Below are 140,656 nucleotides of genomic sequence, written 5' to 3' on the forward strand. Positions count from 1 at the left end.
ATACCCGCAAAGGGTCTGACCTCAACAAGAAGGAATCATTGTTCCTAGAACACACCATGGGTGACAAAAGAAGGCCAGGGCCCTTAGAGTTCTCCCTTTTGAAAAAACTCTGAAGGAGTATTCTACTTCTCCGTAGGCTCGGGGGCTACACCCACCAAGTGCGCTCGCGCGCACCCACTGGCAAGTCGAAAAAACCCTAGGTGATTCTACCCAAATCGCCTGAGGGCTCAAGAGCTACTATTGGGGATCAATACTAGGGTACTCGAAGAGGAGGAGCTAATAACCATCAATGATTGATTCATCCGAGCGGTCAAGGGCGCGACTACACCTCTTTCTAGGTTCCACCTCGTCTAATCACTAAGGGCAGGGGCTCTGCCTTGTTCGACCCCCGAGGGTTGGCTCTGCCTTAGTGGACACTAAGGCCGCAGGATCCACATCACTCGACCCCCTAGGGTCGGCTCCACATTAGCTAACTCCTAAGGGCTGACTCTGTCTTGTCTGACCCTTGAAGGTTGGCTCCGCCTCGCCTGATGTCTGAGGGCTAGCTCTGCCTCGCCCGATGTCAGAGGGCTGGCTCTGCCTCGGCTGACCCCTAAGGGTCAGCTCCGCCTCGGCCGATGTCTGAGGGCTAACTCTGCCTCACCTGATTCCTTGAACAAGGTTTTTAATAGAAGCTCATGTCGCCGCCAACCACTACGGGCCAGAAAATACCACTCAAGGTCAAACTTCTACCATCGTGCAGGGAGCGGTCACATCTCAGCATGACCCATCCCCACGACATGTCATTCTAAGGAACTCGCATCGCCTAGAGTGACGGATGCATGGTCACTATGCTACCAACTCCCTACCTGACCACCGTCCAACATCAGTTAAACCAGCGTCAGTTGACCGGCACTGTACAGTTGGCCCCATGCATGGCTTTCTGTCAAGGGACCCTTTGACCATTCCGTCCACTCGGATGTGATGGAAGACAAGAATGGCGCATGACGCCCGCACGTAAGCTGCAGCAGCCAACAGGACCCGGGTACGACGCCGCTGCCACCATGATCTACAGGGTCAGCGGGACCCACACGAACAGGAGGACAGCGCACCACCGGAAGACTTATTTCTCTTTCCTTTTTCCTCCTCCCTTCGATTGTAAACCCCTGCTTTCTCTTGACCTTTAAAGGGAAAGCAGGGCGTCCCACTAAGGGATCGACTCATCACACGACGATTCATCAGACAAACATACCGCATCATACCAGAGACTTGGGAGCTACCTCCCTCTCTCGCCAGTTTGTAACCCCCTACTACAAACTCAGTGCTAGTAACATGAGCAGCTCAAAACTAGACGTAGGGACATTCGGCCCGAACCAGTATAATCCTTGTGTCCTCTTATCACACCATCCGAGTCAAACGCGCAATATACAAATTACTAGCCGGTGCTTACTCGAAACACCGACAAGAAAATAAAGCTTACCAAAGTTAGAACTAGAAGACCTTAGTTGTCTCATCTACACTCCTATTATCTAGCCTTGATTGTGAAATTGGAATAAGTTAGATTTAGTTATTCTCACACACGTTTTCTCGAGTTCAATATAAAATTGGGTACTCCTGGTGAAGTGCTACATCGGTATAATATCCGTGCGCTTGCGGATTATTCTGTGTGCATTAATTTATACTAACAACAACCTTTTTATCTTGACATTTTTGAATCAAAGCAATGATTTTCTCACCTTTTTGTATCTGTAGGTATTTGAAGGGCCGACATCAAATCTAGTAAGTATTTCTGCATCATAATTGGTGTTCCTATTGTGCTCATCTCTATCATTGTAACTGATGTCTGATAGATTTGTCAACATAGAATTTGCAAATGCATTTTGTCCACTCTGCATCTATTTGAACATATATACTTATTGACATATGTCTAGTTGCACTGAGTAAATGATTATTTGAACTAATATTTTAATCTAGTACCTGGTTAGTCTGGTACTTCAATTGTAGTGTTTCTTGCCACTTTCTTATCCCATCTGCTGTTGTGAGATCAAAGTTTGGTTCTGAGTTTTCACTTGCATGTGTATATGATACCTGCAGTAGATGATGTACATCATTTAGTCCATGGAAAATATATTTTTTCTAATCCAAAACTTAATTATTGATATTTATATTACCTGAAAGTTATGCCCATCCATAGTTTTAGTGATCTGTAATACTTCCTACTCCAGTCTTAATTTTGCCATATTCTTTGCCTTTCATTTAGTAATAAATGATGATATGTCATTAGGATAAAGTTGAAGCATCATAAAGAATTAGTATGTGAGATTATAGCCATTCCTAGCTACCTCTGTCCCTGCACCACATCAAAACTGCTAGTTGAATTGATAGTGGTACAAATAGCAATACTTGGATGAGCCAGATCTTTAAATTGTATACATATACAGTATAATTGCATTAGAAGCAAGTACAAGTTGCACTATGTCAAATGTGCAATTTCTTTATCTTTGTTCTGTAATCTATTTACAATAGGAATATAGCAAATGCATAATAGATATATTTGTAATTCTAGTTGAGGATTAGTTGAGGATTGCTGAGTGGTGTGTGTAACAACCCAAAAATCCACACACCAAAACAAAATCACAACTACAAAATTTTTGTTGTTACCCCATGCAATGTTGAGTGACATCTGTAGGAGCCAACCCTAGGTGTTGCATTAGTTGTAACCCAGCTAAACAATTTCATGAGCATGGCATGTCATTTGTTAATTATGTTTATTTAAATACTGACAAATAAAATGTAGCATACATTGTTAATTCAAATGGTGATTTGGATTTCCATTTGCTTTATGTAATGCTTAACAACTCCTTTAAAGAAATAAACCATAAAGTAATTATTAATCAAACCAAAGAACAAATGCTTAAAGAGAAAACTATTTCTATTTTTGTATAACAAAACTACACCTATTTTTGTTATACAAAATAGCTAAATAAAGTTCCTAATATATATAAAAGAGTGTTGTGGGCCTCATATCTAAAACTCCAATGAATAAGGCACACCAGATTTGAATTCAAATTCCAAATCAAATTTGAATTCAAACAAAGAAGAAGAAAAATAAAACAGAAAAAAGAAAAGAAAAGAAGAAAGCCTCGTAGCCGGCTCGGCCTGCTCGGCCCGCAAACCAGCCCTGCATCACGCGCAGGCCGGCCCAACTTGCGTGACCGAACGACCGGCCCAGCAAGCCAGCCCAGCACGCCGCTCACGCCCACGCACCCGTCTGCCCCACCTACTGCCGCTGCCACCCGGACCCCACGCGTCAGCCACTCCCGGCACAGTGTCTTCTTCCTCCCCACGCCAGCATCTCCTCCTGGTCGAGTTTCGACCAAAGTGATAGGCGCGGGCCCGGGGTCATGCGAAACCTGGCCCTATTCCCTTGGCGCCGCGCCCACGCAACCCCTGCGCCAACCACCCGCGCCCGTGATACCGTTCGATGCAATTGGCGCATCGTCAGCCATCCGCCCCATCCGCCATGGGTGAAGCTCAGACCCCGGGGCTATAAAGCGATGCCTAGAGCGCCCGTGATACCGTCTGATGCAATCGGCGCATTGTCAGCCGTCCGCCCCATCCGCCATGGGTGAAGCTCGGACCCCGGGGCTATAAAGCGATGCCCAGAGCGCCCTAGGGATTCCTCAGCCCACCGCCGCCGCTCGGTGGCCCAACTGCCCGCACCACTCTGAGAGAAGAGGGCTAAGGAGGAAGTTCGGAAGAGGGAGGCGAGCAGGGAGCTCGGAGACGTCGATCACTGGAGCCCAGAGCACCGCCCTAAGCGTCTACCCCGACGACGTGCCTCGCCACCACACCACCACCGAACGCCGCCAGCACCACTCGATGAGTCCTTTGCTGAGACCTCCTCCTAGCCCATGGACGCCGTAGCAGTGCACGCGCTCACCGCGCTCATGACGCCGCCGTCATGGCATGGCCAGCCCGTGCGCACCTAGCCGCCTTGCTAGACTAGGACATAGCCATAGAGCACCACCGTGACGCCCGAAGGATAGCCACGTAGACCAAGACACCATTAGCCGGCCGCAGCACCTTGGCCACGAGCATCGAACCTCGGCCGGAGCTCCACCGTGCACCACCACCGCATGTGGACTCCACCGCGCCCTATGGTCGTCGTTGATGCTATATCCTGTCTCTCGCTAACCGTCTGAAAGAGAACGGGGCACCAGGACCCCTAGAACTGCCCCTAGATGCCCCGCCGGCAAGCACCGCCACGCCGAGCCACCGACCACCGTGGCCAAAGCCCTAGGAAGTCCTAGCCGCCACCTTGACCCCACCACCATACTCGTCGAGGCCTGGCGATGCTTTTCCCCACCTCAATTGGACGCCAGTGCCGCTATGGGAGCTCGCCGGTGAGCTCACCATTGGCGGAAGCACACCGGGGAAGGAAGCAGAGGATTCCCCTCACCGGCCGCACACACCTGCACCCGGTGCACATGGACCAGGCCAGAGGGAAGAAGGATAGACTCGGTCCACCGAAGACCCAGCCTACGGTCCATGGACCGTGAACACAAGTCCACTGTGAGCCACACGGTGTGGGCCGATCTGTGGACGAAGCCCAGTGGAGGCCCTTGGCTACGACGTGGCAGCGCCACAGCATGCCATGTGGTGGGCCAAAGCCCAGCCCATATCTAGGCCCAACCGGCCCAGTTTGGACCCGGCCTGTGTTGACCGTTGACCGGTCAATGTTGACCGATTGACTGGGCCCACATGTCAGCGACACAGAGACTCTGGACCCACTTGTCAGTAGGTGACGTCATGCTGACATCATGACGACGTCACGCGGGTCCCATCTGTCAGTAACAAACACAGCCGAGGTGACGTCATGATGATGTCATGGTGACATCAGTAGCCCTGGCCCCACCTGTTAGTGACTATGATCCGTTGACCGTTGACTCGCCTGTTGACTTGATGTTGACTTTGACCGGACCCACAAGTCAGTGACCCAAGAACCTTTGGCCCCACCTATTGGAACTGATGACGTTGATGACATCATGCTGACGTCAAGATGACATCAGCAGGACCCCACTTGTCAGCTCGGAGCCGAGAGGATGCCGTCATGCTGACGTCAGCATGCCACGTGAACCAGTCATAGTGTGACACGTGTCAGCACAATATTAATCCAGCCTTTTCTCATTTTCAGAAATGGTTGAAGCTTTGGAAATTCATAACTAATTCATACGAACTTAGAAAAATACAATACCAGGACCAAAATTCATCTAAAATCGAGCTCTACGCAATGAACCCATGTTTGAGTGCATTTGGTTCTTTCAAATTTTCATTGCTTTTTGTGCCATTCTATAGACGTCGCTAATGCGACTATAATGCGATTATTTGCAGACTCGGAGGAGAACCTGACAGACGAGGACCGAAAGTACCGTGAGGAGTACGGGGACGACTACACTGAAGGTGCCACATCCCACCCAATCTCATAGCACCTATTACGCATGGCTAATATAGAACTGATATTGCTTTACTTTACTGTTATAATCACACTATGATAGGACTTGCATGGTAGAATGCTTACTTGATGGCCTTTACCTTGACGCAACCTTACCCCTGCATACCCTGCTATTAGGCTAGACACACGCTTGCTGCTATATTTCATTGCTTATACTTCTACTACACTTATACTACATTAATGCGTGGTGGAAACCGGTGTTATCTGGACTATGGGGAGAGTGCTGTGTGTGTGACCTGGGTGTGTGGAGGGTGAGGGTTGTGTCAACCAAGTTGGAGTATACGACGAGCCTGGGGCAAGTCTTGCCATGGGGTGCTACCTGGGCACCCTTGGAAATGGATACCTATGGTGGGTAAATGGTGTATGAGGTGGTCCTGGGTGTGAACCTGTGATGGGAGGAGCCCAGGATGGAGGTGCTATGGTGGCATGGTAAAGGGAAACCCTGATGAAGACATTCTGGCTTGGTCATCCCTAAGGACTTACTAGTACTCAGATTCACCGGGAAGCCTTACGTACCACTCGCCCTATATGGTGCGGGACGGCCAGACTACTTGGTAGGATATTGCCACTACTGCTAGGTTGATAGCGGACAGTGTAAGGAGGTACGAGGCGTGGAGGATTTCCCCCACACCCTTCCGAGACTTCATGGAGACCTTGTGGACCTGGCTCATGACTCATAGTTTCAGCCACCCCAAACTAAACTTGGGGTGTACCAGGGCTGAATGGTAGAGTGGCATTATCCTAGGCTAGCAAGCGGCTGGAATCATCCCAGTTGACGACGGTCAGCGAAGAAGGCAGATCTTGTGGTTATGTAAAACCTCTGCAGAGTGTATGGTTGATCGATCGATACATGTGCTGACTTGTCGGCTATGGACCTTTCGTGGGTTTCGCTTAAACTAGATAATGAGATGAGTCCTTCTCTTCTTTCCCTGTGAGAGAGTGTCGGTCGTAGCCAGGGGCTATGGGCCTTGAGACAGTGCCGAGAGGGAGTTGGCCTGTCGACTGAGCGATGGTATGGTGATGGTGTGGAGATGGTGGTATATCGATCCCAGGATCAAAACCTAGCTCTGGGCGAGAATGGGGTGGAATGTGTGTGGGGATGGTGTTAAAACTTGACTATACTATTATATACTTGATATGCTAATACATAGGAAACCCCAGTCTTATAGGTCCCTTTTTTTATTATATCCAACTTGCATCCAACTTCCACAAAGCAATGCTCATAGGGTGGGAATGGCCAGTATAAATCGTACTGATAAATTTTGGCACATAGGTTCTGCTGAGGAGTATAGCTCCGAGGAGTTTGACGGTTGAGGGGTTCATTCCTACGCTCGAGTTTGGCGATCTTATCTTCAAGCTATTCTGAATGAATGCTACTTTTGATTCCACCAATGTGGCGATGTAATAATTTATGTAATTTCACACTTTATGTACTCTGATATTATCGTTGTATGGATGTGGTATTCGACTGGAAATTGGGTAATATGATCTACAACGGTCATAATACACTTCGACTCTGTGGATTTCCCTTCGCGGAAATCAGGTTGTTTTAGTGTGGCTACAGAATTCTCTTTTGCTCTCTGTGTTTCTAGCCTTTAGACCACATCACAACCCCCCAAGTGCTGGATTTGCTCCTTGTGCACAGTGAGCAACTAGGGCCACGCCTTGCTGTTGGAGCAAACACAAGCAGCAGTCCATCTTTGCCATCCTGACTGTGTTTATAGCTCCCATGATTACAGATTCCATGGATCTAGGTTCTCCTAGTCTTTCATCTCAGCTGCTAATTTGTTCATTGTTTCTTGATCAGAGAAATTGATTGAAAAGATTGGTGTACCAACCTTGGCTGATGAGGTATGAATCAGACTTATAGTGCTTGTTCTTCAAATTTCTTTTGCAATCTGATTTCTGCCCCTGTCCCCTGCTCTGTGTGAGCAGAGTAGAGCTTTTCCCCACGCAGAGTAGATCTGTTTTGTTTGCTTTCCTTCTTTCCCAAGTCTTGGTTGTTTTATTCCTATGGATTTCCTGTTGTTGGGCTATTTTTCTGGGTTGTTGCATGTTTCATGGGCCAAGTTATTGGGCTCTGCTATTTTGTTGCACAGAAATTACAACAGATCTGCTCTGTGTGGGCTTTCATTTAAAATCAATTGTTTTATGGCTAGCCAGCAACCATGTGCAAGCTTGTGCTAAAATACATGGTTTTTGCTCTGTTACAAATCGTGTGTTATGCAGGCAGCCAACAACCATGTGCTAGCTTATGCTAAAACACACGTTTTTTTCTCTATTACAATTTGTGTGTTTTGCAGCCAGCAAACAACCATGTGTTAGCTTTTGCTAAAACACACGGTTGTACACTAGACAGACTCTAAACAAATGCATCATCCAATGAGCTCACTAGCGGTGACTTGCGATGAAAAATTACTGTACATAATTCTAAGCAAATTAGGGTTCTGATCATCCCTTCCAAACTTCCCTAATAAATCATTTGAATTCCAAACATCAATTCCTATGAAATTCAATCCTCTATTTTATCACCCATCGTTTTATTCCTTCCTTTTCTTCCACTAGGTTTATGCCCGTGCGTTGCTATGGGACAGCTAAACTTATATACTAAAAACACACGGATCGCACGATAAGATAACAATATTATAAAATTAAATACCGACTTGATATTTAATCCAAAAGCAAAGTTCGTAAATAGCCGTGTGATGCAATAGGAAAAAACAATGCCGCGATAATTTGAGTATTAATGTGTGTTGTATTGTTACCGTATCAGTGCTGAAGAGAAGACGGTTGACAAAGCTTTTGCCAACGCTCTATCGACTGATTTCGTATGAGAGAAAAACATTGTTTCATAGTTGAAAAGTGGAGCTGATTCTGGCTTATAAGCTCAAGCGAACAAAGCACAAGTGTTTGTCGGCTACATCGTCATGGGCTAACCAAGCTATGGTGCACTAACAAAAGTTGTATATTATATGGGTTTGATTGCTCGAGCCGGATGTTGTTCGATCAAATCAGGCATCGAGTAAAGGGGAACCAATCAATTTTTTTGCATATAAGTATCAGCTAAAACCACTTTCTTAAGGAGAGCTCATACCTTCAAATAAGGCATGGTTGATTATCCACGGAGAGCTCAGAACACATATTGATGTTTAATCTATTAATGACTTCAGTCGTCTAGAAATCAAAACTCATTTTATTGTCATCACAGTACATCCAAAACATAGGCTACATTTTCTATTAGCCATCACCCTTTCTTGTTCCTCCCATCTACAGCAATAGTGTCGCTTCATTTTAGCAGATCGACTACCTATGCTTGCCCCCACCTACCGCCATCCAACCTCCATCCACAACTCCCCACCCTTATCTGACCCAACCACCATCCTCCTCCGTCCGTAGCTAGAGGCGTCACCGACATCTCATCGCTTCGCCCCACGCCCGCCTCCTCCGCCTGGCCGGCCTGCTACCCAGCGACTTTCCTATTAGGTTGCCGACAACCAGAAAATGGTAATGGTAACCCTCTCCCCAAACTTGATGCCTAAAATGCCTCCAAGATTACAGGCGGCCGAAGTCTAGGAGATGTTTATCTTAAAATTTGAAGCAATAAAAAAACACTATAGGAATTCAAAAATCAGTAGTGGAGGTAGAATTGCTCCAACTGCTTCCTCCCTAACACCATGTCTGCACCACGATCTGCATAGGAGAAATGAAAAGCTCTAAGCTAGAAATCAACTTTGCCCATAACTAGAGAAGGAGAAGAACAAATATGCAAGAAAAATAAATGAATGTGACAACCATTGGGATTCTAGAAAGGAATGCACTTAAGATTCGGAAGGTGGCCTCAGAGGTGTGTGGAGTAACCAAAGAAAGTGGAGGTGAGGCTAAAGATACTTGGTGGTGGAACGAGGAAGTCCAAAGGGCTATTAAAGAGAAGAAAGAATGCTATAGACGCTTGTACCATGACAGGAGTGTGGACAACATAGAGAAGTACAAGGTGGCAAAGAAGACTACAAAGCGAGCTATAAGTGTGGCAAAGGGTAGAGCGTATGAGGATGTTTACCAACATTTGAGTACGAAGGAAGGAGAGAAGAACATTTATAGTATGGCTAGGGTTTGTGAGAGAAAGACAAGGGACTTCAACCAAGTTAAGTGCATTAAGTATGAAAGGGAGCATCTCTTGGTGAAGGAGGATGAGATCCAACATCGATGGCAAGAGTATTTTGACAAATTGTTCAATGGTGAGAATACGGACATAACCTTTTAGTTGGATGACTCTTTTGATGACACCAATAGGCGCTTTGTGCGAAGAATCCAAGAATCTAAGGTCAGAGAGGCGTTGAAAAGGATGAAAGGAGGTAAGGCGATGGGACCGGATGGTATCCCAATTAAGGTGTGGATATGCCTCGGAGACAGCTATAGTATGGCTAACCAAGCTGTTCAACCATATTTTCGATAGAACAAGATGCCTGACGAGTGGAGGAGAAGTATATTGGTACCAATCTACAAGAATAAAGGGGATATTCAAAGTTGTACTAATTACCAGGGAATTAAGTTGATGAGCCATACTATGAAGCTATGGGAGAGAGTTATCGAGCATCACTTGAGAGCAATAATGCGGGTCTCTATGAACCAATTAGGTTTCATGCCCGGAAGGTCAACCATGGAAGCCATTTTCTTAATAAGACAAGTTATGGAGCGGTATAGGGAGAAGAAGAAGGACCTACACATGGTTTTTATTGACTTGGAGAAGGATTATGATAAAATACCAAGGAATGTTATGTGGTGGGCTTTGGACAAACATAAAGTCCCAACGAAGTATGTTGGGCTCATTAAGGACATGTACAACAATGTTGTGACTAGTGTTCAAACAAGTGATGGAGACACGGATGACTTCCTGATTAGGATAGGACTACATCAAGGGTCAGCTTTGAGCTCTTATCTGTTTGCCTTAGTGATGGATGAGGTCACAAGGGACATATAAGGGGGCATTCCTTGGTGTATGCTTTTCGCAGACAATGTAGTGCTAGTTGATGAAAGCCGGACAAGAGTGATTCAGAAACTAGAGTTATGGCGAGAGACTTTGGAGTCCAAAGGTTTTAGACTCAGTAGAACTAAAACTGAGTATATGAGATGTGACTTCGGCACTACTACTTGGGAGGAGGAAGATATTAGTTTGGAAGGTCAAGTAGTGCCAAGGAAGGATACCTTTCGATATTTAGGATCAATGCTACAGAGAGACGAGGATATTGATGAAGATGTTAGCCATAGAATCAAAGTAGAGTGGATGAAGTGGCGCTAAGCATCTGGTGTCCTATGTGACAAAAGGGTACCACAGAAGCTAAAAGGCAAGTTTTATAGGACGGCGATTAGACCTGCTATGTTGTATGGTGTAGAATGTTGGCCTACGAAAAGACGACATGTTCAACAGATAAGTGTCATGGAAATGCATATGTTGCATTGGATTTGCGATCATACAAGAAGGGATCGAGTTTGGAATGATGATATACGTGACAGATTAGGGGTAGCACCAATTGAAGAAAAGCTTGTCCAACACCGGTTGAGATGGTTTGGACATGTCCAACGAAGACCTCTAGAGGCACCGATGCATAGTGGAATCCTAAGCTAGGATAGTAACATGAAGAGAGGCAGAGAAAGACTGAAGTTGACTTGGGTAGAGGCAATAAAAGGAGACTTGAAAGGATAGAATATACCCAAAGACTTAGCCTTAGATAAGAGTGCTTGGAAAACAGCTATTCACGTGCCTGAACCTTAATTGCTTCTGATGGGTTTCAACTCTAGCATATCCCAACTTGTTTGGGACTTAAAGGCTTTGTTGCTATTGTTGTAATGTTCAGTTGCAGAGGCCACACCATCCCTAGAGGCAATTGCCTGAGGGGCACTATGTAGGCTACAAGCACGCTGTCATGACGGCCACGGAGATAGACTTCTCGACGATGAAGAGCATCCTGAAGATTCTCTTGAGCAGCACCAACGTTCCAGTTCATACGTAGCGGTGGCATGCTGACTGCGCTGGCACACACAATATAATGGCCATGCTATTGTCCTCAAAAGAAAACAATACAAATCATATGCACAGATCATGATCAAATAGAGTGTTGTGTTCAACAAATATCAACAAATTTAGCCTCTTAGGTTCTATCCTACAAAGTGCAAACAATGAATCAGAATCCAGAAAGCTAAGTGTAGCAACCAACGACGTAACCACAAGATTTACTCTATAATAGGTAGAAATTCACAAGGAGCTAGGTAGATCGCAAAAATATCTTGTTCTCTAAGACATGATCATAGAAGCAACATCCTATGGAGGATAACAAAAATTGAACATGACATGATCTCATAGATGAAAAAAATTGCATGCTGACAGCAGTAGCATAATCAGATATGATCACAATAGCAGTATGCTCATAGGTAGAAATAACAGAGCTTGGTAATGATGTTGAGATCTCAATATGTCATTTTGTTATTTCTTTGGTATAAAGGTATCAAACATAAATAAAATTAACATTCAAAAGTTGGATTGACCTTTCTTTCGCTTTTGGCCTCTCTGCCAGCAAGGTGTAAATGGCTAGTGAAAGCCATAGCAATGTCAGCATGGAAAGCCAGTTCGGAATGCTCCTACTCTAAAAATGCCAAGCCAATTCAATATAAGTATGAATGGCAGGTAGCTTGATTATATCAGCTTGCAGTGTGCGTCGGTGATCTTTTTTTTTGTTCAGCTGTGAACTTAATTCCCTAATCATGTTTCATTCTGTAGATCAAGCTTTTGTGCTCTATGAATTTGTAAATAAGTAGTTAGGCAATCTGGTGCTGTCTGAATTCATTCAGAATGAAAAAAAAGGTGAACTTTCAGAATATTTGCAGAAAAAACATTCAAGAGGCCAGCTTAGACTAATTTGATAGAAACAAAAGGATGCACCTCTACTACATTGCACACACATGAAAGAAACCAAACACACCTGAATATTCAGTCATACTAATTCATACAAACGTTTGGTGACTGAATATTCAGCCATGCTAATTCTTTATTCTGTCATGTTAATTCATACAAACACTTGAAAGAATATTGAACACACCTTGACGACGCATCCATTGAAGAGGAGACAACGGTGCAGTCAGTGCAAAGCGACCAATGGAGGTCGATGTCAGTGAAGTCATGCTTCCTATCAATGGAGGAAAAGCCACTAGGGAACGACATTACTCCCGACAATGAAGCCATCACAATGGAAAGTAACATGGGAAGGGTGAACCTGATGTTGATGTTTGGAGGCCGGCTACATGTTGTCGTCGGCTAAGGCGGCATGAGGATGAAGGTGGCCGCGGCACGAAGGACGATGCCGAAGGCACCATGAGGCCGTCGTACATGTTGTGCATCATGTCTACGACTCCGACGATGAGGTCAACGGTGACAACACCCAGTCGCATTGACGTCGCTGCCAACAGTGAGGCCGCAAATACCCCCGCATGAAGATCCGATTTCCCCTGTCCCCGCTAGATTTGCATCGGCTTTGCCGGATCAGGGTGCCACCATGACGGATCGAGGTGCCACCATGCTAGATCGGGGCACTACCGTCGATGGAGGGTGGCGGCACTTCGCTTCGCTCGCCCACCATTCCGCCGCCTTCCCTATGACAAGCGTGCAAGACGAAGAAGCGCGTGAGATTCAAGGAGACGCTAGCGACGCGTAGCCTAGCTGGCATTGATGGCGGCGGCGGAGACCTAGGCGTGGGGTAGTGGCGGAATGATGCGGGCAGCCATGACACAGTGGGGCACATGCTGTAGCCTGTCACCTGAGGTCGTGGTAGCAAGCAGCGACGGCGGTGGTGGAGACCTGGGCATGGTCGTCCTCCGGGTTCATCTGGCTTCTGTGGGGGTTCGGCTAGACTCAGCGGTGCCGGAGGACGGGACGGCAAGCAACGTTGAGAGGCAGGGATCAAGAGGTGAGAGCAGTTTTATGGAAGAGAGAAAAATCAACGGATTTTTTATGGAAGGAAGAGATTACTGCGATGACACGAACGTTTCGGTCACACCTGCCGGTGCCTTCGAATAACATCGTGGTACCACACGAAGGAGGCAGAGGGACGACCCAAAAAATTATCGTACCAAAAAATATTCACGTTTTGTTCTTTTTAGTTATACTAGGTAACGTGTCCGTGCGTTGCTACGGGACATCTAAACTTTGTACTAAAAACACACGGATCGCACTATAAGATAACAATACTGTGAAATTAAATACCGACATTAAAGTGATATTTAATCCAAAAAGCAAAATTTGTGAAATTAACACAGTCACGAAGAGCACGGCGTCGCAGACTCACAAACTCTACTGTATAGACCTTTTTGTGATACGGCTAAGATAATGTTTTATATCAGTAGGAAGAAATCTCTGATATCCATTTCTTTCATGCGTCAATAAGTTCACGAATAAGTTCCGCCGTATCTCCGTACCATCCTGTACATAGGTTCGAGTATATATATGTAAATATTAGTGTCTGTCACATGGGTAATACTGTCAAGAAAGATTTGAAAACGTCAAGAAAGCGATTGCTTTCCTATCCATATAGGAAATTTAAGCTCTGACCGCTATAATTTGAAATTCCCATACGTTGCAACAGGAAAAAATGATACCTCGGTAACATACGTTTTAGCGACGTGTTTTCCTATCCATAGGAAAGATTTTTTTTTTCTTTATACTCATAAAATTTTCATTTTTGTTATCTCATAAAATACACTTTTATTTAAAATTGCTTCTATATACATGTATTGGATTTCCATGACATAAATCTTCCTCCACTTATACATAACGGTAGCCATTCATATTTCAGAAATTCGTAACAGAATGACAAAAACACTGACAACAAAACAATATACAAGGCCACCAATTCTCCCAGTGTAACAATGTGCTAGAACCTGATAGACACAAGGGAAAGCATCTGGCTATAATCAAGAGATAAAAACAAATTCCACATTTTTCATTCCTTAAAATATAATCACACATAACATTGGAGCCTGTTTGGTAACCCTTTGCTTCATGATTCTCGACCGGAGCGAGCATTCAGGTGATGAGCTGAAAATATCGAGCACACACAACACACAAATTCTCTGTCAGTTTTCCCTCATCACCCGCAGCTCTCTCCGCGGACAGCTGCCCTTCTCAGCAGCATGGCTGCCCTTCTCAATAGCCAGCGTCACAATGAGTGATGCTATAAATCAGAAAATTCTAGATATAGTTGGATTGCATGATGCAATGCGACTATGTGGAAACATGTAATTCGAACATGCATAGAAGAAAAACATTAGCAATCAGAGAATGAACAAAACAAAGCAATACAAATCATGCAAAACAAAGCCAGGAAATATGTTCGGAAACCCAAAAAGTCAGTGGCTTGTGCATTGCTTCATAGCAAGGGAAAAATAAAAATTCAAACAAACTGATATAGCCTGCACCTGATATTTTCAAGTCTCCATCAGTACATATGAACATTTTTTTAAAAAAATGATGAGACAGCATGCTAATATTAACCTCTTATTGTAATCAACATAGATGTTGCAAGCCAGTAAACAGAAACCAACAACTCTCAGGATGGACTAACTTACATCATGAGACCATATTTTTTCCCCAGATTTTAACTTTCACTACATCAACAAATGGACATGCCATAGAATTTGGGTCTAACTTACATCATGAGTGAATGAAGCGCCCTAAAAATATCACAGTCAAACTCGAAACCATGTCCCAGTCAACCTCGAATTACAGTGGCATTATTGAAAAGGCTTACACATTAGGACTTTCACAACCTCAAGGAACAACGAAAACATGCATGTGAATCCACACAAATGCAACAGCAGTATGCATGATGGTACAGGCCATTCTGTGATTCAGTGATTTGATCCCTTCCAGATTCAGTGATTTATTTAATTTTAATGATGCTTTTTTTAGATCATTTACTTGGACTTCAACTCCTAGGTTTTACAGAACCGGCAAAGTTGTTTCCAATGATACCTATGCTTAGTGAGTGAGTGAGTAAGAAATAAGGAACAGAAAATAAAAAATTATAGGTTCTATGAATACATGCATAGATATAAGTTGATTTAGCATCTGGAAAGTTTGAATGTAACTATAACAGTAAAGCATACCATTTTCCCTATTGGGGCTAAGAAACATGCCATTATATTGAAAGAATTGGACAAACTCCATTATATATTTGGGGAGAAATATTCATGTCAGACCACAAGACTCGGTTCCGAAATTGCAGTAGCATCTAAGGAAAACACCAGACATACAAATTCAAGTAACTATTTCCGTCCTCCCTTTAGCTATTAACACAACTTAAAAAGAACAAAATGTGGACACTATCTTCGTGCGACATTCGTCGCCTCGCCCTGCCATGCGCCCCTGTGATCCTGCTCGGCACCGGCAGGTGGGATGGCCCCTACGATGCCGCTCCGCGCCGTTGATTCCGCGCTGCACCAAACCGACGAAAGGGAAGAAACCGGAATCTCGGGCGCCCAATCTCCTCCCCAAGTCCCGCACGCTCCCGATCTCTTGAACCTTCTTTCCCAGTCCAGGCCGCGATATCTCCTCCCCTTCGGTCGACGACCGACAGCACTCGCCCTCGCCCTCGCCGTGGCACCCGCGCCATCGTCACCCTCGCCATCGTACCCGCACCGTCGTCGCCCTCGCCATCGTACCCGCACCGTCGCCCTCGCCATCATACCTGCGCCGTCGCCCTCGCCAAACGGATGAGCCCTCGGAGACACCACCATCGGGAGAAGCTAGCCAAGCCTGAAGTGCGTCGCAGTTCTCCGCCCTCGCCGTCGCATCGGAGCACCCGCACCGTCACCCTCGTCGTCGTGATCCAGGTAGGGCTCGTCGTGATACTCGGGTCCTTTCCCAATGGCGCTCGGCCCCTTCTCCCCGGCCGTCAGTGGCTCGCGCGGCCCACTCCGGTCAACGGTGATCGGACCCTTTCATTCCGGTTGCACACCTCACCACAAATCCGCATTCGCTGGGTCTCATCCATGGATTCATGTCTCAACGCTGAAGAATAAGGCCGTCTCCTCCAAGCACGTGCCACATGCAACAAGAACTCAATGGGGAGGGCATGTTGTGGTTCCGGCGCTGCTGCTGCATGCACAAGGTCAACTGTTTCAGATTTGTTCTTTTACTGCATGACAAAACTTACACCATATTTCCACCTGCATGATCTCATATGTACGTTAGTCAAACTTGGACGACAAAATTAAATCTATGTGCTATTACAAATTGCTTCCAGTTTATTAGAGAAAATTTATTCAGTGAGGTATGGAGGTATTTTGTTCACTTTCCACACTGTTTTTGTTTAGAGATGCGAATGTTCAGATATATATTATTTGTTTTCATGCTTTTACTTTTAAAATAAGAATTATTTTCTTAAAAAAAACTCTTGTACTTAGAATCTTAAGATGCACCATGATAAGGTTTTAATAGGACTACATAGGTGGATAATGGTTATGCATCGTATGGGATTTGGCAAATAACAGAATCATAATTAATAAGAATCATCCACGTGGAATTGAATAAGATGGAGTATATCAAAAAAAGGGAGCAAATTGAAATAAGTAAGAGCACTGAAGTGAACCAGTGAGAGCTCACAGCTCTGCACAATTTTTGAAAGTAGAAGAACGAAGAAAACCAGAATTGATTGTCGGCCCATCTTGCTTCCTGCCAATCTTCAGTTATACCTTGAAGACTGACGATACATGTTGATGTTTCTGACCATTCTTCTCCTGTGATGCAGGCAACGGTCAAGATTAACTTCTTCTCCAAGATAATTACCGTTCACCTTCATCAGATCTGAACTCGGTTTTTGCAGATCCAGCAGGAAGGCTATGGTCCTGAAAAGGAGAGAACGTAGCCCGTTGGTAGCCTGATATTAGTATCTAGTATACCATTTTCTCGTTACCTTCACTATTTCAGCTTGTAGTTTGCTGTTTGGGTAGGAAAAGGACTTGCAACATTTATCCCATATCAATTCTATCTGAAGATATAGAGTGTTGTCTGAATGAGCTGTAATCAAGGTGTGTGCTGATGGACAGTGGTCCATGTATCTTCACAGGGTACATATTGTCCAAATTTTAGGCATGGAAGAACATGGAAATTGGAGGTGGTAATGGTAAATTGACCAGAGCCGTCGTCGGCACCGTTGAGCTCTGGAACCCACGTACACCAAGTACTATGCTATGCCTAATGGAGCCGGCTGGTCGGAGTGCGAGTGGAAGCCGCTGTCGGAGGTGGTCGGCGACTGCGTCCAGCGCTGGTTCCAGGACGCGTACAAGGAGGCGCGCAAAGGGGACATCGCCAACCAGGTGCTTGTAGCTCAGATGTTCTTCTCGGGTTATGGAACCCCCAAGAACAAGTACAAGGTATAGCAACGCACCTTGTTCAAAATTAGATATCTTTTGATTCAGGTTCCTTATTTAGTCATATGTGCTAGGTACATGGAGATTCGATTCAGCTTCCTTGTTTACTTTAATTTATTATAGTTTCTGCTTTTCATAGTGATGTTTTTCCTGTTTGGAAGATCAAACATGTAAATGGTGACTTTCATGTCACTTTTAGGCATTTAGCAATAACTTTTGTGGATACATATTACAGAATGATGAAACTCATCAACCTCTATCTAGAAAAGTGTCAATTCCTTCATCCAGAATAAATCCATACACTATGGTGAGTTGCTTTCCCCTTCGCAATGGATGTCAGTTCATGGATATATGAATGGATCGATGAAGGGTGTTTCTGTTGTTCCTGGAACCACCATTCTTCAGTGCAGGTACACCCCATCTCGCTCCCTCTAATTTTTCCTCTGATTTCCCTGATTTGGTCAGGAAGTTCTCTAATTTTAGGATTCTTCAGTGCACCCCCTCACAATTTGGTCCTGATTTCCCTGCTAGCCATAGGTCCTGATTTCCCGCAAATCTCAATTGTGCAGAATACATATCTATTTTATCTGTCAATCTATATACCTGTAGAATACATTATGCTAATAGTGCATAGAAATGCTAACGAGAGCAACTTACTGAGTTGAACATATTGTTGTTCAGGTGCTGTAGTTCCTTCTCTCTGTTAGTTCTCTGAACAATAGCTCTACAATTTTGCTCGACACTTTTTATCACCACAAGCAAGCGAGCAAGCAGCTGTGAGCTCTGTGCATCCAGACACTTGAAATATCGGCTTTGTGATCAATCCCGTCAAGCTATATGGTATTGCATAATTGTTAATGGCTTGTGAACTGATAGCATGTTAGTGATTAAGCTTCTCTGATTTTTCCTACCCTAAACTGTTGCTAAATTTATAGAAAATGTAATTTACAAATATTTTATACTATGCTGCAGCTCTTGTTAATTTTGACAGGGTGGCAAAACAAGGCTAATTTTAAGTGCATGAATCTTCATTTTCAATCTCTTTTGGCATGAATCTTAATCTATCTCACTATTTACTTCATTTTCAAGAAACATATTGTCTTTTTGTTTTTACCGTAGTGTTAGCATTTTCACAATAAGAGCAAGATGACACGCATACTTCAATATGTCACTTCGGAGCTGCGATGCCCTGGTCCTTGAAACAGCCATCAGCCAGATCAGAGAGGGGGAGCAACAAAAATGGAGGCAACGAGAAGGAAGGAATATGTTGCAGCGCTGTTGCCCTGTGGTGCTCGCTACTGATGTCTAACAGCCTAGGATAGACAAAAACAAGGATTGGAAGGAATGGATTCGCAAGGATGATTCAGTTTTCCTCATTGGTTGTTGAGATGGGTAGCCTACAAAAAATTATTAAGTACAAATGTTGTTGAGATTCATTAAAGTATCCAGTTTTTCCAATTTTTTTATTTTATTTTTTCACTTTCTTATTTCTGAAGTCCAATATCTTTTAACACATAATAATGCATGGTCTTATTTTATTAGTTTGTGAATTTATGTTTCTTTCATCAGATGATTTACTTTTCAGTTTTTTCTAGATGCCACCGTAGCATTAGTATGGACAATATCTATTATTTAACTATTTCTATATATTGCTGATGGTGAATCTTATCACAAATACTCAAGTGGATACTGTATTCTATAATATATGTCTGCGTGAAATAGATCTAAAGCAACACATATTTATACGGCAAATATAACATACTTTGTTTTAAGGTTATGTGAGAGATTTTTCCTGACATGGAGTATTACCAATGTCCCAAGAACTAATATTTACATATATATACTCAAACCTTTGTATAGGATGGTATGAAGATGTGGCGGAACTTATTCGTGGATTTATTGGCGTACGAAAGAAATTGATATTGGAGATTTCTTCCTACCGATATAAAACATTATCTTAGCCGTATCACGGAAAGGTCTATACAGTAGAGTTTGTGAGCCTGCGACGCTGCGCTCTCAATCCGTGACTGTTAATTTCACGAATTTTTGCATTTTGGATTAAATGTCACTTTAACCTCAGTATTTAATTTTATAGTATTATTATTTTATCGTGCGATCCGTATATTTTTAGTACAAAAGTTTAGCTGTCCCGTAGCAACACACGGGCACGAACCTAGTAAAGACATAAAACATAGTAATAGAAAACATAAGACATCGTCAATCTCTGGCTAGTTGCTTACACCATACCAATGTCACTGACACACTGAACTTCTAAGGTCTGCAGTGATGTTTGATCCTGAGTAAAACATTTTTCAGGTTTGAACCAGCCGGAGTGAAAATCCCTGGCCGGTATTTTTCAGGTCACACGACAACTCAGCAACTATTACTGCTAAGATATAAATTCACACAAGCCAACAGCTGGCCTTCCTTGTACATCACAGCAATAAGTGATGCTGCAACTACACGCATCTCTTATATTCTTTAGAGATAAGATCCAACCCATCAAGAACTTACTGCTACAACTATGGGTGAATAAACTCATAGGTACTGACACCAAGGGACTCACGCCTTTATCTAGGTAATGAATTGACACCAAGGGAGAACCAGTGCTGATCTATTTGCTGCAACTGAACAAAGAAGACACAGGCTAGCTGATTAGGTACTTACATGTTCACCTGATGCAACACTGGTGCCGACGTGCTTGCCTGAACTAAGGTCCTAAACTCAGCTTTCTCTGTTGCTGTGATGTTCACCTGAAAAAAGAAATTGGTAACTCTTCCTTCATAGAACATCAACGATCAAAACACAGTGATCTAGTGGCTTTCTTCTTTAGTCTCTACATGGAATGGGAAACTCAGGTTTGACCATGTCAACCACAGGAATGCAAGATGAGCCGAGCCAGCCAAGAGAGATAGCCACAAGAATGCAAGTGTGAAAGCCTCTTTTCCATCCTAAGTGACAACCATACATTACTGTTTTCTACTTTTCCATGGCTTTTTTAAGTTCTTGCTTAAGAGATTCCTACAACCACAAACGGTCTACTTAGTGTTCAACGTTAGTGGACTTTGATGACGGGGAGCAGATTGGAATTGGACAACCAATCAAAATCCGTATACAGCAGAAAAGGAGAAGAGTTGGCATACCTGCTTGGAAATAAAAAAACCATACACAGCAGGAAGGGAGAAGAGATGGCCAATGAAGACGTGACGTAGTAGCACGTGGCCGGGCGCAGGCCATGGAGGCGGACGTGGCTGTGGACGGCAGCGGGGTCGAGCGGCGCGAGGTTGGAGCCCACCTACGCGCAGCCCGTCACCCAGCCATGAAGTTTGATATACAATTCATAAAAGAATAATATACAACTTGTTTCTGTGAATCATTGTCAGAGAGTATTGCATTAGTAAATTAGTGAAGGGATTAAAATGATATATGTAAATAAATGTCTATTTTTAAACCATACATTTAAGCTAATATTGTGACTGGTATTGTTGAATTAGTCTATAAAACCTATGTAGAGAAACAATGTTGTCAGACTTGGAGAAATTTTGACGCTTCAAGGGAAAATTTTCTTATCATGACTTTAAATTATTGAGATGTCCATGTAGAATAGCAAGAACCTGACATACTCAACACCTTGTTATTATTTTGCGTTTCTACTGTCATCAAGGAAACAGACACCGATTCCTCAAGAGAAACAAATGCATAGCCAAAACCTTATCTACTGAAATCGTTTGATAGTTGTCAAACATCACAGCATGCAAGCATTCAATGTATAAACAAGAGTGCTCAGAATAACTACTGGGCATCACCTGGTTTAGGCATATGAATTATGTCAGCTATGCTGGAACAATAGGATTTAGTGTCCAAAAAGGCTGGTTCGACAAAACAACAAAGCATGTCTCCAAATCAAGAGCATAGGTCTATCAATTTGAACTCACTAAACATTTGAAATTGATTAAAGGTAGTGAAATTTGAAAACACAGATGTCTCGTGAATAAAAACAGAAGATCTGTCAATTGTTCCTACAAGTTTAGGAATGGTAGGATACATGAATTTATTTTACCCATGCCCGTGCTCTTATTAGCATCTAAACAGTCTTGATTTTGACTTGGCTACAAAGAATAGAAGCTCTTGAACAGGTTGTAATATCATAGTTTGCTAACTAAGCAAATAAATTGACCAGTATAAAAAACCATGTGATAATCAGGGTGCAGATCTATTTACCAGAAAATCACCAAAGTAACTTGAGTTCTCAGTTTCAAGTTGATGCAGTAAGACAAGCAACAAAGTAACTCTGCATGAGATAGAAGATTGATAGTCAGTGTGACATAATTGCTACTGAACACTCTTAAGAAGAGAATATAGCTGCAGGTTGAAGTGAATTTAGATCTCCTAATTTCTTTGAGAAATAGAGACAGTCATTGAAGTAAAGAGATTTCTTTTTCTTTTGAAAAATACAGAGTCATCTGCAGGCTGACTGAACTGCTGACAGGACAAATAAAAACCCATGAGATTAAACATATACAGGAGATATGTTAAATAAATGGTTGGTGTTTGCAAGGCACGAGTAAGCTAACTGTGTGGGGAAGCTAAATTGGTACTATGGAAAAATGCAAACATGAAGATGCCCACTATCCTGCAACTTTGACAGCACTACAGAACCAAGGGCCAAAATATATAATTCTTTCAGCTCAACAAGAGTAAACTCACGAATTTGCAAATGAGAAAAACAAAACACCCCCTCATCAATAGAAAATACAGAGATTATTCCCTGCATCATTAGGCTACTTGACCTACTTACTATTTAGTAGAGATCATAGCATGGCAAACTTAATTGCAATACTGCACATAGGTTTCATCAAGGTGGTCTTTCGGAAACCAAAGTCTCTAAAATGAACAAATAAGCTTGGACGGTATCCGAAAACAACATCAAGTTTTGCAAGTTGCATGGTGTGAAGCTAACAACACAAAGCAAATTAACGTCTAGGTGTGCACATGTCCGCATCAGATCTGGGTCCTCGGCTTCGCACAGAAGGGAGAGCAGGGAGGGGTGGGCATACCTGTCGGCTTCGCACGGGAGGGGCCGCACCCTAGAGGCGCGGCGGCCGCGTCCGCCCCGCGCCGCCGCGGGCTGGCTAGCCCAGCCGGGCGCTGCCCTGAATGGCCACTGCGAGCTGGCTGGCTGCTTGCCGCCCCTGGTTGGCAGGTTGGAGGCCGCGCACGGACCGCCTGCACCGCCGGGATGCTACGCACGGACGCCTGCGCCGCCTCTGCCTCCGGGATGCCTCGCTACCTCCAGCACCGGGATGCCGCGCCGCCTATGCCGCCGGGAAGGTGGCCTCGCAGGGCAGGGAAGGGTGGTTTGCGGGCGGCAGGGAAGGGCGAGCCACGAACGCGAGCGCGGGGCAGGGAAGGGCGAGCTGGGCGAGATAGGTGGACGTGATCTCGCAAGCGTGAGCCATCGCACGCCAGGCAGGCTGAGGTAGCGCTCGCGGTATCGCACGGGGAGAGGCAGACCAAAAACAAATGTCGCACAAAAAATATCAACGTTTTGTTCTTTTTAGTTGCAGGACATAGGAGTTATATAATATATATATATATATATATATATATATATATATATATATATATATATATATATATATATATATATTATAGGAGATTCCTATATTTTCGTTCCAAACAAACAGGGGCTTAACGATACACAGTCCAGCCCAACAAGACCCCTCTTATCCGACCCTCTCTGCCCTACTCCCTACCCGACCCGGACGCATTGCGCCGCCACCCACGTGCCTGCCACCCCGCCTGCACACCGCCCACACTAGCGCCGCCGACCACCGCCGCCGGAGGACGCACCGGTGCCGTGGCCCGCCGGCGACGGACCTCCATCACCGCCACACCCGCGACGATCTGCAGCTCCGACGTGCCTGCAAGACTACAAGGGTGCTCTGCGGCTCTGCCACAGTGCCACGCCTGCGGTGGTGACTCAGCGGCAGCCCGGCGACCTCCAGTGAGTTCCTTCCCCTTCGACTTGTTCGGCGGCCGGCGGCCCTAACCTCTATCGATCTAGTCTTGTTAATCTTGTTCTTCGATTCGGTTCTTGACTTCTTGTTTGTTTCTCCTTTCTCCTTCGGTCCTCCATGATCTTCCCCCAAGTAGATGGCAACAACAAATTCGAGCAGTGGCAGTGCCGCTGCCAGCGTTAAGTTCTGTGACGCACAATCTGCTGATTGTTGATTAGGTCCGCAGAGACGATCAATCAACTGTGTACTTGTTATAACTGTTATTTATTTATTTAAAAATTTGATGAAACGTATCCACGTATAGGTTTTTTTTTTTTTGGAAAAATGCCGTGTTCGCGTGTCCATATCCGTGCTGGATCCGATCCGGCCAAGGAGCACATATTTGCTGATGTTTGGCAAGTGCTTCTGGTGGTTGTTATCAGTGTCCTGAGAGGTCAGTGGCTCTGCTGTTCTGCTCCTGGGTTCTGTAGTGACCCCAGTGGCATAGCTAACATCCACAGCAGGAGTGGAAGCCTATGAATATACGGTACTCTATTGTCTCTTCTCCGTCCCAGAAGCCAGATATCCTACTCCTTCTGTTTTTTGGAATTAGTTGCCATCCTTTGTTTGTAGGTATTATCAACTGCAATGACTGAGTGACCTTAGTGCACTTTTGGTCAATTAGTACAGCTAACATTTACTCTGTGCAGATATATACAATATAGTCTGCTGATATATATGTTCACTACAATTTATGTGTAGGCTGTTCTGATATGGGCCTCTGGAAGATGTTTGCGTTGTTTGCCAATCCATGGTAATGTACAACCCAGATCATGGGCGACTTCTAATTTGGGACACTGATCTGGGGACAATGAGCAGAATCGTGACACTACATGGAATTATCTTAGGCAAACATGATCGGATCATTGGGTCACGCAATCTGCTATCTGGGGACGATCATCATCACCATGACGCTGCGTGGAATTGTTTTAGGCTAACATGATCAGATCATTGAATCATGATTCTAAAATCTCTTCTCTCCGTTTGATATGATAAATCACATCATATAGACAGTATTTAGTATGGATTTATCATGAAATCATGCTGTTACTGTTACTTAGCTCAAACAGGGGATTGAGAGCCCCTAGCATATTAGTAGTAAGGACTGCACAAATAGCTGCCAATTTTCAGTGTTCACATATGGGTGAACAATGAACACACTAGTGAATCCTCCACCACAACACCCACACTCCATCTCATCGTTGCTTATTTCATTCTTTTTTACTTGTTTCTGAGAAAAATCTATTTTTTATTTTATTTTCACTGTGCAGATAGAAGTGGGGCTTGTGTGGATATGAAGGAATAAGTGGCCATCTTAAGAGAATTTGGAACGACAGAGGACATGGAAAACCTGCTACCTGAAGATGTACTCACCAACATCATCCACCGTCTTGCACCACGCTACCTTGCCATATCCCGCTGCGTCTGCAAGACCTGGTGTACCATCATTGATGCCCACAACCTGCTGCGTGTGGACCTCCTCCCACGGTCGGTGTGTGGAATCTTCATTAACTTTAATGAGTTAAGCATGTCAGAATTCTTCTCCCGCCCCTCAAAAGGCCCAACGGTATCTGGCAACTTTGACTATTTGCCTCTCAGCTCCCGCATCATAGGCCACTGCAATGGGCTTCTCTTGTTTCGCAAGTATGTGGTTAACCCAGCCACACGACAGTCGGCGCCACTGCCCCCATGCCCAAGCCCAGATATGGTCGTAGAGCACTTTTTCCACAGGGAGTACCTTGTCTTCGACCCCACATTGTCACCGCATTATGAGGTATTCATGATCCCTGAGATCCGACGACCCAATGTGAGGTATAACATGTTGAATTCAGATGACAAGTTAGACCCTGCAATAGAGGAATTAGAATGGCCACCATCGCCTTGCATCCTACATGTGTTCTCATCAAGGACAAAGGTGTGGGAGGAGAGGTCGTTTGTTCGAGAAGGGGAGGCTGCAGGGAATGTTGCTGACATGCGGTTGGATCACCCATATGTTCCAGACACTTCTGTCTATTGGCGGGGAGTACTTTATGTATATTGCCAAAACAAGTTTGTTATGAGGTAAATACTCACTTCATTGGCATTGTCATTCATCTTTGTACCTAGTAATGAAACGAAAATTCAATTGTCGTTTATTAATATTTCTCAAATATTTGATTCTTGTAGAATATCATTATCCAATGGGAAATATCAAGTAATCAAGCCACCTTTAGATTGTGAGGGGATGGCATACACAAATCTTTATTTGGGAAAATCAGTGAAAGGGGTGTACTGTGCTGTGCTTCACTTGGCATCCCATTTTTTGATCTATATTCTTGATGAATCGAGTGGCAAAATGGAGTGGGTATCCAAGGATTCGTGTAGTATTGAGGCATGTCAAATAATTGACGGGCCTGGACCCTGGACTTTACAAGATATTAACAATCAGGAGCAGGGATTTGAGTATGAAGATGGTAACAATGAGGCAGTGGTAGAGGACAGGTTTGAATGGGACTCAGACAATGACAATGTTATTGAGACCAACAGCAGGGGCAAGTATAACTCTGGTGGTTATATTAATTTTCTTGTTGACACCAAAAGGAGGAGCAGATATAACTCTGGTGGTTATATTGATTTTCTTGGATTTCACCCTTACAAGGAGGTTATCTTCTTGAGTGATACGTTGAGAAGAGGATTGGCCTACCACTTAAATAGCTCAAAGATTCAAGACTTGGGCAACCTCCGTCCAACAAATTATGGAACAGAGGTGGGCATTCAGCCATTTATACAAGAGTCTTTTCCATACACACCTTGGATGGGATGGTTTCCAGAAGACAATTAATTTCATCTGGAAGATTACGATGTATTGCATATGAGGCATTGGTGCTCAGGACAAGCTGTGAGGTGCAACTTGAGAGTTCGTACCAGCTGAGTTTCTCAAGTTGTTCATTGTATCCAATAAGAAATTATTTGATGTTAGACTACAGAACATGGGACCTGTCTGCTGTTACTGTTGCAGGAGCTCCTGCTATTTTCTGCTTCCGTATGCTTGCTACAATGGAAGTTTAGATGTTACAAATCAACAATTATGGTCATTCTCATGAAGAAGAACGTCCCATTCATGATGTGCGATAAGTTCCATACTTAAAAGTTGAACATGGCCGTGTTCAAGTCTCTAATCCCACGTCTAGCTATGTAACGTGTATCGTTTTAGTTTTATTTATCCGGATCAAACCTTTTAACTTGACTTTTATTTATGGAAAAATGCATCATAAAAATAATCTGTTAAATTCATCGTTCCATATTATGCCTTCCAGTTAGAATCATTTCAGATGATGCTTTCATTATTGGATGGTCTTGCTTCTTTTTTCACTTCCATTTTCACTTTACTTTTATGCTCTTCTTAATGTAATGATGTGCAGCTCTTGTGCGTTTTTTAGAAAAAAAAATTACACTTACTTAAATGTCATAAAACAAGAAGGAATATATGGTTTTGCATGAAAAATCAAGCTGATGATAATCAGTTTGCCAGAGATGCATGCTCTAGGCTTACAAAAGCAACCACACAGCCACGATATGGATTTGACTTGAGCATCATTTTTCTCTATTTCTAGCCACAGTTCCGCCAAATTATTATCGATCCCTTGTTGATTCAAGTTTCAGCATAACGAGAAACTCGAACAAGGCTGTATATACTCCACAGCTCCCTCCTGCTATTCTGCTATTGTACACTGAGAAATGACAAACCATGAACTAGTAATTTATGCCAGCATGGTTGTACTGAAACTATATTCCAATGCTCCAGAAAAGTACAGGACCTTTTATTTCCATACACTAATAATGCTGAACTCGTGCACAGATTTATCGACTATCGTCCTTCAAATCTCCAAGTTTACCAGAGGAAGTTGCTAGGCTAAGAGTAGGGATGAAAACGGATCGGATACGGACGGATATCACCGATATTACATTTGTTTTCATATTTCTGTCCAGATTCGGATTCGAATACGGATAGTGTCAACTATGTCGGATAGAATACGGTTGGATATCGACATCATAAATATGTGATTTGAGTATTCGGATACGGATACGGTATCGGATGTTGGATATCCGGACTCGATACGGACAGATCTCAACCCCTCTAAACGGATTCGGTTTCGAATACGGTCGGAAAATATCCGTACCGTTTTCATCCAGGGTACCGGTCATCACAGTGATAGCTTCTCCCTGAATTCGCACACTCCTGGATGCAGCTTCCAGCTCCAGGTATAGTGTCCCGCTCTGTGGAGGAACCTGACGATATATGGATAAGTTCAAAAAAAATCAGATATTTAAAAAAAATCAGTTTCATGGATGATGAAGGAAATGTTAAAGCATTTAGGAGGACATGACATACTTGAAGCGCCGTCAGTTTTTGTTTCCCCAGCTTCCCACACCAATAGGGTGCTAGAACACAATGTGCACTACCAGTAACAGGGTCCTGCCAAACTTAGAATGAAGTAATTAGGTGTCAGGACAGACAACCACAAAATTTCTAGAATTCTCTGTTAGATTGATCTCCCAGCCAATAAGCCCAACGGCCTATTGGGCCTTAGTCACGCGCCCTGATCGGGGGCGCCCAACCCTACATGATTGGTGGGCCCCCGTCGCACTGCGCTATATAAAGAGGTGGGGGCCGGTGGCTCAAGGCACGAGGTTCACCGTGAGCCGCAAACCCCACCGACAAACCCTAGACCGATCTAAGAGGGCGCGCAGCCAGCGACGGGAAGCTCCACTGACTTCGCCGTCGTCACTGCTACGCCGTCCGTCTGCACTGCATCGACGTCCGTGCCACCTCTACTCCACCCGTCGCTGCCCGTGTGCTGCCTCCATCACCGAAGCTGAGATGGCCAGCTCTGCGACTCCCTTCGAGGGCTCAGGTTCAACACCAACACTTCTCTCTTTATCTCTCCGATCTTTCTCCTCTGTTCATCCCGTATTCAAAGGAACGAACCCTAGATCTACTGCTAGAGATCCTAACTGTTCTTAACAATGGCATCAGAGCTAGTCTATCTAGTACGTGGATCTAGATCAGAAAATACAATCGAAAGAAATCCAAAGAAGTTGGTCCAATTTTGAATCGGATCAAGAAAGAGAAAACCTAACCCTAACAGAAAGGGGACGGTCATTAGGGGCTTCGGCCGACATAGGGTTCGGTTGAACCCCCTAACCTCGATCCCTTCAGATCTGAGAAAAGACTCGGGAAAAGGAAAGAAAGAGAACCGATTTCAAATCGGAAAAGAATCCAAAATCAAATCAAAACCCTAACCCTAGCATGAACAGAGAAAGGATGGAGGGGAAGGGATCCTACCCGGGTCCTCTCCCCGCCGTCGTCACCGCCATGGTGCGGGAATGGGACCGCGCCGCCTCTGCGCGCGGGGAAAGAAAGCCGGCCGGGGGCACGGCTCGCCGGGATCCGGCCAAAGGGGGGCGACGCGGCCAGGCCACTCGACGGCGGCGCGCTCACCCGCTGGGGAGCGCGCACGCCGGCGAGGGGGCCGACGACGGCGCCAGGGCTCGCTGCCTGCTCTCGCCGTGGTCGCTCGCTCGGTGACTGACTGAGGGAGAGCTGTGAGGCGAAGAGAAAGAGAAAGCATGAGGGCTAGGGCTTAGAGAGCGACGGCGTACGCTGGTTTTGATCCAGCGAGATTGAAGGCCGACCGTCCGATCGCGTTGGACGATCAGGATTCACCGCGCCGCGGCTCGGGCCTCTTTTGGCCCAGGCGGGCGATGTTGCTCGGCCGAATTCCCGGCCCAGGCCCAGGTTGTGGCCTGGGCGCGGGGGAGCGCGCTGAAAGCCGCCTGCAGCCGTGGGCCGTGGGCCGGTTGCGCTGCTCTGGGCCGAAATGGCCGAACACAGTGAAATGTTTTTTTTTCCAGAAACTTTTGATTCATAAATTCAAACTGAATTTTGATGTTGAAATCTGTACAATTTTGATCCAATGTCAATTTTGTTCAGAGAATAGTAAAGTGTTGTAACAGTTTCTGGAAAATAGAATTAAAAGATTTATTAAAGTTTCCGCTGCGTACTTAAAAATTGTTGCTTTCATTATTAAATTCGAACCAACGGGAGAATTTAATTTTGAAACATAGATAATTTTTACAGTTATTATAATGTTGTTATTATTCTGACCAACGTTGATTAATAGCAATATTATAATATTGATGTTATTATGGTTTTTTTTGTTATGCATTATTTCTATTCTGCCCAACGGTGATGTAGATTTAATGTATAAAACAATTGTATGTTTTAATTTTGACCAATGTTAAACTAAGGCATGCAATTGTTGTTGTTATTATTTGTGTTCTCACACTATTTGAATTGTATTTTCAGGAGGATACAACTTGATGAGTTGTATCAAAGAGATCCTCACTCTAAAAGGTGATAACTATATTGAGTGGAAGAAAAAGATAGACCTGGCTTTTATCCTCGCTGAGGTGGACTGGGTTGTCACCACATCGTGTCCCAGAGAACCTGTGGCACCCGTGAGGGAGACAGATGAGACTGATGCTGCATGGCAGAACAGAGAGCGGGACTTTGCTCCCGTAAAGATGTCTTTTGACCTTGAAAATAGAAAGTGGGTCACAGCCAATAAGAAATGTTTGGCTGTGATAAAGAATACAATTGAGCCTGTAATAGTAGGCTCAATTCCAGACTGTGACACGGTCACAGAGTACCTAGAAAGAATAAAGAGTCAGTTCACTGGCTCTTCAAAGACATATGCAACCCAGCTGATCAAGCAGCTGGTAACAGAAAGGTACTCTGGTGGCGGCAGTGGCATTAGAGAGCACATACTGAGAATGAGCAATTTGGCATCTAAGCTCAAACCAATGGATTTGGCACTCAAGGATGAGTTTCTTATTCATTTGATTTTTGCCTCTTTGCCAAAAGAATTTGACACATTTATTGTTAATTACAACATACAGCCCGAGAAATGGGATTTAGAAAAGCTCATAGCCATGTGTGTGTAGGAGGAGGAAAGAATAAAAGTTTCACAGGGTGGTACTGTCAACTACCTAAAAGATAAGAAAAAGAACTATAATAACAGCTCTTCCTCCAAGTCATCTGGAAAGGGTCCCATGCAACAGTCTCAGAACAAGCAATTCCTAGTGGATAAAGATCAGTGTCTCTACTGTAAGAAGACGGGACATTATAAGAAGAATTGTCCTGATTTCCTAAAGATGATAATGAAAAATAAAGGTGAGAACATTATTACGTTCGTAAATGAATCCTTGTATGTAAAGTTTTCAAAATCTACTTGGTGGATTGATTCAGGTGCAACTATTCATGTTGCTAATTCATTACAGGAATTCCGTTCGATGAGAACTTTGCAAAGAAGCGAAAGTTTCATTAAAGTCGCAAATGGAGAACAAGCAGATGTTGAGGCCGTTGGCGATCTTCCGCTAGAGCTTGCTGATGGCTTCATATTTTTTCTTAGAGATGTTCTTTATGTACCTTCTTTGCAAAGAAACTTGATTAGTGTATCAAAGTTGGACCATGATGGTTATGATTGCCATTTTGGAAATGGCAAATGTCAGATATTGTTTAATAATAGATGTATTGGTCTTGCCTTCCGACAAGACGAGCTTTATTTGTTATCACTTCGTGAAAATGTGAATTCCGTATGTGATGTGAATGAGAATGTATCCTCATCGAACAATGCAAACAGAAAACGAAAGAGAGCTCACGATGCGTTGTCGAAATTATGGCACTGTCGTTTAGGCCATATTTCGAGCGGGAGAATAGAAAGACTAGTTAAGAATGATATTCTTCCTCCATTAGAGCTCTCAGATTTAGAACAATGTAGAGATTGCATAAAAGGAAAGTATGTAAAGAAAATTAAGAAAGATGCCAAACGAAGCGCAGGAATTCTACAGATTATTCACACAGACATATGTGGTCCTTTTCCTATGAAAAGTGTGGATGGTTATGATTCATTCATAACATTCACAGACGATTACTCTCGTTTTGGCTACATTTATCCAATTAAAGAAAGAACAGAAGCGTTGGATAAATTCAAAATATTTAAAGCAGAAGTTGAAAATCAACATGATTTAAAGATTAAGATAGTCAGGTCTGACCGTGGGGGGGAGTACTACGGTCGGCATACCCCATATGGACAAGTTCCTGGACCTTTTGCAAGGTTCTTACAGGAGAATGGCATAGTCGCCCAGTATTCAACACCGGGCGAACCTCAGCAGAATGGAGTAGCTGAAAGGCATAACCGTACCCTGATGGATATGGTGCGTAGTATGATAAGTTACTCCACTTTACCAATGAGTCTGTGGATGGAGGCGTTAAAACCCGCCATTCATATTCTCAATAGAGTACCAAATAAGTCGGTGCCCAAAACACCGTATGAGTTGTGGATAGGAAGAGTACCCTCACTTAACCACTTGCGTGTGTGGGGGAGCCCTGCTGAGGCTAAAGTTTTTAACCCAAATATTGGGAAGCTAGATCCCAAAATAGTGAGTTGCCATTTTATTGGCTACCCAGAAAAGTCAAAAGGTTTTCGTTTCTACTGTCCAGATAGACATACAAAGTTTGTGGAAACGAGACATGTTGTCTTCCTAGAGGATGAAATGATTAGGGGGAGCATGGTAGCTCGAGAAATTGACCTTGAAGAGAAGCGGGTGTATGCACCCACTCCGATCATTCATGAGCCATTTTTCTCACTACCTGTTGTTGCTGCACCGACAGTACAAGATACTGTGGTGCCAGCACCTGTTGTTATCCCGCCTGTGGCAATAATGAATGATGATGAGGAACATGTGCCTCAGGATCCTATAGAACCTATTGCCACACATGAGGGGGAGCAACAACAGCCTCAAACAGAAAATGTGCCAAATGTGGAGGCCCCTAGAAGGTCTCAAAGAGTTAGAAAATCAGCTATTCCTGCTGATTATGAGGTGTACAACACTGAAGAATTTCAAATGGAGGATGATCCCACCTCATTTGAAGAAGCCATGAAAAGTGATCATTCATCAAAGTGGCTTGAGGCCATGGAAGATGAAATGAGATCAATGAATGCAAATAAAGTTTGGGATTTGGAGATAATTCTTAAAGGAGCCAAAACAGTAGGCTATAAATGGGTCTACAAAACAAAACTTGACTCTCAAGGGAATATAGAGAGATATAAAGCCCGACTTGTGGCAAAAGGCTTTACACAAAGAGAAGGGATTGATTACAATGAGACCTTTTCTCCAGTCTCATATAAGGATTCCTTCAGAATCATAATAGCATTAGTGGCACATTACGATTTAGAATTACATCAGATGGATGTAAAGACGGCATTTCTCAACGGAGATTTAGAAGAAAATGTCTACATGGCACAACCGAAAGGTTTTGTCATGGAAGGAAAAGAACATTTGGGATGCCGCCTAAAGAAATCCATTTATGGATTAAAACAAGCTTCAAGACAGTGGTACTTAAAGTTTGATCAGACAATAAAGAATTTTGGGTTTAAAGATAATGTTGAGGACAATTGTGTTTACACAAAGTTTAAGAATGGGAAGTTTATCTTCCTTGTCCTGTATGTGGATGATATCTTACTTGCTAGTAGTGATGTCAGACTACTACTGGAAACAAAGAAGTTTTTGTCCTCAAAATTTGATATGAAAGATCTTGGTGAAGCTTCGTTCGTTCTAGGGATCGAGATTCACCGAGATAGAAGTAAAGGGGTATTAGGACTGTCACAGAAAGCATACATAGAAAAAGTCTTAAAGAAATTCAGTATGCACAAATGTAGTCCCTCACCTGCTCCTATAGTCAAGGGCGATAGATATGGGGATTTTCAATGCCCCAGGAACCAATATGAGATCGATCAAATGAAAGTGGTTCCATATGCTTCAGCTGTCGGAAGCTTGCAATATGCTCAAGTATGCACGTGCCCTGACTTGGCATTTGTTACCGGGTTACTTGGCAGATTCCAGAGCAATCCTGGAATAGAACACTAGAAATTGGTAAAGAAAGTCTTGCGTTATTTGCAAGGAACGAAAGGCCTCATGATAACTTATAGAAGATCTAATTCACTCCATATAGTGGGATATTCAGATTCTGATTATGCGGGAGATAATAGAAAATCCATGTCTAGATATGTGTTCACTCTCGCAGGGGGAGCTATTTCATGGAAAAGCTCAAAGCAAACCGTCACTACATCGTCCACAATGTATGCCGAGTTTATAGCGTGTTATGAGGCAATGGGGCAGGTGAACTGGCTAAAGAAGTTCATACCCAGTTTGAAGGTGGTTGACGACATCAATAGACCACTGAAGTTATACTGCGATAATAATCCAGCAGTACAGTATGCTCACAACAATAGGTCAAGTGGTGCTGCCAAACACATTGACATAAAGTATTATGTTGTGAAAGATAAAGTCTAGGATCAAATGATAAGTCTTGAGCATATAAGTACCGAAAAGATGCTCGCGGATCCGCTTACAAAAGGCTTACCATCCAACGTGTTCAGAGAACATGTAGCCGGCATGGGTTTAAGGGAAAGCCTATGATTCCTGGACTATAAAGGGCCCAAAAGTTAAAGTAACTATTTCATATCAGAGACGTGCATTATAGCTGTTAAATCTATCGGCGATTGACCGTGACGATGAAACATGCTCTATGCATCATCTGTGAAGAAATGAGTAAGGATAAAAGGATTGAAGTTTAAAGTTTAAAGATAAAAGTAATAGTGAGATCAAGGGGGAGAATGTTAGATTGATCTCCCAGCCAATAAGCCCAACGGCCTATTGGGCCTTGGTCACACGCCCTAATCGGGGGCGCCCAACCCTACATGGTTGGTGGGCCCCCATCGCACTGCGCTATATAAAGAGGTGGGGGCCGGCGGCTCGAGGTACGAGGTTCACCGTGAGCCGCAAACCCCACCGACAAACCCTAGACCGATCTAAGAGGGCGCGTAGCCAGCGACGGGAAGCTCCACTGACTTCGTCGTCGTCGCTGCTACGCCGTCCGTCTGCACTGCATCGATGTCCGTGCCACCTCTACTCCACCCGTCGCTGCCCGTGTGCTGCCTCCATCACCGAAGCTGAGATGGCCGGCTCTGTGACTCCCTCCGAGGGCTCAGGTTCAACACCAACACTTCTCTCTTTATCTCTCCGATCTTTCTCCTCTGTTCATCCCATATTCAAAGGAACAAACCCTAGATCTACTGCTAGAGATCCTAACTGTTCTTAACAATGGCATCAGAGCTAGTCTATCTAGTACGTGGATGTAGATCAGAAAATACAATCGAAAGAAATCCAAAGAAGTTGGTCCGATTTTGAATCGGATCAAGAAAGAGAAAACCTAACCCTAACAGAAAGGGGATGGTCATTAGGGGCTTCGGCCGACATAGGGTTCGGTTGAACCCCCTAACCTCGATCCCTTCGGATCTGAGAAAAGACTCGGGAAAAGGAAAGAAAGAGAACCTATTTCAAATTGGAAAAGAATCCAAAATCAAATCAAAACCCCAACCCTAGCATGAACAGAGAAAGGATGGAGGGGAAGGGATCCTACCCAGGTCCTCTCCCCGCCATCGTCACCACCATGGTGCGGGAATGGGACCGCGCCGCCTCTACGCACGGGGAAAGAAAGCCGGCCGGGGGCACGGCTCGCCGGGATCCGGCCAAAGGGGGGTGCCGCGGCCAGGCCACTCGACGGCGGCGCGCTCACCCGAATTGTTAAGAACAGTTAGGATCTCTAGCAGTAGATCTTGGGTTCGTTCCTTTGAATACGGGATGAACAGAGGAGAAAGATCGGAGAGATAAAGAGAGAAGTGTTGGTGTTGAACCTGAGCCCTCGAAGGGAGTCGTAGAGCCGGCCATCTCAGCTTCGGTGATGGAGGCAGCACACGGGCAGCGATGGGTGGAGTAGAGGTGGCACGGACGTCGATGCAGTGCAGACGGATGGCGTAGCAGTGATGATGGCGAAGTCAGTGGAGCTTCCCGTCGCTGGCTGCGCGCCCTCTTAGATCGGTCTAGGGTTTGTCGGTGGGGTTTGCGGCTCATGGTAAACCTCGTACCTCGAGCCGCCGGCCCCCACCTCTTTATATAGCGTAGTGCGACGGGGGGCCACCAACCATATAGGGTTGGGCGCCCCCGATCAGGGCGCGTGACCAAGGCCCAATAGGCCGTTGGGCTTATTGGCTGGGAGATCAATCTAACATTCCCAACACCCAGAAGAACTTTATCTAAATATTCATAACAAATGGATCTACATGTTCTAAAGTGTTGTACTACACATGGTTTATATATCGACAATAACTTTTAGAACACTAACGGCACAAGGTAGCTATTTTCACTTACGCCCGTCTGATGGCTCGTTTCAAATTAACTAGAAACACAGGCGCAGCAAAGAGTCCCAGCCTGTGGATGATGAATCGTTTATTCTGCAGATGGGCATATGGGGTATTGACATTTGTTTGGGCTCATATTTATTCCGTTGTATTTAATAAAATAGAAAATGTCAAATTCCATTTGCACAGGGATACCAGTCATTCGCAATTATTAAGTGGCTAAAATTTCACATAAATTCATGTGCTTCAATGGCCCGGTGGTTCAAGGTAAAGCCAAAAGATTATGGTCAGCTACATGTTGTAAAGAGTTAAGTAACTCTTAGATATGATCATATTCATTTTTACGATAGTTGCCAAGCAAACGATATGCTTATCATGTGCCACTTGGCTGATGAAATTTGGTCTCTCAGTTTCATGATTGCAATTGTGAAAAAATGACTCACATTAACATTGAGATTCTCTAAGAAGAAAACAATCAATCGTACTGAAAGGATGTTGAAAATAGACTAGCCTGTTAGGTATTGCTTTTTGAGATCTCAGGTGTTACTCACATGGAGAAGTTACAAAGCTTGATAGGACCAAACATTGGGTTCATGAATTGAACTATTATTGTGACAACAGCTGTTACAGACTTGAAAATAGTACGTGCACATACAGATCAGAGGAACTACTATCAGAATCTCTTCACTGAATGCAGACAACTTGACTTTCAAAACTAACGAGTAAATGACCCATAACACACACTGCACATACTGACCGACGTTTTTGTTTTTAGCCCTTTTTTTGAAAGATTTTCACAAATACACCCCTAATGGTATCCTTTTAAAAAATAGACCCTCACCTCGGCACCGTGACAATTGGCGTCGAGCATACACGTCGCCGAGGTCCAGGGTCATTTTCTGCGTGTCGTTGACGTGGCTACCTTTGTGGCATGAATGTGTCTTGAGCTCGGTGTCGTGGATCTTGGCGCCAAGCTCGGCTCCATAGATCTCGGCACCAATTACTACGGCGCCGAGCTATGAAAATTGCTAAATTTGAATTTTTACCATGACTTGGATATTGAGAAATATGACTAACTCTAAAGTTTTTACAGTGACTTGCTGTATGATCACTTAAAACAGTCTAGTAATACATAAGATAAAAAATGATCTAAGGTTTATGTCCACGAACTAGCCTAAAAATGCTTCTAAGTGTTGGATCAATAGTTAACTCCTTTTTTCATGATGTTGTTTTGACCTGGGTAAAACTATAGTTTCTTTTCTAGATACGAAGTTTGACCTTTAATAGAAGTTGTAGTTTGAGTTGAGTACAACAAACTTTGTTTTTAACCTAAATATAAATCAGTCTTTAACATGGCCGTATAGTGACCACAAGTTTGAATACAGTGATGTTTTGGCCCCTCCAAATCTTTCTAATTCCCTGATCGCCGGCAGTGAATTGACATGTTTGCGATATTTTATTTTTCAAATTTGTATAGCAACTCAATTTGATATTGTACTACGAGTTTGAATACTCTCTGAGGAGATGACAATAAAATAAGTCTCGTTAAGTTTGGACTTAGCCACGGTAAAAAACCAGACTTAGCCATGGTCATAAATTCTAGACTTAGCCATATTTCCACGTGCTTATAGGTCATGACGTGCTTATAGGTGAGGTGTATTGCGTCTGTGCTTGCATGCCTGCACATGTGTACGGTTCGTTGCATGCACAAAGTGCGTACTACTACTCCGGATAGCAATGCAACAAAAGCATGGAGCCGTGCCGTGCATCATCCGGCCGTGCTTTAGGAGTCGAGCTCTACACTATGCCGCCTGGACGTGCTGTAGTTCCATTTGGTCAGACAAATTTTTTATCTTAAGTATTTCTAGATTGTTTTAAGTGATCAAACAACAAGTCACTATAAAAACTCTAGAGTTAGCCCCATTTCTCAATATCCAAGTCATGGTAAAAATTTAAATTTATCAATTTCCATAGCTCGGTGTCGTAGCAATTGGCGCCAAGATCTACGGGGCCAAGCTCAGGACACATTCGCGCCACGTAGGTAGCCACGTCAACAACACGCAGAACATGACCCTGGAGCTCGGTGCCAATTGTCACAGCGCCGAGGTTAGGGTCTATTTTTTGAAAGGATACCGTTAGGGGCGTATTTATAAAAAAATTTCAAAAAAAGAGCTAAAAACAAAAAAAATGAACATACTAAGTAGAGATAGTTCCCGTATTTCTTGAAGTCCGTCGGGGAGAAAGAATAATAGGCTTTTTTGCAAATTTCTACTCCATGTTGTGGCACCTTACAGCACAAAATCTCTGCTAGAAACCCAGTTGAGAGTCACTATGGTTTTGGGTGGCTACCATACCAAAGGACATCTTCAGCTATTGAAGCTTGTGGAGTTTTTGTAACAGAACCGACCAAATTATAAGAACGTAAGTACAAAAACAATCACCGAAGCGATCAAATTCCTGTACTTAAGCTCCCATAATCCCGGTAGTCCGGAAATCACGAAGAATTTCAACCAACTCTCGACATACAAACCAAGATCATAGTGATTCAACACAATACATCATCCGTTACAACATTTCATAAGTAGCATTCGGATTACATCCATCAGAGTTCAAATAACATATTACAAACCAAGTTTGAGTGTGCGGAAGCAACATAATTTAATACAAAACATCATAGTTTTCAAATACATTGCCAAGTCTGAGTCATGTCCCACAAAAGCATTATCAGGTACGAGAACTAGTAGAGACCGTGCCCAATGGTCTAGTCTTCATCCCCAGCTGGGAGAAGGCAGTACTTGCAGCAACCAAAGTAGAACTGGTCATCTGCAACAGGTGAGAGATAAACCCTGAGTACAAGAAGGTACTCAGCTAGACTTACCCATCAAAACCAGAAATAAAAGACACCAAGGATCATGCAAGGCTTTTCAGGTGGGCTAGCTTGACACAGTTGCATAAAAGAGCTTATGATTATAGTAACCAATTTAAACTTAGCTTCAAGCTTATCATCATTTACCTATCCACTACATTAGCACCTGTACTAGAGCACTCACTTATTAAGAGCAAACAATATTAACCATAGCAGGTATAATAAGGCTGTCATCATTATATCATCATTTCTGAACCATTATGTTATTTAGTGTATCTACATTGGAGATAAGCCCGTCAAGTTCTCACTAACCGGGAGAGACGGCGACTCGAATCGAATTACAACTCAGCTGAGGGGGTATTCCTAACTCTCACCCTGGCATACTTAGCAAGGGTAGTCGTGGGTCACCTTTGGGACAACTCAGGAACCAAATTCGCGGGTTCGATCAGCGCCAGCACTCTCAGGGATTACCCTTCTGCCAGGACGATCAGGACTTTTAAATCACCTGCCCTTGGACTCACGCCTACGGCTCCCTTCCGAGGCGTACTTTATACTTATCGACTCCCGGCCTGAGGTGAGCTACTCGGCTTCGTGGTCGGTCTCCAGACCCGGCCAACTAAGAGAGAGGCATGCGTTCAACATGAACAGGAAAGGCTCCAAGATTCAGTCCTTAATCGACACAGACGGAGTCACTGCAAACCGGCAAGCCTCCGCCCGGTATCCATTTCAAATTAAGACTGGTTCTTTTCCACGATAGCAAATATAGCCAACCGTGCCATATGTATCTTTCTATATCTCGCAGGTGACAGGAAATCACCCGACTTCTATCGTGTTTAAGCAGGGCTAAGCACTACACGAGCTTGAGCTACATAGGATTCAGGGTAACAATATCTAGACAAGGATTGGGTAACCAATGCAGCAATTGTTTGCATCCAACACCTAAACTTAATGCAATAATATATATATGTAACAATAATACTGTAACTGCATTTCGGAAATTAGGAGGCTTAATATGCTCTAGGGCTTGCCTTTTACAAAGTTGCAAGGACGGTGATCCAGGCACTCAACGGCGACCTCGTCTGGCACTTCTCCTGAAGGCTGCTCCTCCTGAATCTTCGGTGTCGGCTGCTGCTGCTCGCTTGGTTCCTCGAATTCCAGCAGTGTTACTCCCTCCGGTATACCTATTGCATGCCGATGCATGAGATAAATATCATGGATGCATAAGGAATGACATGATGCTCATGATGAATGAATTACAGTAAGTGTTTACGAAAGTATCACTGGACACTCGTTTACCGAGTAAGACTAGCCCTATTCAAATCACTTTAAAACAGGTATCTACTTTAACTTGAAGAACAAGATCACTTACCTAACTTGCATAACCTAAGATAAAGATGCTCATCTTCAGTTAAAGGCCTAACACCTAGGAACATTACCACAACTTAGAAATAGTAAAGGTATACATAATTTAACATTTAAAGTTTCATATGTATACAAGTAGTCCCTTAATTCAATCACAACCAGAGCTCTACAAATCCAAATGACTTGCATGAGGACATTCTGGAAAGCTTATGAAATTTTCTACAAATCAATGGTAAACAGCAAAGCACGATTCTTATGTTAACCAAATCAATTTCCAGTAAACCTAGAATCTGTTCCAGAAATAACAGGGTTACTAGCTTAATTATTTAATGATGATGCAAAAGTATAATTTGACCAAGCCAAGTTTACCAACTTGTTGCACATACCAGAGGAACACTAGAAAGTATAATGCTAACTTCTAAATAAATTATTTAATGTCCTTTTCAAATTTATTTAGTTAATTAGGTGATTAAAGCAATATATAGTAAAACTATTCATAAAAATCTACAAAAATTATAGTAGCTATCTCATGCTTCACATAGACTACCATAAAAATTTCAAAGCCATTGAGCAAGCAGAACTTGCTGTATCCAAAATAACAGGTGGCATGCCTATTTTTAGCATAATTAGGAAACCCTAATGAAAAGTGTCAAGCAACAGATTTCACATTTTTCCTAGCATCATTCTAGCATAAGAACCTTACTCACCAAATTTTACCTATACTGGATCTATAGAAAAATTATGAAAATTCACACAAGATCCATCCATTGATAAAAAAAATTCTATAACTCAAAAACTATACATGCACTAGCTCTGAAATTTTAACCAGAGCTTCTCCTAACCAATAATAGATTACCCACAAAATTTCATGATTTTTGGACCACAGAAACTCAAGATAAAATTCCAACAAGTTTGCATGTATCCAAAAACACATTTCAAAGTCCTATTTAATTTATCCAGAATTTCTAAAACATGTGCTCACATAATATTTTTATTAAATACTAGACATGACCAGGAACTTAACAAAATTGGAACCATCACATTTGGATCTACCAAACTTGAGTTACACATTTTTGAATCTATACCCAAAACTGTGAAAAACAATTAAACAAAACAAAATGGAAAAACCTACACAGCTACTGGGCCAGTCCAAGGAAACGGCGGCCCGCGAGCAACGCTGGCGCGGCCCAGAACACGGCACAGCCCACGCTGGGCTCCCGCCCGCGGTGACTGACGAGAGGGGCCCGCGCGTCAGCGAGACAGACAGGGGAGCGGAGGAAGACGACGGCGCAACTCGCCGCCGGTGGCTTCTCCGGCGAAGGCAACGGTGCCTACGTGTTCGCCTCACCCTAGCGGACCTAGGGGAACCCTTTATTGCAGCTACTAATGCTGCTAGAGGGGGTGGCGATGGCCACGGCGGCCCTCGGCCACGGCACGGCCGGCTCCGACGACGCTACGGCGTCGCAGCCCGATAAGGCGACCCTACGAGCTTCAGCAGCAATCCTAGAACCGAGTGTGAGATAGAGGAGGGATGGCAAGGACACGAGGACCGCTGGCCGCGTGGAGTGCAAACTCCGGTGAGGTCCGACAAGGCGGTGGTGGGGAAAACGGCGATTTCATCCTTACCAAGGTGAAATTGGCACGACGGTGGGGTGGAGGAGGTAGAGGGAAACACGGCGAGGCTCTGGGTGAGCTGGGCGACATGTTTTTGCCAGGACACGGGAGCTAGGCGAGGGCGAAGGTCCGGCTAGCAATGGCGGACGGCTTCGGTGCTGTGCGCTGTGGGAGGCGAGAGATGAGAAATGGAGCAGGCGACTCGGTCGGGCAGGCGCTGGGGTGCTTCATGACACGGCTGGCCGTGCCAGGGCACCCACGGCGCGTGGCCTACGCGCTCATGCGATCGGCGATGGGTGGCGCCACACGGCGGTGAAAATCTGAACCTGTCGAAACACTGTAGCACGCCATTCAGTCGATTTGATCAGCCTGACAGCGCAACTTCAACGCATTATCCTGACTAATCCGTTGCTCGTTTGCAAAAACAGTGTACATGAAAATTGTAGGCCTACCATCCACCTACCATTTATTTTCAAGGACCATCATCTAATTTGCCATGGATCAGCAGTTAAATGAAGCCCAAGTTGGCCTGATCCAACTGAAAATGCAGTTTAAGACTTAGACAAATTTTTCAGTGAAATCAGCATGGACATCTGACTTGTGGGCCTTGTTTGAACATGTTCTAGCCATTTTCATGAGATGGTCATATTGACACTTTTGTTCCTTGATAAATTGGCTACAATTTTGGTAAAGAGTGCACAGCCATGCAAAGTTTCTAAGTTAGTCTTTTGACTCAGTCAAACAGTGGCACTCAAAGGGTCAATTCAAGTCAAACCTCCACTTGAGGGCATTTTGGTCATTTCGATCTACATGAACAATGTCCCAACAAGTAACCTAAGTATAGTTAAGGTGTAATAGACCATGATCAACCAGTTTACAAAATTGTTATACCACTTCTAAAGATCACATGTGATAAAGCAATTAAAACAAGCAATTCATTCATATGTTTCAATTCCATGTTTCACCTGTTTCATGACCTTGTGGTTATTTTATACAGTGTTCGCCTACACGGCCGTGTAGGCCGATTACTTGCCGTGTACACGTTACTCAGCAGCTTTGCATGCAGTTTAGGCCATAAACAATATGGTACATGGTCAGTTCGTGTAAACGGTCAAAAACGGTCCTACACGGACTGCACGGGCGACACGGTTCGGAGCTAACACGGTTCTACACGGCGGGTGAAGCGAGTAGGAGGACGTTTAGGCGATTGGAGACATTTTGGCTGCAGAACGAAAATTTTAGACCTAGTCTCGCGCGCATCGGCCCAGTCAATTGTGACGACTATAAAAGCCAACCTGTTAGGGTTTGGCCTTTCTATCCCCAAAACATTTCACAGCCACCACAATTTCCAAATCCCCTGCACGGCTGCACACACACCGTCCGCCGCAGCTGCTGCGCCCGTCGCTCCTTCGGCCATCGCCGCCGCTCCAGCGGCTGCCCCTGTTGCTGCATTCCAAGTCTTCCTCCACCCCATTCTCCATCTAGGTCGAGCTCCTCTCTGCCTCTGCTGTCTACTCCAGGTTGAGCTCGTCTGCATCTCCGGCACAAACAAGTTAAGTGCTCCATGTACTCTCTTTGATTTATGCTCCAGAATGTACATACTGCGCAGTGCATACTAGACTACTAGTACTAGAGCTCCCTTCTCCTCTTCAAAAATCAATTGATATATCATATATGCTCCAGCGTGTGTAGATGCAGACTAGTACTAATGTTCCATTCTTTTCTATAGAAATCAACTCATATATGCTGTGCTCTAGCATGTGCGTACTAGTAGGCAGGTGTTGTTTTGTTCTCCAGAAATAAATACTGTGTGCTCTTGTAAAGAATAGAGATTTTTGTTTAGAAAAAAAGTTTAAAGAATAGAGAAAGGGATTGCAAGAATTGCTTTGTATGCTACAGTTCCAGATGCATTTGTTAAATTAAATCACTTAATTATGTTAGATGTGGCTGTGTTATTATTTTATTATGCACTTAGGCTATTAGATCTGGCATTTAGGTTCCTAATTCTGAAAGTTTGAAATATGAATATAGCAAGTACGCAGTTAGATGCTTCTTGTCACCTATTGTTTTGTGGCAATGGCTCTATTCTGTACTTTACAGTTTACATGAATGTTCTTGTGCCCTGTGCTGTACAGGGTACACCTATACTAATAATTTATAATTTGTGCTATGCTGTTTTCAGGATGTCTTCAGCTGCATCTGTTCCTTCCATAAACCCCAACAGTAGCCTCAAGAGGAACTCAGGTGACATTGGGTGGGACTATGGAGTCCTGGTGGACCCTAACAACCTAAATGTGATCAAGTGCAAGTTCTGTGATCTTGTTGTGAGGGCGGGGATATATAGGTTGAAGCAACATGTCGGTGGGATTCGTGGTGAGGTTAGACCTTGCCTCAAGGCACCGCCTGAGGCCATAGACAAGTGCAAGAAAGCTGTTGATGACTCGAAACAAGCTAAGAAGGCAAGGCAGGAGGAGAAGCAAGATGTCAGGGATGTTGTGATCCTTGATGATGGTCCAGATGTTGAAGATACCACCATCAATGGAGAAGGGCTTGATGATGTTGGAGACTCGACACAACGCAAGTTGGGACCTATGGATAAGTTTACATTGCCTATGGATTCTAGCTCATTGAGCAACACAAAACTGGTGAGGCAACAAAGAAGCACTGAAGCATTATGGAAAGAGAGAATGCATGCCTTGAAGAGATATATTGCAAGATGGGTGTATGTGCATGGTAATAAACTGGTCCCTTGCTCCATTACTGAAATAAATGTTGTAAATTTCTGGAGTCCTAACCTTGCTGAATTATTTGTTTCTAATGTCTAACCTTGAATTCTTGTAAATTTTAGGAATACCTTTCCATGCCATCAACAATGAAGAGTTTGACCAATTGCTAGAAGCTGCTGGACGCTTTGGCCCTGGTGGACAGAAACCAAATCAGCATGAGCTGTGGGAGAAATTATTGTATGAGGAAGTGGAGGACACAAAGAAATTGCTGAAGCTACAAGAGCAAGAATGGGCCAAAAATGGGTGCTCCATTATGACTGATGCATGGACAGATCAGAAGAGGAGAAGCATAATGAATATGTGTGTCAATTGCAGCATTGGTACAACTTTTTTGGAATCAAAGGAGGCCTCAGCTGAGTCCCATACTGGAGAATTCATCTTTCAGTATGTGGACAGTTGTATTGAGAAAATAGGTGCTGAAAAGGTGGTGCAAGTAGTCACAGATAATGCCTCCAACAACATGGCAGCGAAAGCCCTGTTGTCTGTGAAGAGGCCCAATATATTTTGGAGCTCATGTGCAACACATACTCTCAATTTGATGCTTGAAGGCATTGGGAAACTGAAAAGATTCAAGACCATCATTGATCAAGCAAAGGCACTGACCATCTTTATCTATGCACACCATAAAACATTGGCTTTGATGAGGAAATTCACAAAAAAGAGAGACATCATTAGGCCTGGTGTGACCAGATTTGCTTCCTCTTTTCTCACCTTACAAAGCTTGTATGAGAAGAAGAATGAGCTAAGGGCAATGTCTCAAAGTGAGGAATGGGAGACAATCAGTCATGTCAAGAAGACCCCAAAAGGTGTGCAGGCCACAGCCACTTTGGTGAAACCTAATTTTTGGGCTGGTGTTGCTCTTTGTTTGAGAGTATTTGAGCCATTGGTCAAAGTACTTCGCATGGTTGATGGGGATGTGAAGCCATCAATGGCTTTTCTTTATGGAGACATTCTTAAGGCTAAAAAAGAGATCATGGTGGGCTTAGGGAATATTGACAAGGCTGGGACTCTCAATCTATACAACAATATCATAGAAATCATTGATGAGAAGATGAAGGGCAGGTTGGATAGTCCTTTGCACTTAGTTGCATACTTCTTGAATCCCTATTATAGCTACAATGATTCTTCCATCTTTGGAGAAGAGGAAGTCATGGATGGGTTCTTTACAGCTGTTGAAACTTTTTATCATGGTGATTATGACAGGCAAAATCAAGTCCTCAATGAAGATCTGCACAAGTTCAAATATCAAACCGGCCACTTTGCAAAACCTATAGCAATGGCTGGCTGTAAGGATTATAATTTCTTCCTAGGTATGCAAGTTTGTAGTTTATTTTAGATCTAAAATGTTGTATCTAAATTTCTGGTTGCATGTTTAACACTATAACAGTTATACTTGATTACTTGTGCAGCCAAGTGGTGGGGAAATTATGGAACACAAGTTCCAACTCTACAAAAGATGGCTATAAGGATTCTCTCTTTGACTTCAAGTTCCTCAGACTGTGAAATAAATTGGAGTTGCTTTGATGGGGTAATTCACTAAGTCTCCAAATCTTAATTAGTTGTGAACTACGATAATTTTTGTTCTATCCAACAATTTAATACTTAAGTGCACTTGTGAATCTAAAATTTGTAGGTTCATACCAAGAAGAGAAACAGGCTCACTTGTGAGAGAGTTGAGCAACTTGTCTACGTTCGCTTCAATAACCTTCATTCAAAGAAAAAGGCAAAGGCAAAAAAGAACAATAAAGTAGATCCTCTAGTAGCAGCAAATGCAACTTGTGCCCAAGGGTGGATGGTTGATGGTGGAGATGATGACAACTCTGATGTTGATGCTATTACAGGGCTAACATGGCAGCAAATTGTAGATACATGTGGGCCTGAGGAGGTAACAAAACTACGTAGGAGCGCAAGGTTGGCTCACCCAAGACAGATTGAAGAGGATGTCCAATCTGAACCTGAAGAGCTACCAAATGAGGAGGAAGAAATCAAGTTTGAGTCTGATCAAGAAGAAGTGGTCACAACTGGTTATGAGCAAGATCATGACACCGCAAATGATGATTGAGCTTGAGGCCTTAGGCCTTTTCATGAACCATTCTATCACTTAGTTAATTTATCTTTACCAGATATTCCTAAGAACTTTTAGATGTTGATGTATTATTGTGAGAACTACGTGTTTATGTGTGTGTGTGTGTGTGACTATGTGTCTATGATGCTATGCATGTGAGAACTGAGAACTATGTGTGAGTGTGATTGTGCCATTTAGCCATTCACTCATTTGTCATATCTGAGAACTGAGAACTGTGTTGTTAACCTGTCATGTTTGTGAGTGTGCTGTTAACCTGTCATTCACTGATTTGTATTCTTTATTATGTTGTAGGAGTAGGAATATATCGATTTATGATTACTTACATGTCAAAATAGTTATTTTTACAAATATAATACGAAAACGTGTAATCCATGTAAAACCGTGTACACGTCGTGTACACAGTCTAAACGCTACACGAGGCCTTGCCGACCGTGTACCGTTTACCATTTAGGAAAACATTGATTTTATACTTGTCATATTACTACCATGTTGCCATGTTTCAAGGTATGAGAAACTCAGGTTGTATTCACATGTTACACCATTACTATTCACAACACTCAAGTATGAAACATACACAATTTGAAAAATGTTGCATATGCATGTTTCAGTAACAAAGGCATGATGAGATAGATGATGCACATGTTTATGAAATGAAATGCAATTAGTGGAAGACAAACACCTAGGGTGTTATAGCCCTCCCCCCTTAGAAAAATCTCGTCCCGAGATTTGGAAAGCGTACCATTTAGTATAGAAAGTTGGATGATTTTCTTTTAAATAATCTTCCCGCTCCCAAGTTGCATCTCGTTCGCTATGATTACTCCAAACTACCTTGTATAACTTAACCACTGTGTACGAGTCACTCTTTCTTGAGTATCTAGAACTTGCACGGGCTTTTCCTCATAAGAAAGATCGGATTTCAAGTTGACTTTTCTTATCGCTATTCTTTCCTCGGGAATACGAAGACACTTCTTCAGCTAGGACACATGGAATACCGATAATATAGCTCCCATCTCACGTGGTAGATCGAGCTTATATGCTACTCTTCCACTTTTCTCGATAATGCGGTAGGGTCCAACATATCGAGGCTCCAGCTTCCTTTTGATTCCAAAACGTTTTACTCCTTTCATAGGGGATACCTTCAAATAAACATGATCACCTACTTCAAACTCAATAGGTTTTCTTCTCTTGTCAGCATAGCTCTTTTGTCTAGCCTGTGCGGCAGTCATATTCTTCTGTATAGTTTGGACTTGCTCTTCAGCTTCTTTTACAAAGTCAATACCATAGAATCTTCTTTCCCCGGGTTCCACCCAGTTCAAAGGAGTTCTACACTTGTGGCCATAAAGAGCTTCAAAAGGAGCCATTTTGATACTCTCTTGATAACTGTTGTTATAAGAGAATTCAGCGAGAGGTAACCAGTCCTCCCAAGAGCCTTTGCAAGAGATAAGACAAGCCCTAAGCATGTCTTCAAGAATTTGATTAACACGCTCAGTCTGTCCTGATGTTTGCGGATGATAGGCAGAACTACGGATTAAATGAGTACCAAGATTCTGATGTAAGCACTCCCAAAAGTGAGCCGTGAATTGTGGTCCTCTATCTGAAACAATGGATTTGAGGACACCATGGAGACGTACCACTTGTTGAAAATAAATCTCAGCATAATTGTGCGGGTGATAGGTAGACTTGACCAGAATAAAGTGAGCGGATTTAGTTAGACGATCTATGATAACCCAGATGGAATCACAACCCTTTTTGGTAGTGGGTAATCCAACAATAAAATCCATGCTAATTTCTTCCTACTTCTAGCCAGGAATAGAGAGCGGCTGCAATAATCCGGGCCTTATGTGAATAGCCTTGACTCTGCAACAGTTATCGCACCTTGCCACGTAGGCTGCGATTTCTTTCTTCATCTTGGTCCACCAATAATACAGCTTGAGATCTTGATACATTTTGCTGCTACCAGGATGGATGGACAATTTAGAAGAATGGGCTTCAGCCATAATTTGATTTCTAAGTTCTTTGTCTTTGGGTACCACAAGCCTATCATTAAACCAGAGAATTCCCTTATCATCGACCCTAAAGTGCTTGGTTTCTTTCTCTTTCATCTTTCGCTTGATGTGAAACACACCCACATTAGTCTTCTGGAGTTCGATAATTCGACTTCTAAGAGAGCAATCCACAGTGATATTGTGGAGTACTATAGGATGAAGGAGGTGTGCCAGATGAAAGTCTTCACTAACCAAGGAATTGCAATGGGCCTTTCTGCTTAAGGCATCAGCAACCACATTTGTCTTACCAGGATGGTAGTGCACTTGAAGGTTGTAGTCTTTGATTAATTCTAACCATCGTCATTGACGCATGTTCAACTCGGGTTGAGTAAAGATGTACTTGAGGCTTTTATGGTCGGTATAGATGTTGCATACATTACCCAGCAAGTAATGTCTCCAAATCTTCAGGGCATGAACAGCCGCAGCTAGCTCTAAGTCATGGGTAGGATAGTTGACTTCATGCTTTTAAAGCTGGCGCGAAGCATAAGCAATTACCCGGCCCTCCTGCATAAGAACACACCCCAAACCGGTGCCACATGCATCACAGTAGACATCAAAAGGCTTCTCGATGTCAGGTTGTGCCAATACAGGAGCAGAGGTTAGTAAGGTCCGCAAAGTGTGGAAAGCCTCTTCACACTTCAGAGTCCACACAAACTTCTCATCCTTTTGAAGTAGTCGAGTCATAGGCTTGGCGATTTTTGAGAAATCCAGGATAAAGCGACGATAGTAGCCAGCCAAACCCAAGAAACTTCGGACTTCAGTGACCGTAGTAGGTGCCTTCCACTCAAGGACTTCTTGCACCTTAGTAGGGTCAACCGAAATTCCATCACCAGATTACATATGACCTAGAAAAGGTATCTTGTTCAACCAGAATTTGCACTTGCTGAACTTAGCATAAAGCTGGTTGTCACGCAACCGAGTTAAAACAATTCTCAGATGTTCAGCATGCTCTTCTTCATTCTGAGAATATACCAGGATATCATCAATGAACATGACGACAAATTTGTCCAATTCTGGCATGAATACCGAATTCATCAGGTACATAAAGTGTGCCGGAGCATTGGTCAATCCAAAGGACATGACGAGGTATTCGAACAAGCCATAACGAGTAGAGAAAGCTGTCTTTGGTATATCTTCAGGATGAATTTTGATCTGATGGTATCCAGACCTCAAATCGATCTTGGAGAATACCTTAGCTTTGGAGAGCTGATCAAACAGAATATCGATGCGAGGAAGAGGGTATTTGTTCTTGATAGTAACAGCGTTTAGGGGGCGATAATCCACGCACATGCGCAAAGACTCGTCCTTCTTCTTCACAAATATAGCTGGACAACCTCAAGGAGAAGAACTAGGACGAATCAAACCTTTCTTCAATAGCTCATTCAACTGACTCTTCAGCTCAGCCAACTCATTGGGCGGTATTCTATATGGCCTTCGAGAAATAGGAGTCGTACCCGGAATGAGTTCTATCTTGAATTCTACATCACGGTCCGGAGGTAATCCAAGCAAGTCATCAGGGAAGACATCTGGAAACTCACAGACAACCGGTAGATCCTCAATGGCTATGGCTAGGGCAGCATTGGTTGTATTGTGAATAGAGATATCACGAGGTAACTGCACTAGAAAACCCTTCTTATCCACAGGATCCCTCAACATTACCACACGGGTTGATGTATCGATCAACACTCCATTCCCGCTCATCCACTTCATTCCTAGAATTACATCGATTCCTACCCCCGGTAGAACTACAAGATCCGTAAGGAACTCTCGATCCCCAATCTCAATCTTTACATCTTTAACTACTTGGTTAGTCAGGATATTATTTCTAGCAGCACTAATACAATAACCACCCTTGACAATTGTAATCACATTCATATTATGCTCAGATGCAAAAGTAGAACTCATAAAGGAGTGCGAAGCACCCGAATCAAAGAGCACAACTGCAGGGTGATCATTAATAAGGAACTTACCAGCGGTGACCACTTCACCAGCAGGAATTTCCTCCACTGTAGTGTAGTGAACACGCCCTTGACGGACGTTTCCTTGAGCATTCTTGGGAGGATAGGGACACTTATTTGCCCAGTGACTAGGCTGGTTATAGTTCCAGCATGGCCTGTTAGCTGGTGGGGCATTGGAGCTGCCCAGCCCGGAGGTATTCTTTGGCAAGGAAATTGTATACCCCTTGCGGAAACCAGTTTTAGCTTGATTCTTCTTCTGAGGTGGGCGGTACCGGACATTAGCATTGGGTGGATGGTACTGGGTCTTGGATACCATTGGAGCCTTAGACTGAGAAGCACCAGCCTCAGTTTCTTTTACGGTTCTTGGAAGCAGCATAAATCTTGTCATTATTCTCCTAGGTTAGGGTGTCACTGATAAACTCATTGAAGGTGACACACTTGCAGTTACCCATAGACTTCATCAGTTTAGGGGAAAGTCCCCTCTTGAAGCTAGCTATTCTCTTAGCGTCAGTATCGACGAACTCGGGAGCATACCTCGCCAGGTTGTTGAATGCCTGGAGGTATTCATTAAGACTCTTGTTGCCTTGGGTTAGCTTTATAAACTCGGTATGCTTAATGGCCATGAGACCAGGAGGGATAAAGTGTCCCCTGAAGGCTGCCTAGAACTGGTTCCAAATGATCTCAACGTTAGCAGGGAAGGTGGTCCTATGATGGGTCCACCAGATGCCTGCAAGGCCTTGGAGCTGGTGTCCTGCATACGAAGCCTTCATGCCTTCTGTCAAACGGAGCAATCCAAACCTTTGCTCTATCGTGCTCAACCATTCATCAGCTTGTAATGGTTCTTCTACCTCACGAAAGATAGGAGGCTTTGTGTCCATGAAGTCCTTAAAGCTGCTGTACTGGTTCGGCTCGGGTCCCTGGCAGACATGCCGATCCTCACGGTTAGCCATCTGGTGCATAGCCTCAGCTAGCATGTGCTGACTTTCCACGACCGTCTGCATTAGCTCAGCTGGTGTGGGCGGTGGAGGAGGTGGTTGTTCCTCATCTCCCATGCTACGACCGTGATGAAGGTTATAAGCCATCTGCAAAAGGTATAGCCAATGAGCACTGATGATGTGGAAACTTTTGTAGATGAATTGTATAATTATGCCAAACTAATTCCATTGGAGAGAATGCATTTATATTATCAACAGAGGCACAATCATTCATCATAATCACACAACTCATCAAGCGCATCAATCGACATATAAATGCGATGACTTAACCAACACGAGATCCATAGACCGCAAAGATGAAATTCATCAAAAGCTCACATACGTGGAGCATAATACGTTCGATAGGTTACATCCCAGCCATAGTGGTTCCAACTTACATCAAGGGTAACATAGGGTTCGATATTACATCCCAACGATTAACTTGATACAAAGCTACTCGTTCATGCCTGAGGATCAACAAAAGACTAGCTCTAGCGCATTAGCTAAGTAGTAAGCTAAACTACGCATCATCCTCAGAGTCAGTGTCGAAGATCTCTCCTCCATCTTCATCAGTAGCAGGCTCTAACTCCTCATCTTCCTCCTCATCAGGTGGAATGTCCTCAGGTCCATTGACCTCCATGTCATCATCACCTTCAGCCATGATGACACCAGAGCCCATCTCATCCTCATCATCAGGTGGCAGGAGAGGGTGAAGTTGATTGTGTAACAGGTGAACCTCCTCATGAAGATGGTCATTGTACTCTTCAGCAACTGCCACTTGCTGCTCTAACTCCACCTGTCGCGCTCTCAACACATTCTCTTCGTGCCAGGCTTCATTCCATTGGTTCATCACGTGAATCAACATGCGTTCACAGTTGCGGTGAGCAACTGTCAACCTCTGAACCTCAAGGGTCTCTTGGTCCCGTTCCTGTGTTACTTGCTCCAAACGGTGCTGAGCCGCATTCCTCTCAGCAGTCACCCGAGCCAGCTCTGTCCTCAGCCTTTTCGCCTTAGTAGGCTCAGGACGGGGCTCACGAGGAGCTAAACGGTGACGAGGCACCCTGCCTCCAGCGGACTTGCGAGCAGTGAGTTTCATGCGCACCATCTGTAGCAAAAAGTTGCAACGTAAGGGAAGAATCATTTAAGGGATACGAAATTTAATTAGTCGGGACAATCAAATTTTAAGGGAGGGAATAATGCAAGAAATGCCATGTATGCTTGAACATGATGCATGCACGATCCGTACGTCCTCACAAACCTAGAAAAATTTAAAGGCTAGCGAAATATACGGTGGCATACATACGTTCTCTCGTATACGGTAGCTAGTCGATCTACAATGATACGTTGTTAGTGTACGTGCAGAAAATTCCATTTCAGCCCAGTAATTTCCCAAAAAGCATAGAAAACAAGCAGTAAACTAAATACTTTCATACATGCATCCCCTGATGCATATACTCTAGTATCACAGCTACCCGTCAGAGATACCCACTTTTAAGTACTCTCATAGATACATGATTGAACATGTAAGTGTGCGAGCAACCACAACTACTCTCCCCTAGACCGACGGTTGGACGGTCATGCTCTCACAACTCCCACTTACCAGAGCGTAGAGGTATTTTGATCCATACATTACCACCCAAGCGGATGGCATCCATACAATAGCACGCCGTATGGACGACGAAACAGAAACAAGCAGGAATCCCAAAGTTAGTACTTTAATAAGCCACCTAAGAGTCCTTATTTGGGCATAAGGGATATGACCACTGGCAATACTTAGTATTTAATTTAGGATTTTCACAAATACTTTTGTTTTAAATACACAAATGACATGTTTAGTGTCAAATCTTGCTCTGATGCCAGCTGTAATAGAACCGACCAAATTATAAGAACGTAAGTACAAAAACAATCACCGAAGCGATCAAATTCCTGTACTTAAGCTCCCATAATCCCGGTAGTCCAGAAATCACGAAGGATTTCAACCAACTCTCGACATACAAACCAAGATCGTAGTGATTCAACACAACACATCATCCGTTACAACATTTCATAAGTAGCATTCGGATTACATCCATTAGAGTTCAAATAACATATTACAAACCAAGTTTGAGTGTGCGGAAGCAACATAGTTTAATACAAAATATCATAGTTTTCAAATACATTGCCAAGTCTGAGTCATGTCCCACAAAAGCATTATCAGGTACGAGAACTAGTAGAGACCGTGCCCAACGGTCTAGTCTTCATCCCCAGCTAGGAGAAGGCAGTACTTGCAGCAACCAAAGTAGAACTGGTCATCTGCAACAGGTGGGAGATAAACCCTGAGTACGAGAAGGTACTCAGCTAGACTTACCCGTCAAAACCAGAAATAAAAGACACCAAGGATCATGCAAGGCTTTTCAGGTGGGCTAGCTTGACACAGTTGCATAAAAGAGCTTATGATTATAGTAACCAATTTAAACTTAGCATCAAGTTTATCATCATTTACCTGTCCACTAGATTAGCACCTATACTAGAGCACTCACTTATTAAGAGCAAATAATAATGACCATAGCAGGTATAATAAGGTTGTCATCATCATATCATCATTTCTAAACCATTATGTTATTTAGTGTATCTACATTGGAGATAAGCCCGTCAAGTTCTCACTAACCGAGAGAGACAGCAACTCGAATCGAATTACAACTCAACTGAGGGGGTAATCCTAACTCTCACCCTGGCATACTTAGCAAGGGTAGCTGTGGGTCACCTTTGGGACAACTCAGGAACCAAATTCGCGGGTTCGATCAGCGCCAGCACTCTCAGGGATTACCCTTCTACCAGGACAATCAGGACTTTTAAATCACCTGCCCTTGGACTCACACCTACGGCTCCCTTCCGAGGCGTACTTTATACTTATCGACTCCTGGCCTGAGGTGAGCTACTCGGCTTTGTGGTCGGTCTCTAGACCCGGCCAACTAAGAGAGAGGCATGCGTTCAACATGAACAGGAAAGGCTCCAAGATTCAGTCCTTAATCGACACAAACGGAGTCACTGCAAACCGACAAGCCTCCGCCCGGTCTCCATTTCAAATTAAGACTGGTTCTTTTCCACGATAGCAAATATAGCCAACCGTGCCATATGTATCTTCCTATATCTCGCAGGTGATAGGAAATCACCCGACTTCTACCGTGTTTAAGCAGGGCTAAGCACTACACGAGCCTGAGCTACATAGGATTCAGGGTAACAATATCTAGACAAGGATTGGGTAACCAATGCAGCAATTGTTTGCATCCAACACCTAAACTTAATGCAATAATATATATATGTAACAATAATACTATAACTGCATTTCGGAAATTAGGAGGCTTAATATGCTCCGGGGCTTGCCTTTCACAAAGTTGCAAGGACGGTGATCCGGGCACTCAACGGCAACCTCGTCTAGCACTTCTCCTGAAGGCTGCTCCTCCTGAATCTTCTGTGTCGGCTGCTACTGCTCGCTCGGTTCCTCGAATTCTAGCAGTGTTACTCCCTCCGGTACACCTATTGCATGCCGATGCACGAGATAAATATCATGGATGCATAAGGAATGACATGATGCTCATGATGAATGAATTACAGTAAGTGTTTATGAAAGCATCACTGGACACTCGTTTACCGAGTAAGACTAGCCCTATTCAAATCACTTTAAAACAGGTATCTACTTTAACTTGAAGAACAAGATCACTTACCTAACTTGCATAACCTAAGATAAAGATGCTCATCTTCAGTTAAAGGCCTAACACCTAGGAACATTACCACAACTTAGAAATAGTAAAGCAAAAATTACAGTAGCTATCTCATGCTTCACATAGACTACCATAAAAATTTCAAAGCCATTGAGCAAGCAGAACTTGCTGTATCCAAAATAACAGGTGGCATGCCTATTTTTAGCATAATTAGGAAACCCTAATGAAAAGTGTCAAGAAACAGATTTCACATTTTTCCTAGCATCATTCTAGCATAACAACCTTACTCACCAAATTTTACCTATACTAGATCTATAGAAAAATTATGAAAATTCACACAAGATCCATCCATTGATAAAAAGAAATTCTATAACTCAAAAACTATACATGCACTAGCTCTGAAATTTTAACCAAAGCTTCTACTAAGCAATAATAGATTACCCACAAAATTTCATAATTTTTGGACCACAGAAACTCAAGATAAAATTCCAACAAGTTTGCATGTATCCAAAAACACATTTCAAAGTCCTATTTAATTTATCTAGAATTTCTAAAACATGTGCTCATATAATATTTTTATTAAATACTAGACATGACCAGGAACTTAACAAAATTGGAACCATCACATTTGGATCTACCAAACTTGAGTTACACATTTTTGAATCTATACCCAAAACTGTGAAAAACAATTAAACAAAACAAAATGGAAAAACCTACACAGCTACTGGGCCAGCCCAAGGAAACGGCGGCCCACGAGCAACGCTGGCGCGGCCCAGACCACGGCGCGGCCCACACTGGGCTCCCGCCTCAGCCGCGGTGACTGACGAGAGGGGCCCGCGCGTCAGCGAGACAGACAGGGGAGCGGAGGAAGACGATGACGCAACTCGCCACCGATGGCTTCTCCGGCGAAGGCAACGGTGCCTACGTGTTCGCCTCACCCTAGCGGACCTAGGGGAACCCTTTATTGCAGCTACTGACGTTGCTAGAGGGGGTGGCGATGGCCACGGCGGCGCTCGGCCACGGCACGGCCGGCTCCGACGACACTACGGCGTCGCAGCCTGATAAGGCGACCCTACGAGCTTCGGCAGCAATCCTAGAACCTAGCGCGAGACAGAGGAGGGATGGCAAGGACGCGAGGACTGCTGGCCGCGTGGAGCGCTAACTCCGGCGAAGTTCGACAAGGCGGTGGTGGGGAAAAACGGCGATTTCATCCTTACCAAGGCGAAATTGGCACGATGGTGGGGTGGAGGAGGTAGAGGGAAACATGGCGAGGCTTTGGGTGAGCTGGGCGACACGTTTTTGCCAGGACGCGGGAGCTAGGCGAGGGCGAAGGTCCAGCTGGCAATAGCGGACGGCTTCGGTGCTGCGCGCTGTGGGAGGCGAGAGATGAGAAATGGAGCGGGCGACTCGGTCGGGCAGGCGCTGGGGTGCTTCATGACGCGGCTGGCCATGCCAGGGCGCCCGCGGCGCGTGGCCTGCACGCTCAGGCGATCGGTGACGGGTGGCGCCACGCGGCGGTGAAAATCTGAACCTGTCGAAACACTATAGCACGCCATTCAGTCGATTTGATCAGCCTGATAGCGCGACTTCAACGCATTATCCTGACTAATCCGTTGCTCGTTTGCAAAAACAGTGTACATGAAAATTGTAGGCCTACCATCCACCTACCATTTATTTTCAAGGACCATCATCTAATTCGCCATGGATCAGCAGTTAAATGAAGCCCAAGTTGGCCTGATCCAACTGAAAATACAGTTTAAGACTTAGACAAATTTTTCAGTGAAATCAGCATGGACATCTGACTTGTGGGCCTTGTTTGAACATGTTCTAGCCATTTTCATGAGATGGTCATATTGAGACTTTTGTTCCTTGATAAATTGGCTACAATTTTGGTAAAGAGTGCACAGCCATGCAAAGTCTCTAAGTTGGTCTTTTGACTCAGTCAAACAGTGGCACTCAAAGGGTCAATTCAAGTCAAACCTCCACTTGAGGGCATTTTGGTCATTTTGATCTACATGAACAATGTCCCAACAAGTAACCTAAGTGTAGTTAAGGTGTAATAGACCATGATCAACCACTTTACAAAATTGTTATACCACTTCTAAAGATCACATGTGATAAAGCAATTAAAACAAGCAATTCATTCATATGTTTCAATTCCATGTTTCACCTGTTTCATGACCTTGTGGTTATTTTATACTTGTCATATTACTACCATGTTGCCATGTTTCAAGGTATGAGAAACTCAGGTTGCATTCACATGTTACACCATTACTATTCACAACACTCAAGTATGAAACATACACAATTTGAAAAATGTTGCATATGCATGTTTCAGTAACAAAGACATGATAAGATAGATGATGCACATGTTTATGAAATGAAATGCAATTAGTGGAAGCCAAACACCTAGGGTGTTACAGTTTTGCTGTTGAACGATAACTTTATCCATAACCTCGAAACTTCAATAGGCCATGAAGAGGGCGAGGAGCAGTTTGCTTGATTGGTGTGGGGCTGTTGTTAATTGTTGTATTCGCCACTTCCATCCTGGCCTCATTGGTCCTAATCTTCAACATGCCTGCAATTAACATCGCAGTAGTAATATTCAATCTAAAATTTAAGCTGTAATTAAATTTGAATGTAATACTTACATAGATCAATTTGGTATAAATTCTTAATGCTTTACAGTCTAGTAGTCAAGAGGCAAAGAACATCTTTATATATTTAATATCATTTTATACTGTAATGGCATAATCTAAAATCTAAGGTCACTGCTACGTACCCACTTACTATATATAAGTAGAAATTTCAATCTATGTGCACTGTATGGACAGTACCATCGGCAGTGCATAGAGATACACATAGGGGCTGCAAAATACTGTTACAAGGACAACACCGTCCATGTGTTGGCTACATAACAATTCTCTTCCAAATCTGTCTTTTATTTCTTTGTTCAGGCATGCTAACATATGAATAGCTTAGAGGTTCCATCCCAGCAAAGCAGCAAGAATATTCATATGGTCTCTATACGGATAATGGATTAGTAGCCGTAAATGCAGCACCTCTAAGCCCAAACCTAGTTTGGAGTACTGCTAAAACTCAGGAAACAAAATTAAATGAGACTTTGTATGATTGTATCTAATTGGTCTGTCAATGTCGACCATGCAAGTAAGAATTACCAGGATGAGCTACATTATTAGCAGAGAAAATAAGCAGGAAATAAGTCAGCAATGGATATAATCTTAAATTATTCCTTTCAGCAAACACACGTAACAATTTTCAACGCTGAGCAAGCATTGACTTCATAGAGGGGCTACTAACTTTGTCTCTCTCTCACACACTCACTTTCGAGTTATAGTTACCTAGAATTAGTGCATATTCTCTCTCTCTCATAAATTATCGATTATCAATATGTGTTACTTATTCACTGAAATGTTAGATAAGTGGTACTGGGATTATATTCTTACTTCAGTTTAGGATTGAAAGGACATTTACACAAACTTTAAATTCTACATTTTTATCTATTACCACTTCATCAGCATTTAAAAGTGTAGAAACTTTCTTCCTCGCACTGCCATGCTCTAAACAATAGATCTTTTTTGCAGCCAATTAAAGGCAAAAGCTTGAGCCCGTTGACCGTTCAATAATATTGTGGAGCCAGTCACCAAGACATTCTATCCACAAATCCATACCAATTCGTTGCAGCAAGGAGATGGATTATGAAGAAACTCACCTAACAACAGATAAAAGAGGAATGGTCTGTGCTATGTACCTGTTATATGGATATAGCGTGAACAAGGCTTTGCAGATGGTGCGAAATCCTGGCATGTTTTCTACAATTGCCGCTTTGCCTCTAGTGGCACGCAAAGCATCAAACACCATGGGGGCTCAAGCGCGCCATGGTACAAGGCTTGTCTATTGGTCCACCGCTCGAGCGCCGCCTCGCCGCGCGCTTCTAGCATTGGCCCCAAACGCTTGTCTTCCACGCCTCCACGAGGAGCGCGAGATCTGGGGAGAGGGAGAAGTGATGAGCACGACGATCGGGGCAGCGGCGGGGAGAGGCCCTAGCCAGGGAGGTCGAACGCGGAGGGTGACTGAAGATGGCCGCGCTTGGGACGAAGGCTCCGGAAACGTAGTTGGAGTTTTCGCTTTTCAACGGCTCGAAAGCACGAGGCGACGTGGTCAAACGAGAGACAAGAGATGGTCCATAAGACTCAAATTAATGGCTCGTTTGGCCCATCTTCCTTGATTGAATAGTCCAGCACAGCAGAAGCCCAAACCAAAACCGCAGCTTATCAAGGAAGCGCTACGGAGCTCAGGTCACCCAGCTCCGTGCTGCTGCTGCTGCGGGAAGCGGCTCCAGAGCGGGGCCCGCCCAAGTTCACAACCCGACCCGCCGCTGGCCGTCCGCGCTCCGCCCACCCGCAACCGCAACCGCAACCCATGGCTGTCGTCGAAGAAGACGCGGCGCCGTCTGCGGATCCCGCCGCTGGTGAGTCCCCTCCTCGCACGCGGGGACCACCACCCCTCGCACCCACGCGTGGCTGCTGGTGCCCAGTGAATCGGGTGTTGTTGAATTGTTCTTACTTTCTGTTGGGAATTTGGCTGGCCATTTGGGAGATCAGAGCAAGTTGGGGGCGCTAGCACTTTACAGCGAGGCAGTTTCGGATCCCACCCGCGGCTTGGCAATTTGGAGTCCACCGCTGCCGCACTAGCACTGCGCTTTTCCCTGAATTGCAGACTTCCAGTGTGGCTCGACGATAAAATTCGGGATCTGTGTCAAGACGGAGAGTCCCTGGTTCCTGACTTCTGCTGCTTTCTGATTCTCAGGCTCCAGTGATAACGAGATTACAGTGGAAGAGGCTTCTTTCGTGCATTCTGAACCTCCCCAGGATGGCAGCGCCCCACCCGCGGTTTCCTCTGACATGGAGGTGCTTCATGACAAGGTTAAGAAGCAAGTCATCAAAGAAGGCCATGGCAGGAAGCCCCTGAAGTTCGCGACGTGCTTTGGTGAGTATGGCGGAAGTGGTTCGGTCCATATGCTCATGCTCCGGATGTCGAATTTTGGGATATATGCTAATATGTTGTGCCTGCCCTGTTTCTTATTCTATAATAATGATATCCTGAATGTGTTTTGTCTGAGTGATCATGGTCATGAGATGCTTATGGTGTTGTTCACACTGCGTGCAAATAACCTATCTAAACAAATTCTCTTTTATATCTGGTCTTAGGCTGCTTTCTCACCAAAAGACAGAAACTACCTTGGCATGTAAACTTGTGGAGGTTTATAGTGTTTACACCTTCCTGTTACTCTTTTGCATTCATTGAGTGCCAGTATCTTTTGCCGGTACCTATTCAGTTTCTAACCCTAATGCTGATGTCAAATTTCAAACATCAGGTTTCATAATTTTTCTATTTACCCAAAGTGACCCACGTCTCTTTTCTCGTTCGGGGAGTACTGATACAACAACACCTATTGATTTTGTTGGTCTAATGATTATGTCAAATTTCAAAACTTCAGATTAGTTCCTGTTTTGTCCAAAGCGGCCTAATTCAGTCGCCACACGCTAATTTATTTGTCCTTTTACTATTGGGTGGAAGCATGCACATGGATTTTGATTTAGCACACATGAGAACACCAGTGAATTATTTGTTTTCTTTTCTAAACTGGGTGTTGCAGTGCACTATAGAGCATGGGTTCAAGGATCATCGCATAAATTTGAGGATACCTGGCAAGAACAACATCCAATTGAACTAGTACTTGGAAAAGGTGCCGCAACAATCACTTCACTTATTTTATACTCAATTTTGCTCTGCTTCATGCATTTCACCCATCAATTTCATAAATCCAAACAGCTTACTTTGCATGCTATTATGGTTTTCTAGTACAATGATGATGGTTCTTACTTCTTAGTGACTATTCTGTATACTCAAACAACTTACTTTGCCTGCTACTAATGGTTTAATATGTTGTAAGATGAAAGAGTGAAATGTGCATAGTTAGTTCTCATTTGCACCCTTTTTATGTTGCATTGCCAGTAAACCTACAGTTACTTGGTAACTATCTTAGAATCATATGGGCAACCTCAATAGTACAACAGTGTTTATCAGTGATAATTGCCTATGGGGTAACTTTCTAAAGCTTTCTCCTCCGTCAACAGAGAAAAAACAAATGTCTGGTTTAGGCATTGGTGTTGGCAGCATGAAAAACGGGGAGCGTGCATTGTTGCATGTTGGTTGGGAGCTAGGCTATGGCAAAGAAGGAAGCTTTTCTTTCCCAAATGTCCCTCCAATGGCAGACCTTGTTTATGAAGTTGAACTTATTGGATTCGATGATGTTAAAGAGGTAGGCAAACAAAGTTCTACTGCCTCCAGCCCACATAACACTTCAATCATTATTATTTTGAAGAGTAGGATGAGATTATTCATATCGGTTAGCATTACTTACTTTTCTCAAGTTGGGAACTTCCAAATCATGATAAACTGTGAATCAGGGTAAAGCCCGAAGTGACATGACAGTTGAAGAGAGGGTTGCAGCTGCAGACAGGAGAAAGATTGAGGGCAATGCATATTTCAAAGAAAAGAAGCTTGAGGAGGCCATGCAGCAATATGAAATGGTTAGTGGCATCTATACTTTTGACATGATTAAAGTTATCAGCATACTCTGATTTCAGTTGACCTGTTCTCTTTTACAGGCGATTGCATACATGGGAGATGATTTCATGTTTCAATTATTTGGAAAGTACAGAGACATGGCCTTGGCTGTGAAAAATCCATGCCATCTCAATATGGCTGCATGCCTGATCAAACTGAAGAGATTTGATGAAGCTATTGCGCAGTGCAGCATTGTATGTTACTCTACCATGCCCATGAATACATTCAGTCTTCAACTCACGATTTGCATTCATGAGTACATTTTTGCAGTATAAGATTTTACATAGACCTTTGCAAAAACTATACATGATTGTATGTTCAGACAATAAAAGCATGACAATTTTTTAAATGATGTTAAAAAAACCTGTAGCAACTAGGCTCACATGGCCAAGATGAATTCAGATATCAACATGCAAGATTCTGCATTACAGTTATCAAACAGCTGATTTGCACATTTTCAGCCCTTTTTCAAAAAGGTGTTGGTCTCATGATGTTTGATGAATTGAACAATCCCATGGTCCTAATATAAAATTACCCTGCTTTGTCTGAAAAAAAGGAAAAAATTACTATTTGATGGATGATCTTTTTTGTAACCATATTCTTCAGGTTTTGTCAGAAGATGAAAGTAATGTGAAAGCACTGTTCAGGCGAGGAAAAGCTAAATCTGAACTTGGCCAGACAGAATCAGCGAGGGAAGATTTCCTGAAAGCGAAGAAGTACTCCCCAGAAGACAAGGAGATCCTTCGGGAGCTTCGTTTGCTCGCAGAACAAGACAAGGCTTTGTACCAGAAGCAGAAGGAGCTCTACAAAGGTCTCTTTGGACCAAGACCTGAAGTGAAACCAAAGAAGGCAAACTACCTTGTTGTTTTCTGGCAGTGGCTGGTGTCATTTATTCTTTATCTGGCTAGGATGTTCAAACGAAAGAAAGAGTAGGATAGTTTACCAGAAAATTGTGTAGAACTGGTGGCCAAGATGACCAAGCTTGTACTATAAGATTGAATTTTCTGTAGAGCTGTTGATTGATCGGGATAAATAGTTGTTATGAACTCTCCACGATGTTGTGTACTGGCCACCTTGGAGCCATACTCATGCATTCTTTCAGCTGAATTTCAAAGGCCTTTTATGGAACTGTATACTACATTTTTCACATTTAGATTATGCTAGTAATAATGCTGTTACTACAGTAGTAATACTATTGTAGTATCACTGGAGCTCTAGATTTCATTCTCGTTGGATGCTGTTGCGGTAGAAACTGCAGTTGCTTGCAGAGGAGCACAAACTCTCAGTTCATTGCTATGGCATTACAAGCATTTGAGTGGAAGCAGCAGGCATATGCCTGAACACACGCTCCTGATGCATCAACAGAGAATATACCTTCAAAAACATCTCAAGGATAAGCAATGTAGAAGATGAACGCATTGAGTTTGGTTATTCCAGTATCATCATTATATACCAAACAAACAGTAATGCACTCATTTGAGTTTTCTTTTAATCTCTTGATCCATGGAAGATGGTATATGTTAGATTTACCTGATGCATGGAATCACAAACAGTAAATGCTGTGAACAACGACAGGAAGAAACAAAAGCTTAAATAGTAATCATCTCAAACTCAAAGATCAGTAGTTTCAGATTATTGAATTTCTTAATATATTATGTAGCAAAATGGTAAACTGCTTGCGACCGAGGTATAAGTAGGACTGAGAACATGCATTTCACTAAAGAATTTCATAAAATAAAAGGAGACGATAGAATGTGACAAATAATTAATAAATTAGAGCATGCCAGACAGCAATCTCCACCCTAGGCTCACAAAATCCAATGCCTAGTGTTGGAGTATGAGAGTATGAGTGTATTAGGCCCATGAGGCCCATGTATGACTAATATACATTGCTACCCTTCTAGGGTTAGCCTAATGATACTTCCACACTATTCTAGCATGGTATCAGACTAGGCTTTCCTCCCTCCCCTTCCCCAACCAGCCGCCAGGCGCCGCCGGCCGGCCTCTTGCCGCCGCCATGGCTGGCCGCCCTCCCCCTCCCCCTCCCTCCCCAACCTACTTCCACGTTTTCCCCTCCCTTCCCTACCCGTCGTGGGCCCAGCGCGCGGGCGCCGGCCCCCTTGCCGCGGACGCGGATGGCCCGGCCGCCGCCGCTGTCGCTGCGGGCGTGGGCGCGGGTGCCGGCGCGGGCGTGGGTGGCCCAGCCGCCGCTGCGGGCGCGGGCGCAGGCGGCCCCGCCGCTACGGGTGCGGGCGCAGGCGGCCCCGCCGCCGCGGGCGCGGACATGGGCAGCCTGCCCACTGCCGCCGCCGCCGCTGCTGCAGGGGCGGGCGCGGGCGCAGGCAGCCACGCCGCTGCCGCTGGGGGCGCGGGGGAGACCCTGGAGCCTTTCTTCTTCCCCGCTCCCCCTCCTCTGCCGCCCCCTGCCCCTCTCCAGACGGCAGGGGCCAACTCCGCTCTCGCCACCGCTCTCGTGGCTGCACGGGCTGCTGCTGCGGACAGCCAGGCCCGGGTGCGGGCGGCCGCCCTCGCTTTGGAGCGCGAGCGCGACGCGGCTGATGCCCTGGCCCGCCAGATCGCTGAGGCGGAGCAGCTCCTCGTCCTCCCTACATCCTACGACACCGCGGCCACCTCCTCAGGCTCGACGGGTCACCGCGCGTCTCGCACCACGGTCATCTGGCACGACCCGGCCGACCCGCACGTGGCTCAGCTCCACTACCAGGCCGGGGGTGTCCAGAACATCCGACTCCTCGTCCCGGTCGTCCTCGAGCCTGAGTCGCCCTCTTACGCCCGCTGGAGGGACCTGGTTCTCCGCACCCTCCGCCGCTACGCCCTCGACGACCACGTCCTAGTCGACGCCTCGGTCGCGGTCCAGACCCCATCGTGGCTACGCCTTGACAGCGTCGTCCTCTCCTGGATCATCGGGACGATCTCCCTGGACCTCCACGACCTCGTCCGCAACTCTGCTGACGCTCGCCGGGCCTGGCTTGCGCTCGAGGGCCAGTTTCTGGGCAATGCCGAAGCCCGGGCCCTGCGTCTCGATGCGAGCTTCCGCACCTTCGTTCAGGGTGACCTCTCCGTTGGCGATTTCTGCCGGCGCATGAAGAGCATGGCGGACTCCCTCGGCGACCTTGGCTGGCCCGTGGAAGACCGCATTCTGGTCCTCAATGTCCTCCGCGGGCTCAGTGACCGCTACGCCCACCTCCGGACGTGGATCACCCGACAGAGGCCCTTTCCCTCCTTCCTGCAGGTCCGTGACGACTTTGTCATGGAGGAGCTCACTCAGGGCGTCCAGCCAGGGTCCACCTCCGCGCCAGGGTCCTCGTCTTCCTCGACTGCCCTGGCCGCTACTCCTCCGGCGCGTTTGTTCGCTCCACCGCCGTCGTCGCTTCTTGGTTCTCCTCCCCCCGGGCCGGGCGGGGGTGGGGGGGCCGTGGCGGCCGCCGTCGCCGCGGAGGGGGGCGTGGGGGCCGCGGGGGCCACCACACACCGGCTCCTCTAGGGAGCCACCAGTCGCCCGCGACTCCACGGGGTGCAGCCTGGCCCTCTTTCCACAACCCGTGGTTGGGGCGCATCTCCATGTGGCCCTTCCCGGCTCCAGGTGGAGAGCCCCGCCCACCAGTGGCCTTGCTCACTGGAGCTCCTCCGGGGTTTTACTCCCCGTCTGCGTGGGCTACACCTCCCGGCGCATCTTCGTGGGTGCCACCTCCCGACACCTTGCCCAGGCCTGTCGGTTGGAACCCAGCGGCCTTGGCCAGATCCTTCAGCACCATGGCCCTGACACCGCCTGCCGGTACCGACTGGATTGCCGACTCGGGTGCCACTTACCACACTACTCATGTGTTTGATCTTGTACACTGCGACCTATGGACATCTCCTGTCATCAGCATTTCTGGGTATAAATACTATCTTGTGGTGGTTGACGATTTCTCGCATTATTCGTGGACTTTCCCCTTGCGTGCAAAGTCGGATACCTTCACCACTCTTCTCCACTTTTTCGCCTGGGTGTCTACTCAGTTCGGCCTTACCATCAAGGCCGTCCAGTGTGACAATGGCCGTGAGTTCGATAACGGCACCTCCCGTGCCTTCTTCCTCTCTCACGGTGTCCAGTTGCGCATGTCTTGCCCGTATACCTCCTCCCAGAACGGCAAGGCCGAGCGCATGATTCGCACCACGAACGACACCATGCGCACCCTTCTGCTCTAGGCGTCACTTCCTGCTCGCTTCTGGGCCGAGAGTCTGCACACCTCCACCTATCTCCTTAACCGCCTTCCTTCCGCTGCCTGCCCGGCTCCCACACCACACCACGCTCTCTTCGGTACCCCTCCTCGGTATGACCACCTTCGTGTCTTCGGGTGTGCGTGTTACCCTAACACCACTGCCACCGCTCCCCACAAGCTGGCTCCCCGTTCCGCTCTGTGTGTCTTCCTTGGGTACTCCCCGGATCACAAGGGGTACCGGTGCTTTGACCTCACCTCCCGTCGGGTCCTCATCTCTCGCCACGTGGTGTTTGATGAGTCTGTCTTCCCTTCTCCACCACCACCACACCATCTCCCACCCCCGATCCTGACCCCTTCTCTCTGTTTCTCACTGACACGGTGGTCCAGCCGCTTTTACCGCTGTCTCCTGCAGGTACTGCTTCCCCGTGCCCCTCGCCGGGCCCGTGCCCCCGCTCGCCGCCCACCAGTGACGCCCCTGGCCCTGCGCCCTGCCCGGGTCCGGAGGCGTCGCCCTCCGGAGCTACCCCTGCCCCTCCGTCCGCAGCGGGTCCGGGGACGCCGCCTGTCGCACCTCCTGCGCGTTTCGCCCAGCCGGTGCACGTCTACCAGCGCCGTGTGCCGGCGGCAACGCTGCCTCCGGCACCACCGGTGGCTCCTTCTCCGCCGGCGACCCCTACACCGCCGCCGCCGCCTCAGGCTGCCCGTGTCGCGTCGCCGGTGTACCACCCGCAACTCCTTCACCGACACCCGCGGCATGTTCACCCTATGGTGACGCGTCACGCGGCTGGTACCCTGCGGCCCCGGGCTCTCGCGACGATGCCCGACGACCCGCAGATCTCTCCTGTACCCTCTTCCGTTCGCGACGCCTTGTCGGACCCTCATTGGCGACGCGCGATGGAAGAGGAGTACGCGGCTCTCCTCGTCAACCAGACATGGGATCTGGTGCCCTGTCCACCCGGATCCAACGTCGTCACCGGCAAGTGGATCTGGACACACAAGCGGCGGGCTGATGGTACCCTTGAGAGGTACAAGGCTCGCTGGGTTCTTCGGGGTTTCACTCAGCGCCCTGGAGTCGATTATGATGAGACTTTCAGCCCCGTGGTGAAGCCGGCCACCGTACGCACAATGCTCTCCCTGGCTCTCAGTCGCTCTTGGCCTGTGCATCAGCTGGACGTCAAGAATGCTTTTCTCCACGGGACTCTCACCGAGATAGTCTACTGCAGCCAGCCAGCGGGGTTTGTTGACTCTTCTCGTCCGGACATGGTCTGTCGGCTCAACAAGTCTCTCTACGGCCTCAAGCAGGCCCCCGGGCGTGGTACTCTCGGTTTGCTGCTTTCCTGCTGACACTGGGGTTTGTGGAGGCCAAGTCGGATACGTCCCTGTTTATCTATCACCATGGAGCTGAGACTGCCTATCTGCTGCTCTACGTTGATGATATTGTCCTCACAGCCTCCAGCCCGTCCTTACTCAGCCGTGTCATCGCCTCTCTTCAGCAGGAGTTTGCTATGAAGGATCTTGGTGTGCTCCACCACTTCCTCGGGGTCACTGTTGAGCCTCGCCCCACCGGCCTTCTCCTTCACCAGCGGCAGTACACTCTTGATATCCTGGAGCGTGCTGGGATGACTAACTGCAAGCCCTGCTCTACTCCAGTTGACACACAGGGCAAGCTGTCAGAGGCCGTGGGCACCACCGTGGCAGACCCCACTGCTTACCGGAGTCTTGCAGGTGCCCTTCAGTACCTCACCTTCACCAGGCCAGACATCACCTATGCAGTGCAGCAGATATGCCTTCACATGCATGATCCCCGAGAGCCTCACCTCACTGCGCTCAAGCGCCTCCTCCGTTACCTCTGCGGCACTGTCGACTACGGCTTACTCCTTCAGCGGTCTTCCTCCACCGAGCTCGTCGTCTACACTGACGCCGACTGGGCCGGGTGTCCGGACACTCGGCGCTCTACCTCCGGCTATGCTGTCTTTCTGGGCGGCAACCTGGTGTCCTGGTCGTCCAAGCGCCAGCCGGTGGTCTCCCGATCCAGTGCCGAGGCGGAGTACCGAGTTGTCGCTAACGGCGTGGCTGAGGCCTCCTGGCTCCGACAGCTCCTTGCCGAGCTCCACAGCCCTCTCTCCCGGAGCACGCTGGTCTACTGCGACAACGTCAGTGCGGTGTACCTCTCCACCAACCCCGTGCAGCACCAACGGACCAAGCATGTGGAGATCGACCTACACTTTGTCCGTGATCGGGTTGCCATCGGCGATGTTCGGGTCCTACACGTCCCGACCACCTCCCAGTTTGCCGACATCTTCACCAAGGGCCTCCCGTCATCGACCTTCACCGACTTTCGCTCCAGCCTCAACATCATTGGTGGCTAGTTGCGTCTGTGGGGGGGCTCGTGTGTGTGCTTCTTTTCATGTCCAGTCTGTAACTCCGCTGCGACGGTAGTTCAGACTGCGGGGGGGTGTTGGAGTATGAGAGTATGAGTGTATTAGGCCCATGAGGCCCATGTATGACTAATATACATTGCTACCCTTCTAGGGTTAGCCTAATGATACTTCCACACTATTCTAGCACCTAGGAGCCCATGAAGGGCCAAGTAAAACTGTCTGGATTGAAAGCAAACAGGCCCTGGCACAGTGGAGAATTTGTTTCAATCCATGTGTGCTCATTTTTTGACTTCCTGATAAAAATGATGGTACTTTTTCAGGCAGGGACTTCACTTGGTGCTTATAATCCTCCTTTGAAAAGGCTCTCCAATCCATGTGTGATCTTTTTTCGACTTCCTGATAAAAATGATGGTACTTTTTCAGGCAGGGAGTTCACTTGGTGCTTATAATCCTCCTTTGAAAAGGCTCTCCAATCCACGTGTGCTCTTTTTTCGACTTCCTGATAAAAATGATGGTACTTTTTCAGGCAAGGACTTCACTGGGTGCTTATAATCCTCCTTTGAAAAGGCTCCCCAATCCATGTGTGCTCTTTTTTCGACTTTCTGATAAAAATGATGGTACTTTTTCAGGCAGGGACTTCACCTGGTGCTTATAATCCTCCTTTGAAAAGGCTTATATCATCAACAAAGTGGTGGAAGCCTCAAGTGAGAAGCTCTGCTCATCAATTTTGGAGAGGCAAGCCCCAATCCTCAATTATCTCGCCTCTATGCAATAGCATACTAAGTTGAGTGCATCTACTCTTTTCCATTTCAGAAAACAGATTGTCAGACTCTTCTAGCAACCCTTCTTTTGTGAATTTTTCTAGCAACCCTTTTGTGAATTTTTCTACAGTAGCTCGCAACATCTGAAACTAAACCATGGGTAGAGATATCATCAAAAAATCAATGGCATCTTTCTTTCTGCCACTTAGGAGCAAAGAACCAATCATATTTGAAAAGTAATAATCTCAAGATGAAGATCCTTAGAAAAATACGCTTTGAAAATTTTGAATGCATCATCAACACAATTGTTTTTGCAAAGCCCATTTAAAATCATGCTTTGCTACAGGTACTCCAAAATAACTGAACCATCCATTTAATTATATCTAGATGGCTATGATCACGCATTTAAAAGCGTTGATTCACATTGGCCACTGACCACCGTCCATGAAAACAGACAGAATAGTAGTGTGTTAATAAACTTTCTCCCAATTAAACTTCATCAAATATGGCAAAGCTACTAGGTCTAGGAAATGGGGGCAAATCAGTAGTTGGACTTAAAGGAGGAAACACGCAATAGAAACAGATGCGATGAGAAACAAAACGAAAAACAGGCTCAGGTTAAAGGGTACAGTATGATTTCATTATCCCATCTGCCCATTCAGGTGGCATATAATCTGACAACTTCCAACTGCATCGTAGGAGTTTTAAATTGCTAAGCAAGTCCTATGATGGCACCATAAGGAAAAACTGCTCATTTGTAAAGCTAGAGGATTATACATTGCCAGCAAATTTCGGCCTGGTCAAAAATCGGCAAAATATGCCCTAGTAGACAAGGGTCTAGTTATCCAGCTCAATGATCTTCACAACTGATGAATCTCCCACTTTCTGGCAAACAACGACACGGTCATGGGACTTGATCACACCAGAGGCTTTGCCATGGTCTAGAGCAACCTTTAGAACTGACTCATTTGTAGAGCTGGTTGATTCAGCCTGAAAGACACAATGAAGATTGATTAATACCAAGTAACCAGACAATCACACCAAATCAATTTACAGCACACAATAGAAATTACACAAAAACACGGCAAACAAAAAGTTGTCTCTGCTCAGGAGACCAAGACATAATAAAGGTCTAGGGTGCAACAAGAAGCTAAGTGGGATTGTCACTTGAAGCCTTCTCAGTGCACTAGGGGTCCCTAGCCTTCTCCGATAAGTTATATAGACAAATAAACCAGTAGAGATTTTTTTTAAAAGAAAATGGATATGTTTTGATTAACCATGCTATCAGACCATGTTTGTTTTAGAAGTGCAGTGAATTGCATTCTAGTGTTCTTGCCTTCGAACCTTTTATGACATACAAAATTTTACATACTCCGACAGATGGAAGCGAGTACACTATAAATTTGTAGTATGATAATATTGTTATGTTAATATAAAGACGGATATCAGTAGCTCCTAGCAGCCTCATACTACTTACTGAAAAGCATCAAGTTTCCATAGGACATCTTATCAACATAGATGAATTGAAAGAAAATGCTAGTACAAGGGCAACAGGGATGTACTTGCAAAATCTTTCCACCCCCAACGATGCTAGAAATGGGATGCTCATGTGTACAAGTGGGCAAATCCAGCTAGTATGTTTTGCATATACACTTAAAGTAGTGAACTGAAAAACTTTTGTTTACTTACTGGATGCCGAGGATCAGCAAGCATCGGAAAGAGGCCTCTAACTATCAGTGATTGTCTTGCCTGCAAGAAAAAAAAAATGAGTTATATGGTGCCAAATATCAGTACAAGGCTTTCTTCTCAAACAAAAAAGCATTCAAGGTTATTAATTCTTCTCAAACAAAGTAATATGTCTCTTTTAAGCATTGCATGACATGTTCAATGTCTACAAGAGAAACTTCACAAGACCAATGTTACCATTCACAAAAGAAATGATCAGCATGCTAATAATAGACAATGTCCGCATTGCATAAAAAGGAAACATCTAACAGGAAAGATCACAAAGAATATTGGAGTTCACGTACCTCAAAAGCACCAGTGAAGCTCCATTTCAGTTGGTTTGTCTTCAGACGAGGAATGACAACAGAAAGAACAGGCATGCTGGGCCTGTACTTGGCGATGAGCCTGCAGATCATATAGATATACATGAGATTAATTCCCACTAACTGCAACCCTGTATAAGCATATTCGTTTCTACCGACCTTGCAGCCCGTCCAGAAGAGGTGAAGCAAATGATCACCGAAGCCTTAACTTTGATAGCAGCTCGCACCTAAAAAGTAGTAACAGAACTATCTTAGACTACAAACTCTGTGTTTTCCAAACATTAATAAAAAAAGGCTGGAATCTGAGAAGCACATAGATCTTACCGCTGAGGAAGCAATGGACTCCAAGTGGGTCATGGGTTCTCCCACATATTTCACAGTTCGCTTGAAGTATAAATCTTGGTTGAAGACCTTCTCAGCCTGTAAGACAATTGGCAAACATGTATAACTAAATCGATGACAACAAGTCAGATGCAGAGCGGAAAAAAAAAGAAGCCAAATTTGCAATGAAGTAACAATAATTGTTGAAAATGCAACTTTATCTAGAAATCATAACAGAAATTTCACCTCAGCACAAATTCTGCCCACTGTTGAAATAGTCTCAACTGGATATAAACCTCGGAGAGTCTCAGCACCAAGGAGAATGGCATCACTCCCTGCAATTAAAACAATCGTGAGTCATGATTGAACTGCCCTTTTTTAGTGCACTAAGGACCAGCTGCATATCAGGCTAAAAGAGCCCGAGTATACCCAAGATTTTTGAAAAGCAGCAAAAAAATTTAACAACTTACCGTCAAGTACTGCATTTGCCACATCAGTTGCCTCCGCCCGAGTAGGCCTGAGGTTGTCAGTCATACTGTCCACAACACGAGTGACAACAGCAGGCTTTCCAGCCATGTTGCACTTGTAAAGAGCAGATTTTTGAAATAAAAAGACCTGTAATATGGAGAGTTGGAGTGATAAAGATCAATGGCTAAATAAACTAGTAAAATATGGACAATTATTGCACCCAAAACGAGACAAAGAATATACTAAACTAGAAGTAAATTTAAGGTTCATTTGTGTTGTGTCATATCTTTTCTCGACGCCTTAGCATTTTCAGTAAACTGGCAGGTATGAAACTCAATTCAATTCTGGTAACAGTCAAAAATCTTGAGTATAAGACCATGCTAGCACAATTTTAAGGAAAAAAAAAAGCTGTGACCCTGACCCGCTTCAAATCCACATAGTACTCTAGGTGGTCTGATGGAGCCCAGATGTGAGGGGGTGTATTATGTGGCCACAAAGGCACTGAGGCTTAAGCCCAGACGTTAAAATTGTGGTATTCTCAACTGCTAAAATATTAGTATAGGTAACCAACCTTCTCAGGTGGAAGATCAATTCCAAGGTTCCCTCTTGACAAAATGATACCATCTGCCTCAGCCAGTATTTCATCAAAATGGTTCAAGCCCTGCAAAGAAATAAGGAGTGTATGTGTATTTGAAGGGCAAACAAATGGTAGCTAGCTAATAATGTAATAAGATTTACTTGAAAATACCTCAACATTCTCAATTTTGGCAAAAATCAGAGTTTGGCTTAGATCGCCCAATTTTGACAGGAACTCCCGTGCCTGTGTTGCAACAAACAAATATTAGCACTGTTGACAGCATTCTTCTTAAGCATTGTACTGCTTAGAAGCACAGCAATCAGAGAGGACAAACAGAATAAAGGTACTGCTTAGAAGCACAGCAATCAGAGAGGACAAACAGAATAACTCAAAATGCATCCACAATGCAAGTTGTTTACCTGCCTCACATCCTCTGCATGTCTAGTGTAAGACAGAGAAAGGAAGTCAATCTTATTCGGAGTACCCCATTTTCTGATAACCTGAAAGCAACTCATGCATGTAAGTCTTAGGATGGGCTAAAGGACAGGGCTTCAACTTTACAACAAATCAAGTTCCATCCCCACATTTTCATGTTGCTAAAGGTGAAACTCTGAAAGGAAGGAGACGATTTCAAGGCAACAATTACACAAGGATATATAAATCACAATTTGAGAGTAGATGCTTACATCCTTATCCTCATCAGACAGGGTGGGCAAGTCAATGTGAATCTGGGAGCAGTGCAGTGTGAACAGTGACCCAGCCAAGGTGGCTGTGTTCTTGATTATACAGACCACATCATCTCCTTTAACTTCAGAAACCTATATCAGGTAGACAAAAAGAGTTTTTTATTAGAAAATGCCGAGAGCAAACCATAATCCTACTGAAAGACATATGAAATGAAACATACAAAACGCTTAAAGGTACAGCATGCCAAAGCATTTTTACCTCCAACCAAACTGAAGTAGTCTCACTGCCAGTGAACAAGTATTGCCCCACGAATATTGTTGCCCCTGGTGTCACCGCCTGCAAGGAACAAATTTTTGTTTGTTTGTTTTCTCCTCTGTGTGATGTGGAAACAAGACTAGACTAACAAAATGTCACGGACCAAAAGTAGGGTACCCGAAGAAGAGGAGTTGATACCCATCAACGCTAATTCATAGGAGCGATCAAGAACGCAACTACATTTCCCAATGGGTCCTGCCTCGTCCTAACCACCAAGGCTGCGGGCTCCGTTTCGTCCGACGTCCGGGGGCTGGCTCCGCCTCGCCTGACGTCTAAGGGCTGGCTCCGCCTCGCCCGACGTCTGAAGGCTGCGGGCTCCGTTTCGTCCGACGTCCGGGGGCTGGCTCCGCCTCGCCCGACGTCTGAGGGCTGGCTCCGCCTCGCCCGACGTCTGCGCACTGCTCCTTCATAATTACGCGCGCAGATAAGGCAGAGCACTCAAGTCAACCGCAATACCAAGGACCATACCCTGCACGCCTGCAGGAAAGTACCGTCAGGATGTGACAAGACGGGCACTTTAAGCCCTTCCAGGCATGTCAGAGCCCGAACAGTGTTGTAGGCGACGACATGTCTTACAGTGTTGTGGGCGCCGCCATTTGCCCTCGGGCGCAGATCCTGACGGAAGCTCACGACAACCACTACGGTCCAGGAGGAAACTCGCATCACCAACAGTAACGGACGTGCGGTCTCTGCACGGCGGGATGGGACGTGACAACTTGCTGACCACGCCAGGACATGACAGGATCAGCGGACGTGCTCCCAGCGTGGGGCTATCCCTAGCACCGCCTGCCATGTCAACGGGGCTCGCACAGAGGAAAAGGAATACCCGGTATCTTTGAAGGACCTCCTTTGCCTCTGGTTTTTCTTCTTTCTCCCATCTGGAATCCCTGCTCTCCCTTGGCCTATAAAAGGGACAGCAGGGCACTCCACTAAGGGATCGATTCAAGGCACCACGCATCACATCACACGTACTTGAGTAGCGACCTTTCCATCATAGACTGGAACATTTTTCTCTCTCGCCTGTTTGTAACCCCTACTATGAAGTTTTTAGTGCTAATAACACAAGAAGCAGCCACAAACTGAACGTAGGGACATTCTACCCGAACCAGTATAAACCTTGTGTCTTTTAGCACACCATCCGAGTCAGACGCACAATAACACAAATTTACTTGTTGGTGTTTACTCGAAACACCGACATAGAAAATCTAAACTTGGTAGTCAGGGCATGGTCAACTAGCATAGGATATTAGATCTGATGAGTAACATCTTCAGCACGTGCTGACCTTGGCGAGACCAGAGAAGTTGATGGGCAGCAAGCTGGAGGAGGCTTCTTGGCCGCGGTGAGGGGTGAGAACGACCGTGCCATTCTCCTCGAGGGAGATCGTTGTCTCGTTCTTGTTCACCACCTGCAGCTCCGGGCCCACGGTGTCGAGCATGACCTGTGGTAAGCAAAGAGAGGGATGCAAGCAATTGTCAGCTCCGTCGCGCAAGAGGAAAGCACATTGCCGAACTTACAGCGCAGAGCTTCTTGGTGGACTTGATGGCGAGCTTGAGGTTCTCCAGCGTCTCCTGGTGGTACGCCGCGTCCCCCCACGAGAAATCGATCCGCGCGACTGCAGTCGCAGGAGGAGGAAACCAAACAGACCAACCAACCGACAAATCAGCTCCAGTGCTAGACTGCAAGCTCGGGACGGCATTGAGAGAGAGAGAGAGACGGGGAGTGAACAGTTACCGGACATGCCGGCCTTGAGGCAGGCGGAGATGGTGTCGACGGAGCGCGACTTGGGGCCAAGCGTGCCGACGATCTTGGTCATCGCCGGGAAGAAGCTCTGCTCCAGACCAACCGGACAAGGATCCATCCGCCCGACACCGAACGAAAAGAAAAAAAAAAAGTTAGTCAGTTCTCAGTAGAGGTGGTACGTAGGGTTCGTCCGTCGACCGATCTCGGCCGAATCAGCAACGAAACGAATCTGAACATGACGGCGGGCGGGGGGGCGGAAGGGGATGGGATCGTGCCGCCGGCGGTGGTGCTTACAGGCTTGGAGGGCTCCAGGATGGAGGCCATCCGGATGGGCTCCTCGAGCAGGAGGTTGGTGGAATGCATCCTGACGGCGACGGCGGCTGCTCTTCCCCCTCTTCTTCTGCTCCAAGGAGGCGGAGGCGGAGGCGGCGGCTGCGGCTGCGGAGGCAAATGGCGAGTGCGCTGCTCCCCTCGCTCGGCTAATGGTTGATTAGGCAGACGAATCTCTTGCTGCGTGCGCTTAATAGGCCGGGCGGGCGACGTGTCCCTGCTTCTCGAGCGGCGAACGCCCTGCCCCTGCCCCACGGCATTTTCCAATGGGCCCAGCTGCGGGAATCGGGAACGCTGACACGCCGATGGGTCCTGACCGGTCACCGGCGGCCGCCGCTGGTTTCCTGCCTCCGGTCCGGCCACATATTGCTGGGTCGTATCGTATCCAGGCCCGGCCCAGACTAGCCCAACTAGCAGCGGCACTGCATGTGGACCAGAGTTTGACCGACGTTTCGGACTTACCCGACACGTCATTTAGGAACCGTTTTATAGCAGCCCCAGCAAATCGCTCCGTGCAAGGTATGCATGTGATTTTTTTCCATGCAAGAAGTCCTAGAAAATGCGCAAGCTGTTTCACGCAACTGAAGCCGAAAAACAAGAGAGAGCCGCAAGGTTTTTCTTTCATAACAAATTAGCTTCAGCCTGCTTATCAGTCGTAGAAACCATCAGCTGAAAAGCTCGAAGCTTCTCGCAGCTCCCTCGTCCTTGATTATGAGCTAGCCCTAAAATACCCTCCCTGTGTGGGTGAGGCATGGACATGTGGCAGCTTCGGGGCACGGGGGTGAATGGAGACTGGACAGAGTAGCGAGGCTAGGGCTCCGGGTCGCTGGAGGCCAAAGGGCGGGGCGTGCAGGCACTAGCTCGCCGGAGGTCGGCGGTGCTAATCGCCACCTCGCTGGAGCGGGAGCGTGGAAGGGGGCTCCCGCCAGGGCGCCAGGGGGGCACAAACAACGGCTTGTTGGAGGCTGGAACTTGGGGGTGCCCATCGTCGCCTCGTCAAAGCCAAAGCGCGCGCACAGGGGTGGAGGTGGGGCGAGCACGGACACTGAGCGCGGGGAATGGCAGCGGCCGGTGGCGGAAGACATGGAGGCATGTGTGGGACGCGGTAGATAAGGAAAGGAGAGGAAGAAATAGGGAAGGAAAAAAGGGGGGGAAAGAGATAAAAAGAAGGGTATTATGGACACTTTGATGTTTTGGACTATCACACAAAACTGTTTTGTCAAACGTTCTAAAAATCTGTTCAACTCTTCAAGTAAATATGCTCTACTGGTGAAACCATAACTGAAATTGTTTTGGTTAGAGTGGGAACTCTACCCGACCCTTTATTCATTTTCTTTCCCTTTTTTTTAAATGAATTTTTCCCTTCAACATCCACGTGTTTCAGATCATGGCATGTCCCCATGTCCGGGTCAATTCCAGTGCCCGGCTGCTTTGACGATTCTTGGCTCTTTTCCTCCTGTCCGTCCTTCTGTAGTTGTTGCTGTCCCATGAATGATGCCAGTGCCGGCCCTAAGGGTGGGGTAGGAGATGCGACGGCCGAGGGGCCTCGTAGGATGGGGGCCCAAGCCCAAGTATATAATATTCCGTACCCTTTAGCTATAGTCCATTAGGATTTAGGATTAATGAGTAAAAGGAGTCGTTGGTCTCTTTCTTTCCAAGAGGCAAGGAGCCGAGCCGTCAACACCCGCACACGCGAACATAGCGATCGCGAGTCACGACTTCCGAACTTCTGGTGAGACGGCGAGACGTGAGACTACGAGAGACGCAGCGCCGATCACCAGTTCACCACGCGATCACCAGCGTAGATCACCGAGACACCGACGCCCGAGTTCCAGTCTTCCCGAAGCCAGACGACGGCGACGACCAGGCAGCTGAGGCAGGGCTCGACGAAGACGACGACATCTGATCTTGGTTATTGCATTCTACCCTTTTTGTGATTTGTGAATCTTGGTTCTGAATAAGTTCATGTCCAAATTGTCTAGGCCCTAGGTTTTTTTTCGTTGTTCAATTTTTGTCTAGTACTTTATACTCATATAGTCATGTTTTTCTTGTAATTTAGGTCAGGTGTTAGAATTTTAGAATGTTATCTAAGAAACATTTATCGAGAGGGGCCGTCGCGACGAGTTCGCTAGAGAGTCCTCAAAATCCAGGACCGGCACTGAATGATGCATGTCGTTTTCTACCTCAGTTCTTCGTCTTCCGCTTCCAGGACCTTTATGAACACACGAGGACCCGTTCTGGCGTTCTGCAGTTTAGCTCTCAGTACTGTACCCCGTTTCTGGATCAGACAAATAGTACACGTACAAACGTAGCTACTGAAGAATGGTAAGCTGTAACAATTAACAAAGTACTAGCTCGATTGAAATTAATACTACCAATACACCTAACTATATTGTACTATGGCCGGCTGATGGTTTCTGCGGCTAATAAATTGGTCGAAGCTGATTTGTTATAAGAGAAAAACACTGTATTATGACTGATATGCTAGGCCGATAAGTTTAAGCGAACAGGAAAATCTGGAAATATGGAAAATCTGGATTTGAAATCCTGGATACACAAAGTAAAATGTGATAAACAGCAGATTACTAGCTGACCGAGATGCGACTAACAGCCGCAGCCATGACGCATGGTCGCATGGATGAAGAGGTTCACGTAGAGGCACATCCAGGAAAGACAGGAACTGCATCGTATATCCGTGTTTCTTTTTGGAAAACAACAAGATGGCATTGCTCTCTGTCATCTGGATCTGGATGTAAACACTACTTATTGACAGGGGCGACGGCATTTTGCCGAGCGCTTTCATTGACAAGAAATGAGCTTGTTTTTTGACAACTGCAAACCTTTTCTTTTTGCAGATTTTGTTCACACCGGCTTCGGTTCTGGACGCCGTACATGTTCATATATAATTGGCTTGGCCAATATAATGTTTAATAAATTAAATAAAACTCTATGGCACGTAACAATGCACGATATATGGTTTAATATCATACGGGATTTTGACTGAACGTTGACTCGGTTTATATGGTTGGAAATTTTCCATCTATATTGAGAAGCTGAGAAAATGACATAGGTATGCCACACGCGCGCGCCGCTGGCGTGGGCGTGGCGGACGGGACGGGACGGGAGTGGTTTTGCCACTCAATCCACATAATCACAGGAGTTACTCTCTTTTATGTTGGAGGCGGCTTCATTGCGGAAGTTTCGCCAGTTACCGTCCCTCCTCCGCAGCCTTCATTGCGGGAGTTTCGCCAGTTACCGTCCCTCTGTGTCTCCTGATCTCCTCCGCGGCCTCTTCACTTCCCCACCGTGGGCATGTATTCCGAACTCCTCCGTCACTCTTCTTCTTCACTTCCAAGAACAAGCACACATTCTGCTGCTCTCTGGTTTTCCCGTCCCGGTTCCCTGCGCGCACAGGAATTGGGAGAGTAGGCCTTCGGAACGCCTGCTGTCTTCGAGTTCACCTGCTCGGGTGAAGGGCGGCAATCACGTTTTTGGGGAGTGTCACTGGCGGCACGACTACTCGCTTCGTCCTCAACTTCCTGGAGGATCGCTGGTGATTGGCACGGCTTCTCATCTACACTGCATCGAGCGGGCGCGACTACATCAACAGGCACTATGTCTTCGAGTGCATCCGGCTCTGCCGCTGGGTATGTTTCTGGAACGAACCTTCTAAGGTCTTCGCTGTCAATCCTTAGTTTGAGTATCATCTACATGCTCGTCACGTTTAAGACACACAAGCACATACATGATGTCATCAACTTGTTCATATTGTTTAATGTTATTTTCTGAATTAAATTGCTATTGAAAATACCTAATTATCTAACAGTACAACAATGTGATAAAGCCGGCAATGCAATTCTTTGTGTCATATGGATGGCCACTTTTTTATAGTTGGATTTTAATGTGGAGTCGTTTGGTAACCTTTTCTTGTCATGTGGGTGGTGTGTCATATGGTGTAATAATTTGGTTTGATTCACCTCCTTGAAAGGGGATAAAGCCAGAACTTTTTTTCTATTATCTAACACATCTAGATGTAAAACTAGACTGCATGATCGTGGTGACACTCTATATACTATATACAGAGACAAGTGACCCATGAGCGCGATTATGCGAGTCAATAGTTGAACACCACAGCTCAAGAAATGAGGCAGGAAAACATATGATTCCACACTTGCACCTTAAAGGTACTCCCTCCGTCCAACAAAAATTCAATTCCTACATTTCGAGAAATCCAGATACTTTCAAGTTTGATCAAGTTTATATCGAATAATACACATATTTATGATACAAAATAAATATCATTAGATTCGTTATGAAATATACTTATTTGGAGATATAAATGTGAATACTATTCACTGTAGATTTTGTCAAATTTGGACAACATTAACAAGCACGAAAACTATAGTTGCATTTTTTTGTGGAAGAAGGTAGCAGTAGATTGACAGAATTAACTTTCGAATTTGATCTTTTTTTAAAAAAACTGTTTTGAATTTGACCGGGAAATTTTAGAGTCCATATCAGAGATGGTTGTTCTATGTTGGCTAGGAAAGAACAAAAACAGAGGCTGAGCAGCCGCAGTCCTGCCCTCCTGTGCACAGCAGTCGAAAGCCAAGCCACAGCCCAACCGACACATGTCGGCCCAGTGTGCTTGTAAAGCAGCCTAGAATCGGAGCTGTGGTGTGTGTGTTCGCATAAATTCAAATAGAAGAGGACGGCAACGAATTTGTATTCCAACTTTGAATCCTCTGGTTTCTGGTTTCAACTTTGAATTCAAATAGAAGAGGACGTCAGTCTTCTTCGCTTCCGAGAAAAACCACACATTTTGCTGCTCTTTGGTTTTCCCTGTCCCGGTTCCCTGTGCGTACAGGAATTGGGAGAGTAGGCCTCCGAAACGCCTGCTATCTTCGAGTTCGCCTGCTCGGGTGAAGGGCGGCAATCACGTTTTTGGAGAGTGTCGTTGGCGGCACGACTACTCGCTTCATCCTCTACTTCCTAGAGGATCGCTGGTGATCGGCACGGCTTCTCATCTGCTGAAAGCATCTAGGCCCCTAGTTGGGTTTCGGTGATTAATGACAATACAAGATTATTATAACTAACGTGTGTTTTGCAGAGGCAATTAAGTTAGGTCATGGTAATGGAGATCGATTGGGCAATCATGGATGTCATGCCCCTACGATGGAAATCATTTCGGTTTTCAAAGGATGAACGACAAGGTTAAGGATGACTAGTTCTAAGTGTCGATTGGAGTTGGAGAGACACTTAGAGTAGTTTAGGACTTTGTTTTTCCTTTAGCCGTACTATTAAGGGGGGTATAGATGGGTAGCTTGACCTAGGTGAGTCTAGTGAGTTAGGTGTGGTGCACACTTGCTAAGTCTAGCACTATGTAGCTCCAACAAAGCCCTTAGATCCTATGGAGCAAACTTCATTCACATATGATCGAGAGTTGGAAGTGAATGGAGGGTCAAATACTGACCGGACGCTGGCCGCAAGGTTCGGTCAGTTCATTTGACCAAGGAGAATGCGTCTGGTTTGACCGGACGCTGAGAGGTCATGTGACCGGACGCTGAGGGCCAGCGTCCGGTCGACTCCAGTAAGGTTCCAGAGAGGGAAAATCGTAAGCGGACGCATCCGGTCACACTGTAAACACTAGAGTTTAGGGTATACTGACCGGTGAGTCTGGTCAACATGACCGGAGCGTCCGGTCACCCCGTAGAGGCGCATAATGGTTCGTTTTTTAGCCCTTGTTATAAATAGAAGCTCCACTCGTGTGTGGAGTCACTTTTGCTCATTCCAACAGCTGAGAAACACGTTTGTGAGTGCCAAGAAGAGCAAGGTCCTAATGAGGTGATTGAGATTTGAGAATCCCAAAGAGAGCCCTCATTAGTGAGATCAAGAGTAGCAAAGTGTGCATCCATCTTTCTCCCTAGGCTTGTCGTGGTCAAGTGAGAGTTCGTGCTTGTTACTCTTGGTGATCGCCATCACCTAGATGGCTTGGTGGTGATTGGAGAGCTTGGTGATCATCCAGAGAGCTTGTGGATGACCCAACTCAAGTTGTGAGCGGTTGTGGGTGATTCACCGTGACGGAGTGTCGAAGAATCAACCCGTAGAGAGCACTTGATCCTTGCGCGGATCAAGGGGGAGCCACACCCTTGCGCGGGTGCTCCAACGAGGACTAGTGGGGAGTGGCGACTCTCCGATACCTCAGCAAAACATCGCCGTGTTCCTCCTTCTCTATTTACTTTGAGCATTTACTTTGAGTATTTCATTTGAGCAATTACTTTGAGTATTTACATTGAGCAATTCAATTCTTGTCTTTACAATTCATAGATTTGCCATGCTAGAGTAGGATTAGAACTTAGGTTGTAAGTCATTTGTGCGGTAGAACAACTAGAAATACTTCTTAGGCACAAGGGGTTAATTGGGCTAACCATAGGACTTAATTATTGCAAAGAAATTTAGAATTAGCCCAATTCACCCCCCCTCTTGGGCATCTTGATCCTTTCAATTGGTATCGGAGCCTCGTGCTCACGTTTTTAAGCTTAACCGCTTAGAGCAAGATGTCTCACGGGGATGGACCTCCTCCTATCTTCGAGGGGAATGATTTTCCATATTTGAAAATTCGCATGGAGGCGTACCTAGAAGCTCTAGACGTTGGAATACTTAGAGCCGCCTCACATGGCTTCCCAAGACCTAGGAACCCCGCACAACTTCAAGGCGATGAAGTGAACTATGAAAAATGGAATGCAAAGGCTCACAACACCATCTTTAGAGGTCTTTGCAAAGATGTGTTCAACCGTGTAAGGAACCACAAAGACGCCCATGCACTATGGTCGGACGTTTGTGCGCTCCATGAGGGAACAAAGAGTGAGCGTGAGGAACGCTATCATCTTGTCATGAAAAAGCTCAACTCTTTTGAAATGCTTCCTAAAGAATGTGATAATGAAATGTATTCACATTTGAATGTTCTTGTAGAGGAAGTTAATGGGCTTGGACTTACTCAAATGTCACCATCTGACGTTGTGAAAAAGATCTTGAGTGTCCTTTCTATTGACAAATATGGGCATATTGTGACCGTGCTACATTAAGGTGATCTTTCTATCGCTACACCGACACAAATCTTGGGAAAGATCAATGCTCATGAGATGTATATGCACATCACACCTCAAGATGGCTCATCCTCTACTAAGAAGAAAGAAAAAGATTTAGCATTCGAAGCTAGTCAAGATAAGGGCAAAGCAAGACTTGAGTATGAGAGTTCAAGTGATGAAGAAGATGAAGATGAAGATCTTGCTCTCATGGTGAAGAAAGCCGCCAAGATGCTAAAGAAGCTAAACAAGAGTGGCATCAAATTCGATGGCAAGAAGAAGTTCTTCACAAGCTCTAGGAGAAAGCCAATCTTCGAAATGGATTGCTTCAATTGTGGTGAACTTGGTCATCTATCATACCAATGCACCAAGCCCAAGAAAGACAAGTTCAAGAACAAGTTCAAGGGCAAGAAAGATGACTCAAGCAATGAAGAAGAAGATGAAAAGAAGAAGAACAAGCCATACAAGAAGAGAGATGGCAAGAAGAGAGACTTTCACAAGAAAAAGAAGAGTGGAAAGGCCTACATTGTTGGTGATTGGCTCATGGACATTGATTCATCTAGTGGATCATCCGATGATGATAGTGACAATGAGAAGGTGGCCGCCATAGCTATTGATCTCTCATCTTCACCGCCACCATCGCCATCATCCTCTACACACCTATGCCTTATGGCCAAGGGTGAACGCAAGATAACTAATAATGATAATAGTAGTGATGATGAGCAAGCTAGTGATGATGATAGCGATAGCGATGATGATGATGATTCACCTTCATATGATGATCTTGTTAAAATACTAAGACAATACACTAAGATCATTAGAAAGAGTAGAGCTAAAAATAAAAAACTAGATGCTAAGAATGATTCACTTTTAGCAAAATGTGATACAATAGAAAAGGCTAATGTTGAGCTTAGAGAAGCAAATGATGCTATGTCATCCAAACTCAAGGAGCTCAAATCTTCTAAGAAAGAGCTTAAAGATAAACATGATAAACTTGAGTGGGTGCACAATGAGCTCATCACTAGACACAACAAGCTAAAAGATGAATATACTACTCTTAAGATTAATCATGATAATCTTGTTATTGCTCAAAAATTTCTATCCAATGAGCCGCATGATGCTACTAACCATGTTGTTAAGATTGATATAGCTACATCATGTGATGACTTGATCATTGAGAGCATTGAGCAAGGTTCTAGTAGCAAGGGCAAGCAAGTGGTTGAGGCCTATGATTATGATGAGTTTGTCAAGCTTAAGAATGACAATGCAAAGCTCAAGAAAGATCTTGAAGAAATCAAAAGCCACAACACTATTGTGCTAGAAACTCTTGATCATGATGGTGACTTGATCCTTGAGAATGAGAAGCTCAAAGAAGAAAACAAGAAGCTCAAGGAAGAGAAGAACAATGATGCTCTTAAGGAAGAGAACAAGAAGCTCAAGTTGGAAAAAGAGCATCTCAAAATTGGATTGAGTAAGTTCACTAGAGGCAAGTATCTTCAAAGTGAGCTTCTAATGAACACCATCATGAAGATGGATAGAAGTGGCATAGGGTACATGGCAAATCAAGAGAAGAAGAAGGCTCAAGCTCAACAACAACAATCAAAGCCAAAGCCAAAGCCAAAGAGATGCTTTGAGTGTGGACAAGAAGGCCACTTTGCTCAGGAATGCCAAACTCCGCCACCACAACCCTTGCCCAAGCATGCTAGACCCTTTGCCTTCAATGCTCACTACATGTTTAGAAAGGATTCTAGTGGAAAGATGAAAGTGATGTTCTTAGGACCTCCAAATAAGAATAGGCCAAAGAAAATTTGGGTTGCTAAGTCACTTGTTGAGAAGGTGAAGGGCCCTCAACAAGTTTGGTTCCTAAAGCTTGATCTCTTGTGTGTAGGTGAACTACAAGACCGGTGGAAGTCATTGGGTTATGGATAGTGGTTGCACACAACATATGACCGGTGATCCTCGTATGTTCACCTCGCTAGATGAAGAAGTAGATGGACAAGAAAGAATCACATTTGAGGATAATTCAAAGGGCAAGGTTAAAGAATTGGGCAAAGTGGCAATATCTAATGATCATTCAGTCTCCAATGTGCTATATATTGCTTTATTGAGCTTCAACTTGCTATCCGTTGGACAATTGTGTGATCTTGGCTTCCAATGCTTGTTTACCGAGAAGGAAGCTATTGTATCTAAGAAGGATGATAAACAAGTGATATTCAAAGGATTTAGATACAACAACCTATATCTAGTGGACTTCACCTCTGAAGATGCAAATTTGAAAACTTGTCTATTCACCAAAATAACACTTGGGTGGCTATGGCATAGAAGACTTGCTCATGTTGGGATGAGCTCACTCAAGAAGCTAATGAAGAATGATTTGGTGAGAGGGTTGAAGGATGTGAAGTTTGAGAAGGACAAGCTTTGTAGTGCATGTCAAGCCGGCAAGCAAGTTGCTAATACTCATCCAACCAAAGCTTTCATGTCAACCACAAGAGTGCTAGAACTCCTTCACATGAATTTATTTGGACCAACAACATACAAGAGTTTGGGAGAAAATCTTTATTGTCTTGTGATAGTTGATGATTATTCAAGGTATACATGGGTATTCTTTCTTCACGACAAATCCAAAGTTTCATCTTGCTTTAAGAAGTTTGCCAAGAGAGCACAAAATGAATTTGAAGTGAAGCTCAAGATGATAAGAAGTGACAATGGGAAAGAATTTGACAACACAAATATAGAAGCATATTGTGATGAAGTTGGAATCAAATATGAAGTCTCCGCAACATATACTCCTCAATAAAATGGTGTAGTTGAGAGGAAGAACCGAACATTGATCACTCTTGCAAGAACTATGCTTGATGAGTACAACACCCCCAAAGCTCTATGGGCGAAAGCAATTAACACCGCATGCTATGCATCCAACTGCATATTCCTTCAAAAGTTCCTTGGCAAGATACCTTATGAGTTGCTCAATGGGAAGAAGCCGGATGTCTTCTTCTTTAGGGTGTTTGGTTGCAAATGTTACATCTACAAGAAGCGGCAACACCTAGGGAAGTTTCAAAGACGTTGTGATATTGGTTTTCTTGTTGGTTACTCATCAAAGTCCAAAGTATATAGAGTATTTAATCATGCCACCGGCTTGGTTGAAGAAACATATGATGTGGAATTTGATGAATCTAACGGCTCACAAGGAGCACATGAGAATCTTGATGATGTAGGTGATGAACCATTGAGGGAGGCTATGAAGAACATTCCAGTTGGAGACATCAAGCCCAAAGATGACGAAGATGATGTACAAGTGATTGATCCACCCTCTTCATCAAATGTGCCACAAGATGGTGAAAAAGATGGGAGAGTAGAAAATGAAGGTACTCATGTCTCCCATGAGCAAATGGTGGTACAAGCACAAGATGTTGATGCTCCACAACCTTCTCCTTAAGTGGTCAATAGAAGAAACACACCTCTACTACAAGATCATCCACAAGATCTCATCATAGGGAGTCCATCAAAGGGAGTGATGACACACTCACAAAAAACTTGCTTCATTTATTGCTCATCACTCTTTTGTCTTTTGTTTTGAGCCTACCAAGGTAGAAGAAGCTCTTCAAGATCCGGATTGGATCAATGCCATGCATGAAGAGTTGAACAACTTCACCCGCAATGAAGTTTGGACTCTTGAAGAGCGACCTAAAGGTGCAAGAGTCATTGGAACAAAGTGGGTGTTCCGAAACAAACAAGATGATCAAGGTGTTGTTGTGAGGAACAAGGCAAGACTAGTTGCAAAGGGGTTCTCTCAAGTTGAAGGTTTGGATTTTGGAGAGACCTTTGCATCGGTTGCAAGGCTAGAAGCCATTCGTATCCTTCTTGCATATGCATCGCATCATGAAATGAAATTATATCAAATGGATGTGAAAAGTGCATTTTTAAATGGCTTTATTAATGAACTAGTCTATGTTGATCAACCTCCCAGGTTTGAAGACCCTAGATATCCTAATCATGTTTATAGGTTGTCCAAGGCATTATATGGGCTTAAGCAAGCCTCAAGAGCTTGGTATGAGCGCCTTCGGGACTTCCTCATTGAGACGGACTTCACCATTGGGAATGTCGACACCACACTATTCATCAAGAAGCTTGATGGGCATATCTTTATTTGTCAAGTATATGTTGATGATATCATCTTTGGATCATCAAATGAAGACTCTTGCAAAGAATTTGGTGAATTGATGTCGAAGGAGTTCGAGATGTCCATGATTGGTGAGCTTACATTCTTTCTTGGTTTTCAAGTCAAGCAAATGAAAGAAAGGATCTTAATCTCTCAAGAGAAATATACAAAAGACCTTCTCAAGAGATTCAAGATGGATGAATGTAAGCCAATCAAGACACCAATGCCAACCAATGGACATCTCGACCTAGATGAGGGAGGTAACACGGTTGATCAAACTCTCTACCATTCTATGATTGGTAGCTTGTTATATTTGACCGCATCTAGGCCCGATATCATGTTTAGTGTGTGTATGTGTGCTAGATTTCAAGCTAATCCTAAGGAAACACATTTAATTGTCATAAAAAGAATCCTTAGGTATCTTAAGCACACACCAAGCATTGGCCTTTGGTATCCCAAAGGAGCTATATTTGAATTAATTGGCTATTCCGATTCGGATTATGCCAGATGCAAAGTTGATAGAAAAAGCACATCCGGAGGGTGTCATTTGCTTGTTAGATCACTTGTGTCTTGGTCCTCCAAGAAACAAAATAGTGTGGCTTTGTCCACCGCCGAAGCGGAATACATTGCCGCGGGTGCTTATTATGCATAAATACTTTACATGAAACAAACTTTGCTAGACTATGGTGTAGTTTTAGAGAAAGTACCTCTTTTGTGCGATAATGAAAGTGCGGTAAAACTTACAAATAATCTGGTTCAACACTCTCGCACCAAGCACATAGATATCCGCCATCACTTTCTTAGAGATCATGTTATAAAGAATGATATTTCACTAGAAGGTGTAAGGACCAAGGATCAATTGGCGGATATCTTCACTAAACCGCTAGATGAGGCAACATTTTGTAGATTGCGGAATGAGCTCAATGTTCTTGATTTTAGTAACTTCACTAAAAGATGAGATTGTGTTGTCCCTTGCATTGCATTATAATATATTACATGTTTACTTTATGGCAATGCATTTAGGGCTTGTCTAACATGGTTAAGATAACTGTCGTAAAGCGTGTGAAGAAGCTTAACCTTGGATCAAACTTGACAAGCAACTAGATTTACTTTCAAGTATTGTATATGCATGAATGTTGTTTGTCGTTTGTCTTCAATTTGCCTTCTTATTTGCCTATTTTCTTAAAAAGAATTATAGCCTAAGGAAAAATATTTTGAAAAACTTGAGGGTTTAAGAGAGGTCACTCACATCAGTCCCAATTGGTGTTTATTTGGATCTTATTTGGGTTGGGACTTGATTGAGAACAGGCAGCACGAAGGACAGTGAAGATTTGCTGAAAAAGGAGTGACCGGACGCTGCACCGGACTCTGATGTCCAGCGTTCGGTCAGTTCACAGGAGGTGAACTTGCTGCGAAGGAGTGAACGGACGCTGAAACAGTGTTTTCCCAGCGTCCGGTCAGGAGGAGCTTCAACGTCTGGTCAATTATGAAGACATCAAGGCTAGGTGACCGGACTCTGGCTGCGTCTGGTCGGTGTCCACCAGACGCGTCCGGTCGGGATTCTAGAGGAATTGGACCTCTCTGGAATCGACCGGACGCTGGGTGGTAGCGTCCGGTCGCTACCATCGGAGCGTCCGGTCAGTAGATTTCGTGCGGCATCAGGATTCTTATCTCCGTTTCCTTTTCTGACTTGGGGGGGGGCACCCTATTTAATCTAATCGCTGGCGTTTTGACCTAATCCATCCTTGCCTGCGCCGACATCAACGTTACAAGCCCCAAATTGTCGTCACGCTGCTTCCACCGCCATCGTGACCCGCTCTCTGTAGCCCCTCTATGCTCCACCATAGCTCCGTGTGCCACCCGTGACTTCCTGCGCCACCCGAGCCAAGCCCCGCTCGCCTCAGCTCGTGCCGCGCTCGTGCTCACCGCCACGCCATGCCCTAGCCTCCACGTCTCGCGCTGCTCAAGCCTCACCGTGCCAAGCTTCTCACCAGCGCCACCCTCCACCGTGCCCCTGCTCTAGCAGTGCTCCAACCCTAGGGCAGCGCCATAGCTCTGCGCCAGTGCATCCACTGCAAATCCTCACCGTCGACTCACATTGCGTCACCGGTCTTCGTCGGATCGGGACCCTAACCCTAGTCGATTCGGTGGTTCCCCACGAGTCGCTTCTCTTCTTTTCGGATCGCCGGTTCATCAGGTAGCATGCCCACGTTTCAATTTCGTACCTAAATTACTTGCTTCCTAGGATTTCACATCTATTAGGTATATTGTATTTATTTATATATCCTATCTATTCTATCGTGCAGCGAGTCGGTGTTGTTGAGATCGTGTGGCAATTGTCAGTTAACTCAGAGCCAAGCTCGCGAGTACGGAATGAGGCCAAGCCTCAAAAGTGTCAGAGGCAGTTGTTTCTTTGTCAGCGGCAGTTCTTCTCTTCTAATTCATCAGATGGCTCGCACAAAGAATGCTGATGGTGGTCCCGGTGATGAGGATCGGAGGCCCTCGCCTCGCCAGCCTGCAGATCATAAAGGCAAGGCGACAAAGAAGCTGGTGACGAGAAAGCGCAAGTACCCAGATGCAGAGACAGCGAGAGCAGCTGTAGTTGCTGAGATAGCAGACCGTGTCGAGAGAGGAGGTACTCATAGTGGAGTTGTTATTTCAGATCCGCTTCCACCGGGAGCTATTGCTGGGATCGAGCGAGTTGAGCGCCTTCATGGTGGTCCACCAGGGACTATCACGGTCACCGGACAGCGTCATGTTCTTGATGAGGTTCTGCCTCAGGGGGAGTCACAGCAGCAGGCACCGCTAGCCGAGCAGACCCAGCAGGCAGAGCAAGTAGAGGAGACCGAGCAGGCACCACAGTCACAGCTACGCTGCTCTGGTCATACACGTGTTCCTGTCACACCTAGGCCAGACACTCAGCGGAGGGGTTCTCGTCCACCTCTTAGACCACAGAGTCCACCTCCAGTGACCCATCTTGACTTGAGGGCCGCCATGGCCAAGCAGGTTCAGCAGGTGAGATTTGTTGATTTTGAGGTGTGGTTCCCACCAAGGAGAGATGACAGAGCATCTGAGGGTTCCTACACGCCTCTGTAGGAGGACTTCTACAATGCCTATCTTAACAGTGGGGCAATTTTTAGATCATAGAGAGTCTGCCACATTGATTCTATAATTGCAGCTGTTGGAGAGAGTATTCGCCCCTATCTTGCATATCTGCCGGGGCTGACAGATCTAATTAGATAGACTGGTTTATATGTTCCATGTTGGGTTCGTCAGTTTTATGCTTCTCTCTTTATTGACCCGCATCATAACTTCATACACTTTGCATTCAGAGGCAGAGACTACCAGTTGACGAGCACTAGAGCTAGAGAGATACTCAGACTTCAGGAGCAGCCTGTCAGATTGCATGAGGTTTGCTATGGACAGACAATGCCTCCCAGACGCCCACATGGTGGTTTGGTGCCCCCGACTGACTTAGTTCGACACTGCTTCACTGAGCCCTTTGGAGAGGGATCGCGCAGGAACCCCAGTGATCTTATTCCTACTGTGCGTGTGCTTTTGGCCATTATGAGAAGGACACTGCTACTGAGGATGGGGTATCACGAGGGCCTGACTCGCATACAGTTGTGGCTGATCAACTCTCTGATGCAGCAGACAGTCTTTGATATTTAGGATCTTATTCTGTCAGAGATGGAGGACACTATAGCTGAGGGTTTCAGAGGACACAGACAGCTACCCTATGCTCACTGGATTACATGGCTTATTCACAGAGCAGTCACAGTGAGGCCACCAGAGATGCTTGCAGAGTACAGTGGTGCCACCACAGAGTTTCCAACCTATAACTTGACACATATGATCAGGCACAGTACACCTACAGCACCCAGTCAGCCACACTGACATCCTGAGGTGCCAGAGTCTATAGCCCAGCAAGATAACATTATTAGGGGTATAGCAGCTACTGAGGAGGAGGAGCTTGCCCAGCAGGAGGGTGTGGTCATGAGCGACCCCAGTGACAGTTCTGATGATGACTACCAGCCCGTCCCTCGGATGCCTCCTCAGCGACATGATCATGAGGCCGGCAGCTCCAGTTTAGTGCCACCTGCCCCGCAGACCGACCCCGCTCTCCTTGCTATTCTTGAGTGGATGAGGTAGGACCAGGCATGACAGGCTCAGGAGACAGCTGCTATATTTGCTTAGTTCCAGACTTGGCAGGATGAGTTCCAGCGCTAGCAGTAGCAGATCCAGCAGCAGCAGCTAGCTATACATCAGCAGACTCAGGCTTTACAGCAGCAGCAGCAGGTGATGCATCAGCAGCAGATACTCATGCAGTAGCAGCTCCTCGGTTTCATGCAGCATGTAGTGACAGCCATTGGGGCTCCACCGTCTCAGCCTTCGCCCCAGCTTGGTCAGACTGCCACTACCTCGATGACTCTAGCGTTATAGCCTAGTGGGCTTTAGAGTCAGGGACAACCACCAGTGCAGTTTGCTTCTCCTACAGAGCAAGTGTCCCAGTATTTTGCTACGTCACTGCTAGCTCCACAGTTCACACCGCTGCAGACGGGCTTTACACCAGATGAGACGCCCTCACTGCTTGTGCCAGAGACCACAGTGTCCAGGAGCCTTGGTGCTTCGTTCAGTGAGTTGACAGGGATGCCTACTCCTCCATATCTACATGTCCTAGGTCCTTCTACTGTTGCACCAGTCACCGGGACTACAGAGACGCTCCCTTCCTTAGTGACATCATCAGAGCCTACTATAGTCCTACCAGCTCAGTCTACAACAGCTCTAGCTCCTGATCCGACCTAGACTGCTACAGCACCGATTACAGCTACAGAGGGTTATACAGCTCAGAGCTCCGGATCAGATGATGATGGTGCCCAGTTCTAGCTTGCTCCTCGTACCTCTACGCCCGGCTTGTCCGCTGCAGTCCTGCCGACCGACCCTTAGATTTTGGTGTTTGACGCCAAATGGGGAGAGGGATCGAGTATGATAGATTTAGGGGGAGCGACGTATTTAGGGGGAGCTTAGTTAGCTTATTAGCTTATATATTACATTTGGAGTTTTTATGTGTGATACACTATTATGCATTCATCGTGTGCTTACTTTCATGCATTGAACTTTATATATGTGATAGTGATATCTACGTGACCATGATATATGACATGTGTGCTCTCTACTTTGAATTATTTATGTCATATTACTTGTGTTATGCTCATTTGCCTTTGCTTCCGCGTGTTACTCCGATGCAAATGAACTTTATTACTTGTACTTATGTTTATTTCATATCTTTTGAGTACATCATGTTGGCTTGGTTCATATAAGCTTGACTAACACCTTTGTTCTTATTGATAAAAGCTTACATGATCCAAGCATGATAAAAACCTCAACTTTTTCACATACTCGAGGTGGTATTGTCATCAATCACCAAAAAAGGGGGAGATTGAAAGCATCTAGGCCCCTAGTTGGGTTTCAATGATTAATGACAATACATGATTACTATGACTAACGTGTATTTTGCAGAGGCAATTAAGTTAGGTCATGGTAATGGAGATCGATTGGGCAATCATGGATGTCATGCCCCAACGATGGAAATCGTTTCGGTTTTCAAAGGATGGACGACAAGGTTAAGGATGACTAGTTCTAAGTGTCGATTGGAGTTGGAGAGACACTTAGAGTAGTTTAGGACTTTGTTTTTCCTTTAGCCGTACTATTAAGGGGGGTATGGATAGGTAGCTTAACCTAGGTGAGTCTAGTGAGTTAGGTGTGGTGCACACTTGCTAAGTCTAGCACTAGGTAGCTCCAACAAAGCCCTTAGATCCTATAGAGCAAAATTCATTCACATATGATCGAGAGTTGGAAGTGAATGGAGGGTCAAATACTGACCAGACGCTGGCTCCGGTGTGACCGGACGCTGTCCGCAAGGTCCGGTCAGTTCATTTGACCAAGGAGAATGCGTTTGGTTTGACCGGACGCTGAGAGGTCATGTGACCGAACGCTGAGGGCCAGCGTCCGGTCGACTCTAGTAAGGTTCCAGAGAGGGAAAATCATGACCGGACGCATTCGGTCAGTGCTCACCGGACGCTGGCAGCGTCCGGTCACACTGTAAACACTGGAGTTCGGGGTATACTGACCGGTGCGTCCGATCAACATGACCGGAGCGTCCGGTCACCCCGCAAAGGCACATAACGGTTCGTTTTTCAGCCCTTGTTATAAATAGAAGCTCCACTCATGTGTGGAGTCACTTTTGCTCATTCCAACAGCTGAGAAACACGTTTGTGAGTGCCAAGAAGAGCAAGGTCCTAGTGAGGTGATTGAGATTTGAGAATCCCAAAGAGAGCCCTCATTAGTGAGATCAAGAGTAGCAAAGTGTGCATCCATCTTTCTCTCTAGGCTTGTCGTGGTCAAGTGAGAGTTCGTGCTTGTTACTCTTGGTGATCGCCATCACCTAGACGGCTTGGTGGTGATTGGAGAGCTTGGTGATCATTCGGAGAGCTTGTGGATGACTCAACTCAAGTTGTGAGCGGTTGTGGGTGATTCACCGCGACGGAGTGTCGAAGAATCAACCCGTAGAGAGCACTTGATCCTTGCGCGGATCAACGGGGAGCTACACCCTTACACGGGTGCTCCAACGAGGACTAGTGGGGAGTGGTGACTCTCCGATACCTCGACAAAACATCATCTCGTTCCTCCTTCTCTATTTACTTTGAGCATTTACTTTGAGTATTTTATTTGAGCAATTACTTTGAGTATTTACATTGAGCAATTCAATTCTTGTCTTTACAATTCATAGAATTGCCATGCTAGAGTAGGATTGGAACTTAGGTTGCAAGTCATTTGTGCGGTAGAACAACTAGAAACACTTCTTAGGCACAAGGGGTTAATTGGGCTAACCATAGGACTTAATTATTACAAAAAATTAGAATTAGCCCAATTCACCCCCCCCTCTTGGGCATCTTTATCCTTTTATCTGCACTGTATCGAGCGGGGCGACTACATCGACATGCACTGTGTCTTCGAGTGCATTCAGCTTTGTCGCTGGGTATGTTTCTAGAACGAACCTTCTAAGATCTTCGCTGTCAATCCTTAGTTTGAGTATCATCTCCATGCTCGTCACGTTTAAGACACACAAGCACATACATGATGTCACCAACTTGTTCATACTATTTAATGTCAATTTCTGGATTAAATTGCTATTGAAAATGTCTAATTATCTAACAATCCAAAAACGTGATAGGCAATTTTTGGCTGTTGGCTTTGCAGATATGCTGAAACCAGATGTGTTTGAGGGCACTCACTATAAGAGGTGGTGGCAGAAGTGCATATTATGGTTGACTGCTATGCACTGTTACTTCGTTGTCGAACCTAGATCAGCTGGGCTGCATATTCTTGAGGAGGAGCGTGCGTTTAAACATGCTAATACTACGTTCAAGGCAGCAATTTTGAGCATGCTAGGAGACTCCATAGTAGATGCATATGTGCCGCTACAGACTGGTAAGGCCATGTGGGACGCACTTGAGGCCAAATATAGAGTGTCTGATGCTGATTCTGAGTTGCATGTCATGGAATAGTTTCATGACTACTGAATGGTCGATGGTCGTTCTGTAGTGGAACAAGCTCATGAGGTACAAACATTGGCAAAAGAACTCGAAATGTTTGGATGTATGCTGTCTGACAAGTGTGTGGCAGGCTGTATGATTGCTAAGCTGCCACAGACTTGGACTAATTTTGCTACTTCTCTAAAACATAAGCGACAAGAGTTTGGCATTGCTAAGCTTATTGGCTCTTTGTATGTTAAAAGAGAAGGCAAGAGCAAAGGATGTCCATGGCAAGAAGGTCGGTGAGGGGAGTTCTAGTGCCCATGTATGCAGAAGAATCATCCCAAGCCTCAAAAGAAGAAATTCCAGCAAGAACTCAAACAAAAGTCTACGACTCCTTTTAAGAAGAACAAGAAAAATAAGGAAAAGGGCAATTGTTTCACTTGTGGCCCAACGTTCTTGTAAAGCAGCCCAGAATCGGAGCTGTGGTGTGTGTTCGCATAAATTCAAATAGAAGAGAACGGCAGCGAATTTATATTTCAACTTTGAATCCTCTAGCCATTCAGATTCATCACCCAAATTTCAATCTGCTTCTCCTATCCACGTGTCCTTCTTCCTCCCCAAGTTAGCCACCGCTAATAATCTGGTACTCCAGACTAGCGAATCCTGGTTACGTCACCAATCCAAATGTCTTTACCATCTTTCGAGAACTCCATACGACAGCAGGTTACTAGCTGAACAATGCGAAGAGAAGTAGAGAACCCTGCATATCAGTCAGTCAAGATCCATAAATCGTCTCACAAGCAGGGAAACTGCAGCTGCTGCTGCAACAGTGAGCAGCACTCCATGAATCCATTCTCAGATCAGACGTGCAAAAGCCGGATGAGACGAATATGTTCAAGACCCAAAGCCATACATGGAAGAAGATGTCAAGATCACACACAAGAACACAGAATCTGGGCAGGACAGCGGACAACTAGTAGCTGCTGAGGCGACCGTCCCCGTCGTCCGTGCTGACGCCGACAGACGGCGACGTGACGGAGACGTCCCTATCCTCCTCCTCGGGGGCCGGGGACTGCTCCACGGGCACGCTCTCGATCATCCTCACCACGTCGCCCATGGAGGGCCGCTGATCGGGCCGCGGCGCCACGCACGCCAGCGCCACGTGCAGCAGCGCCACCATCTCCTCCTCGATGTCCCTGTACCGCAGCAGCTCCACGTCGAACACCTCCGCCGTCCACTCCTCCCGCACCACAGACCGCACCCACTCCGGAAGGCTCATCGCCGTGACCCCCGCCGCCGCGCCCTTCTTGTGCGCGTCGGGCGGTGCCGGCGCCGCCGGCTGCAGGTGCTGCGCCGGCGCCTTGCCCGTCAGTGCCTCCAGGACCAGCACGCCGAAGCTGTACACGTCGGCCTCCTGCGACAGCCGCTTGTTGTCCGCCTGCTCCGGCGCCATGTAGCCTCCGAGGCGAGCGATGGCGTGCGCCGGGCTGAGCAGGAGCGCCAGCCCGAAGTCCGCCACGCGCGCCGCGCCGTCCTTGTCGATCAGCACGTTAGTGGACTTGACGTTGCCGTGGGGCACCCCCGACGTGCGGTACTCCCGGTGGATGCACGCCAGCCCGCGCGCCGCGCCCAGCAGCAGCCTCGCCCTCGTCGTCCAGTCCAGCGGCGACTCGCCCGACATCTTGTGCCCTGGATCATTCATCATTCAAGCAGACAATGGCAAGGAGCATTCGTGATTCGTGTCAGGTCCAGGTCGATCACGGATCGCGCAACGGCAATGGTTGTAATTGTAACTGACTGGCAACAAGGTCGCCGGAGGGAGACGGTACCGTACCGTGGAGGCGGTCGTGGAGGTTGCCGTTGGGGAGGTAGTCGTAGATGAGGAGCTTCTCCTGCCGGGCGTAGTAGAAGGCACTGAGCGGGACGAGGTGCGGGTGGCGGAGGCGGCCGATGAGGTCCATGTACCGGTGGAACTCGTCGCGCGCGCAGGGGTTGGCGTCGCGCAGCCGCTTCACAGCGACCATGCGGCCGTCGCCCAGCACGGCGCGGTACACGGTGCCCAGGCTGCCCCTGCCCACCATCTCGGCGGACGCGCGCAGCAGCTCCTCCAGCTGGAACCGGCTCCCGCGCCGCCTTCCCTGCTGCAGGTGCGAGGTCAGCGGCGCGCCGGCGCTGCCATCGTTGTCGCCATCGCCGTCGTCGTCCTCCTCGCCGCCGTCCGCGCCGAAGAACACCAGCTTGCTGCGCGCCCCGTCGCTGTCGCCGCCGTCGCTGCACCGGCCGGCGCTGCCCGGACGAGCCGGCTGCTGCTGCTCCCCCTTGAGGTGGCCGAACAGCGCGCCGCCTCCGTCCTCCAGGCCGACGCGGCCGCGACGCTTCCTCTTCCTGCCCGCCGCGGGCTCGCCGTCGTCGCCTCGGCCGCAGCAGCAGCACGCGACGAGCAACGACGCCAGGGCGAGGAAGAAGAGGGCGTTGCCGACGGCGATCCCGGCGACCGCGCCGGGGCTCAATCCCCCCTTATTACGGTTGCGAGCCCCGCCAAGCGACTCCGGCGTGGCCAGCGCTGGCGAGGACGAGGCGACGGAGGAGGACGCCGCCGGGTTGGATGGCACCACGGACGGAGACGAAGACGAAGACGAAGCAGGCGGCGTCGGGGCGGGCTCCCGCGGCAGGAACGAGCAGGGCGGCAGCGGCGGCGCGGGCCCGCAGAGGCCAGCGTTGCCGGCGAACGATGCGAGGCCGAACCTGGCGCGCATGGCGTCGGGCACCCGGCCGGACAGCTGGTTATTGGAGGCGTTGAACTCCGCGAGGCGGGGCAGCGCGGCGGCGACGTCGGGGAACAGGCCCGTGAGGAGGTTATCCTGGAGCCTGAGCGTGACGAGCGCCGTGAGCCCGGCGAACGCCGCCGCCGACGGGATGCCGCCGCTGAGGCTGTTGTCAGCGAGGTCGAGGCGGACGAGGCGGGTGAGGCGGGCGAGCGCGTCGGCGGGGACGGGGCCCGACACCTCGTTGCGGGAGAGGTAGAGGAGGACGAGCCCGGGCGCGCCGCGGAGCAGCGCGTCGAGGGTGCCGTTGAGGCGGTTCCCGCGGAGGTCGAGCGCGCGGAGCTCGCCCAGGTGGGAGAGCGGGTCGAGCGGGCCGCGCAGGTCCAGCGAGGGTAGGGTCAGCGAGGTGACGCGGCGGCCGTCGGGCGAGCACCCCACGCCGAGCCACCGCCCCGCGCACGCGTCGCCAGTGCTCCAGTTGGCGGACAGGATGCCGTGCGCGTCCGCGCCGTGCCGGAAGATGGTCAGCGCGTCCGTGTCGCTCGGCTTCACCTCCGGCTCCGGCAAGGCGGCCGGTGTTGCTGCCGCCAAGATCGCCAGGAATGCCGCGCAACGAAGCAAGAATCGTACGGACATTGTTGCCGTTGCCGACGCTGGCAGCTGCGGGCGTGGATGACGGGGCGGCGAGTGAAGCAAGATCGGCATGGGAGCGAGGGGCCGAGGGAGGAAAGGAGAGGTCGGGAGGAATCACTCAGCGAAAGCCATTGGTGATCTTGGCTGCTCCATCAATCTGCATTGGGACGAGAGAACTACTCCTACCGTGCAACTCTTGATTTTTGAATCGAGCTGGTGCTCGGGCTCGGAGGCCCACTGCTCTGTTTGGGCGGTCCTCCTCCGTAGACCAGTGTCAGGTTGTCAGTGCTGGAGGCTTCCACTTTTCGCTTTTGCTCTGTTTCTGTCTGCCCGTGGGCCCCCCTAGCCTAGGTCTAGTACTAGCCGGAGGGGAGCAGCCTAGGTCTAGTACTCAGCAGCGAGCAGCCGAGCAGGGAGGTCAACACCAAGCAATGAAAGGGAAGCAAAGGGCTACCTAATTTTACGGAGGCACACAGGGCGTGATTGGAACGCAATGATTCAGCTCAATTTTAACTAGGGCCTTGTTTAGATTGAGAAAAATTTCAACCCGATAAATAGTAGCACTTTCGTCTTATTTGGTAAATATTGTCCAATCGTGGACCAACTAAGTTTAAAAGATTCATCTCGTGATTTCCAACTAAACTGTGCAATTAGTTTTTTTTTTACCTACATTTAATGCTCCATGCAAGTGGCTAAAAATTGATGTGATGGAGAGAGAGTGAAAAAACTTGGAATTTTGGGGTAATCTAAACAAGGCCTAGAAATGGCTGTGATTTCCGCATGAATCAGTATACAAGTACCCACGTTCTACAATCCACACATGGCCTGACTACAATCAGTTTATTGTCATCACAGAAGAAATAGGAAAAAGATCCCACATTTTAAAAGGGGTTGAAGGGCCCGTTTGAAACACACGAATTTCAAGAAAAAAACATATAGATTTTATAGAATCAGTTTAATTCATAGAAAAAAAATGTAGGAATGCAAAAGTTTTCAGCATCCCAAACAAGGTGTGAATATTTTCAGGAATTCATTCCATTCGACCATTCCAGTGTTCTACTTTCATGATTCCATTTTCCCCCCTTTATTTACACGGTCTACTCTAGAATGCTGTCATGTTTAGCAACAACAAGGTGCAAGTTATTAGCCGTGCTTATCTTTACCTTGTTGGGACAGGCTGAGCAGTGGGCCAAATCATTACCCCCCCTCCGGCGTGACAAGAAAGATTCAACGAAGCATCATGTGCCACTTTCTTTCGCTCCTCCATTTTTGCTTTGGCCTTTGCCTCTTCTTTTCATGCTCGCCCTTCTCGTCGGCATCATATCCCCCTTCTCTCGCGGCGAGCTGATTGCAGATTTGCACTCTACTAGGACAGATCGGCAGCACTGTAGAGAGCCTCGACCATCAACGTACGTAGAACAAAATCATTAGCATAACTGGATGATGATGGTGACTGTTCTTCGTCCAAAGTAACAGGGGAAATCACTAATTGCCAAACGGAAAAGGAAGGATATATGTTTCGTCCAGATCATGCGTCTACGCAAATGAGAACAACAAACGGATCGTAATCCGTGACATGAAAAGGATGGCAGCAAGTTCAGACTCGGGCCGTTGTGCACCACCCAGCTAAATCATTTCTGCTTAGCCAAGAGCCATCTCTCCAAGCACAGCTTGGTGCGATCAAGTCTAACTAATAAACGCATGACCTTTTCCACGTTAGTTAAATACCGAGTTCATTCTTATTGCTCATACATAGGGCTGCATGATAGCAACGAACTAGTTCTCACAGGGAGCGATGAATACGTCCATGTGATGTCCATCCCTCATGATTCGCATGCTACTATTAGCTTTCCTGCCAAAAAGGAAAAAAAAAATCGATGCCCATCATTATCTCGAAGACCATGGTCATAGATTAAGAGTTTGAGTTCTAGATAAAGACACAACCATCTTCAGCATCAAACTGATTATAGTCATAAGAAGCCATATAGGACACTACAGGTTTTTTCCTGCTGCATTTTCGACTATAGCACAGAAGTGGATAATGTAGTGATGTTTTACTGACTATAAAGTCTGTCAATAAGGTGACAACCACAAATCCAAAAGATGCCATTCCCAGGGGATGCAAGTATGCAAACTAACACCAATTGCCAGTGGCATATCTTCCAAATCTCAAACCAAACCGTGTACATTATAGTACTTATTAAACAGAGTTTAGCTATGTATTAAATCTGTATTACAAAAATAATAATACTCCTAATTTAATAGCAAAACCCACTCCATATTCTGTATGTCTACATGAACACAACTGATGCAATCTGAAAATCAAATGTCCGCTATGCTCAAAATGATTGGAAGTTGTGAGTTACTACACCTATACTCAGAAAGCACCATCAGTTCAGTGTAATATTTTATAGCACATACTGCATTTTTGGCAGAATGGATATTATTTTGGACCATTTTGCAGGGCTCAGAGCAAGGATACCTCACACCGAGTTTTCCTAGAGTTTAGTACCAAAATTTGCTTGATTGTTCGCTCTACGTTTCACACATCACAATCACATGGATATTTTGATGTGGTTCTTGTTGTTTCCATGACGATCTTTTTTATGTTAAAAGTCATATTTAAAATCTTAGACCGATGTTTGTAAACTCAGTTCCTAGTGAAATCAAGTGCTGCTCTTCTGCAGTCTCTTCAAATGTCCTCTTTGAAGTCCCAGAGCTATCAGCCTTTTCAAAGCTCCATGTATTGCAGCCTGACCAGCTAACAACTTACCATTAACGGCAGTCATATTGCATCTATTTGGTGCATCAACTTGTCCCTCCCTAGTAATGAAACTCAAATCTCGTGCAAATATTCGTAAAGAGCCAAAGATTGTATACAGAAGAGTTATGCACCCATTCAATAGTCCACTGACATTGTACTAGCACTAGTTTCTGTTTATCTAACGTGAGTAGTGCAAATTAAAGTTTAATAATTTTTATGTGGGGTCTGTGAACACCCTAAGCCTGGTATTATTTCATAGGAAGTTGTTATCAATGTGGAGCTACATATATTCCTTGAGATCTACAGCTAATTGAAATTACTGAACTCCAAGGTAAACAGCATCTGATGTTGCTTCTGCCTTATAATACTTGTCCCTTAAATTTAAGAAGTCTACAGAATGTAATACAACTTATACGATGTATCTAGCTGATCGAGCGAATGTTTTAGCCTGTGATTTTTCAGCATTGGCTTTTCTCTAAGATCTATGCAACTTCATGTAAAGCTTAGTGAGCCATATGTTTGTAATATATGATGTCTAATTGAATAAAAAATACAAATCAATAAGCAGACTAAAATCAGACTTAGAATCACTGTGGTTCCAAACTTCCAATACTTAAGGAAAATTATGTTCCAGTAGGATTGAAGACCAAAAAAACCACCGATACAATCTAAAATACAGACATGTAATATATGCAGCAATTTAATATATTTAAAAAGACTTGATTTTGAGTTCTGCACTTCAATAGGTTATAGGTGTGAAGTTTTTTTTATTCCAAACACGTTAAATAAAAGTTAAAGATGAATGTCCTTCCTGTTTCGGAATTAAGAGGAGTGAGAAAAGATAGCAACACCACAAAAAGAAAGACAGTACAACTCACCTCACAGAACCAACCTCATAGAGGAGTGGTTTGCATGATAGCAGTGAGTATTTGCTGTTCAATTTTATCTTCAGAAAGCCACATACTGCTCTTCTTGCGCAGGAGCTCCTTCTGTTCTGCCTTCTTCTGCTCTTTGAGCTTCTCCTTTTTCCGCCAGCTCTCCAGCTTCTCAGCTCTTTCTTTCATCTGCACACATTATCTCATCTCAGTTACAAATCTATTTGCTATAAACGTTTTCACTTCACTGCATAGTTGACTAGTTGAGCGCTAATGGTGTCTTGAGACGTTGTTCTTAGACATGCTTCTGAAACTAATCAGATGGCCACACAAATCAGAAACTAACAATATATAGCAACTAAGACAGTGTTAAGGCTCGCATTTTAGAAGCCCGGACGGATGAGGCAATTAATCAAACAAGTTGGAAGCGTGCAAGCCTGCAAGTACTGCGGGCAACTGGAGCAAGGGATGGAAGGAGACAAGAGGATCGAAGCCTACGAGGGTCTGGCAAAAGTCCTCCTCGAACGCGCGGCGCTCGGCGGCGCGCGTCTGGGCGGCGGCGAGCTTGGCGGCCTTGCGCTCCTGGTTGGCGATGCGGACGGCCTCGGCGCGGGCGTCGGCCTTCCGCTGCCGCTCGGCTTCCATCAGCTGCACCTCGTAGGCGTACTGCCGCCGCAGCTGGCGCACGTCGCGCGCGTACCCCTTGCGCAGCCGGTCCAGCCGCGCCCACGCCTCCCGGGGCTCCGCCGCGGGCTCCCAGCTGCCCAGGTACCCGCTGGGCTTGGAGAACTCGTGCGGCTCCGCCCGCGCCAGGGCCCGCGCGGAGGCGTGGAAGCCCCGGAGGAGGGGGCGCAGGAGGTGGTGGTGCGGCCGGGAGGAGGAGAGCGCCATCGCCGCCGCAGAACTTTTTTTTTTTTTGGAAAATGGAATCGCCGCCGCAGAACTGAGAACAAGATCGCGGTGGCGGCGGAGGTGGGGAGGCTGCCGGCGCGGAGCAAGCGAAGGAGAGAACAGAACCCTCCTACGGCTGGGCCGTGTCTTTTTCCGAAATACAGCCCGGCCCGTGTGTTAGATGCAAGAGCCCAGTAAATGAAGCAGGATCTGCAGAAATGGCCAACCTGCTTAGGAAATGGTAGATCGGACCGTATTGGACCAAGTTTATCACGTCGCCCCGAAGGTCACGAGCATCGAGAAGAGACGGAAAGGGCAGCGCCCGTCTGTGCCTTTGGTTCGGATGCCTAGTTGGCGTCGAGAGGAGAAGAAAACACCGAGACGCGGTAGTAGAAGACGAAGAGGAAGATGCAACATTTGATCTACTTTTAAAACATTCAGATTTAACACTTGCAACATAGGTCTGAAGACAAATGAAACACTTGAAACATACATCTAAAATACTTGCAAAAACACCTGAAACCCATTGTAAGAACCTACGCAACATCCTGATAAAACATTGGCAACATATGTGTGAAACATATGCAGCATCCAAATAAACACACTTGCAGCGTACGTATGAAAAAACAGACGAAACATTGGGTTTGCGACATACGTGTACAACCATTGCAACATCCCGATCTACTTTTACAACATCCATATAAAACATTTGCAACATAAAAATATAATATCTGAAACACTGAAATATAGGTTTACAATATGCTTTTTTCACCCTTCTTCTTCCATACGACGCGGCATCTGGGATGGGCAGGGCGAGGGCAGCACCGTCACGGCCCATTCTGGAGGCGAGCGGAGGGGCGGCAGGGATAGGGAGGAAGGGGATGGCCGCAGGCACAGGCGACTGCCGACGAGCTCTAGTCGGACAGGGACGGGAAGAAGGGACCGGCGGGGAGCTCTAGCCTGGCGGAGACCGGAAGAAGGGGCCAGCTGAGAGCTCTAGCGGGGCAGGGACCTATGTGATATACATATCATGTTGACTAGCTCATTTAATATGTAATTTGCAGCATATGCATAGCATGTGGAATTATAATTATAATATTTTTTACCAATGGTTGCATAAAGCGATCGTGTGAGCTATGAACTTGTTATTGTGTAAGTTGTTTTATTTTATTTGTATGAGCATGAATGACTGAATTATGAATCTATAATGTACTGTGGCGTGTAAACTATTGTATATTGTCCGTGTAAACTTTATGCAAGTGAGATTGACATATTTGCGTGCCATTTATCTATGAATTTATTATTTCATATCGCAATGATTTTTTATTATTTGATCTTTCTTGAATATACTTTGACGGATACCTGATCCCCGTTGGACGTGAGCATAGGTAAGAAAGCTAAGATCACGAATATGCTCGCGGACAGATAAATACTTGACCCACACCTTACTCGAAGGTGATTATAATCATGAATATGCTTGCGGACGGATAAATGCTTTATGCGCACCTTACTCGACCCGCTGCCATATCTCTACGCCGGACGCCTAGATCAGATCGCTGGCCTTTGAATCAACCACGGGCTGACGGGCATGTTCGGATAGAGCACGCACGCCAAAGCCGCAGTGACCAATTCATTCGTGAGCCGGCGGGAAAACGAGAAAAGCTACCCAATGCTGAAGGAAAAAGCATGGCAAGCCAAACTAGCGTCAAGTTACCCTCGGACGAGTTTTGACAAGCCCCGAAAGTAATCCAAATACGTCACTCTAACAGCTTGGCTAAAATGAGAAGCCAAATTTTATTATTTATTTAGATATTTTATAAAATAGAAAATTCCTCAAAAAAGAAGAGGTCCACAACAACCTTGCTATTTTACAAAGTCAGACAGTGAGCGTCCATGATTGACTTTCTATGACCATAAATTTTTATTTTACATAGTCAGAAAGAACATTTGTTGGAGCCTATTTCTTACTAAACAAATTCTAAAATAGGCTCCACAACAAAAATAGCTAAGCCGTTGGAGTTGATATGTTTTCTCTTCATAATAAAGAGCCGACATCCACACACAATACAATGCCTAATAGACTTGTCAAGTGACGACACTGACAAAATATGAAAATACGTAGTGATAGACAGAGTACTTCAATTATCGACGCATAACTTAACAACCATTATTCCATTTGGGTTAAGCTATGTTTTCTTTATGAGGCTTGCCAAAAACTTATTGACATCTACCGCCTAGATATTGTACATGCCCTAACTTAGGTTCTCTAAAACGCCTTATGTTGATGACTAAGAGTAATTAATTTAGAGGAAGAATGGAACTAAATTGCATGCCATTTAATTAATTAGTTGACCTAGGCAAATGCAATAATAAGCAATTTTCACAAACCGAGAAAACAATTAAAAAAACTGTTGGCAATATATGGAGCATAGCTGCATAGGCATAGAAATGGCCACTCTTGACCAAGAGACACTTCTATCTCAAAAGGAGAGAAGAGAGAACCCAAGGATAATACAGTTACATGAATATGGTTTTCCCGACGACCCATATACCATGTTGCTATGTGCTAACAGCATCCTAGCTCTAAAACTCCCCAAAAATAAACAGCCTAAAGAATGGAAAATGGTCGCTGTCGACCCATCCTTTTAGTATGTACAGTGTAACCTCCCAGCAGTAATTGCTACTCTTTTTTTTTTCTCTAACTTTATAATGGTTAAAATTAGGTCAAATAGTCAAATGATCCGAACAAACAGTAGCACAGCATGACAACAGCTTGGAGAATTTTCATCCAGATTCATGGAGGATGGCTCTCTTCAAACTTGTACCTTCCACCTAAACAGAAAGCATGCTCAGTAACTATAAACCCAGAGACTGATAACAAGAAATCCGATAAGTATCTAAATGGAATATCGGTGGATTTACCTGCCATCACAACTGGCAGTCGCCACTCTAAACAGAGGCAATGAAGTTCAGAAGTCTATCATTGCCATCCGCGGCAACCACCACAACTCCAATTGCCGCTCACAACGGGCTCTAAACCTTGGTCCCACGGTGAGCAATGCCGGTGTATGCGCAGGCCACAGACGGAACATCGTAGATCGGGTGGCGGCTGAGTATTCATGCAGTTGAGGCATGCTACCTCTTCAGGTGTGGGACCATTTGTTGGGAAGTTCATATTTGAAGCTCCATCTTCTACCATGAAAGACATATCATCAAAACCAACTCCTTGTTGAGCAAAGCTTCCGGTGCCGTTAACATCATCTTGCAGACCAGTAGCCATCCCAAATGCATTGTCAAGGTGTGTGTCATCAGCTTCAAGCAGCTCAGTGAACGAGAAATAAGTTTGGGGTTCATACTCATCCATCACAAAGCTGCCACAGCTAGTGTCATTCTGCTGGTGATTAGAAGTGAAATCAGGTGGGGCAGCATATGCAGTTCCTTTGGAAAAATCCCACCCCAATAGTTCTGAAGCATCCACACTGTCAGCCTCCGAAAAAGAAATTTCATTCATATGGCTGAAATTGATGTTTCCATTGCCTGAAGGCTTTGTTGTTGTTGTTGTTGTTGTCACAGGTTTACCAGCTTGATCAAGGTATTCAGAAATTTTAGTTTGTGCTCTTCTTATAGACAGCTTCTGGTTACTTCCTGGGGCAATGCTTGCCGTGTTCGCTGATATATCAACATCCCTTGTTTCTTCCCCAATTGGTTCAACTATTCCATATGAAGCAAGCAGTGGGTCCTGATCTGCTAAAGCAAAAGTCTCCTCACTAGATAGCATAGTTGACAGCAATGATGTTGCAACTGTTTGCTCACTAATTTCTGGTTCAGGCTTTACATAATTATCTGAATGAGGACATGGGGGTATGGCTCTCCTTCGGCACCTACAACATCGGTATCCAACCAACTCACCAAGCCTATCTTCATCAAGTTGCAAGGAATCACCATGAAACCAATCTGTAAGCAGGGAATTTCGAGATGTTAAAAAAAGAACCGAAACATAACACAAAAAAAGATAATGCTCTAAGCTACAGCAATGCTAAATAAACTTACTTGTGCACTTCTCACAGCGTACATACAGGAAATCCAGAGAATAAGCTTTGTCACATAGACAACATTTTGGTTTTATTGACGAACCTATACCATCCTTGCTTTTAAGGATTACATTATTCGCCCTGAACTCACTTCCATCATCCTTGTCATTCTTATTTTTCTTCCATATGAGACCAAAATATGTGATCGGTTGAACTTTTTTAGCCTTCGTTGGTTTTTCTGACTTTGACTTTTTAGCCTTTTTCTTTTGGACACTAGTGATATTCTGAGTTGCCACTTTAGCGAGTGGCTGGGCTTCCACCTTCACGAGTGGCTCGGCTTTCACATTGACAACTGGCTGGGTTGTAGCTTCCACCTTTCCAACTGGTTGTGCTTTAACCTTTGTGACTGGCTCGGCTTCAACTTTGGGAGCAGGTTCAGCAGAATGGGAAGAAGTAACCTTAAATACAATTCTGGGAGCGGCCACTGCCTGTTGGCCATTACTCTTCTGTTGATGCTGGATATAACTTGCATTTGTATTTGTATTGTAACTAGTGAGCATAAGACTCTGCTTCTGGAGGCATAACTTGCATATCAAACTGGAAGTAGCACTGCCTCCTTTGCTAACAACAGATCTTGATGTACACTCTTTATGACAATTACCTGAAAGTTATTTTTAGATAGCAACATTGTCACTAAAGTATTCGATATCAGAAATTGATCAAATATCTTCTTGGATATTACAAGGAAAAAATTTTGGAAAACAGATAATCTAAAAAGCACGGCATATATCCATACCTTGACAAGAGCTGCATTTAACAATATCCCTGCATGTGATCAATCAAAATAGAAAAAGTCAGTATCTCAAAAAGAATAAATGTATAATTGTTAATCAGTATATGAGGCGACGTAGAAAAACCTGTAGAGAACATCCTTCTTGCATGAGGTGCAGGGATAGACTTCTCCCTTGTGAAAGAGATAGGAAAAGACATCTCCGTCAGATGCTTTTACTCGCCTTGGGTATAAATTGGTAAAACAGTAAGAGTCTGGAATTCCTGGAGTAGGCAAGGAGCTAGCCTCAGCATGCTGCTCAAATTCTCGTAACATGTACAGTGGCACATGGTTTTCAGAAAACCACAATTTTCTACTTTCATCCTGATCACTTTCTGCTTCCAAGATATTTTTTGTCAGACGGACAGGAAGATGCTTTTGGTTGGGAAACTTAAGTGCATATCTTATCTTATTGTCGATTATTTTTTTATCACAGAGTACAGCATTTCTGAGGGCAGAAAAGTCAGCATCAGAGCTTTTTCCATCTGAAGGAATTTGATCTGGAGGGATGAACTCCTTCCATCTGATGTGGGAATCAAGATATCTAACCTGAGAGAAATGATTATTAGGTTTGTGCTAAGGTAGGTTCTTTGCAACATCAGGACAGAAGTGCAAACCTGCAGAGCAAGTTGAGATGAAGTCTGGCTTAGTCCAACACATGCTCTCCAGAAAAATTGCCGAGATCGTCTTGGAAAATTGGAACCTTCATGGTAAGATAAACCTGCTATCCTTTTTTTACCGCCTAGTAGGTGACAAAAACACGGCAACTTGTTCATGTCCTGAATACTGATAGAGGATCAAGTAAGACTTCTAATAGTTAAAACATGTAATACCTTGGCGAGCAGCTTTTCTTATGGTTGAATGTAGAAGAGCCCCCCTCTGCAAAGTACGTTTTGTTATATTTCCTCCGGTCCACCAAGTCCAGCTGTTGTCATCGTCAGTAGCAGTACCAGATTCAGACGCCAACAAACGTTTTCTGCCACGCCTTCCACCAGCCCCACGCTTTTGGTATTGTGCAGGACGAGATGCTACCGTCGATGGACCCGGAGATTCCACAGGCCAATCGTCTATTGGCTTCAACCAGCTTGCAGAAAATGCTACTCCACGGATGTTGCTTTCCAACTGCATATAATATGTAACAATTTTTAATACAACAATTGAATTCGTTTTTCACTGCTATTTATGGCAATAACCTTCTTCAGCTAGGCTATTTATCTTTCTTTCAATACCATTTATTGCATATCTAACTTGATTCTCCAAAAGCAATTAATACGCAATATTAATTCCAAAATACAAGTCATCTGGCTTTTCTAGATACATTGTTTAAATTAAATGTTTTTACTATGTATCTAGACATAATGTACATCTAGATACGTAGACGTAGCAAAAGCTATGTATCTAAAAAAGTCAGAACAACTTACAAATTGAAACGGAGGGAGTACTATATATCCACACTCTTTTGTTCGCCTACAAAAGACATCATCTAGTACTTATAATCATACCAGAGTTGTGCTAGTGAAGCACAAGGTGGCATTACCATGCAACTTTTCTATTTTGTTGTATCTGGTATGTTTATCGCAGTGGCTCTATTAGGAGAATTTTCTTTCGAGTGAGTTGCGTTTCACACCAGGTACAGTATTCTTTGTTTCCCTTTGCACTAGGGTTAACAAGCAATTTTATTTTGCACCCTGTTATGTTAAAGTAAGTTTCAACATCATGAAACCATAACAAATCTAATAAAACCTTCATGGTGCCTCATATACATGATTGAAAGCCACGAAGTCTCATGAAAGTTTTATTTCACAAGGTTTTGCTCAAAGCAAAACTTATTGTGGCATACACTGTCGAGAAATGAAAATATATACATATACCAGTTCAAACTGAAACAAGTTTAGCTTTACATGGGGCAAAGTAAAATTTACTATATCTTTCACTACTGAATTATCTATTTCACAAAACACCTTTCCAGCTATTTCTTTGAGTCAAATATCAATGATTTATAGGAACAATTTTTTGTTGGTTTCTAACATTAGAGTTAATTTCATTTATTAGATAAAATGCATGCAAGGATATTATGTACCTAGCTCAAGCTGCATAAGAAACTGAAAAATATTATTCTATTTGATGCCACCTTAACACTGCTGGCATTCACAGCAATATGCTTATCACAACTTAGTTGTAGAATATTGAGAGGTATCAAAGGATGCCAAAAAGAAAATCCTGTAACTCACCTCAAGCAAGAGGGGTATTATAGTTCTGCAGTTGGAAGCTTCTTCTAGTTGTTGACGCCACCGTTCTCTCTGCTGCACGTCTTGTAGTGAACCAACCAACAGGGCACGCAAACTTTCCTCCATGTTGGCTAAATAAGCAGCAATACTGGGGAAGTGGCTGTCAGAATTTTTTATTACACGCATGGTGCTAAGAACTCGAGCAGAACTTTTAGCAGCATTTGTCGTGGTCATGTTAAGAAAACAAGCCTTTTTGTTTCCACTTGCTGAACTTCTGCAAGCAAGGCACCAACCACATCTATCTCTTGGAACTTCAATAAGCTTCTTTTCAGTACTCGGCCAAACAAATTGTGCGACTGCTGAGGAAAATGCTTTCAACTGTAGAACATTGTCTGCAGCCACTTTCCTCTTTGGTTTTAAGGTCAGTTGGGATGCGGAAACCTTACCTTCATCGGATGTTATAACAGCTAGATTGGCAGCAGCAGACGCTGCAATGTTGCCATGATTGTAGAGATTCATGTATGCTTGCGGTTTAAAAGAAGACGATTTTGCTGCCTTGCCACAACTCATGTTTCCAGATCTTTCAGTAAACAGCTGAAGCTGGTGTTTATCTTGCAAAGATGGACGAAATGATTCTGCCTTTGCAGAAACAGTGGATAAATCTGGATGATATATACTATGAGCTGGCTGTGCTTGTGCTATGTTAGACATAACCATTCCAACAGATCTATTCTGATGAGAAATGGAGGATGGCACAAATGGTCCAGAATTTCCATTTCTAGGTGCATTATGTATGTTGTTCTGAGCTGACAGAGCTTCCTTGCAAACTTCAACATTCTTCTCGGTGACAACACCTAATCTTGACATGCATTTTTGTTTCTCCAGGTGTTCAGCAGAGCACACTGTATACTGATTAGCGACAAATTTCTGTTGTGTATTTGTTTGAGGAAGTGCTACTGTTTTACTGTCCCCCCCATCTTTTGAAGTTGTCCAGCCACTTTCATCTTCTGACTTTGTTGGAGTAAAACTCAACATACTGGATTGTGGAGTATGTCTTGTACCAACTTTTTCCAATATTGTTGATCTCTCACTCTGAACTGTACCGAGTAAATGTTTCCAGTATTCCATTATTTGCCTGCATATATCCACATATGCATCTGAGGGAGCAAGTCTCTGGAGGACCTTGACAACATCATAATGATTGTAATATCTTGCATAAGACTCTACATCTGAAGATGTTTCGATCCTGCAGTATTCGATGGAACAAAACATTAAAGGAAGTATAGGACAAACAATAGCAGGTCATGCAAAACAAATCTTTAGTAGACGTATTGTATGATTAATAAGCAAGAACTTACACCAGTAAATAGTTGCAGGTTCCTAAGAATAGCCTCCCGCACATATCAACGCCAAACATTTGAGCTCCTCTTGCACCACGTTCAATTCTTGATGAAGTTGGTCCAAGCTTGTTGACCACACATTCTGGACAGAACCAGTCTCCATGGGGAAGGAAAGCTTTGTTTTGACCAATACATCTCGAATGATATGCCCATGGGCAGCCATCACAGCATACCAAAGTCCCATCCATTCCACATATTCGACAATCATCACTATTGCCGTCCTGAGAAACATCTGCTACAGCAACATCTGGATTTGTTACATTTGGAGCACTTTCAAAGTTCTGTAAATCATTCATCATTTTGTAAGCTGAGGCCTTTGAGGCTCTAGTCGAGACTGCTCTTGAACCAGCCTCCCAAAAGGTGCTAGAATCTATCTCATATTCCATCTCCTCATTGTAGCCTACTCGATCATCCAGTACAGTTTTGAATTCTTCTGATTCAAGGACATGGTCACAGAGTATTTGCAGCACCCTCAACTTCGTGGCAACAGGAAGTTTATAGTATTCGGCAGCTAGGAGGTTTCTAGCAAAACTCTGCCCCCCTAGATTCTTAATGCACCTCATCACATACAGGTACTCTAGTAAGAAAGTTGGCCAAGTCAATGCATCTAGTAATGTCCAATCCAGATACCTGTACACGGTTCAAGGAAAGTGAAATATTGTCAGAATTTTAAGTAAAAAATAAATGCAATACCTATAAAATAGTTACTGTATTTAAAAGGGGGTTGATAGAGTATATGTACTTTAAGCAATTCGAAGCCATCTGAGATCCTTCAGCAGATTTAGATTCAAGATGCCGCTTCAGTGCCCGCAGTAGCGAGACATGTACGGCATCCAACAAGTTATTCTGAACAGCGCAATTAATGGCTGCAACAAAATCATCCAGCCCAAACGGACTCAGGAACAGCTGCACGCTGAAGGATCGCAGGAAGTTATAAACCGAAAAGAGATAGCTTATGGAATCTTCTGGCACAGGAATGTCTCCCGATGACGGGGGCAACTCCACAGCCTGTACAGGTGGGCGTGGCTCGGATGGTTCTTCTTTAGTGAAATCAGATGAATTACTCGAAGATTCGATATCCTCGGACATATCCGAGCCAGACCCACTATACTGCAGCGCATCACAGTTGGCAGGCATCTCGCATCCGTCAACCCTCTGCCTAGTACTTGCTGGCTCTTTCACCTCCGAGGCACTCCCCGACAAAACCAGCAGGTCTAGCTTCCTCTTCCTGCAGCTCACCTTCATGCCTAACGCACCGTTCTCGTTGGGCATGAGGAACTCCCGGAGCTGAGGAAACGCCAAATCCTCAGCATGTCCATCCTCAAACACCACGCTGTACACACCAGCTGTGCTATCATAGGACGCAACCTTCCCAATAAGAACGCACGCATGCCCCGGCACGTGGCGGCCAATGTAACGGCCGACCAAGCACTCCCCTGCCTCCTTGGCGCGCACCGGAAGGCCCCCAGCAGATGTGGCAGCAGTCCCTTGGTTCACCACCCTTCCATCAGTTTCCACCATCTTAACCTCTCCCGCCACAGCCGTTCCCGCGCATTCTTGTTCCGGAACACGGCTGTCATCCACCTCCATCTTCACTTCAGACGCCACAGCCGCTCTCACGCGCTCTTGCTCCCGAATACGGCTATCATCCACCTCCACTACTCTTCCATCAGCTTCCTCCATCTTAGACTCTCCCGCCATTGTCGTTCCTGCGCACTCTTGTTCCTGAACACGGCTACCATCCACCTCCATCTTCACTTCAGACACCCCAGCCGCTCCAGCGCACTCTTGTTCCCGAACATGGCTGTCACCCACCTCCATCTCCACTTCAGACGCCACAGGACCCAAATCCTGCTCTGCCCCCGGATCGCTCCCCACATCCACCTCGCTGGCCATACAAGCCGACAGGGAGCGCTGCTTCTGCTTGCTCGCGTCGCCACCCAAGTCCACCACCTCCATCTTCGCCTCGAGCACCGCGGGATCCACATCTCGCGATCCCCCCGCAATGCCGCCCTGAGCCACCTCACTCGCCACGTGCACAGCAGCCCGCCCTTTGCCCGCGCCGCCGTCCCCGTCCGCCTCACGCGCCGCGGGGCGCTCTTCGCACGCAGTAGCAGCAGCGGCGGCGCCGCCGCCTTCGTTAGCCTCCGCCGTGGGCTCGCTCGCCGAGCCCTCCGCGTCACCCCCACGCCCCGCGGCGCCGCCTCCACCCGGCTCGGCCTCACCGGCTGCGCGTGCCGCAGCAGGCGCTTCCGCCCCACCGGCGGTCTCCGTCTTCACGCCACCAGCGGCCGCCGCCTCCGCGGGGGAGGCGGCGGCGAGGCCCTGCGGCGCCGCCCGATCGGGATCGTCCCGTGGCCCGGTGCCCGCGGCGGCGTCTTCCATGGCCCCCCGGCGCGAGAACCCTAGCTTTCTCGCACGCTACCGAGGCATCCTCGTCCGCGAGTCGAGGGCGAATGGTGCGGGTTCCGACGGGGGCCGGTGCGGATGCCGGGCGCTGACGAATCTGGGATGGGAGCCGCCGATCTCGCGGCGGAGGCGGGCGATTGGAATGGGATGCGCTCGCAAACCCTACGGCGAGTGGCGGCGGCGAGGAGGAGGAGGAGGAATTGGGGGAAGAGGTGGAGATGATGATGGATGGAATAAGGGAAGGGAAGGGAAGGGGAGGAGAAGCACTGGGACACACCACACCAGCGCAGCGAGTGCACGAGGGAAGGCAAGTGCAGGGGCAGGGCACCGAGCGCGCCGCACCCGACTCGTCGCGCCCCAGCCTGGCTCGCGTCGCACTTCCCGGGCGGGCTGCGTCTGCGTGTGCGGGTCGTGGCGCGGCGGGGGGACGTGGCGAAATGGTGAGACGTGGCAAAGTGGTGGCCGTTGGTGGTCTCGCTCTGGCTGGTCCGGACCGTCCGTTGGGCTTCGTTCGGGAGAGTTCGCTCGTATGCGGGTGCGGGTGCGGGTGCGGACGGACCCGGTGCGGTTGAGCGAGCGTGCAGGTGCAGGTCGGGCCCCCTCGTCGTGTCCGCGGCTGCGCGCCGCGTCCAGTCCACAGCCTACACGTACGGCGGCCGGTCGCTGGTCGACGGCCGCGCGCAACCGCGTCAAGGCGGGCGGTGGTGGTGGAGGGAAGGGGGAGGGGTGTTGCGAGTTTTTCAAATTCAAAACCGGTGGAGGGGTCGCCTGCTCAGGTAGTAGGGCAGGGCAACGGTTTGCTGGCTCGCTCGCGCCCTTGGGCACTTGGTCGCGGTGGTGCTTTCCTGGTGGCCGTAGCGTGTGCCCGCTGCTGAGCTGCGCAGCGCCACAAATTCCGCGGTGTGGTGTGGGCTTCGTTTTGCTCTTGTGCGTCCACCCAGTTCTAGTTCTAGGTCCATCTTTGCATGTAATAGCAAGCTACCTGACTCACTCTTTGGTTGAGTTGCTTGTGTACGTGCTTCTTTTTAACTAAGCTAAGATGGTATCCTCCGTATATATACAGTTGGGAGTGTGCAGTTGAATGAACACGATGCATGTGTTGCATCTTAGTACATGAAACTCTGGTGCCAAATTGTGATCCCTATGTAGTATATATATGTGTAGGGTATGTTCACATGTTGTGTAGGATATATAAGGATTCAACAATCATTTACACTAGAAAAGCTATGTATCTAAAAAAAATTTAGAACTACATACGATTTGAAATGGAGGAAGTAGTTACTACACACATCTATAAATATATAACATCTTCTAGAAACTAAACCTAATTAAGAAGGGACGCAAAAGTCTTTTAGGCCTAGCCCTTGTTTAGTTGGACTCCAAAATCCAAAAAGTTGCTACAGTACCTGTCACATCGAATGTTTGCAGCCCGTGCATGGAGCATTAAATATAGACGAAAAGAAAAACTAATTGCACAGTTTGGTGGGAAATTGCGAGACGAACGTTTTAAGCCTAATTAGTCAATGTTTGGACACTATTTGCCAAATAAAAACCAAGGTGCTACAGTAGCCCCAAAATCCAAATTTCGCGAACTAAACAAGGGCCTACTATTGAAGCAGTTGGGTCAGCTCATGATTGGCGCAATTGATGGGGTGAGCCAGCTCCTGGTTGTTGGCTACCTCTTTATTTGGTACTTAGAAATCCTTATGTTTGTGTGAACAAAATTTAAATGAACAGCATAAGTTCCTATATTCATGGGTGGAGTGAGTAGGTGAGACTATACATTTGGAATGCAAGCATACTGCAAATATTATGCAGAAACAAGGGCTACGTGTTCCAAACTAGATAAAAAGGTTTGGGTCTCACATAATTGTCTCTCAACAACTTGTATGTGCCTTTTCTTATCGTGTGTGTATCTTGTTTTGAAGTATATATAAGGACATTTTAATATAGCCTTTTCGTGACTCGTCCAAAGTGGCATGAGCTTTGCCTTTCTATTAAGACCCGGACGTTGGTAAAAATCCCTGAGCGAAAAACTGATGAAACAGAAGATTGCACGGTAAAAATGGACCATTGATCTCCCCTGCTGGTGCCAATGCACCATGATGAAGAACTTTTTTTATACTACTAAACTGAGATTTTACCATATACTCCCTCCATCCCAAATTATAAGTCATCCCAGGAATTTTGGAGAGTCAAATTAAAGCACCGCAAGTTTGACCAAAATTATAGAAAGAATTATAAAGATTTATGATATCAAATAGATATACTATGAAAATATAATTAATGAAGACCTAATGATACTTAGTTGGTATCATAAATGCTATTACCTTATCATATAAATTTGGTCAAACTTTAGATGCTTTGACTCTACAAGATTCTTGGAACGACTTATAATTTGGGATGGAGAGAGTAATCCTTTATGTTTTTTTATGTGTTAGAGAGTATTGCACCAGGGCAATATTAGTGCTAGCTTCACCCCCGAAGGTCCCTGACACAGTTTAGCGGAGGAGCAATGCACATGTGAAGCGTAGAATGACAGGATAAAAGGTGAAAACTATGCTTATCTAGAGCAAGAGAATTCTTCGAATCCTCTTTTTGAATTGTCATAGTTCATGCAAAGTTCTATGAAACTATTGCCATTCAAGTATGCCGATAGTTGTCTTACAAGGTGCATGGATAGCATGGAAAAGGGACACACGATCAAAGAAACTATGAAACTTGAACTACACAAAAAAAAAAAAAAAAACTACAGTGAATAGAAATTTAGGCCTTATTAAGCAGTCCCATTTATTGAAGAAACATTTCTGGTGGAAAACCGATTCTAATTGTCTTGGGAAGCAGGTTTTTGTGGTTTATAGGATGTGGTAGAGTCCAGGAAACATTTTTAGTTTTGACATTGGATCTCTAATTCATTTGGTAGGGATTATGTGAAGGTTTGAAAAATCATTACCAAACTAGGCCTTAGTTTGCACATAGCCACTAATTAAGATTCTCTTTGACAGAGAGTTGAGAATATGTTTAATTTCATATATACCTTCAGTCCCATATTGATAAGCGTATCTTATGCGAGGAAAAGTCAAATTTTATCAACTTTGACTAACAATTATTCACATTATACACAAGTTTAGGGTATAAAATTTGCATCAATAGATTTGCATTTGGAGTACACCCATTAGGTGATATTGGTTCTTTAGCAAATGACAATATATTGGAAGATAAATTAAGGATCAAAAATTGTTTTATTTGACTTTTTTTGTAATCAAAATACCTCATAATTTTGGGATGGAGATTACATTCTTCTACAAACTTGACAAATATACTAGGAAAAGCATTTCAAGAATGTACCACACAACTAAATGTGAACCACAACAAAATTTAAAGAGTTAAATACATCAGCGGCCTCTAAACTTGTCTAAGAAGTGTCAATTGGGTCCACAAACTTTGAAAACACATTCACTATTACCAAATCCATTTTTTGAGTCAGTCAATGAGATTTCCAGAGGCGAGGGATATTTCCTTCTTTGGTTTAACTTCACTGGAAATCCCGATTTCCAGAGGCAATAAAAATGCCAGCCTATGAAAATAGGTTTAAAAAACAAACAAAAATGAACCCACCGATGAGCCCATTTCTAAGACCGTCATCGAGCCCGCTAAGCCCACCATGCGCCGCGCCCTAGATTTGTAGCTCCGGCGCCGCACCCTGGATCTGCATCCCTTGGTCAGGACACCGCTGCCCGCCGGTGCTCCACCGCCGCGCACAGGATGTTTGTCGCAATCGCTCCACCGCTGCCGCCATGCTCCACCACCGCTAGGGCTCCGCCTTAGCAACCCAGATCTACAGCCCTCGGTCGGTCCACCATCATGCCCTCTACCCTTGGCTGGGCCACCGCTAGGGTGTTGGGGAGCCACCATGTTGTGTGTGCTCGTCTTCCTCTACCACTGGGTCGTCGCCGCAACCAACAGAACAGAGAGAGATTAGGGGAGAGAGAAAGGGGGTGAGGGAAGACACGAGGACATGGTGGACCCTAGCTTGCTCCGTGTGTTGCCGCCATAGCCGGAGGCGATGCCGAGTCAGAGGAGGGGCAGCTTATGTTGGGGATGGCCGCTGTAGCCAAAGGGAAGCGCCGATCGGAGGAGCTCGAAAGAGGAGGGTCGACGTCTGTTGGGGCAGTGGTAGGGAGGTGCAGGTGGGTGGGATGGGTTTCTGAAATGACAACCGAGTTGGATGGATTTCTAAAGCAACTGGGGGTTTTCTGATGTTATATACTGCGAGGTTGACACCCCGAGCTGAGATGGGCCTAGTAGGCTGTAACACCTGAGCCCGTTAGAAGCCTGTAGTAGTTGTGTCGTTGACCCATGTGGCACATGAGTAGTTGTAGTAGTTGGTGGTTTTAGTACCGCCTTGGAAGTTTAGGAGGGTGAGGGACAACTTATAATCCTTGTCATTTCAAACGTAGCACCTCCGGGTTAACCCTTTTACACGAAGCGAGGACGAAAGTATAAGAGAGGTGCTACGCATATGCAGACATTTCCATGAGAAGAGCTAGGCCATTATGTAGTTTTTAGATGCAAGGTGTTACATTCTACCCCTTAAAAGAGTTTGTCATCGAATTCCTCTAGATCAAACCATATGGAAAATAAAGATACTGATAAAACACGACACATATATGATAAAAATCAATGAAAGAGGGGGACTGCCTCTGAACATATATGATAAAAAATCAATGAAAGAGGGGGACCGCCTCTGAAAATGAGCACTATTTTCAGAGGCGGACGTCTTAAGAGGCTGACAACACATATATGATACAAAAAGATCAATGAAAGAGGGGGCCGCCTCCGAAAATGAGCACTATTTCCAGAGGCGAACATCTTAAGAGGCTTGCCTCTGTTAATCAATTCATAGAGACGAGCTTTTTTGGACTGCCTCCTAAAATGGATTGGGTGTCTCCGAAATTGATTATATATTTTGGGAGACACCAAAATTTCTTGTTCGCCTCTTCAAATAAAAATGGCCTGTCTCCTGGAATCATTTTTATAGTAGTGATTTCTAGGTCCCTAAACTTGTTAAGTGGTGCACCACACATCTCTAAACTTGTAAAATGGTCAACCGTAGGTTCATTATTGGACCATATTGACCATTGCAATGCATTACATAACAAGTTTACGGACCTAGAAAATAGACCTAAGTGGCATCCCTTGACAAGCTCGGGGACCATCCATGCATTTTATAACTTAAATTTAAAATATAAATGGCAAGCATAAAGTTTGCTTCTCTGCTTGAATCATATTCTTGTTCTTAATTGTGTCATTTGCTACAAACCTTGTGCCTCGGCCCCCTTGGGAGTTGGAATTGAGGCAAGTATTTCATGGACCGGACTAAGAAAAAGGTCAATTCCTTTCGGATTGAAAATCTGTACATAGGTCGTCACAAGGCTATGGAAAAAGTCCTCCTAACCTCCCTTAACTATTGGGATAATCTGATTTACCTCCTTCAACTACAAAACCAGATGTTTGTGCTCCTCAAACTATTGAAATCGATTTACCCCCTTGAGCCGTTTTGAAAGCGATTTTTGTTGACATGGCGCCACGTTAGCCACGGGGGAGGTAAATTGGACTTTCACAAGGAGGTCAACTAGACTTTAGAAAAAAAATGTAGAAATATTTTTTAAAAAAGTATCTGACTACGGGGAGTGGGAGCAGCCCCCTCCTCCGGCCTGGCGCACAGGGCCCGACCCCCTCCTCCAACAGCGACGTGCGAGGCCAGTCCCTCTGGCAGAGGCACGCCAGACTGGGGCTTGTGAATCCAGCGGCGATGGTCCGCAGAATCATCATTTGTGTTCAAAATGACATGATGTCAATATTTTACCTATAATGAATTGTATTCTGCTACAAGAATTTTCAATGAGAAAAACATAATGCCACAATTTGGGCCCTCTGCTTATCAATGCCAGCTCTGTTCCATGGGGAAGGTTAGCTATTGTTTTAGTGTCTAATGTTGTTTTCTATATTTGGCAATGTACACTTATTGTCTTCTGTGTTCTCTTTATTTCACACTATCTACTTACTGTACACTTATTGTATTTTGTGTTCTCTATATTTTTTAAGAAGGAAAAAGAATTCTATTAACTGTTGGCTGGGCCCAAATCGGTAGCCACCAAATCAGAAAAAGTAGCAGAAACTTCATCAGGCCAAAGCAAGACACCGCTTGGCCCTAACTGCACACCTATCTTAGCACGTTGTCTGCTACTGAATTACATATTCTTGGATTATACAAACCCACACACACACAAATTATGTGATCATAAAGATTTTTTATTATCTGAAACATGACTCCATTTGATGTAAGTCCAACAATGACAATGTTAGCATCATCTTCAGGTTTATTGCATCTGTCTCCATTTCTATTCGTGCCATGCTTGCATTTGTAACGAACGACAAAGCATGAAGAGCTGGTGTCGTCTCGGCTTGGAGGGCATCCATGCAATGATCAATTTTCCCCGCTCTCAAACCAAGCACTTGACCATGTTCATGATAATGAAACCCCATCCATCCTCTCCTTTGTCCTCCCAAAAAGAACATCAATGTTAATCTTTGTAAAATCAGGAGCAGGTGTTGACGGTAGTTAACATTCATCACAAACTGTCAATATAACTTGCATAAATGATTAAAATGGATCACCACTGTAGACTTAGGAGTTTAAACTGACAAATTCCATGAGTTTTGGTGAATCTGTGTTTTCAGCAGGATTTAATCAGAAAACCGCCAAGAAGGACCTATTCGTCAAAGGAAATCTCAGAATTTCACCGCGTAACCGACGTGGGAAGACTTTAGAAGAGTCCATGAGGCTCTCCACCAAAGCGGAGGCCAAGCCATTACCGGCCCCACATGTAGGCCGCCCGGCCCCTAGGGGTCCCACCTATCATCCTCATTGATATGTCGGTTCTCCACCGCCTCCTAGGATGCATCTACGCCATTTATTCAAATTGGTTTGATCCAAGGGCTCAGGATTGACGCTCTGGCCTATATATACCTACCTGCACCCCCCTTAGGGCATGCCTCATTTGATCCTAAGAGCTGAGAAGTTAGAAACCCTAATTCATATGTCCACCAGGATCAGGGCTAGCAATCAAAAGAAGATTAGTCATTGATAGGATCTAGTCTTGTACTAGAGATAGATAGATGGAGTGAGAGGGAAGAGTTTTGGAGGAGTCCCGACCTGTCGGTGCTCTTTCTATGGCTTGTACCCTGGCAGAATAAAGTTCTTCTTAAGCTTGCTTCTGAGATTTCTCTGGTAATCGACTTCTAATTCACGTAAGCATCGTGTTCATATTATTTTTTAGGTTTGCGACTCTCTTTTAAGTACTTTAATCCTTGTAGCTCCTTGGTTAAAGTAGTATTTGTAGTGTAAGCGTGGTGCTTAGACTCGGTTACTCGTCAATGTACCCTATTTTCTGGATTGGTGGTAACTCGCGAGGGTGACTCTTATAGCCTCGTTGAATCCTCTATAGTCCACCTTCCGTTAGTAGGCCTAGCAGGACTTTGTTATTATAGAAAACATACTCAGCTTGTGTTTTCTTTAGTAATATCCCAAGAATTGAATAATAGAAGACAAAGCATACCGAAGTTAGAACTAGAAGACCTTAGCAGTCTCCTCTATGCTCCTATTATCTAGCCTTGATTGTGAAGTTGGATTAAGTTAGTATTGGTTATTCTCACCCCCGTTTCTTTGGGTTCGATATAAAACTGGGTTACTCTCGGTGAAGTGCTACAACAGTATAATATCTATGCGCTTGCGGATTATTTTGTGTGCATTAATTTATACCAACAAGTATTTTTGGCGCCATTGCCGGGGAACGGTTGCTAAGTTAACTTCGAGTCTAGCTTAACCTTGTATTGTACTTTTATCCTTTTATCTTTTCTTTCCTTTTTACCATGGATGTAGAATCCACCCCTATCTATCAATATGGTGCACCCACGGGCACAAGCCTACAGCCACAAGAATATTCAAAGCCTATCCTAACACTTTGCTATGAGCTACGCCCGCGATTAATCAACATGGTTCAGGATCAACCCTTTTCAGACGAAGGTGATGAAAACCCCTATTCTCAATTAAATGAGTTTGAGCAAACCTATGCATGCCTACGCATTGAGGGCATGTCTGATGAAACCTTACAATGGAAGCTTTTTCCCTTCTCTTTGATGGGAAAAGCTAAACGTTGGTACAATCTCACCACTAAGAGTAGACAAGGAGATTAGGAAGTCTTGTGCTCTAGCTTTTTCTTGCAATTCTTTTCCATCTCCAGGGTAGTCAGACTTCGTTTAAAGGTTCTATCTTTTAGACAAAAGAAAAAAGAATCTCTAGGCGTGGCATGGTAACACTTTATTACTCTCATTAAAACTGGTCCTAACCTTGCCATTCAAGACCCTATTCTTCTTCAACACTTTTATATGGGTTTTAATAGGAAAACCTCGAGACGTCTTAATACGGCCTCAGGAGGCTCGTTCTTGCATGTCTCCTCCAATATGGGGAGAAGCATTCTTACTAAAATCATAGATGACGCCCCTGAAGAAGTAGAAGAGAAGCCATTAGAGGAGGAATCCCAGATAGCTGAATCTAAATCCATAAAAAAACCCATCACCAACTTCAACTATCTTAGATCTTGAACCACCAGAAAAGAAGAAAACTCTAATTTCGAATTTTATGCTTGAATTTGAGGATGAACTTTTTGATGAATATGGAAATACCACAAATTACCATACTATGAGGAGACCCCAGAAGTCTAGGAAATCATCATTGCTTGAAGAACCTTTAGACCCTTCTGAGGAAGCTTTTCTTAAAAAGACTACAAAAGAGCTAGTGTCTATTATAAGTAATGAATGGTTAAAAGAATCAGAGCTTTCCTCTGATGTGATTTGCTTAGATTCACCTTCTATTTCCATTCGTTGCCAAATTAATAATGCTCCTTTCGATGCTCTTTACAATCCAGTTGTAGGTGCTAACATCATGTCTGCATCTTTTGCTCATGATTTATTGAAACACATGCCATTAACCCCAACAACAAAGTTATTGAAAGGTCTTTTAGGACACATTCTCCCAAGTTTGGGAATATTTTATGTCCTTCCTATTTAGGTAAAAGGAACTAAAGTTCATCTGAACTTCTATATCTTTGATATTATGGAGTTTGACCTGTTGATAGGACAACCAATTGAAAAGCTTATCCAAGAAGGACAAACAAGGAAGTTGAATATAAGACTTGGGAAAAACTTTAAGCTTTCCATACCCATTACTCATTCTCTAAATGCTGAGACTGAGCCAATTCTCGAGGAAGACCCAATGGAAGAGGTTAAGGCTACATCTCTTGATGACTTGATCGAACCCAACCTTAAAGATGATGCCCAAATCTTCATTGAAGAGGATGAAATCCTATAGACCCTGAACCTCTAGATGAATTACTGGAACCACCTAAGCCCTCCATTGAGTTTAAACCCCTACCTTCTGGTCTTAGATATGCTTTTCTCAATAATGATCAGGATTCTCCTGTAATCATAAGTGATAAACTCTCTAAGGAAGAATCCCTCCGCTTGCTAACTGTCTTAGAAAAGCATCATTCTGCTTTTTGCTACTCACTCCAAGACCTTAAGGGAATTAGCCCTGCTCTTTGCACCCATCGCATCCCTACATATTCTGATTGTATACCTTCTAAGGAGCCCCAGCGTGGCTTAATAATGCAATGAGAGAGGTTGTTAAGAAAGAGGTTTTGAAACTCCTGCACATCGGGATCATCTATCATGTGCCACATAGTGAGCGGGTAAGCCCTGTTCAAGTTGTGCCTAAAAAGGGAGGCATGACTGTAGTTAAAAATGAAAAGAATGAATTAATCCCCCAAAGAAACGTCACTAGATGGCGGATGCGCATAAATTACCGAAAACTTAACAAGACAACAAAGAAAGATAACTTTCTGTTGCCCTTCATTGATGAAATATTAGAGCGACTGGCGAACCACTCTTTTTTCTGTTTTCTTGATGGGTATTCAGGTTACCACCAGATTCTGATCCATCCAGATGACCAAAACAAAACAACCTTTACATGTTCATATGGAACTTATGCTTATCGTAGAATGTCTTTTGGATTATGTAATGCTTCAACTTCTTTCCAAAGATGCATTATGTCTATATTTTCTTATATGATTGAAGAAATCATGGAAATTTTCATGGATGACTTTTCTGTTTATGGAAAAACTTTTGATGATTGTCTTGAAAATTTAGATAAGGTTTTGCAAAGATGTGAAGAAAAACACTTAGTCCTTAATTGAAAAATGTTATTTCATAGTTAGAGAAGGCATAGTGCTTGGACACTTGGTGTCTGAACGAGGGATTGAGGTAGATAGAGCTAAAATTGAAGTAATCGAACAGTTACCTCCTCCCGTAAATATCAAAGGGATCCGTAGTTTTCTTGGTCATGCTGGTTTTTACCGCCGCTTTATAAAAGATTTTTCACACATTGCTAGACCACTTAGAAATCTTTTGGCTAAGGATGTTCCCTTTGAATTTGATGATGCGTGCTTGAAATCTTTTAATATTCTTAAGAAAGCACGCATCTTTGCACCAATCATTCAACCCCCTGATTGGTCACTACCTTTTGAAATTATATGTGATGCTAATGATTATACTGTGGGGGCAGTTTTGGGACAAACTAAAGATAAAAAAGCATCATGCAATTGCTTATGCTAGCAAAACTTTGACAGGACCTCAACTTAATTATGCAACAACTGAAAAAGAGCTCCTAACTGTTGTTTTTGCTATTGATAAGTTTAGATCTTACTTAGTAGGAGCTAAGGTGATTGTTTATATTGATCATGCTACTTTAAAGTATCTGCTTACTAAGAAAGATGCTAAACCTGGACTGATACGATGGATTTTGCTACTCCAAGAATTTAATTTAGAAATAAAAGATAAAAAAGGAGTAGAAAATTCGGTTGCCGATCACTTGTCTAGAATGTAGTTTGAGAATTCATAGGATCTGCCCATCAATGATTCTCTACGGGATGACATGCTCTACAAGGTCTCCAAATCTGACCCCTGGTACACAAATATTATTAATTTTATGGTTGCAGGTTATGTATCACCAGGGGAAAACAAAAGGAAGCTCATCTATGAAAGTCGTCTCCACATATGGGATGAATCGTACCTCTTCAAAGTCTGCTCTGACGGCCTACTTAGAAGATGTGTACCGGCAAAGGAAGGCATCAAGATTATCGAACGATGCCACTCATCACCATATGGAGGACATTATGGGGCATTCCGCACTCATTCGAAGATCTAGCAAAGTGGATTCTTTTGGTCAACCATGTATGAAGACATGAAAGACTTCATCATGAGATGTGGAGCATGTTAGAGGCATGGGAATATCAATTCAAGAGATGCCATGCCATTCACCAACAACCTTTAGATAGAGCTCTTCAATGTCTGGGAAATTGACTACATGGGACCGTTTCTAAAATCAAAAGGATATGAGTACATCTTGGTGGCAGTTGACTATGTCTCCAAGTGGGTTGAAGCTATACCATGTAGAGCTGCTGATGCAAAGAACTCCAAGAAGATGTTTGAAGAAGTAATATTTCTAAGATTTGGAGTTCCAAGGATGGTGATTAGTGATGGAGGCACTCACTTCACTGACAAGAACTTTCACAACTACTTGTCAAGACATGGGATCCATCACAACGTCGCTACTCCATATCACCCTTAGACAAGTGGCCAAGCAGAAACATCAAATAAATAAATCAAGAACATTCTGCAAAAGACAGTCAACGAGATGGGAACTGCATGGAAGGATAGACTACTCGATGCACTATTGGCCTACAGAATGGCTTATAAAACACCATTGGGGATGTCACCATGTCAACTGTTCTATGGAAAGACCTGCCATCTACCTATTGAGCTAGAATTCAAAGCTCACTGGGCCATCAGGCCATGGAATATGGACTTTAAAGCCACAGGAACCAAGAGAAAGATGCAACTCTCTAAGCTTGATGAATGGCGTGAAAAAGCATATCACAACTCCAAGATTTACAAGGAGAGAACGAAAAGATGGCATGATAAGAGGATCAAGAATAAGAAGTTCGCCCCTAGGAGATAAGGTATTACTTTTTAATTCCAGGGTTAAATTATTCAGGCATGGAAAACTTCGGAGCAAATGGGAAGGACCATTCAAGGTGATAAGCACTTCGTCGCATGGAGCGGTAACACTTCAAAACGACAAAGGTACATTATTTAAGGTAAATGGCCATCGTCTCAAGATCTTTCTAGAACCTTAAAAACCACCTAAGGATTTGGATGAGGTAGATTTTCTGATTTTACCATAAATTACACCACTGCCATCCTCTGTAACATTTCGTAACATGAAAATATACTTTTCGGGATTAGATAGGAGTTAGAAACCACCACGAGAAAAATCACCCCGAGACCCCAACATGTGGGGCCGGCCGGCCCCACCTAGAGGCCGCCTAGCCCACTGTCAGCGCCTCTCGTGTACCATTAATTCTCTCATGTCTTCTAGATCCTTCCTCTTCGTAATCTCATAGTTTTTCAACGCATTCTATTTTTCCTCATTACGAGACCTCATATGGATAGATCTTGACCCCTGCTACAAGTGGAACCCCCCTATATAAATGAGCCCCTGCCGGCTTCCATTGCCATCCCATCAAAGCTTTCTCTTCCAACAGCAATAAAGCTCTTCTTCTCTCTAGTTCCTATGGCCGACAAGCAAATCATCCCCCTATGGAGCTGACCTAAACAAGAAGCCCGACTGCTTGCGCTGACCATAGTTCCACCAAAAGTTACCCCCGGTTGCTCAAATCAATCCTACTATGCCCAAGCCATTTGCTGCCCACTAATCGCTCTACCGCCGCCACTGCTATGTCTTGAAGGAAAGCCTCTCCAACAAGAGCCAAAGCTAGACGGCCAGAAGCTTTTGAAGGTGATGAAGGAAATCAACCGTCTTCCGCCGAAGGATCATGAGGTGCTGATTGGACTAAAGACCAATAAATTTGGAGATGTTACCTGTCCAAAATATATGTCGGTCACCCCTCGTACCACCATTGATGGAGTTCGGGCTATGCCAGAGCAGATCAAGGTTGTTCCACCCAAGAGGAAGGTGCCATCACCACCTATTCTAGAGGTTGAGAAGCATCCAAGGATGACCGTTGCTCTCTTAGAAAAAAGATTAAAGATCTGAGCGATGTTATCTATGCCTTAGAGCAAAGGATCGACGAGGAACATGTCTACCGCAAGAGTCTACAACACGATTTAAACACTTTGAATCATTTTGTTGCTAAAATTAAGAAGTGAGAATTAGGTAGTCATTTTGATAAGGCATGAGTGTTAGGTTAAAGTGTGTGATATCATGTGTTTAGGTTTGTCGCTTAGCTCAGATGGTAAAAAGATTGTGTTAGGTTAGTTAAAGTTTGTGCTTAGTTTGTGCTTGTGTAATAAAGTGCCTTATTGAAGTTAATGGAGTCGTATTATTACCTGCTCTCTATTTCTTTTGGATATGTGTTTGTCTCCACATGTTGTGGAGAAAGTTGTATAGGAAACAAGTGTGGGGGAGACACACCACAACAACAAGACATAATTTAATCACGGAAATCACAAAATTCAAAAAAGTAATGAGTCAAGAACCACGTACGATGAAGCGGGCCTCGAGTAGACCCTAGAGTGGGCCGCCCAGCCTCCTCTATGGGCCGCCTAGCCCATCACTATGCTGCCTCACCCTGAGCTTTGTCCACGGTCAGGTTTGTAGCCATACACTATATTTTTACCTGTTTTGCTTTTCGTTTCGAATTAAATTGAAAGTTCTTTGATAAAACAATTTAAAACATGAGGAAAGGTTATTTCAATCATGACTTAAGGATAGACTCACATAATACTTTTCCTAGAAGTCATGCTACCATTGGGAACTTATTATTAGGGACCCCATGTCACTTAAGTTGTTGTGGAATGAGATATAGTAGAATAATGAAAGCTTGATTCTTGATGTCTTATTATTAGAGAATTTTATTTCAAAAAAGTAAAATGAATAGCTACACCTCTCCTTTGTGGTAAGTAATGTCCTACAAGAGCCATACATGATATATAGACTAGGGAAACCCTTCTACATATACTACTTGTATTTGTGTTGAGTTTGGTCAAACCTTATGACCCTTGTTGAGAAACTTATCGTGCTCTCAAGATTAAGATCACATACACTCCACATATACCTGCTGCTCCTACACTGGGAGTACGCAACAATATGTTTTTCATCCACCCAAAAATGTTCTACTCCTACACTAGGAATAGACACAAAAATATATTTGTTAGGATCAATGCTCCAAGTTCTTGTAAATGTATCTTTTGAAAAGTTTCAATCGCAGAAAAAGAGGCATGGGCTATGCAAAAGTTATTCATGGAAAGAAAGAGAGAGAGAAAAGAAATGAAAAAAATAGACAAGTGTCCAAGATATCTAAAACAATGGGTTCTCAGATGCCCGCCTGAAAAAAAGAGATGAATAAGATAGTCCATGTTTTCTTGCAAAGTATTTTTAAGTTTCAAACAAGAAAGATATGTTTCAATGAGCATAGTAGAATTAGGTTAGCCACCATATATATATCCACACACATGCACATCTTGATCTAAGAGTATGACATTTTTTCCTTGGATCCTTGTTTTGACTTTACAATATATGCAATGCAAATATGTTCTCACATTTATCCCTACCGGAGCTCCACATAAAAGCTTTAAAAAGTAGGCAAGCAGAAGGCAAGTCATTGATGCCTTGGTGAGGATCCAAAAATACTACATATATAGAGTGATTTGAGAGTACTACAAGAGGAGAAGGTAGGCTATGTTTTGTTTCAAAAATCTTAAATGTTTCTCCAATTGACTTGACTGAACGAAGAAGGTAGGCTATGTTTTGTTTCAAAAATCTTAAATGTTTCTCCAATTGACTTGACTGAACGAAGATGCTGATCTGTTTCAAGCTGTTTCATTCTTCAACCGCACAAAGTTTCATGGTAGACACTTTGAATCCCACAGTACAAGTATGACTAGGAATAGTTTTATGTTGATGTCTTATCCCAAAGTTATGTCTTAAGTAATCCATCCTTTTATCAAGGATGAGTAAAAGCCTAAGTGTGGGGGAGTTTATTGACGGTAGTTAACATTCATCATACACCATAAATATAACTTGCATAAATGGTTAAAATGGATCACCACTGTAGACTTAGGGGTTTAAACTGACAAATTCCATGAGTTTTGGTGAATCTATGTTTTCAGCAGGATTTAATCAGAAAACCACCAAGGAGGACATATTCGTCAAAGGAAATCATGGAATTCCCCCGCGTAACCAACGTGGGAAGACTCTAGAAGACTCCAGGAGGCTCTCCACCGGAGCAGAGGCAAAGCCACTGCCATGTGGGTCTGGTCGAGGCCGCCCAGCCCCTGGGGGTCCCACTTGTCATCCTTGTTGCTATGTCGGTTCTCCACCGCCTCCTAGGATGCATCTACACTGTTTATTCAAGTCAGTTTGATCCAAGGGCTCAAGATTGATGCTCCGGCCTATATATACCTGCCTACACCCCCTCAGGGCATGCCTCATTTGATCCTAAGAGCTGAGAAGCCAGAAACCCTAATTCATATGTCCACTAGGATTAGGGCTAGCAATCAAGAGAAATTAGTCCTTGATAGGATCTAGTCTTGTATTAGAGATAGAGAGATAGAGTGAGAGGGAAGAGTTTTGGAGGAGTCTTGGCCTGTCGGTGCTCTCTCTATGGCTTATACCCTGGTGGAATTAAGTTTTTCTTGAGCTTGCTTCTAAGATTTCTCTAGCAATCGACTTCTAATTCAAGTAAGCATCTTGTTCATATTATTCTTTAGGTTTGTGACTCTCCTTTGAGTACTTTAATCCTTGTAGTTCCTAGGTTAAAGTAGTATTCATAGTGTAAGCGTGGTGCTTAGACTCGGTTACTCGTGGATGTACCCTATTTTTTGGATCGGTGGTAGCTCGCAAGGGTGACTCTTATAGCCTCATTGAATCCTCTGTAGTCCACCTCCCGTTAGTAGGCCTAGCAGGACTTTATTATTATAGGAAACATACTCTACTTGTGTTTTCTCTAGTAATATCCTCAGAATTGAATAATAGAAGACAAAGCTTACCGAAGTTAGAACTAGAAGACCCTTGCAGTCTTCTCTATGCTCCTATTATCTAGCCTTGATTGTGAAGTTGGGTTAAGTTAGAATTGATTATTCTCACCCCTGTTCCTTTGGGTTCGATATAAAACTAGGTTACTCTCGGTGAAGTACTAGAACGATATAATATCTGTGCACTTGTGAATTATTTTATGTGCATAAATTTATACCAACAGCAGGTCGGCACCATGGTGCACCATGGTTCGACTTGTGGTTCCTTCCTTGTATGAACATGTTCTATGTCACTGAAATCGGTATAATGGTGATGTATTCTGCCCGCCACATACCCCGGTTGTTTCACATCTTCTCCTACATTGACATTGTTTCTAGAGCACCAGAGCATCCAAAGGGTGATGATAGCTCGTAGCTGTGTCTCGACACTATCTACCTACTGTCTTTTCTTGTTTATGCAAAAGTATTTTTAGTCTCTTATCATAGTCTATGATAAAGTGCAAGAGAAGTTTGAGGAATAAAAGGAAAGTGTTTTGAGGAATTTTAGTTCCTCAAAGTCACACATAAAATTTGAAGTCTACTTGGGAGATCAACTCAAGAGTATGCTTGTTTTCACTTTTCTGCCATTCTCTAATTTTTTTTCTAAGGTTTGTCTGATTTTGATGTTGCATCTGATAGTCCTGCTTGGTAATTCTAATTCAAAAAATGATATTTATATCTATAGAGGGCTTCATTTGAATGTCCTAGCATAAGTGTTTTATATAATTTAAAACTTTGTAGTTGTAGGTTTCAAAAATGAGAAAGGGGATTATCCACATATGCTCGATATCGGATTGTAGTGGAGTAAGTGGAAGCAATAAGTCACATTGTAAAGCAAGACATTTCGCTAATTCCAAAGCTATTCAGTGAATAACATGTGTTAAAGGTATGTGTCTATTGGACCCAACGGCTATCCAATCATGGTAGACTTCATTGCGGTTGCTAAAGGCATAGGCCAAAATTTTGACACTAACCAAGAAATTGTGCACAAGTATGGTTTTTTACTAAGCAAGTTGTGAATCACTAAGGTATGCTAATTAACTGTTGACTCTGGTATTATAACCTATAGAATTCTGTCTTTGGCATTTGAATATGCAAATGACTATTATAGTGTGCAAATGGTGTTGAACTACCAATTCATGACGAGCTAAGACTCTGGTATTATAACCTATAGAATTCTATCTTTGGAATTTGAATATGTAAATGACTATTTGATGAGGACATGACACCCATGCATATGACCATGTTTTTCACATGGTATGAAGGGGTAGGAGGCTAGCAAGGGTGTCCAAGTCAAGAAGGAGGTCTGAGGCTAATTCGGTTCGAGTCCCCGAGGTGGAGGCCCAAAGCAACTCAAGTTCGAGTCTGTCTCGGCCTCTAGGACCAGTCTGCCTTAAACTGGTCACCCAGGACGCATCCGGACTCCGTTTTCAACAATCCACATATGGTTGGACAACTAATTTGATAAGAAAGCCAATCCAAGTGGTTTCATGTCAAAAGACCTTCGGAATCAATAGGGATCATCAAAACAAGTCAGCGTCCAGAACCTGTCAGGGTGCTGTGACACCGTCTTTTGGTCCGTTGGACCGTGTATCGTGTTTGGGCCCATTAGGGGGCGTGTCCAGGGGGTGACACCCAAGACTCTATAATAGCAGCCATCGCTCTCCTTAGGGTTTAGGTTTTGTATAGTTCTTGATTTCCTTATGAAACAGACATCGTTTTGCTGCAACTATACCGACAAGGCTGCTTGCTGTGAACTAGGGCCCCAGTTCTTGATCTTGTTCGCCTGTGGCGATTAGTCCTTTCGAATAAAGACTTGAACTCTTTCTCGTTATCATAAGCCTCATATTTATTTGCAATTTTCAGATTGCGTTCATCCCGTTCTTGCTTGTGTTCTCGATTCGCTTGCAGGAGAGCCTTCTCGGCGAGGTCAATCGCGTTCGCGTGGTTGATAACCAACGGAGCAGTGGTGTAACGGTTGTGGGGGTCCGAATCAGTCTTGGTTCAAAGCCTAGATCACGAACGTCGAGTCTCCACCAATCAATGCTATCATACCTTTCGGAAGATCGGGCCTAGTCTACATCAAGTGGTATCAGAGACCTTGTTGCCCATTAGGTATAACTTTGTTTTCCCCTTTAGATTATTACTGTTTTTGCATTACCTATAGTCCACAAAAAGCAAAAAAAATATACATCATCACATATTCCCTATCCTATAGTTTCATTATGCCATGCAATTTCGTCTCTGTTTTGCGTTGTTGGGTTTGTGCCCTAGGTCAAGTTCTGGTTGCTGGTTTTAGATCGTTTTTTGAGTCTAGTTTGTGTTTTCCCCTTTATTTTTCATCATAATCCATGAATATCTCCAAGTTTTGTTGAGTTTCCTTTGTATCCATCAAACCCTAGTCTACGCCATCTAATTTTCTACACTTGTCTTCACTGTTTCCATCAAATCATTGCTATCATGACCAATTTTGCCCGCATTGTTCCCGTTTTGTCCTCTAATTCGGATTCCGTTCTTAAAACTGGTCTAGTTTTCGCATACGAACTCGAATTTCGACGTTCCATATATCAAAATCGATCAGAAAAAAATTTCAGATCCATCCATCCCTAATGGGGTTAGAGATTTTTATTTTGGTCTAAAAGTGGTCACAAGATCCTCTTTTCGTGGTCACAAGGTTTTTGTCGATTTCGAGCACGTCTTTTAGAAATTCCACAAGCCACGTCTTTTACTTGTTTAAGCTCATATTTTCTGTGGTTACTTCTTTTATGCTCCTAAGTGAAGAAAAAATATCAAAAAAATAAAAAGAAAAAGTTAAAATTTCTCAAAAAAAAACAACGACAGCCCAAAAAAATAGAAAAAAGAGAGGGGCAAAAGTGGAACAATATCTAGAGGAGCACATAGAGAGCGTCATTTGAGCTGTGTTTGCGTGTGCTGATTTCTGCCTTGTTACTAATCATATTCTTACTGTTCACATCACTTGATACATCTGGTACTTGGAACGTGAGTAGGCCAGCAACTAAGACAAGTACTTGGGATACTTATTCAACTTTGCTATTAAGTTACGAATTTTGCTACTCCTTGCTACTATATTGTGCCTGTCCAAGCTCCACTTTCTTCTAACCAAGTATAGGTTTGCCTTGCAACTATTACACTCAAGCTACAACGGTATCACAGTCACCGACCGATTGCATCGCCTGTTGCTTTGGTAAGAACACTTGTAAGACCGTGGTAAGACGCTTGAGAGTTGAGTGCCTTATTTTTCCTTATCCACAACCTAAGTAGTTGGTAGGGATAATACTATTTGTGTTGTCTTTGGCTGTCTTCTAATAATGACAGGTTGTTCGTATCCACCGACTTATGATGGTATATGTGCTGATGAGTACATGGAGTGGGAAATTGCCATCGATAACATTTTTGCTACTCGCTTTATGTGTCCAAGGAGGAAGGTAAAAATGTAGCTAGTGTTTTGCGACATTCTGCTTTATCTTGGTGGGACTCTTTAGATCCTTCTGATAAGCCTCAAACTTGGAATGATATGAAATTTCTTATGCGAGAAACCTTTGTTAATCCACCTCCTGTTTTGACTTCATATGATGAGGTGCACCATTTAGAGGAAGAGTCTGTTGTTATTCCTCTTGCTATGACTAACCTTCTGCAGGATAATGTACATAAGCGAGAGGATGACATGGAAGAAAATGAGGAGCTCACAACCTCATATGCAAATTCAGAACCATCACTTCACAATGCACCTATTACTCCTGCTGAAAACACAGGTAATGCCCATGGTGCTACACTCACGGAAGGTGAAAATTGTCTTAATGTACTAAATTTTTCCATAAACCATGCTATCATAGAGCAATTGTTAGTGGAACCCTCTCTTGATTTATCTTTGTCCCATGATAATTTGCTTGATGTTCCTTGTGATAAAGATGCATTGGTTGATGATGCTTCAATTTTACATGTTTTAGAACCAGTCACTTGTGCTAAAAATAAACATGTTATTCGTATTGCTACTAAAACTGATGAGCTCAAACTGTTATCTTTTTTACATACTTTGGGTTACATTGAATTTGATGTTTTGTGTAACCTAGATTATTTGGAGGAGAGCATTTTTAAATATGCTGATTTGCCTTGGTTTTCTAAACACACATATCATGTTATTAGCAAATATAACAATAAGGGACAATATATGATACATCAAGTATACATTCGTAGTAATATGATTTTTTCTTTTGTTGTACAAGATTATGATCATTTAGAGGGCAGCCATAACAATACAAATATTTTCTCATGTTCCTCAAAGAAACAAGTTCACTTCCAAGAAGGGGAGCATTGTTGGTTACTACCTATATCTGCTAGACCATCTATTCTTGCATTGTCTTTGGTTAGTTCTAATTTTTTGCAAGATAGTATTGACATACATCGTGTGCATTCGGATCATGGAGTCTACATGCTTGCTGAAATTTTTATGCGAGATGACATGCTACAAACTTGGAAACATAGTCATGTTCCTTCTCACAATTATGTCATTTCCCTTTGTTTTTGCAACCCCATTCTCCTTTATGTTGTGCAGGATCAGTTTCAAGTGAATCGACGCCGAGGATGGCTTTTCGTCAAGAAGGGGAGGATGATGAGGACATGACATCCATGCATATGACCATGTTTGGCATGTGGTATGAAGGGGTAGGAGACCAGCAAGGGTGTCTAAGTCAAGAAGGAGGTCCGAGGCTAATTCGGTTCGAGTTCCCGAGGTGGAGGCCCAAAGCAACTCAAGTTCGAGTCTGTCTCGGCCTCCAGGACCAGTCTGCCTTAAACTGGTCACCAAGGACGTATCTGGACTCCATTTTTGACGATCCACATATGGTTGGAAAGCTAATTTGATAAGGAAGCTAATCCAAGTGGTTTCATGTCAAAAGACCTTCGGAATCAACGGTAATCGTCGAAACAAGTCAGCATCCAGAATCTGTCAGGGTGCTGCGACACCGTCTTTTGGTCCATTGGACCGTGTATCGTGTTTGGGCCCATTAGGGGCCGCGTCCAGGGGGGTGATGCCCAAGACTCTATAAATAGCAGCCATCGCTCTCCTTAGGGTTTGAGTTTGATTTAGTTCTTGATTTCCTTATGAAACAGACATTGTTTTGCTGCAACTATGCCGTCAAGGCTGCTTACTGTGAACCAGGGCCACAGTTCTTGATCTTGTTCACCTGTGGCGATTAGTCTTTTCAAATAAAGACTTGAACTCTTTCTCATTATCATAGGCCTCATATTTATTTGCAATTTTCAGATTGTGTTCATCCCGTTCTTGCTTGTGTTCTCGATTCGCTTGCAGGAAAGCCTTCTCGGCGAGGTCAATCGCGTTCGCGTGGTTGATAACCAACAGAGCAGTGGTGTAACGGTTATGGGGGTCTGAATCAGTCTTGGTTCGAAGCCTAGATCGCAAACGTTGAGTCTCTACCAATCGACGCTATCATACCTTTTGAAAGATCAGGCCTAGTCTACATCACTATTATAGTGTGCAAATGGTGTTGAACTACCAATTCATGACGAGGTATGGAAAAAACTTTGAGAGCAGGTATGTACCTGTTGGGACATACCTGTCCCGAACAAGAGAGAGAGTGTGGGGAAAGATAAAAAAATTGTTGTGAGTGGGGAAACCACCCCCGCTCTTGTCACTTGGTCTATATTTATAGGAGAGGTGGGAGGAGGCAATCTTCCTCCTTATCCCCTTTAGGTTACAAATTACATGGAGCTCCATGACCCCCCCTCTTGGGCCTTTTTATTACAAAGGAGGGGTAGGCGTAGCCACCCACACCCCCAATAGTAGCCGCTTAGCCACTAGGTCTCGGCATGTACAACAAGACCTAGTGGATACAACATAGGAAAAAGGCCCAAGAATACAATTCTCTAGCCATGATGGACCCCCCACGATCGTTTGCACCATGTGCGCCTCATTGAAGACTCCGTCCCAAAAACCCAGTGGGACAAAAAGGGCATCAAGAAAAAAGCATGCACATGACACAAAGATAACCACACAAAACCTAAACTTAGATTCTATGTCTCTCTTGGGCTTTGAAATGCATACTTGGAGGGGGAAATGCTTCAGTGGCGAAGCCCAAAGGCCAGTAGGCCACGATCTAATGATGATGAGATTTTGTTTGCATATGTTAATGATCTCACTCCCCTCTTGTTTCAATCCACTTTGTGGGTCTTCACCACTCCGGGTATAGCTCTCTATAGCTGAAGTAGTCATATAGGCTATCATAGTCGTTGAAGGTAGATTGGCATAGGTGAAGTCAATGTTGCCGAAGGTCGATGATGACGCTTTTTGTCGAGTGGATGTAGATGGAGTAGTTGTCACAGTCGATGGGGCATACCTCCTTTGGCTCATGAGCGATGAGCAAGACATGACTCTAGGTTGCATTGGTTCTTCAATTACACCCTCCTTTGGCCCTGTTGGTTGGTGCTTATGAGGAGACAAAGGTCTGGTGCCTAGTCGATGAATGTGTCAGTGATGGGGCTTGGGGGAGGTTCTTTGATCTTGTAGAGGTTGTTGAAGTTGAGGGCGAGTCGCTTGGTCAAAGGTCGCAGGTGAAGCTGGGGTTGATGCTAATGCTAATGGCAATGCCCATTGCCAAAATATTGGCATAGGCAAGTCAATGGCACCAAAGTCGGTGGCAAAGCCCCTATCAAAGCATACGCAGGCTTAGCTCTATTGCTATTTTTAGGACAAAGACGGTGATACAAAGCTAAAATATTGGTGAAGGTGAAGTTGATGTCGCTGAGGTTAGTGGCGAAGCCCCTCGTTGAAATGTTGGCAAAGGTGGAGATAATGTCACTGAAGTCGGTGGCGAAGCCCCTCGCCAAAATGTTGGTGAAGGTGAAGTCAGTGTCACCAAAGTGAGTGATGTTAGCGAAGGTGAAGTCGGTGTCACCGAAGTCGATGATGCTGGCGAAGGTGAAGTAGGTGTCACCGAGTCAATGGTGATGCCCCTCACCGAAATGTTGGTGAAGGCAAAGTTGGTGTTATTGTTGAAGTTGGTGTCAAAGCCCCTCGCCAAAATGGTGGTGAAGGTAAAGTCGATGTCGATGTTGTCGTCAAGTCCCCCAGTCAAAGGTAGTGAGATGAAGCCAAAGTTGATGCCAATATACTGATGGCGAGTCCCTAAGCTGAAGGTAGCGAGGTGAGGCTAAAGTCAATTCCGTTCTTGATGGCAAGCCCCTCGAGCCAAATGTGATGGTGAGGTGATGGTTTGATGATGGCTTGGTGAGGCGGTTTTTGATGATGTGACGGTGATGATTACACCTCGAGCCAAACACAACAGCGGCATCGACTTCTGCCTCTATCTTTAGGCACCATGTCATGTTGATTTTAATACAGGGCATTGTTTCTCTCATTTCCTTTTCGTGGGTGCTTCAATTCAGTGTACATATACTACACTAAAGTTTCTTGTACTGTATATCATATATCTTTGTTTAAATTTGTGGAATCTAAATTGAAAACCTGAATTTTACAGAGTACAGAAATCATATCAGCAACAACAAATGATAATATTAGACAAATTTGGCCAGATTTAGAGAGTTGAGGTAAAAACCAAATGTACTATAAATGTTTTCATTTTAGGAGATTACCTTAGAATTTACTTAAAAAGTCTAGGCTATTTGGTTTGGATGCTTGATAATGAAATGCATGCTGACATGTTTCTTGATGATAAAATACATATAACACGCCATTTACTGAAAAGGGTACTATTCATCAAAGCAAATCACGTTTATCCATAACGAAACCGACGCGGAAAGACTCTATAAGACTCTAGATGGTGAACCACTGAAGATGGGGCCCACCTATCACTGAGACAGACCAGTCGGCCCCACCTATAGGCTGGCCAGCCTATGGGGCCCACCGGTCAGTCTCCGCTTCGAATGTCGGTTCTCCACCGCCTCCTAGATTGCATCTACACCGTCCTTTTAAGTCGGTTCATCCAACGGTGATCGATGGAGTTGACGAGGATCGATGACTAGCAATGCCTTGCCCCCTACTCCATCTCTCTTATATAAGGCGCCCCCTACCTCCCTCCCTAGAGCCATCCTGAAACCGTAATTCATATTCTCCTCATCAGGATCAGAGCCAACTATCAAGAGAAGATTAGTCCTCCATAGGATCTAGTCTTGTAAATAATAATGAGATGGAGAGTGAGGGAAGAGTTTGGAGGAGGTGTCGGCCTATCAGTGCTCTCTCTACGGCTTATACCTTAGTGGATCCAAGTTCTATCTGAGCTTGCCTCTAAGATTTCTCTAGTAATCAACTTCTGATTCAAGTAAGCATCTTGTTTATATTGTTCTTCAGGCTCATGACTCTTTTAAATGCTTTATTCCTGCTCTAGATGGAGTAAAGTATTAATTGTAATTGTAAGTGTGGTGCTTAGACTTTGGTTAATTGTGGATGCACCCTGTATTCCAGATCGGTGGTAGCTCGCGAGGGTGACTCTTATAGCCTCGTTAAATCCTTTGTAGTCCACCTCCTGTTTGTAGGCCAAGTAGGACCCGATTACTACAGAAAGCACCCTCTGCTGGTGTCTTTCCTTAAGTAATGTCCTTAGTTGAATAGTAGAAGACATAGCTTACCCAAGTCAGGACAAGAGAACCTAAATTATCCTCTCTACGCTCCTGTTTATCCTAACCTTCACTACAAAAAATCTGGGCTTTTATAACAAACTGAAAGTGTCATGGAAAGTACATAATTTGTCACAAAATGAATGGTATGATGAAAAAACACCGTCATGAAGGTCGTCATATAACGACCGTCACAAAATGTACCTTGTGACGAAAATATAGAAAACCGTCACAAAATGTGATGACCTTTTGTGACGGTTTTGTTGTGTCATCATATATTGTTGTCATTTAATGATGACTATGACTGTCACATATTGGTTGGTTAACTCATCCCCTAATACGCCAACCGTCATAAATTGTCCCGAGAACCTGATTTAGATAAGTTATTGTGACGAATGTGGGTCATCATAAAATTACCTTCATTCGATGACCAATGTGGCATTGCCATATGTATTAATCCAATGATAAATGTCACACAGACATTTCCAGCATTCTCATCATAGCTCATACATATCAACCAAGCCATCATCCACATACATTCTAGACCATAAGACAAGACACAATTGCTTGCAGGTTCAAACATCACACTAGTACCAAGTTTCATTACACAAGTTCAAACATACAAACATATGCAAATAAGTTACACATAGTTTCCGACAACATAGTGCACAAAGTCGTTCCAACAAACACAGAGAAAGTTTGGTGTCTCATAATGTAGCAAAAGATTAGGCAAATGCATCATCAACTGAAACATCGTGCAGGCCTACCTCAATCTTTATAAAGTTTCAGCATAGCTCGCAGCAGTGCATTAGTCTCTTCAAACTTGGTATGCATCCCCCTCACTTCCTCTTGGGTCTGGCACAACAAATTTTGGTTTTCTTGAAGTGTTGCTTAGTTTGCTTCAAGTGAGGCCTGTTGAGTAAGAATCTGTGCTTCTGACTGTTCGTGCTTCCTAGCAGCTTCCTCTCTTTCTGCTTGGAGTGTTGCCTCAAACTAAGCTTCTACTTTAGTGCTTCTTCTGGTTCTCTTTCCTTCTCTACAAGCATATGTTCCTACATAGCATGAATCCACTTAACAAGGTCATAGAAGTGTTCACCAGGCATTTACTTGAGTAAAGTACATGTATCTAATAATTATGTAACTTACATATATCTCATTTACAAGAGGAGTACGACCATTTTGCGGACTATTCATACATTCCCCATTTTGTAGTAATATATTTACTGAATCTGAATTTCTTTTACAACTGGACTCTCAAATATGATATACAACTAGAGCAATGCCACATTTATTTTAAAGAAAACAACACTTAGAGATATGTAAAATTTGTGAACAATGTTACTATCACTTTGTCGGATGAACAAATGATCAAAATAAAAGTTGTAGATCTTGATCACTTCTACAACTTTTATGTTCATGATTTTTTCAGCTGAAATCATTTACTACTTAAAAATGTTGTTTGAAGTTGTCATTTTTTGAAATTCAAATTTTGAATTGATAGAACAAAGTCGTATGAAAAAATGACAAAAATAATAGCTGTAAGAACACAAGAAATTGATAGAGCATGATTTTAGAAAATTTTAGAAAAAAATCATCAAATTTGAAGTTAGTATGAGGGAGAAAGACTAGTTACAAGTTTTAGTCAGAGATTAAAAAGAAAAATTGCGCTTATTCATATGATTTGTGAGAACTTCGGTATATAAGAACTTCGAGTAGAATTTTGGGAGAGTAATTATTTCAAATAAAAAAGTTGTAAACAACAAAGTTGTAGAACTCATTGAGACCTACAATTTTGGTCTTGGTCATTTCTTCATCCAAATTCGGTTGGGTAATTTTAAATTTGAGTTTCAAAATTTGATAAATTCGAATAGAATTTTGACATAGTAAAATAATTTCAAATGAAAAAGTTGGCAACAACAAAGTTGTACAACTCATCGAGATCTACAACTTTGGTCTTGGTCATTTCTTCATCTAAATTTGTTTAAATAATTTAAAGCTCTTGAATTTGAACTGAAAATAGATTTACAAATTAAAAAGAAAAAGAAAGGAAAAAA

At 44.7% G+C, this 140,656-nt stretch overlaps 7 protein-coding genes across 8 annotated transcripts; 3 read left to right on the top strand and 4 right to left on the bottom strand.

Annotated features, from left to right (window-relative positions):
- Positions 1 to 23,632: 23,632 nt before the first annotated feature.
- Positions 23,633 to 27,163, top strand: LOC136487700 (uncharacterized). Of its 2 annotated transcripts, XM_066484798.1 has the most exons (4): positions 23,633 to 23,918; positions 24,673 to 24,724; positions 25,242 to 26,031; positions 26,137 to 27,163. In XM_066484798.1, the coding sequence occupies exons 3-4, from the start codon at positions 25,313 to 25,315 to the stop codon at positions 26,789 to 26,791; spliced, it is 1,374 nt and encodes a 457-aa protein (XP_066340895.1). In that variant the 5' UTR covers positions 23,633 to 23,918; positions 24,673 to 24,724; positions 25,242 to 25,312; the 3' UTR covers positions 26,792 to 27,163. The 2 variants fall into 2 exon arrangements, with proteins under 2 accessions (XP_066340895.1, XP_066340896.1); XM_066484799.1 differs by lacking the exon at positions 24,673 to 24,724.
- Positions 27,164 to 29,275: 2,112 nt separating this feature from the next.
- LOC136488041 (uncharacterized) lies at positions 29,276 to 46,965 on the top strand. Its single transcript, XM_066485093.1, has 5 exons — positions 29,276 to 29,535; positions 44,300 to 44,850; positions 44,966 to 46,213; positions 46,313 to 46,431; positions 46,537 to 46,965. The coding sequence occupies exons 1-5, from the start codon at positions 29,276 to 29,278 to the stop codon at positions 46,963 to 46,965; spliced, it is 2,607 nt and encodes an 868-aa protein (XP_066341190.1).
- Positions 46,966 to 59,938: 12,973 nt separating this feature from the next.
- Positions 59,939 to 63,449, top strand: LOC136487701 (peptidyl-prolyl cis-trans isomerase FKBP42-like). The gene is made up of 7 exons (XM_066484801.1): positions 59,939 to 60,159; positions 60,498 to 60,677; positions 61,348 to 61,437; positions 61,829 to 62,013; positions 62,162 to 62,284; positions 62,363 to 62,515; positions 62,928 to 63,449. Exons 1-7 carry the CDS (start codon positions 60,111 to 60,113, stop codon positions 63,252 to 63,254), a joined length of 1,107 nt encoding a protein of 368 aa, XP_066340898.1. The 5' UTR covers positions 59,939 to 60,110; the 3' UTR covers positions 63,255 to 63,449.
- A 6,847-nt stretch (positions 63,450 to 70,296) lies between these two features.
- Positions 70,297 to 76,403, bottom strand: LOC136487702 (pyruvate kinase 1, cytosolic-like). The gene is made up of 16 exons (XM_066484802.1): positions 76,135 to 76,403; positions 75,832 to 75,928; positions 75,615 to 75,712; positions 75,383 to 75,538; positions 74,043 to 74,120; positions 73,784 to 73,915; positions 73,517 to 73,597; positions 73,269 to 73,340; positions 73,092 to 73,181; positions 72,523 to 72,667; positions 72,299 to 72,387; positions 72,056 to 72,151; positions 71,891 to 71,958; positions 71,714 to 71,813; positions 71,373 to 71,432; positions 70,297 to 70,673 (listed from the first exon to the last, which is right to left on the bottom strand). The coding sequence occupies exons 1-16, from the start codon at positions 76,201 to 76,203 to the stop codon at positions 70,521 to 70,523; spliced, it is 1,584 nt and encodes a 527-aa protein (XP_066340899.1). The 5' UTR covers positions 76,204 to 76,403; the 3' UTR covers positions 70,297 to 70,520.
- Positions 76,404 to 95,792: 19,389 nt separating this feature from the next.
- LOC136486277 (leucine-rich repeat receptor-like protein kinase PXC1) lies at positions 95,793 to 98,420 on the bottom strand. The gene is made up of 2 exons (XM_066483154.1): positions 96,787 to 98,420; positions 95,793 to 96,641 (listed from the first exon to the last, which is right to left on the bottom strand). Exons 1-2 carry the CDS (start codon positions 98,351 to 98,353, stop codon positions 95,926 to 95,928), a joined length of 2,283 nt encoding a protein of 760 aa, XP_066339251.1. The 5' UTR covers positions 98,354 to 98,420; the 3' UTR covers positions 95,793 to 95,925.
- Positions 98,421 to 99,230: 810 nt separating this feature from the next.
- LOC136486278 (uncharacterized) lies at positions 99,231 to 103,013 on the bottom strand. Its single transcript, XM_066483155.1, has 3 exons — positions 102,488 to 103,013; positions 101,993 to 102,178; positions 99,231 to 100,202 (listed from the first exon to the last, which is right to left on the bottom strand). The coding sequence occupies exons 1-2, from the start codon at positions 102,878 to 102,880 to the stop codon at positions 102,008 to 102,010; spliced, it is 564 nt and encodes a 187-aa protein (XP_066339252.1). The 5' UTR covers positions 102,881 to 103,013; the 3' UTR covers positions 99,231 to 100,202; positions 101,993 to 102,007.
- A 2,304-nt stretch (positions 103,014 to 105,317) lies between these two features.
- Positions 105,318 to 114,041, bottom strand: LOC136486280 (DDT domain-containing protein PTM-like). The gene is made up of 10 exons (XM_066483156.1): positions 112,111 to 114,041; positions 111,327 to 111,998; positions 109,972 to 111,214; positions 108,574 to 108,862; positions 108,358 to 108,482; positions 107,829 to 108,289; positions 107,708 to 107,736; positions 106,931 to 107,572; positions 105,803 to 106,834; positions 105,318 to 105,712 (listed from the first exon to the last, which is right to left on the bottom strand). Exons 1-9 carry the CDS (start codon positions 113,751 to 113,753, stop codon positions 105,861 to 105,863), a joined length of 6,078 nt encoding a protein of 2,025 aa, XP_066339253.1. The 5' UTR covers positions 113,754 to 114,041; the 3' UTR covers positions 105,318 to 105,712; positions 105,803 to 105,860.
- Between the last annotated feature and the right edge of the window lie 26,615 nt (positions 114,042 to 140,656).

The sequence above is a fragment of the Miscanthus floridulus genome, chromosome 10 (assembly GCF_019320115.1).
Source record: "Miscanthus floridulus cultivar M001 chromosome 10, ASM1932011v1, whole genome shotgun sequence".
NCBI lineage: Eukaryota > Viridiplantae > Streptophyta > Magnoliopsida > Poales > Poaceae > Miscanthus > Miscanthus floridulus.

What these genes read in the sequence shown, in the direction of transcription:
- LOC136487700 (XM_066484798.1), top strand. Translation starts at nt 25,313, where the DNA reads ATGGAAAACCTGCTACCTGAAGATGTACTCACCAACATCATCCACCGT. An exon ending in CAAAACAAGTTTGTTATGAG is followed by an intron (nt 26,032 to 26,136) that starts GTAAATACTCAC and finishes TGATTCTTGTAG; the next exon opens with AATATCATTATCCAATGGGA.
- LOC136488041 (XM_066485093.1), top strand. Translation starts at nt 29,276, where the DNA reads ATGGAGGGGAAGGGATCCTACCCGGGTCCTCTCCCCGCCGTCGTCACC. An exon ending in GGATTATAATTTCTTCCTAG is followed by an intron (nt 46,214 to 46,312) that starts GTATGCAAGTTT and finishes TTACTTGTGCAG; the next exon opens with CCAAGTGGTGGGGAAATTAT. An exon ending in ATTGGAGTTGCTTTGATGGG is followed by an intron (nt 46,432 to 46,536) that starts GTAATTCACTAA and finishes TAAAATTTGTAG; the next exon opens with GTTCATACCAAGAAGAGAAA.
- LOC136487701 (XM_066484801.1), top strand. Translation starts at nt 60,111, where the DNA reads ATGGCTGTCGTCGAAGAAGACGCGGCGCCGTCTGCGGATCCCGCCGCT. An exon ending in GTCTGCGGATCCCGCCGCTG is followed by an intron (nt 60,160 to 60,497) that starts GTGAGTCCCCTC and finishes TCTGATTCTCAG; the next exon opens with GCTCCAGTGATAACGAGATT. An exon ending in CTATTGCGCAGTGCAGCATT is followed by an intron (nt 62,516 to 62,927) that starts GTATGTTACTCT and finishes CATATTCTTCAG; the next exon opens with GTTTTGTCAGAAGATGAAAG.
- LOC136487702 (XM_066484802.1), bottom strand. Translation starts at nt 76,203, where the DNA reads ATGCATTCCACCAACCTCCTGCTCGAGGAGCCCATCCGGATGGCCTCC. An exon ending in CCTCAAGGCCGGCATGTCCG is followed by an intron (nt 75,713 to 75,831) that starts GTAACTGTTCAC and finishes CTGCGACTGCAG; the next exon opens with TCGCGCGGATCGATTTCTCG. An exon ending in TGGGCAGAATTTGTGCTGAG is followed by an intron (nt 72,152 to 72,298) that starts GTGAAATTTCTG and finishes ATTGTCTTACAG; the next exon opens with GCTGAGAAGGTCTTCAACCA.
- LOC136486277 (XM_066483154.1), bottom strand. Translation starts at nt 98,353, where the DNA reads ATGTCCGTACGATTCTTGCTTCGTTGCGCGGCATTCCTGGCGATCTTG. An exon ending in CCTCCACGACCGCCTCCACG is followed by an intron (nt 96,642 to 96,786) that starts GTACGGTACCGT and finishes TGAATGATCCAG; the next exon opens with GGCACAAGATGTCGGGCGAG.
- LOC136486278 (XM_066483155.1), bottom strand. Translation starts at nt 102,880, where the DNA reads ATGGCGCTCTCCTCCTCCCGGCCGCACCACCACCTCCTGCGCCCCCTC. An exon ending in AGGACTTTTGCCAGACCCTC is followed by an intron (nt 102,179 to 102,487) that starts GTAGGCTTCGAT and finishes TAATGTGTGCAG; the next exon opens with ATGAAAGAAAGAGCTGAGAA.
- LOC136486280 (XM_066483156.1), bottom strand. Translation starts at nt 113,753, where the DNA reads ATGGAAGACGCCGCCGCGGGCACCGGGCCACGGGACGATCCCGATCGG. An exon ending in TAATACCCCTCTTGCTTGAG is followed by an intron (nt 108,863 to 109,971) that starts GTGAGTTACAGG and finishes TATTATATGCAG; the next exon opens with TTGGAAAGCAACATCCGTGG. An exon ending in AAGAAAAGCTGCTCGCCAAG is followed by an intron (nt 108,483 to 108,573) that starts GTATTACATGTT and finishes GTCACCTACTAG; the next exon opens with GCGGTAAAAAAAGGATAGCA.